Source organism: Erpetoichthys calabaricus, chromosome 3 (genome assembly GCF_900747795.2).
Source record: "Erpetoichthys calabaricus chromosome 3, fErpCal1.3, whole genome shotgun sequence".
Classification (NCBI taxonomy): domain Eukaryota; kingdom Metazoa; phylum Chordata; class Cladistia; order Polypteriformes; family Polypteridae; genus Erpetoichthys; species Erpetoichthys calabaricus.
This window is the reverse complement of record NC_041396.2, coordinates 12,073,629-12,217,807: the sequence shown is the minus strand read 5'-3', so window position 1 is coordinate 12,217,807 and position 144,179 is coordinate 12,073,629. Positions and strand designations below refer to the sequence as shown.

Genomic DNA, 144,179 nt, shown 5'->3' with positions numbered 1-144,179 from the left:
TTTGATCACTCAGGCCACTACAGGCTCTATATAAAAACTGTTACATTAGTCATTCTAGTATGCTATTATTAGACCTCTTTCCTGGCTGTTTTCCAACAGCTGGCGCATCACAAACATTTGTAGCAATTACCTTGTATTTTTCATTCCAACAGATGGTATATCACAAACATTAGCACTACTTTTATGAATCCCATACCAAATGGCATATAACAGAGACATAGCAACCAGATGGACACACAGACAGACAGACAGACACATGTTCTCTTATTAAAGTGGATAAACTGATTTCTTTCTGTCTGGCAGTTACTTTTTGCTGGGCATATTCATCATCAGCGTCTGTTATGCACCATCTGTCAGAATGTATTTTGTAATGCATATAGCAATAAAATTAATTGCATTTGTCTTTCCAACAGATGGTAGGTCACACTCTATTGTAGTAATAAAAGGCATTGGATTCATCTTTCCAACAGAGGGTGCATCACAGACATCAACAGTGCTTCTCCATATCACATACTAAATGGCATATAACAGAGATATATCCATTGCGTTTGTCAGATGGCACATCACAAAAATTTGTAGTAACGAAATACATAGCATTTTACATTACAACAAATGGTGCATCAGAAACATTAGCACTGCTTTTATGAATCCCATACCAAATGGCATACAAAAGAGACATAGCAACTGGATGGACACACAGATAGACAGACACATGTCATTTTATTAAGGTGGATAAGCTGATTTATTTCCATCTTGCACTTACTTTCTGTTGGACATATTTAGCATTGATGTTTGCAACACACCATCTATTGGAATTCATTTTTGTAATGCAGTCAGTAATAAAATTCCCACAGATGGTGCTTCACAAACATCAACACTGCTGCTACAATTCACATACCAAGTGGCATATAACAGAGGCATATGCATTGAATTTGTCATTCCAACAGACTGCACATCCCAAACATTTATAGTAAAGAAATGAATAGCATTTTCATTCCAACAGATGGCACGTCACAAACATTTATGTGATGCATTTTGCTACTGCAAGCATCTGTGATGTGCCATCTGTTGGAATGATAAATGCAATGTATTTTATTACTGTATGCATTACAAAGTACATTCCAATAGAAGGTGCTCTGCAAACATTAATGCTGATGTTAATGTCGAATATTCAGACTTCAGCTCTTCATCTTAGATGAACAAAGTTTAGACTGTCAAAAATGACACCAGATGACATTGTATTAGATTACATGCACCAGATACATTCATGTGGTGACAGGAGTGTCACTTGAGGTTATAAAATTTCTTCAAAGGGAAGTTGAATGCAGGGAAGAAGCACTTCAAGTGACCAGATTTAGGAACTGATGACCAGGGATATTCTGTCAGCCTAGAAACTATTTATGAAGCCACTATTTTCTGCTGAAATGAAACCTAAAAAACTAGACATGTCATCCGCAGCAGCACTGTACACAGCCAGCCATGATGACAGTGCAAATTGTGAGGTACAGCACTGGCCAGATAATATAATAGTGGCCTGAAAAGTGAAACTACCAAAAATAAGGATGAGCTTTTATTTCATCGTGCCCCAGATAAACGGCCAACATCTACAAAATATAGGCTAAGCCATCAGCAAGAAGTGTGTGACCAAAATGAAATGACATAAGAGAGATGGTGTTGTGTTGTCTGTTATGACCCGCACAGTTAAAACAAATCCAAAGATACAGCACAGTGTGCTGAAGCACACAGCTAATTATGGGATGGGTGGACTAGCAGTTGTTTGCTGAAAGTTTTATCCATGAGAGTTTGGCAAAGGCCAGTGAGAGAAAAGGATGCCATACTCCGCGTGTTCCAGCTTCATTAGCAAAAGGTGTAAATCAAAAAGTAAAGGCAATTCGAAAAGAACACATGGATAGAAGCTGTCACAATACAACACACTCACAATGGCTTATGGGTAGTTTGAACACACACAGTACAGCACCCATCTGTTCGTCTAATTGAAAACAAGGCCCAATGAACATGGACGCTCTGCTGTGGGACGGCACCACTGTTGAACAACGTGTCGTAGTGACATTTCCTTGGTCAGAGGGAGTGAAATCTGCTGAAATTCAATGAAAATTATTAGCTTGTGCAGATCAGTAAGCTTTTTGGGTACCCGTCTTACACAAACCTTATGGTACCCCAAGTCATCCTGCACTATGACATGTGCACATCCATAGCTGATGTCCAAATGTGCAGCAAGAGAGTCCAAATCACAGGAGGTTCTGCTCAGTCTTTATAACACACTGGTGAGGCCTCATCTGGAGTACTGGGTGCAGTTTTGGTCTCCAGGGTACAAAAAAGGACATAGCAGCACAAGAAAAAGGTCCAGAGGAGAGCTTGGGAAGATTTGTGGCAGATGAAATTTAATATCAGTAAATGTAAAGTATTAGGAAATAAAACATTTTAGGTTTGAATGCACAACGGAAGGTCTGAAAATTGAGAGTACACCTTATGAGAAGGACTTAGAAGTCGTTGTTGACTCGTTACTATCAAGCACCAGACAGTGCTCAGAAGCCATCAAGAAGACTAACAGAATGTCAGGTTATATAGCGCCTTGATGCGTGAGTACAAGTCCCAGGAGGTTCTGCTCAGTCTTTATAACACACTGGTGAGGCCTCATCTGGAGTACTGGGTGCAGTTTTGGTCTCCAAGCAACAAAAAGAACATAACAGCACTAGAGAAGGTCCAGAGAAGAGCAACTAGTCTGATTAGAGGGCTACAGGGGATGAGTTATGAGGAAAGATTAAAAGAGCTGAGCCTTTACAGTTTAAGGAGAAGAAGATTAAGAGGAGACCTGAGTGACGTGTTTAAAATGTGAAGGGAATTAGTCCTGTGGATCAAGACGGTGACTTTAAAATGAGTTCATCAAGAAGGATTTAGGAGTTGTAGTGGACTCGACATAATTAACTGCCAGACAGGGTTCAGAATCTATTAAGAAGGCTAACAGAATGTCAGGTTATATAGCGCCTTGATGTATGGAGTACAAGTCACAGGAGGTTCTGCTCAGTCTTTACAACACACTGGTGAGGCCTCATCTGGAGTACTGGGTGCAGTTTTGGTCTCCAAGCTACAAAAAGGACATAACCAGCACAAGAGAAGGTCCAGAGAAGAGCAACTAGACTGATTTGTGGCAGATGAAATTTAATGTCAGTAAATGTAAAGTAAATGTAGGAAGTAAGAATGTTAGATTTGAATACACAATGGGAGGTCTGAAACCTGAAAGCACACCTTATGAGAAGGATTTAGGAGTCATAGTGGACTCTTAAGATATCGACTGCCAGACAGTGTTCAGAAGCCATTAAGAAGGCTAACAGAATGTCAGCTTATATAGCACCTTGATGTGTGAAGTACAAGTCACAGGAGATTCTGCTCAGTCTTTATAACACACTGGTGAGGCCTCATCTGGAGTCCTGGGTGCAGTTTTGGTCTCCAGACTACAAAAAGGACATAACAGCACAAGAGAAGGTCCAGAGAAGAGCGACTCAGCTAATTAGAGGACTACAGGGGATGAGTTATGAGGAAAGATTAAATGCCTTTACAGCAGCAGTTCTCAAACTTCTTTAGAATTTCTTGCGTGGCGGTCCCTTTAAAAATTGTTCGATGGCTCGCAGACCCTTTTATTTAAAATTAAAAAATCAATATTATTTCAAGAAAATTGGGGGCGCCAAATACTTTGCACAAGGGTGCCACATACCCACTGCGCGGCACTGCATAGGTACAGGCTGCTGTGAATAAAACATTTTTTGACAAACAATTATTTATTCAGAAAATATTACGTACATCGTAGTTATTATCTGCTTTGCCTTAACCATTTGCATTGAGCGGGCAATTTCACCACTCAAAAACACAAAAAATGTAAAATATGTTGTTTGTTGATTATCTGTATCCACCTTTAGCGCTCTTATTTGCTTCTAAAATATACGAAAACTGTTTGCAAGTGTTTTTGATTCTATGAAAGAATCGCTAATTTTTGATTATGATAAAAATAATAAGGGCTGGTTTGTGCCAAGCGATAACGGTGGGATAACAATGCAGTGGCAGCGAATTACGGAACAGCGGATTAGTGGTCGGGTCTAGGTGGTGGCGGTAACGACAGAGCTCAGTCACTTACTTCCCCTCAGATGGTAAAGGTTAATAATTATAAAAATATAAATAGTATAAATATGCAATCATTTCTCACGATCCCACGGGCTGCGGACCCCAGTTTGAGAACCGCTGCTTTACAGAAAATTAAGAGAAGACCTGACTGAAGTGTTTAAAATCATGAAACGAGTTAGTGCAGTGGATTGTGACTTTAAAATGAGATCATCAAGAACATGGGGACAAGCCTAACAATGGGAGCCGGGTAGACTTGACATGGAGCCCTTCCGGGACCACTGATGGCTGCAGGGACCCAAGCCTAGGAGACGTGAGGTTTAGCAGGTTCACCTTCCAACAGGAGAAACACATGAGTGGCTTAGGGACAACTCGGTGAACGTTCTTGGGTGGTCCAGCCAGAGCCCGGACTCTGGAGAGACCTGACAGTAGCCATTCACCCATGGTCTTCATCCATCCTGACAAAGCTTGAGAGGATCTGCAGAGAAGATTGGCCAAAAATTCCCAAAGGGCCTAAGGGGCTTCCACTAAGTAAGGGTCTGTTGAGTCAAGGAGCTTTTTCATTTTTTTTTTTTTGTTTTCACTTTTAATAATGTTGCAAAATTTCTAAGATTTTGTTTTTGCTTTGTCACTCTGGGGTACTGGAATATTACAATAATGTGGACAAGAACAGGCCATTCAGCTGTCCACTTAATTGCTCCAAAATAACACCTAGAGTACACCTACAGTACATCCAGAAAGAATTCACAGCGCATCACTTTTTCCACATTTTGTTATGTTACAGCCTTATTCCAAAATGGATTAAATTCATTTTTTTCCTCAAAATTCCACACACAACACCCCATAATGACAACGTGAAAAAAGTTTACTTGAGGTTTTTGCAAATTTATTAAAAATAAAAAAACTGAGAAATCCCATGTACATAAGTATTCACAGCCTTTGCCCAATACTTTGTCGATGCACCTTTGGCAGCAATTACAGCCTCAAGTCTTTTTAAATATGATGCCACAAGCTTGGCACACCTATCCTTGGCCAGTTTCGCCCATTCGTCTTTGCAGCACCTCTCAAGCTCCATCAGGTTGGACAGGAAGCGTCGGTGCACAGCCATTTTAAGATCTCTCCAGAGATGTTCAATCAGATTCAAGTCTGGGCTCTGGCTGTGCCACTCAAGGACATTCACAGAGTTGTCCTGAAGCCACTCCTTTGATATCTTGGCTGTGTGCTTAGGGTCGTTGTCCTGCTGAAAGATGAACCGTCGCCCCAGTCTGAGGTCAAGAGCGCTCTCGAGCAGATTTTCATCCAGGATGTCTCTGTACATTGCTGCAGTCATCTTTTCCTTTATCCTGAGTAGTCTCCCAGTCCCTGCCGCTGAAAATCATCCCCACAACATGATGCTGCCACCACCATGCTTCACTGTAGGGATGGTATTGGCCTGGTGATGAGCAGTGCCTGGTTTCCTCCAAATGTGACGCCTGGCATTCACACTAAAGAGTTTTTGTCTCATCAGACCAGAGAATTTTCTTTCTCATGGTCTGAGAGTCCTTCAGGTGCCTTTTGGCAAACTCCAGGCGGGCTGCCATGTGCCTTTCACTAAGGATTGGCTGGAGCTCTGACAGAGTGACCATCGGGTTCTTGGTCACCTCCCTGACTAAGGCCCTTCTCCCCCGATCGCTCAGTTTAGATGGCCAGCCAGCTCTAGGAAGAGTCCTGGTGGTTTCGAACTTCTTCCACTTACGGATGATGGAGGCCACTGTGCTCATTGGGACCTTCAAAGCAGCAGAAATTTTTCTGTAACCTTCCCCAGATTTGTGCCCCGAGACAATCCTGTCTCGGAGATCTACAGACAATTCCTTTGACTTCATGCTTGGTTTGTGCTCTGACATGAACTGTCAACTGTGGGACCTTATATAGACAGGTGTGTGCCTTTCCAAATCATGTCCAATCAACTGAATTTACCACAGGTGGACTCCAATGAAGCTGCAGAAACATCTCAAGGATGATCAGGGGAAACAGGATGCACCTGAGCTCAATTTTGAGTTTCATGGCAAAGGCTGTGAATACTTATGTACATGTGCTTTCTCAATATTTTTATTTTTAATAAATTTGCAAAAACCTCAAGTAAACTTTTTTCACGTTGTCATTATGGGGTGTTGTGTGTAGAATTCTGAGGAAAAAAATGAATTTAATCCATTTTGTAATACGGCTGTAACATAACAAAATGTGGAAAAAGTGATGCGCTGTGAATACTTTCCGGATGCACTGTATATATATATATTTTATATATATATATATATATATATATATATATATATATATATATGATTGAAATAGTTTTACTGTTAAATAATGTAAAGAATATGCGACACGTGTTTCGCCCTAATTCTGGGCTCATCAGGCGTACACACTCACTGCACTCCCTCTCGGGAATCGAACCTCAAACGTCAGCGCCAGAGGCGAAGCCCCTAACGCTGCTGAGCCCAGAATTAGGGCGAAACATGTGTCGTGTACTCTTTGCATTATTTGACAGTAAAACTATTTCAACCATTCTATGATCTGCTTCTCGCAACTGAAAGAGGGCACCGTGGCAGATGTTAGCCGACTTGCTGACCAACCACAAGCGTTACCTGGTAGGTAACCACCCATACAATCAGATTGTGATTCAGACTATGAATGCCATGAATGCTGGGGGACAGACCCAGCCAGGACGCCTGGAAGGACCCGGAGGTGGCGTATTCATCCTCTGGGCCACGAGGGGGCAACCGCCCTGGATTGAGAGAGGACCACAGGAGAGGAGCAAGGATGTTCAAGCCCATTGGGGCTCATGGCCACAGCCAGGGGGATCCCCGACCCTCAGAGAGCCCGGGAGGCATTCACTTCTGCCACACCAGGGAAGATGGACGAAGAGCCTTCCAAGGATGCCCGGAGTGTTTCTGAGTGCAAGGGCAGCACTTCCACCACACCAGGAAGTGCTGCCGGAAGAATGTCATCAGGCACCTGGAGCGCATCCAGGTGAGGATAAAAAGGGCTGCCTCCCTACACTTGGAGAGCTAGAGTCAGGAGTGGTTGCAGGACGAGGCTCCCGTAAAGAGAGGAAAGGCGGCCCATGGACAGTGAGAGAGAAGTCCTGAGTAGGGGTGATTGGTGCTGGGAGCACAGTGTGCTGTGCGGGACTGTGTTGTTTCCTGATTAATAAATGTGTGTACTTTTATAAAGATGTGGTGTCAGTCTGGTGGTGTCCAGGCATGTCTCACAATATATATATATATATATTTATATATATATATATATATATATATATATATATAATATATATATATATATATTGTCACGCTTGGGTCACAGATTTGCACAGAGTCACAGGAGGTTGTACAAAAAAGGGAACTTTATTCAAAGCACTGCAAACAAACATTTGTCTCTTTTCAAAAGTTTAAACGTGCTCCATGACAAGTCAGAGATGACAGTTCCGCCAGAAGCAGAGAATGTCTGAGAGAGAGAGAAGGAGAAGCAAGCAAACAATTTAACAAAACCGAATGAAGCCCGTGCGAGAGAGGCATATTACGTGACAGAGCTGGTCAGAAGGGAAAGGAGGAATGTGAAGGTAGTCTGTCCATGTTTCTTAGGGGTTTTCCTAAGGGCATCTGTATTCTCTGGGGCGATCAGCTTCACAGCTCACAATATATATATTACGAGCTGTATATACCCGGCGTTGCCCAGGGCAGAAGTAACCTAATCGGTCAAACACTTACATATATACCAAAGTAAACCTAATCGGTCAAACAGTTACATATATAAAAAAAGCGAACCTAATCGGATAAACAGCTTGATATATACAGAAGCGAACCTAATCGGACAAACAGCTAATCTATATACATAAGCAAACCTAATTGGTCAAACAGTTACATAAATACTAAAGCAAACCTAATCGATGAAACAGCTTCATATATACAGAAGCGAACCTAATTGGTCAAACAGTTATGCATGTGCAGAATAATTTTACAAAGATTATGCGTGTTAACAATCATTAAAAAGAAAAGATTGAGGAACTCTTCTTCTATATGTGATGAAGCTGGATGAAGCTGACTTGACGAAGACGTAGGTGGCATAGATTGGTTTTTCTAAAACAGAAGAAAAAAATGAGTATCTATTATTATTTTAAATTAGAATGAAAATGAGAACCTTGATTAGAGATAGATTATCCGTATTAAAATATGTGCATGAATAAACTTTTGCTAACTCTCTAGCAAAAGTTTATTCATACAAATTGGCATGGGATGGCTTTGTGAAAAAGTAAAAATTAGATAAAAATAAATTGAGAATGCGTACTTCCATTTGACTGAGATTATGTGTAATGATGAAAAAAAAGTTTAGTATGTTTTTTTTTCCATACGGGAAGGATGTAAAACCTTACATAGGCACCCTTCAGCCCGTACTGAAGGGTAGTGTCAGATTCTTACTGACTAAAAAACACCCTTTTTATTCCACAGCTACCCCAAAAACCACTATTAGGCATTACTTTGGGGTGGCAGTAGTTTAGTTATGAAACAGCTGGGTCCTGAAAAAAATCTGTCTGATTAGTGGCTTCATCACATATAGAAGAACAGTTCCTCAATCTTTTCTTTTTAATGATTGTTAACACGCATAATGTTTGTAAAATCATTCTGCACATGCATAACTGTTTGACCAATTAGGTTCGCTTCTGTATATATGAAGCTGTTTGACCGATTAGGTTTACTTATGTATATAGATTAGCTGTTTGTCCGATTAGGTTCGGTTTTTTTATATATGTAACTGTTTGACCGATTAGGTTTACTTTGGTATATATGTAAGTGTTTGACCGATTAGGTTACTTCTGCCCCGGGCAACGCCGGGTATATACAGCTCGTTATATATATATAGCAAAATACCCGCGCTTCACAGCGGAGAAGTAGTGTGTTAAAGAGGTTATGAAAAAAAAAGGAAACATTTTAAAAATAACGTAACATGATTGTCAATGTAATTGTGTTGTCATTGTTATAACTGTTGCTGTCTTTTATATATATATATATATATAGATATATATATATATATATTATATATATAATATACACACACACATAAACATTTATATACATATACATATATATACATATCTACATATACACATGTACATATATATACACACACATACATAAACACACACATAAGACTTACTGAGTGAAACGGGCTTTCATTGACAATCATGTTACGTTATTTTTAAAATGTTTCCTTTTTTTTTCATAACCTCTTTAACACACTACTTCTCCGCTGCGAAGCGCGGGTATTTTGCTAGTATATATATATATATATATATATATATATATATACATATACACACATACATGCAGTTTTAATAACACAGAAATCAATATAAACATTAACATCATTATCATATGAGAATATGAAGTAATATATAAGAAGCACATTTCATATAAATATAAATTACGAGCTGTATATACCCGGCGTTGCCCGGGGCAGAAGTAACCTAATCGGTCAAACACTTACATATATACCAAAGTAAACCTAATCGGTCAAACAGTTACATATATAAAAAAACCGAACCTAATCGGACAAACAGCTAATCTATATACATAAGCAAACCTAATTGGTCAAACAGTTACATAAATACAAAAGCAAACCTAATCGATCAAACAGCTTCGTATATACAGAAGCGAACCTAATTGGTCAAACAGTTATGCATGTGCAGAATGATTTTACAAACATTATGCGTGTTAACAATCATTAAAAAGAAAAGATTGAGGAACTGTTCTTCTATATGTGATGAAGCCACTAATCAGACAGATTTTTTTCAGGACCCAGCTGTTTCATAACTAAACTACTGCCACCCCAAAGTAATGCCTAATAGTGGTTTTTGGGGTAGCTGTGGAATAAAAAGGGTGTTTTTTAGTCAGTAAGAATCTGACACTACCCTTCAGTATGGGCTGAAGGGTGCCTATGTAAGGTTTTACATCCTTCCCGTATGGAAAAAAAAACATACTAAACTTTTTTTTCATCATTACACATAATCTCAGTCAAATGGAAGTATGCATTCTCAATTTATTTTTATCTAATGTTTACTTTTTCACAAAGCCATCCCATGCCAATTTGTATGAATAAACTTTTGCTAGAGAGTTAGCAAAAGTTTATTCATGCACATATTTTAATACGGATAATCTATCTCTAATCAAGGTTCTCATTTTCATTCTAATTTAAAATAATAATAGATACTCATTTTTTTCTTCTGTTTTAGAAAAACCAATCTATGCCACCTACGTCTTCGTCAAGTCAGCTTCATCCAGCTTCATCACATATAGAAGAAGAGTTCCTCAATCTTTTCTTTTTAATGATTGTTAACACGCATAATCTTTGTAAAATTATTCTGCACATGCATAACTGTTTGACCAATTAGGTTCGCTTCTGTATATATGAAGCTGTTTGTCCGATTAGGTTCGGTTTTTTTATATATGTAACTGTTTGACCGATTAGGTTACTTCTGCCCCGGGCAACGCCGGGTATATACAGCTCGTATATATATATAGCAAAATACCCGCGCTTCGCAGCGGAGAAGTAGTGTGTTAAAGAGGTTATGAAAAAAAAAGGAAACATTTTAAAAATAACATAACATGATTGTCAATGTAATTGTGTTGTCATTGTTATAACTGTTGCTGTCTTTTATATATATATATATATAGATATAGATATATATATATATTATATATATAATATACACACACACATAAACATTTATATACATATACATATATATACATATCTACATATACACATGTACATATATATACACACACATACATAAACACACACATAAGACTTACTGAGTGAAACGGGCTTTCATTGACAATCATGTTACGTTATTTTTAAAATGTTTCCTTTTTTTTTTCATAACCTCTTTAACACAGTACTTCTCCGCTGCGAAGCGCGGGTATTTTGCTAGTATATATATATATATATATATATATATATATATATATATATATATATATATACATATACACACATACATGCAGTTTTAATAACACAGAAATCAATATAAACATTAACATCATTATCATATGAGAATATGAAGTAATATATAAGAAGCACATTTCATATAAATATAAATTATTAAACAGTAAAATCTTCTTCTGTAATTTGCTACCGTGGCAATTTGTGTGTCTGTCCAGGATTTTAAATCACCTGTAGCTCGCAAACCGTTGCACCTATACACTTGAAATGTGGTACACATATAGTACGTCACGTCTACTATCCGCTTTTTGGGTGATGATTGTTTTAGTGTTTTTATCTTTATTTTATTGTACAATCAAGTCCTATCTGCGCACAGCAGGGCAGCCATGTGCGGATGCGTATGGTGTATTCACTCCACGTTATCGTGCATTGCGCTGTCAGTGGTATTTTGATAAAAGAATTTGAACAACATATAAGAAGCGTATAAATTATTAAACAGTAAAACATTAACATTTAAGAAGTAAAGTTACATTAAGTACTACTGCTGTGCCTTCGGGTATACCTCATTTTTTGTTTGCCCATTACATGCTTAAATGTATACATTTTTTGGTGCACCTACCCGAGAACACGCGACATATAACCGAGCGTGGGAGAAGCATGGATTTTAAACACGCGTTGAGTTGATGTGCTGGTCTCCCTTGTCATGTTCTTTGGGTTCTGTAATATGTGACTTTAATGCAGTTGAAAGTAACACAGAAAGATTTATTTAAATAAAGTCTTTACTAATGTATTACTCTAGTGGTTCATTTACAGGTCAGCCATCTTTCTTACAACTGCCATGTCCCTCCCTCGAGTTAGGGATCATCCCTCAATTACAAGAAGTTAACATCAACTTTCATATAAGGAAGTGTTTAACAATTACTTATCTTGACATCCCTCGTGAAATAACTGGTAATGTTTGACTAAAATCTACAGCGAGTAAAACGACATTAGCTCCTATTTTTTTTTTTACGATCTCTGAGATGTTGCTTTTTTCGGTTCAAGGCTTCATAAGCTCTTTTATGTTGTATGGTGTACTTATCCCAAACCATCATCTTTGAATGTTGCAACACTTTCGCCTTGTCTGTAGATCGGGGTAATTACATTCATTGCATTCCTAGTCTGAATCCATCCATCCATCCATTGTCTCCCGCTTATCCGAGGTCGGGTCGCGGGGGCAGCAGCTTGAGCAGAGATGCCCAGACTTCCCTCTCCCCGGCCACTTCTTCTAGCTCTTCCGGGAGAATCCCAAGGCGTTCCCAGGCCAGTCGAGAGACATAGTCCCTCCAGCGTGTCCTGGGTCTTCCCCGGGGCCTCCTCCCGGTTGGACGTGCCCGGAACACCTCACCAGGGAGGCGTCCAGGAGGCATCCTGATCAGATGCCCGAGCCACCTCATCTGACTCCTCTCGATGCGGAGGAGCAGCGGCTCTACTCTGAGCCCCTCCCGGATGACTGAGCTTCTCACCCTATCTTTAAGGGAAAGCCCAGACACCCTGCGGAGGAAACTCATTTCAGCCGCTTGTATTCGCGATCTCGTTCTTTCGGTCACTACCCATAGTTCATGACCATAGGTGAGGGTAGGAACATAGATCGACTGGTAAATTGAGAGCTTCGCCTTGCGGCTCAGCTCCTTTTTCACCACGACAGACCGATGCAGTCTGTGATTATATGGGTGGTTACCTGGCACTGTAGGGTTGCCACCCGTCCTTTAAAATACGGAATCGTGCCGCGTTTGAGAATGAAATTGCGCGTCCCGTTTTGAATCAATACTGGACGGGATTTATCCCGTATTTTTTTTATCATTTTTTTTTTTAAAGCAGCGTCTCATGCAAATCATCCCACACGCATTTTATGAAGATGCCTCCTTTCCTACTTTTGATTGGGTAATACTTGATGTCATCGTTAGTTTGATTGGTGTTTTTAACTGTCCAGTGAGTAGGGCGTGTCTTTCAACGGAATGAAAAAAAGGCCCACCCGACGACCCACCCATTCCATTTTTATATATATAGATAAAAAAAATCCTGGAGAGAAACAGCAGGGCGTTGATACGTGATCTTCACGTTAAGATCACAGAAGACACTTAAAAGACCCGCGAAGACCTTAAACATGAGACATTGTGCCAAGAGATTGATCCCGGACCGTCTTGCGATGACGTAGAACATGAGATTCTTGCAAGACACGCCCTACTTACAATCAATATCAAATAAGACAACGGGGCAGCAAAACACTCAGTCATGTGAAGAATTTCAGCACATACAGATCCAGGGTCTCAGCGCATATAAAGCATATAAGGACAATACGTTAGAAATGAAACGTCAACGACTAAGCAAAGAAGAAAACAGCACAGAGAAAAGAGACTCAAAAGCGTTGAGAGAAAAAAGAGCAAAAAAGAAAATATAATCTACATGCAAATTCAGAAAATAAGGAAAGTAATTATCAGCCCGTAACAAGTGGAATTGAAACAAAGCATGTCCAATCAGGCTCAGAATTAAAAGACAAAGTAAAAGACAAAGTAGAACTTCATTAACACATTCACAAATGTTGGCGCTATACACATGCAGAGCAGATTATGAAAGCATTGGAATTCAAAAGGCTCCAAAAATAAACAAACTTATGTACGATACAAATGTGGAGAAAGTTAAAGAATATGCAAGTAGGAAAATTAGAAAGTATAAAATAAAGAAAGTAAAGATCGCAGTAGCACAAACAAATGGAAATTATTAATCGAAAAAGGGAAAATAATCACCACAGAGCAGGTGTCACTGAAAAAAAGCAGGACAAAGCGAGGTCAGAAATAAAAGACAAAGAGTAGAAAACAAAGTAAAACGTCATAAAGAGGTTACAAAACAAGGGGGCCAAACACATGCAGAGCAGGTTAGAGAAAATGAAAAGTGGAATTAAAAAGACTCAAAATGAAAACGTAGGCGAGAAACACATGCAGAGTGAGATACAGAATATGAAAGCAGAAAAAAACGAGTGTCAAAAAAAAGAAAGTAAACATCGCATTAGCACAAAGAAAGAGAAATTATTACTCAGAGAAATAACGAAAAGGTGAATAGAGATCGAATATATGGACACAGGTGATATGTCAGGAGTATTTAAATATTATAAGGCTTTGAAGTTTAAGTCAGAGAATTTCAAAAACGTGTTTTACCTCACATGCATTTATTGTTTACTTTGCAAAAAAAATTATTAACTGCTGATGAAGTCGATCGCTTTGTCTGTGCTGAAATTCCAAACAAAGAGAGCTATCCTGAATTATGGTACAAAGTCATTAAACACACATCTCACTGACCTCATTTAAAAGATCCAGCACGTTGGGACTCGAAAGATATTGTTTTTAACGAAGTTCTGAAATAAAAATGAAACTAATGAAATAGCAACAATTCAAAGAAAAAAAAAATCTTAAAAGTGTGTATCCGGAAAACCAAACACGGTGGTTGGCGAGCAAAGCAAGCAGGGGGTGAAGCCCACTAGTATATATATATATATATATATATATATATATATATATATATATATATATATATATATATATATATATACTGTATATATATATATATATATATATACATATATATATATATATATATATATATATATATATATATATATATATATATATATATATATATATATATATATATATATATAGATATCTATTATAAAAAATATATTTTTTCCTGTGACAAGACGTGATCTTTCGAAGAGAGACAGAGAGTCAGAGAGACCGTCCCATGAGACGGTCAAATCACTTCATACTTACAACCTTTGGAAGCAAGTCCCGTGATACACATGCAGAGCAGGTTAGAGATAATGGAAGTAGGAAAATTCGAAAGTCTCAAAAAAATTAGAGTAAAGATCGCATTAGCGCAAACAAATGGAAAATATTACTCGGAGAAATAATGGAACAGCATAAAGAGATCGAATAGTGTTTGAGGATGTCTGGGAGACAAGAGAGCCAAGACAGTGAGACAAAAGGACAGCTGCTGTACAGGCTTTTAAATGTTTGAAGCGCCGCACGAGATGCAGATCACGATGCACAGGAGCAGCAGCAGCAGCTGATCGAGCAAAGAGGAGGTAAAAAAAACAAAACTGTATTTGTTTCCCATTGTATCACCATTTAGGAGGAGTTTCGGAGGAGCGACCATGTCTCCTTGGGGTGCATTTTACCCTCCCTTTTCACAACGTTGCGTAATACTGGCAGGGTGGTAAAGGGGTTGGCGAGCAAAGCAAGCAGGGGACAAAGCCCCCTATTATATATTGTGGGATATGGCCGGCCATTCATCCCAGCCAATACCCCCAGGCTGCCAGATGGAGCTCTCCCTGCGGCATGGAGGTGCCCCAAATTACAACAGGGCATCATGGACATTGGAGTTTTCCTGTACAACCCTGCTGGATAATGTCGGGGCCTCCAGGGGACGCTGCAGGGAGGCCCAGAGACTTCTATTTTACCTATAACCCGGAAGAACGTCTTAGTCACAGCGACAGAGGGAATGATGTACTTCCAGGATGAAAAAAGAAGAGTTTTGATCTCACATGGACTGAGGGTTCAGAAGCACTTCCGGGTCAAGGACTATAAAAGACTGTGAGAGAGATCCCAGACGGGCGAGCTGAGTCGGGAGGAAGGGTGGCAACGCGTCTGGGAGTGGAGGATTGTTTATTGAGAATTATAGTGATTTATGAGTATTGTGGAGTGGAGGGTGCTTGGTGCACTTGATTATTATAATAAAGTCAAGAATTTGACTTTTATCTGGTGTCTGGCGTCTGATCCGAGGGTTCAAGGGCGTGAGAACGCCCCCTATCTGTCACAATATATATATACAGTATATATGAAAAGAAGTTAAACAAAATGTCAAACACTTTAAATATCACACGAGTGAACGGCAGAATATTATAGTAAATAATATAATAATAATAATAATAATAATATACAGCGCTAACCCTCCCTTGACCCTACATAAAACAGATATGACACACAAGAAATACATATCACACAAAAAGTCCAGGAAATGGTCCAGAGAATGATTAATGGAAATGACCTTGAACCACTTAGAAACCATTCAGCGGTAACTGCAATATGGAAGCACTTGATTGTTGAAATAAAAAACAAAACGGTCTCACCATATGCTCCTCGGCGTGTCCCGATACTACTGAACCCCGGAGTTTTGTGAGAATGGCGAGATTGTTACAGGTCCAGCATGGAGAACAGCAAGCTGTGGATAGGTGTGTGACGACCAGGATCTCAGCGTTTTTCTGTCTCTTGTGATGCATTTCGGTATTGTCTTTTAGTTTTCCTCCTTTTATTATATCCTCTATTTCCCCCCTCTCGTTTAAATAGGAAATAACCCTAATGGACTTGACGGGCAGACAGGAAAATTACCTTGAGGGGTCACGGCCCTGCAGCGTTCTCATTCCCCATTTGTTTCCAGGGGGACAACAGTCACACAGACGCACCATAGACTACATAAACGGGACAACACTACGAAAGACGCGACTCGGCACAAAACACTTTAAGACCCATTCATGTAGGCCTGCAACAAGTTATATTCTTTGTTTCTTTTTATATAACAGAATAGGTTTGATATCACTATTCTCTGTATTTATTGTACTTTTCATGTTTTGTCCAAAGTCCTTCATTAAAGCAAACCAAAACATATTTGAATGCACACAGTTACAGAAAACGTGTTCAGTACATTCATTGTTTTCACCATGAATGCTGCATACATTTAATACATCTGGAATAAATTTATACAGTAACAGCTTGATTATCAGTCACTCGATTAACTGTCAGTCTCAATTAACTATTAGGACGCCTACCTGTCTGTACACTGCAAGCTCTACACGTTGGATCTACTCTCCCTTGTGCCAGTGTGGAGTGTTCTTCGCCATCACCACGTGTCAGGCCGCATTTCAAAATCACAGCATAATTTACAGTACTGGGTGACCCTACAAAGACCTAAGGCAGTAGATGGCATGGCACTACCTAACTTTCAATTTTATTACTGGTATTATTTAAAATCCTCCCCATATACAGTACTGTGCAAAAGTTTTAGGCAGGTGTGAAAAAATGCTGTAAACAAAGAATGTTATCAAAACTGGAAGTGTTAATCATTTATTTTCATCAATCAACAAAATGCAGTGAATGAACAAAAGACAAATCTAAATCAAATCCATATTTGGTGTGACCACCCTTTGCCTTTAAAACAGCATCAGTTCTTCTAGGTACACCTGCACACAGTTTTTGAAGGAACTCGGCTGGTAGGTTGTTCCAAACATCTTGGAGAACTAACCCCAGATCCTCTGTGGATGTAGGCTTCCTCACATCCTTCTGTCTCTTCATGTAATCCCAGACACACTCGATGATGTTGAGATCAGGGCTCTGTGGGGGCCATACCATCACTTCCAGGACTTCTTGGTTTTCTTTACACTGAAGATAGTTCTTAATGACTTTGGCTGTATGTTTGGGGTCGTTGTCCTGCTGCAGAATAAATTTGGGGCCAATCATACGCCTCCCTGATGGTACTGCATGAAGGATAAGTATCTGCCTGTATTTCTCAGCATTGAGAACACTGTACACACCATTAATCCTGACCAAATCTCCAACTCCATTTGCAGAAATGCAGCCCCAAACGTTCAAGGAACCTCCACCATGCTTCACTGTTGCCTGCAGACACTCATTATTGTACCGCTCTCCAGCCCTTCGACAGACAAACTGCTTCTGCTACAGCCAAATATTTCAAATTTTGACTCATCAGTCCAGAGCACCTGCTGCCATTTTTCTGCACCCCAGTTCCTATGTTATCGTGCATACTTGAGTCGCTTGGCCTTGTTTCCACGTCGGAGATATGGCTTTTTGGCTGCAACTCTTCCATGAAGACCAGTTCTGGCCAGACTTCTCCGGACAGTAGATGGGTGTACCTGGGTCCCACTGGTTTCTGCCATTTCTGAGGTGATGGCACTGCTGGACATCTTCTGATTTCGAAGGGTAATAAGCTTGATGTGTCTTTCGTCTGCTGCACTAAGTTCCCTTGGCCGACCACTGCGTCTACGATCCTCAACGTTGCCCGTTTCTTTGTGCTTCTTCAAAAGAGCTTGAACAGCACATCTTTAAACCCCAGTCTGCTTTGAAATCTTTGTCTGGGAGAGACCTTGCTGATGCAGTAGAACTACCTTGTGTCTTGTTGCTGTGCTCAGTCTTGCCATGACATGAAACTGTCTTCCACAACCTCACCTTGGTAGCAGAGTTTGGCTGTTCCTCACCCAGTTTGAAGCTGTTTCTGTTTCAGTTAATGACTGTGTTTCAACCTCCGTGTGACATTGATGATCATTAGCACCTGTTTGGTAGAATTGGTTGATCAGACACCTGACTAGAATCCTACAAAATCCCTGACTTTGTGCAAGTGGACCTATAAGAATTTATGCTGGTTTAAAGGCAAAAGGTAGGAACACCAAATATTGATTTGATTTAGATTTATCTTTTGTTCGCTCACTTTGCATTTTGTAAATTGATAACAATAAACAATCATTAGTTATATTTCTGAAAGCATTCTTTGTTTACAGCATTTTTTCACACCTGCCTAAAACGTTTGCACAATACTGTATGTACCTTCAGTTTTAATTGCATTTCATTGCTTTTCTCTTCTGTTATAATTACAACAACAATAACAATACATTTATTTCTATAGCACATTTTCATACAAAAAGTAGCTCAAAGTGCTTTACATAATGAAGAAAAGAAAAATAAAAGACAAAATAAGAAATTAAAATAAGACAACATTAGTTAACATAGAAAAGGAGTAAGGTCCGATGGCCAAGGTTAATCTGCTATACATAGTTATGGCCAATAAACGTATGCATGTGGATGCATGGAAAATATGGAATTGTCACAAAAATTTGAGATTATTGAAACGTTTACAAAGCAGCGAAAGTATCACTTCAGTTTACGGAGTAGGAAGAACAACAGTGACCGCTATAAAGTGTGATGCCGACAAAATTGAAAAACGTGTCGAAAATAGAAACCACTGACAGTAATGTTATTCTGTATTAACGTTAATGTTCTTCTGCATTGTAATTTTCTTTTAAAGTTCTATTATGTTATGTTTTGTTAATTTATTGTTGACGTGCAGGCAGCTTGTGATGCACTGTATGAGAACAGAAAGGGTGGAATGAAAGCTGTAAGTGATGGAACTGGCTGAAGAACTTCTGCTCAGTAAGGCGAGGACGCGAGTGACAGGAGAAGTGAGGAGACAAAGGAAGGTGCGGCCGAAGGAAGTTTGGAGTAGGGAGTCAGGAGACAATAAGCAGAAGCGTTTGCGGTATAAAAAAAGGCAGAACGTGAGGATCAGGAGATAAACTGATTGGTAGGGGAAGCTTTCTTTTATTGATTTGTAGGTGAGCTCTGTAACCCAGATATGAGAGTATAAGACAGGGCGCCGTCTGTTACGGAAAATGTTTACTTATTACACTGGTCGTTATAATGTTATATGAATGAATTAATTTTGTTAATACTGTATTATATTTTGTTAATATAATTTTATTTAGTAAAATAAATATGACTATTCGCTAAACTAATCACCTTTATATCAATTTTTAAAGTAGCTATTCCGTTATCCGTCTTTTTTGTTGTCTGTAATGGCCTTGGTCCCGACCCCTGATGGATAATCAAGGTTTTACTGCTGTGTTGGAAATTGGGGCGTCAGCGACCCCAAACCCCGACACGAACACACAAGTACAGTCCTGGGTTCAAATATAGGTGGCTTTATTAGCCAAACTCCTCAAAGAAGTGAGAAAAAGCACAGAAACACAAGTCTCCCTCTCCACAATTCAGTTCTTCCCCACAATTTCTCTCACCATCACGCTGCCCTCCTCCAGTCAAGTGTTGCCCTTCTTCCTCCCAGCTCTGACTCTACTGGCCAAGGGAGTGTGGTCCCTTTTATTAAGGGCCCCTGCCCGACGGAAGTACTTCCTGGTCATACGGAAGTCCATTACAGCAGGGATGTTGTCCCCCTGCAGCGCCCTCTTGCGGCACCCAGCAGGGCTGCTCTGCCAGACTACATCTCCCTACATGCTTGCTGGCTTTTCACTGGGCACCGATATCCGGGACTGTTGCCATCTAGCGTGTTGAGGGGGTCAAAAGCCCCCAGCGATGTCTTCTCTTTCTAGTGGGCTGATCGTTGCTCCCGTCTGATGCCTTTTTCCTCCCCAGCTGCCTGTTAGGCGCCCCCCATCCAGGTAAGGAACCATTCCCTCTTCTGGCCGGGATGCCACGTGGCATCTACACTGCATATTAAACTATTGCATGGATAATAGTTATGAATAATCTTACATTAAATTTCTTTCACTTTATTGTTAAAAATATACAGTATCTATGAGGAAGTGTCCATACCATTTTCCAATCAACCGTGTATTTTGATGCCCACATAAACTGCACAACAGGAAGGCACTCCCGATTCGGCCTTCCTTTTCTTGACTTCCTTTCTCTTCAGCTTCCATCTTGTCTCTCGCTCAGGCTCTTCTTTATACCTCAGTGGGCATGACGTCTTAATTACGGAGAGCCAATGAGGAAACTTGGACCAACCGTTCACTCGCATGCAAGTGAGATCCGTCCTAATCTGTGAATTTCCCATTGGGATTAATAAAGTATCTATCTATCTATCTATCTATCTATCTATCTATCTATCTATCTATCTATCTATCTATCTATCTATCTATCTATCTATCTATCTATCTATCTATCTATCTATCTATCTATCTATCTATCTATCTATCTATCTATCTATCTATCTATCTATCTATCTATCTCATCTCCCCATTAAATGTCCCGGGGCTTCATGAACACACACACACACAAATAGCCTGAGTTGCCCACTTTCAAATTTAAAAAGGACCCTAACTTGTGTCACCTCATCAACCTGATAGAGCTCAAGAAGATCTGTGGAGAAGAACGGCAGAGAATCCCCAGATCCAGGTGAGTGAAGCTCATCACGTCAGACCCAAGAATACTCTAAAGGGCCTTCAACCATCCATCCATCCATCCATCCATCCATCCATCCATCCATCCATCCATCCATTTTCCAACCCACTGAATCCGAACACAGGGTCACGGGGGTCTGCTGGAGCCAATCCCAGCCAACACAGGGCACAAGGTAGGAATCAATCCCGGGCAGGGTGCCAACCCACCGCAGGGGCTTCAACTAGGTACTAGGTACTGAGTAAAGGGTCTGAAAATTTGTGTGAATGTTATAGGTCATTTTTAAAAAAATTTTAAAAATGTGCAAGAATTTTTAAAATCTTGCCTTTGCTTTGTCATTCTGAGGTATTGAATGTTGCTTGATGAGGGAAACGATGAATTGAAATGATTTTAACAGAAGCCTGAAAACCAGCAAAATGTGTAAAAAAGTGAAGGGGGTCTGAAAACTTTCTGGAGGCACCACATTACTGTGTTTAACGGCACTTTTAAGGCAGAGCCACAACAGAAAGCCCAGATCTTAGGATCTCAAAGACGTCGCTTCTTCAGGTGTGGTGTCCACTTGGCCACTGAATTTCTAGCTCGGTGAGAACAGAGATGTTCCCTAACTGACCATCAGCATTTTTGATTTTCTCTGGAGGGGTCCCGTTTCATGTATGGACCTAACCAACATCTAGTTAGCTTCCATCATGTGATGAAATCCCCTTACTTCCAGCAAGAACCACTACTGTGGAGTTCTCATGTCAACAGCAAACCACAAGGCCTCAACTGCCAAGCAAATCACATGGATGAAACTTCAGAACGTAAAACCCCCAACACTGCAGATCTGTAGGAAAACAGCTGATGGTGGTGGTGGTCACAACCACAACTGGTGACGGCATGGTGACAGCCCACTCTACGCACTTATTTATCACACTTTTCTCATCTCATTTCACAGTGCAACGTCGGCCAGAGATGAACTCCACTCCGCCACCTCAACTGCTGCTCTTGGTGTTACCATTTCTGCTTCTGCTGCAGACATGGCCCAGCCTGGCTGAAGAGAAACAAATATTACCATCGTGCACCGGCTACCCAGGGATACCAGGCTCACCGGGCAACAATGGACTGCCAGGAAGAGATGGACGAGATGGAAATGAGGGAAGAGAAGGAGCGAAAGGAGAAAAGGGTAAGACAAAGTGGGACACACAGGACCTGGGAAGGGGGACCATCAGGGAAAGGAAAAGCTGGCAGATGTGACTAACTGTAGCTGGCACGGGTGCCACGATGTGTGGGCAGTACACACTTGCCATTATAGTCAGCTTCAAGTCAAAGTTATTTCATCACAAACCATGGTACATTTGTGTTTGTTCAAAAGTCAAATGTTTTCTATACATTTTTTTTAAATAACTTGTCCTCACTGGACCTTTATAATGAAGACTATGGGGCACAAAGCAAAATTAAAAGCTTAAAACTTACTGAATTCATTTTTCAAGGCAAGAGAGTAATTGAGCTTTGAACCATGCCTTGGAATTACACACACATTGAAAAATGGCTCATTTTCAAACAACAAAACAGCAATATTATGAGATTCAGCCAATTTAGAAAGGAGACCAGCTGTGCACGTGCCCTCACCGCTTACCTTCCGCGATGATAACCTTTCACCGCCCGGGCTGCGGTCTCATCTCGAAACACCAAATCGCAGCAAACTTTTCCTGCCCCATGCTTTGTATTGTGTTGATTTACTCTCCTCTCACAAAGTTATTACAATCATACAATCAAATAGCAAAAATTGTACCAGGAATATGCGTTAAAATGATAATTTCCAGTTCCCTTTCATTGTCAGAAGCAAGTGCTACAGTGCTGTTTGTATGTTTTCCTCTAATGAAACGTTCGCTGCTTGACATTATCTTTGTTGATGCTGATGACATCTTGCATGCGAAGGTGAAGCAGCTGAGAGTTTTATATTCTGTGGTGTGAGACTTAATTAAAAATTTTGCTCCTAAATAGTTTGTATTTTGGCTGCTGCTAAGGAACCGTATGGGAACTTTCAAAGATTTTTGATCTGATGATAGACAGGCTTGACTTTTGGGTTCAACTTGTGCATTGCTTAATGGTTTCTCCCCGGTCACTTCCATCCATCCTGCTTGCCTCTCCTAGTTCAAGGCTTAACGTAACTGACAAGATGAAGACAATGGATACACCATGTCAATTTTATGTAGTATTTTACCTTTGATAGTAGACACTGTACACATGAAGATCTACCGATTGCCTATTCAAAAGTGTTGAAAAAGTCAAACAGTTTCCATGGGGTGTATTTTCTATTTCACATGACTGTATGTAGAATGATGCAATCTAAAGGATCGCACAAAGATGCAAAGAAAACGCAATCCGTCTTGAGCTTCACATCTACAACACCTCTAGCTCTGTACCTCCATGTTCCAGACTTCTTTCCATATCAAACCTCCATATCCCTCACACCTTCTCCTACACACAAAATGCAATTATACAATACAATTTCTAAGAAGAGGAGGAGAATTTTTTATACAATAAATTTTCTAAGAGGAGGAGTGGATAGGAGCATGCACTGATAAAGCGCATTGCCACACCCACCACATGACAAACCAACTCTGGATCCCAGATTGGGACCCAAGTGTAGCCATGCAACGGGTGACACCTCAGCACCACTCAAGTTCAGATGGAACAAAACCAGTGTGAGTTTTTTTATGTTGGCTGGGGTGCCAGTTCTGTCACCAACCCCCAGGTTTTTCTCTGCAGGTTGGAGGGCCTACATGCAGGGCTGGATGCAGATTAACATCATACCCAGGATGGAGCAATTGCAGGTGAAGGGCCTCGCTCAAGAGCCCAACAATGTTGAGTCACTTTTGGTGTTTACAGGATTTGAATCGGCAACCTTCCGATTACCAGTGCAGATCCCTAGCCTCAGAGCCACCACTCCTCCCACAATCTAAGAAGACAAGGAAAAACTCTTGTAGGGAAAAAATGGAAGATACCTTAGGAAAGGCAGATAAAGAGAGAGAGAGGTAGGTGGGCATGCAGTGGGTTTCAAAAAAAGGGGGCAAATACAACACAATACAGAGAACAGTACACAAATAATTCTCATTACAATATAATATTGAATTTGTTCAGAGTGCTGGAGACCTCGGCCATCAAGCTGCCTCCCCCTATTGGTCATTCCACAGATGAAAGGACCCCTCTACCCGACAATTCCTGCGATCCTCCATCAGGGATGACTTTACCTTAGGCAGGCAAAACAACTTGGCAGGTGGGCCATGGCACCAAGTGCCACATGTGAGTACTGAGAAGAGAAACAGAATAGGTGAGGGTTAGTAACAAATTATAACTATCATGTTACTTATGTTTTAGTGCTAATGAGTAACAACAGAGATTTGCAGTCTGTACAGTTAATCAGCAGCTCTAGTCAGGGTGTGCTGAACTGAAGTAGTGAGTCTTCAGCCGGGATTTAAAAGCTGAGACCAAAGGGGCATCTCTTATAGTAGCAGGCAGACCACTCCACAGATTAGGGGCCCTGTAATTAAAATCTCGACCTCCCACTGTTATTTTATTAATCCCTGGAATCATAAGCAGACCGGCATCTTGAGATCTTAATGTGTTCTCTGGTTTGTAAGTCATGATATGTTCAGACAAGTAAGCCGGACCTCGGCCATTTAATGCTTTATATGTTAAAAGGAGGATTTTGAAATCTGCCCTAAACTTAACCGGGAGCCATTGTAACGACTCTAGAACTGGAGTTATGTGTTCGTACTTTCTTGTTCTTGTAATAATTCTCACATCAGCATTTTTGATTAACTGGAGGCTGAGAACAATTTGAACATCCAGTGAGCACCGCATTGCAGTAGTCAATCCTACTACAAATAAATGCATGAATGAATTTCTCAGTATCCCGATTATTCAGAAAATGCATTCATTTCTCAACATTTTTAAGATGGAAGAAACCTGATTTGGACAACTTTGTAATGTGCACTTTAAATGACGTGCTAAAGTCAAAGATAACTCCTAGATTGCAGGCTGATTAGGTAAAATTAATGGCGATTCCAACTGAGTTAAATGATGACAAAATATTGTTGGGATCAGCGTCATTCCCTCCAATAATTAACACCTCTGTTTTATCGGTGTTTAAAGATAGGTAGTTCTTATCCATCCACTACTTTAATTCACTAACACAACTAATTAAAGACAACATCAGAGAAACTTCATTTGATCTAAAAGAAAGGTATAACTGGGTGTCATCTGCATACGAGTGAAAATTAACATTATGTTTCCTAATGAGAGATCCCAGTGGAAGAATGTAAAGTGAAAACAGTAAAGGTCCGAGTACTAAGCCCTGCGTATAATGATGGAGTCCTGTCAGCACATTTCTGTACATACTGGAGTCAAAATAACTAAACCAGGCGAGCACAGTGCCTGTAAGCCCAATATCATTTCCTAGCCTGTGCTGTAAAATAGAATGGTCAATGGTTTCAAACGCTACGCTTAACTATAACAACATCCTTCAACAAGTTTCTTTCATCAGAGGAATTTAGAATGTCGTTTACAACACAAATTAGTTTAGTTTCTGTACTATGACCAGTGTGGAAGCCAGACTGGAATTTCTCAAATAAATTGTAATGTGTAAGGTGTGACTGAAGCTGACTGGTGACTACTTTTTATAGTATTTTAGAGAGAAAGGGTAAATAGCATTGTTTTAACTTGCACCCCAATATAAAAATGCAAAGGAGAAACCATCCCTAAATACATACATGATGATAGTACATTTTATTTAACTAACAAAGCCTTACCCAAAAAGTTCAAAGCTCTTCCATTCCACATTGACATGAAGATTAGACTGGTGCATTGGCAGCCCCCAAGTTCCTCACCAAATAGGCTACAGTCAGGATCATGGAGACCTCTCTCCTGCTATGAGGCATCTTACATAGCACAGCTGAAGCCAATAAAATGGCTGAAGCCACTTAGAAATCCAACATGTTCATCTTTGAAGGGCTCACCACATTCACTCATTATACCATTATGTTAAAAGTGGAATATCTATAATAATAAAAGGCAAAGCCCTCACTGAGTGACTGACTGACTCACTGACTCACTCATCACTAATTCTCCAACTTCCCGTGTAGGTGGAAGGCTGAAATTTGGCAGGCTCATTCCTTACAGCTTACTTACAAAAGTTAGGCAGGTTTCATTTTGAAATTCAAAGCGTAATGGTCATAACTGGAACATATTTTTTGTCCATTCACTGTAATGGAGGAGGCGGAGTCACGTATCGCGTCATCACGCCTCCTACGTAATCACGTGAACTAAAAACAAGGAAGACATTTACAGCACGAGACACACGCGGGAACGAAGGTAAATGACGTTAATTTTTGACTGTCTTTTAATACTGTGTAAGCATACATATTAACACATGTGCAATTAAACGTGTGCATTTACGGGGTGATTTCTGAGGCTTAAAAGCTCACCTTTTATCAAACGCGGGAAGAAAGGTAACTGACGTTGTTCACTGTCTTTTAATACTGTGTAACCATACATATTAACACATGTCCAATTAAACGTGTGCATTTACGGGGTGATTTCTCAGGCTTAAAAGCTCGCCTTTTACTAAAAAGGTAAATGCAAAACTATTTTCAATCAGTTTATTGAAACGCTCCCATTAAGGATTGCAATAACATATTCGCGAGATAAAAGAACGAAGTAGGGGGAAATGGAGGAACAGCTGCAAACAGCGAAGAGCAAAAAATTAATTAAACAATTGAGAACGGAGCGAGTTAAGCATACAAGCATGTTCATAAGGGAAACAAAGCACGGTGTAATACGTAAGTTTAAATTAAGTTAATAGAAACGCTCCCGCTGCGGATTGCAATAACATATTCGCGAGATAAAAGTTTAATGAGAAGACACGAGGTATAAACGAAGCACACGCCGTGGCGCAACGTTAGGGGCAACAGTTTCAACCATTCTATGATCTGCTTCTCGCAACTGAAAGACGGCACATGGCGGATGTTAGCCGACTTGCTGACCGCAACGTTAGGGGCTTCAACTATGGCGCTGACGCAACATCTCAGTGCCAACACTTTGCAGACTGTACTTAAAAGACACGCCCTCCTCACTGGACAGTTAAAAACACCAATCAAACTAACGATGAGATCAAGTATTACCCAATCAAAACTAGGAAAGGAGGCATCTTCATAAAATGCGTGTGGGATGATTTGCATGAGACGCTGCTTTAAAAAAAAAATTATAAAAAAAAATACGGGATAAATCCCATCCAGTATTGATTCAAAACGGGACGCGCAATTTCATTCTCAAACGCGGCACGATTCCGTATTTTAAAGGACGGGTAGCAACCCTACAGTGCCAGGTAACCACCCATACAATCAGATTGTGATTCAGACTAGGAATGCAATGAATGTAATTACCCCGATCTACATACAAGGCGAAAGTCTTGCAACATTCAAAGATGATGGTTTGGGATAATTACTACTTATTAAGTACAACATTGAACATAAAAGAGCTTATGAAGCCTTGAACCGAAAAAAGCAAGATCTCAGAGATCGTAAAAAAAAAAAAGGAGGTAATGTCGTTTTACTCGCTGTAGATTTTAGTCAAACATTACCAGTTATTCCACGAGGGAGACCAGCAGATGAACTCAACGCGTGTTTAAAATCCATGCTTCTCCCACGGTCGGTTATATGTCGCGTGTTCTCGGGTAGGTACACCAAAAAATGTATACATTTAAGCATGTAATGGGCAAACAAAAAATGAGGTATGCCCGAAGGCACTGCAGTAGTACTCAATGTAACTTTACTTCTTAAATGTTAATGTTTTACTGTTTAATAATTTATACGCTTCTTATATATTGTTCAAATTCTTTTATCAAAATACCAGTGACAGCGCAATGCACGATAACATGGAGTGAATACACCATACGCATCTGCCCACGGCCGCCCTGGTGTGCGCAGATAGGAGTTGATTCTAAAATAAAATAAACATAAGAGTAATACATTCATCACCCATAAAGCGGATAGCAGACATGACGTATTATATGTGTACCACATTTCAAGTCAATACGTGAAACGGTTTGCAAGCTACATGTGATTTAAAATCCTGGACAGACCAACGAAAAGCCACGGTAGCAAATTATAGAAGAAGATTTTACTGTTTAATAATTTATATTTATATGAAATGTGCTTCTTATATATTACTTCATATTCTCATATGATAATGATGTTAATGTTGTTTATATTGATTTCTATGTTATTGTAAGTGCATCTATGTGTGTATATGTATGTATGTATGTGTATATATATATATATATATATATATATATATATATATATATATATATATATATATATATATATATATATAAAAAATATATGTGTATATGTATATATAATATATCTGTATATGTGTGTATATGTGTATATGTATATATATATGACAGCAACACTCATAACAATGACAACACAATTACATTGACAATCATGTTACGTTATTTTTAAAATGTTTCCTTTACTTTTTCATAACCTCTTTAACACACTACTTCTCCGCTGCGAAGCGCGGGTATTTTGCTAGTTGGAAATAAATTTAAAAATGTATTTTGTATAACAATTTCATTTATTATGATTCTTTCAGGAGAAATTGGTGCCCAAGGTCCTCCAGGAAATGACGGACCAACTGGATTACCAGGATTCCAAGGTACCCCAGGAGATGCTGGGCTGAGAGGTAAGCCTCCAAATGTGTGTGTTTTTTGAATACATATTTCAGCGTTTCACTCCTAGAGCATCCAGAAGCTTGTCTAGCACTTCCATTTCTGATGTTTCCTGCTCTACTTGAACCAACATCTAATCACTGAATCTCAGTTACACTAACCAACACGTTGTCAGCCAAATGAAAATCGGTACATTTGGTTCTGACGTCAATGGAAAATCAGAGTGTCATTTTAATTTACTAATTAAATGCATTTTGTGGTGGATCTCCTAGCCCTTTGCTGATGATTTGGTCATGTTGGCTTAACTGAGTGGTGACCTCAAGTGTGCACTGGGGTGGTTGTCAGCCAAGTGTGAAGCGGTTGAGATGAGAATCAGGACCACCAAGTCTGAGGTCATGGATTTCAACCACAGAAGGGTGGAGTGCACTCTTCAGGTTGGGGAAAAGATGCTAACTGATGCTGCCTGAAATGGAGGAGTTTGAGTATCTTGGGAATTTGCTCACAAGTGAGGGGAGAGTGGATCAAGAGATCAAACATTATGTGGACATTGTACCAGTCAGTCATTATGAAGAGAGAGTGTGGAACAAATGTCAAAGTTCTCGATTTACCGGTCGATGAACATTCTGACCCTCATCTGTGGCTTTAGGTAGTGAACAAAAAACTAGATTGCCGATACAAGCTGCAGGAATGAGCTCCTCTCGGAGGGTGTCTGGACTCGACCTTAGTGGTAGTTTGAGGAGTGCAGACATTCAGTGGAGCTTAGAGCTTTAAGTAGAGCTGCTGCTCCCCAATATTGAAGTGGTTCAGACACTGGAACAGGACGCCTCCTTGTGGAGGTGTTACGGGAATGTCCAGCCAGGAGAAGACCTCAGGACAGACCCAAAACATGCTTGAGAGATTATATGTCCCAAGTGACTTGAGAACACCACAGTGTTCCTTAGGGAAGATGGAGGAGGTGGAAGGGAAAAGAGATGTCAGGTAATCTTTACTTGTTCTGTTAACCCTGACCCAGATAAGTGATAGAGGATGGATGGAATGATGGATTGTTATTGAGTAAAATTCATAATTAAAATATATGTTCTCTAAAAAAAAAATCTATTTGAGTTACCTTATGATTGGTGCATGGAATAGAAAACTCTTTGTGCACACCAGCTGCGTGATAACTCGGCTAAGTGTAAAAGGTTAGATCTTGCACAATTCATTTCAATCAAATGTCACCTAGTTTCCATTTGATCTCCGTAGTGGTGAGAAGTTAACTGTTGAGAGATGTTAGATGGTTGTGGTTCTGCAGGTTAGGTTGGTTATCCAAAATTTGGCTAATATGAACAAACTAACTAAAAGTGAAGTGTTCTGTTCTGTGACACCACGCTGATTTTTAATTCTTATTTCACACACACCCTATCCTCTATTAACATGTGTTAACCACAAATACACTCACATTTGGTGTCACAGCTCCAAAGGTGGTTTACAAGATAATTTCTAAGTGGTACCCATCTACTGATCACCAAGTTTTTAGATGTCAACATGTTAATTAAGCTCTCTCAGAGACCAACGATAATTGTTGATACATTTGTATCGTTTCAGGAGAAAGAGGCCTGCAAGGTCCCCCAGGGAAATCAGGGCCATCAGGGGAGATGGGACTCAAAGGAGAAAAGGGAGATCCAGGACCAGTTGGCATCCCAGGTATCTAATTCCAGAATGTCATCCCTTAATTGGCTTGTCCAGTCAGCGTGTTAGACATTGTGTATCTTTACACTGGTTGGGCTGGTGAAGCACCTTAACATCATCTTCTAAGTCTCTCAAATGGGTGCAACCAAGAAACTCCACTTAATACATTTGCATTGGCTAATGAGGTGGATGGGAATCAGCACCTCCAAATCCGAGACCATGGTCCTCAGCCGGAAAAGGGTGGAGTGCCCTCTCAGGGTTGGTAGCGAGATCCTGCCCCAAGTGGAGGAGTTCAAGTATCTTGGGGTCTTGTTCACGAGTGAGGGAAGAATGGAGCGTGAGATCGACAGGCGGATCAGTGCGGCATCCACAGTGATGCGGGCTCTGCATCGGTCTGTCGTGGTGAAAAAGTAGCTGATCCGCAAGGCAAAGCTCTCAATTTACCAGTTGATCTACGTTCCTACCCTCACCTATGGTCATGAGCTATGGGTAGTGACCGAAAGAACGAGATCGCGAATACAAGCGGCTGAAATGAGTTTCCTTCGCAGGGTGTCTGGGCTCTCCCTTAAAGATAGGGTGAGAAGTTCAGTCATCCGGGAGGGGCTCAGAGTAGAGCCGCTGCTCCTCCGCATCGAGAGGAGTCAGATGAGGTGGCTCGGGCATCTGATTAGGATGCCTCCTGGACGCCTCCCTGGTGGGGTGTTCCGGGCACGTCTAACCGGGAGGAGGCCCCAGGGAAGACCCAGGACACGCTGGAGGGACTATGTCTCTCGGCTGGCCTGGGAACGCCTTGGGATTCTCCCGGAATAGCTAGAAGAAGTGGCCGGGGAGAGGGAAGTCTGGGCATCTCTGCTCAAGCTGCTGCCCCCGCGACTCGACCTCGGATAAGCGAAAGAGGATGGATGGATGGATGGATAAGGAGGTGCTGGAGAGAAGATTGGTGTGGGCAACATAAAACAACAACATACCTTATAGTTGGTGTGTCAGACAGAAGTGACCCTCAAAGTATCAAAAAGGTGTAACAACAGCAGAAGACAACATCAATGTGTTGGAGCACTTTGTGGCAAACTCCATATAATCGGAATAAAGAAAAATCATGAAGTGAGTCTTCCTCAGAATGGCATTCCCTCAGGTGTAACTGACTAAGATGGTGGCTGCTCCAGTTATGATGTGTACAGGCAGGAAGAGGCGGGTCCAGGTGGGCGGACCCAGGAAGTGACATCGGACGAGAAGAAATGTCGATCTTCCTTTCTACAGGGGGAGGAGAAGAAAGGTTGTCATCACACAGGGCCAACCCCTGGATTGTTGGAGAATTACCAGCACAAAAACCCTTACAGTGCCTCCCATGTGCACGCACGTGACAGTAAATACTGAAAATGTTAGCCAGCTAAAGCCACCTAGTGTGGTACTATTCGGCAGTAGCAAGATAACAGTCCATTTTAGTAATGTTCTTAAGGATATACATTATATTAGGAAGGGAAACATAACAAAAAAGAGCAGCACAATACAATTTTATCAATCAAAGTTGTAGTTTTAAAGTGTTTGCCATCTGCTTTTTAACTTCTTTTTTTTGTTGTTTGTTTTTAGGACAACCAGGGAATGAGATCCAGATTGCACAACTGGAAACCCAGCTTGAATCAATTTCCAGGATGTGGGACAAATTCTCTAAACTTGGAAGACGTAAGTAGCACAGTTGTGAGTGCCATTCAAATGCAGTAACACCAGTTATACTGGCATGTGAAAAAGTAAGTTCACCCCATGGAAATTGAAAACTATTCACTTTTTCAACATATTTGAGCACGCAAGCAGTAGATGTGGTACAACCAGAGGTGTAGTGACGGGACAGGCAAGGGAAGGCAGGAAATTGCCTGTGGACCCTGAACTGTGAAGGTGCCCATAAGGATGTCCGTTTACATATCTAGTCATTGCAAGGACAAAACCAGAATGTAAATGACACATAGCATTAACACGCCACAACACCATTGGACCCCCTCCCCCCTCCAAGGGGGGCTCTAGTCTCTGTTGTGAGAGTGTCTGTGAATTACCCCTTGGGATTAATAAAGTATCTATCTATCTATCTATCTATCTATCTATCTATCTATCTATCTATCTATCTATCTATCTATCTATCTATCTATCTATCTATCTATCTATCTATCTATCTATCTATCTATCTATCTATCTATCTATCTATCTATCTATTAAGGAATGTTGCTTAAATGTAATCAGTGCCCCATTCATAATTCACAAAGAGGATTGTACTTAGACTTTGTTTGCTTTGAATTGTCTTGCTGGTAACTCTCTTATGCCTTTTGTGCTCTTCGGAACTTCATGTACTTAAAGAACATTTCTGTGATAATAAATCTTATATCTTATAAAGCTTCTATGTGGCTCTTTTTGAAATCAGCCAGGGTTTTTGGCAGGATTTCCACCTCTAGTGGGCATTTGCGAAATGCTTTTAAGACTAACATGCTTTGGGACTCCTAGTTCATGAAAGGGGGGTTTGTCCACATACTTTTGGCCATAAAGTGTATGTGGTAAGGCAGGAGCACGAATTGATATCATTTAAGAGTGTAAGAGATGAGACACTAGAAAGAGCAGGGGTCTTATTTATAAAACCTTGCATGGATTTGAGTGTGAAAATATCGGTACACCAAAAACAGGAACCCCCCCCCCCCAAAAAAATGGAAGAAACCTTGGGAAAGGCACTTCAAAGAGTGACCCCTTTCCAGGTAGGCTGGGTGTGCAGTGGGTGTCAAAAAAGGGGGTAAATACAATACAATATACAGAACAGAACACAAGTAATCCTCAATACAATACAATTGTGCAATAGAAATATTACAAGTACAAAGCAGAATTCAACAGTAGATGATATCACATAATATGATTCAGATTTGTTCAGAGTTCCAGAGACCTCGGCCATCAAGCTGCCTCACCAAGTGTCACATTTGAGTGCAGAGAAGAGAAACAGAATAGGTGAGGGTTAGTGACAAATTATAATTATCATATTACAGTCATCCCTCTCTTATCGCAGGGGTTACGTTCCAGACCCCACTGCGATAGGTGAAAATCCACTAAATAAAAAGCATATGTTTATATGATTATTTTTCTATTGTCACGCTTGGGTCACCGATTTGCACAGAAACACAGGAGGTTGTAGAGACAGGAACGTTATTCAAACACTGCAAACAAACATTTGTCTCTTTTTCAAAAGTTTAAACTGTGCTCCATAGCAAGACAGAGATGACAGTTCCGTCTCACAATTAAAAGAATGCAAACATATCTTCCTCTTCAAAGGAGTGCGCATAAGGAGCAGAGAATGTCAGAGAGAGAGAATAAGAGAAAAGCAAACAATCAAAAATCAATAGGTGCTGTTCGAACTTTTAAGTATGCGAAGCACCGTACGGGAAGCATATCACTTGACAAAGCAGCTGCAATTAAGCCCAGCAAGGAAGGGAGCAATGTGAAGGTAGTCTTTCAGCCTTTTTTGAGGAGCATCCGTATCCTCTAGGGGTGCGAACAGCCCCCCTGCTCACAGTATATTTGAGGAGTTTTATTTAATACGTAATACGTGCTCTGACTGGGTAGCTTCTCAGCCATCCGCCAATAGCATCCCTTGTATAAAATCAACTGGGCAAGCCAACTGAGGAAGCATGTACCAGAAATTAAAAGACCCATTGTCCACTGAAACCTACGAACCAGCGAAAAATCCGCGATATATATTTAAATATGCTTACATATAAAATCCGCAATAGAGTGAAGCCGCAAAAGTTGAAGCACGATATAGCAAGGGATTACTGTATTTATGTTTTAGTGCTAATGACTAACAACAGAGATGCAGTCTGTACTGTTAATCTGTTAATCAGCAGCTCTAGTCAGGGTGTGCTAAACTGAAGTAGTGAGTCTTCAGCCAGGATTCGAAAGCTGAGATCGAAGGGGCATCTCTTATAGTAGCAGGCAGACCACTCCACAGTTTAGGGCCCCTTTAACAAAAAGCTCAACCTCTGACTGTTATTTTATTAATCTTTCAGATCATAAGTAGACCGGCATCTTGAGATCTTAATGTACGTTCTGGTTTGTAAGTCATAATAAGTTCAGACAAGTAAGCCAGATTTTGGCCATTTAAGGGTTTATATGTTAAAAGGAGGATTTTGAAATCTGCCCTAAACTTGACCGGAAGCCAGTGTAAGGATTTAAGAACTGGAGTTATGTGTTCTTCTATTAATTCTTGCAACAGCCTTTTGGATTAACTGGAAGGTGTATAAAGAACAATTTGAACATTCAGTGAACACCGCATTGCAGTAATCAATCCTACTGCAAATAAATGCATGAATGAATTTCTCAGTATCCCGCTTATTTAGAAAATGCCTTAATTTCTCAACATTTTTAAAATGGATGAAACATGATTTAGACAGCTTTGAAATGTGCGCTTTAAATTACATGCTAGAGTCAAACATAATTCCTAGATTGTGGGCTGATTCAGTATAATTAATGGTGATTCCAACTGAGTTAAATGATGACAAAATATTGTTGTGATCAGCGTCATTCCCTCCAATAATTAATATTTCTGTTTTATCAGTGTTTAAAGATAGGTAGTTCTCATACATCCACTCCTTTAATTCACTAACACAACTAATTAAAGACAACATTGGAGAAACGTCATTTGATCTAAAAGAAAGGTATAACTGGGTGTCATCTGCATACGAGTGAAAATTAACATTATGTTTCCTAATGATAGATCCCAGTGGAAGAATGTAAAGTGAAAACAGTAAAGGTCCCAGTACTGAGTGTTGCGGGACACCATATTGAACCTCTGTATATAATAATGGAGTACTGTCAGCATATTTCTATACGTACTGGAATCGATTTGATAAATAAGAACTAAACCAGGCAAGGACCGCGCCTGTAAGCCCAATGCCAGTTTCCAGCCTATGTAGTAAAATAGAATGGTAAATGGTGTCAAACTAACAACATAATTAGAGTGGAGTTTCCTTCATCAGAGGATATCAGAATGTTGATTACAACACAAATTAGTTCAGTTTCTGTACTATGACCAGTGTGGAAACCAGACTGGAATTTCTCAAATAAAAATTGTGATGCGTAAGGTGTGACTGAAGCTGATCAGCGACTACTTTTTCAAGTAGTGTGTCCCATAACTGAGCCTGCCCTTTTAATTAGCTTATTGATTCAGTGGGTCTCTCCTGAAGTGATGTTACCAGTCAAGCACACCACAATGTCAATCACAGAGTCATAGAAGATATGAAGGATGTCACTTCCCACAAATTAAAAGTTCACAGTCTCCTAAGGAAAAAGAGCCCGCTCTGCCCTTTCTTATATATATCCTCTGTGTTCCGACACCAGTCCAACCTGTCATTAATGTGGACCCCCAAGTACTTGCAAGAGTGGACCACCTTTACATTCACCCTCTGAAAAATGACCGGGCACAGAGGTTGTTTGGTGTGATGAAAGTGAATAAGCAATTCCTTGTTTTTTCTGATATTAAGTTCCAGACAGTTCTCTTTGCAAACTTCTCCACTTGTCTCCTCTCCTCTGACTCATCCCCCTTTATCAATACACCCCATAGCTGCAGAATCATCTGAGAACTTCTGCAAGTGACATGACTTCCTGTTCTATTTGTAGTCAGAGGTGTACAGAGTGAGGCGAAAAGCAGACAGGCCTGTTCCTTATGGTACTCCAGTGGTCCTCATACACTCCTTGAGTCTCACAAGCAGTGGTCTGCCTGACAGGACACCACAGGCTCATCCCCCTGCATATGTCTGAGTTTACCTCCTTAACAGGGATAGCTGGATGGTATTGAAGGCAGTTGAGAAATCAAAAAACATCAATCTTGCAGTCCTGCCATCTTTGTTCAGGTGAGAACAAGCCTTATGGAGCAGATAGATAATTGCATTCTCCACTCCCATGTTCATCTGATAGGCAAACTGCAGTGGGTCCAGGTGGTCTACCACAACAGGACTCATATAATCCAGGACTAGTTTCTCCAATTTCTTTATGATATGAGTCGTAAATGCCACTGGTCTGTAGTTATGAACGTCACATTACAATGACTTTTTTTGTTTTGTCTCAGGTTTTACCTTTATCTACTGGACAGCTCATAAACACAAACTCTTGGCAGTCACCCACACGAAGGGCAACTTTGAAAATGTCCTGAAGCTCTGCAGAGAGGCAGAAGGATTGATGTTCTACCCAGAAGATGAAGAAGAAAACAGCATCCTCCAATCGTTTCACAGGAAAGTGGGAATACTGTACGTTGGCGCCACTGACGCAAAGACGGAGGGCACCTTCATGGACCTTAACAACAAGCCGTTATCTTTCACTAAGTGGAAGGCTGGAGAGCCCAATAACGCGGGAGGCAACGAGAACTGCATCCATACTTTGGATAATGGAGAGTGGAATGACACCTCCTGCAATGGTGAATTTTACACTGTCTGCCAGTTTTAAGCAGGTTTGGTATAGTTTGAGCTCCGTCCTGGAACGGAAAATAGGACATTTTTGAACTGCAGACTGTTTATTTTAAATTTTAATTATTTTGCTCAAATGAACCAGGATGAATTGAATTTGCAGGATGTCAAGTACCCTTTCTTTTCTTGTACATTCTTTCTGTATTGTACCAGTACTTTATGTATCTGTTCCAGTCAATGGGAATGGGTATAGAAAAGAAATATTCCCATTTTGTTTGCTTTACAGCCTTAAATGAAAACACACATAACAAATATTTCTTCCCAGCTTTACTTACTCAATGCAACTGATAACATCCAAGTGAAAGAGATGACAGCTACAGTTCATCCATCCATCCATCCATCCATCTAGTTTCCAACCCGCTGAATCCGAACACAGGGTCACAGGGGTCTGCTGGAGCAAATCCCAGGGCACGAACCAATCCCAGGCAGGGTGCCAACCCACCGCAGGACACACACAAACACACCCACACACCAAGGCCAATTTAGAATCACCAATCCACCTAACCTGCATGTCTTTGGACTGTGGGAGGAAACCGGAGCGCCCGGAGGAAACCCATGCAGACACGGGGAGAACATGCAAACTCCACGCAGGGAGGACCCGGGAAGCGAACCCAGGTCCCCAGATCTCCCAACTGCGAGGCAGCAGCGCTACCACTGCGCCACCGTGCCGCCCAGCTACAGTTCAGAAGATGAATAAAGGATCACCTCCAAATGTCAATTTCATTTTGTTGACCCCCCTTTTGCTTTAATAACAGCCTTGAGTCTGTTGAGATTCTTCTCTATCAGCTTTGCACACCTAGATTAATAATATTTGCCCCCCACTCTTCTTTACAGTTGAGCTGTTCAAGTTCGGTCAAATTGGATGGTGAGCGTTGGTGGTCTGTTATCTTCAGATCTTTCCACAGATCTTCACTGTGATGTAGGTCTGGGCTCTGACTGGCCACACCAGGACATTCACTTTTTTCTCCTTCAGCCACTGTGTGCTCAATTTTGCTGTGTGCTTCAAGTCATTGTCGTGTTGAAAGGTGAACATTCTGCCCATCTTCAACTTTCTGGCAGAGGGTAGCAGGTTTTCCTCCAGAATTTGATGGTATTTTGCCCCATCCATTTTCCCTTATACCCTAATGAGAGTCCCAGGCCCCCCACAATAGGATGCTGCCCCCTCCATGCTTTACTGTAGGTATGGTGTGTTGTGGGTGGTGAGCTGCATTGGTGTACCATTTGGTATTGAGGCCAGATAGTTTGATTCTAGTCTCATCTGACCATAAGACCGTTTTCCACTTGGCATCAGAATCTTCAAGGTGCATTCTGGCAAAGCTCAAATGTGGCCTTTCTTGAGAAGTGCGACCCTCCCGAACAAGCCACACTTGTGGAGCACTTGTCAAATTGTTGTCACATGCACACAATGACCACTCTGTGCCATCAAATCCTGTAACTCCTTCAAAGAGGCCATTGGCCTCCTGGTAGCCTCTCTTACCAGTCTCCTCCTTGCTGTTCCATCCAGTTTGGAGAGTCCTAGAAGTACCAGACACTTGACACGTCTTTATGATGGACTTTACTGAGCTCCTCGGGATTGATGAAGCCTTTGAGATTTTTTTTGTCTCCATCTCCTGTCTTATGTCTGTCCACAACTCTATCCCTGAGATCTTTTATAAGTGGCTTGCCACGCTTAGTCAGTTGTTTGCTGTCAGTTGCACTACCAAGCAAGGGAATGAATGCTCCAGGAACAGCTTCACTAATCACATGGATAACAACTGATCACCGGTGGAAGGAAACCAGTAACCGCAATGGTAATGGTGGGCACTGACACCTGATGGAGTTTGGGGATGGGGTGATCCTTTATTAATCTCAGGATTTCTTGTTTTTGATTTTTTTAAATTCTTCTGATCTGTAGCTGTGATATCTTTCACTTGGATGTTAGAGATTACATTGAGTCAGTAAAGCTGGAAAAAATATTAGTTTGTGTGTTTTCATTTAAGGCTGTAAAGCAAAAAAAAAATGGGAATATTTCAATGGGGGGGGATTCTTTTCTATACCCACTGTAAGTGCAGATGACACAGAACCAGTTTTAATTAATTTATAACCTGGAAATGGATAAAATTATAAATTGCAGAATTCATATTGTCACGCTTGGGTCACAGATTTGCACAGAAGCACAGGTGGTTGTAGAGACAGTATACAGACTGGGAAAAGAAGAAGTGCAGAGGTGCATAAAGGTCACCTGAGCAGCTGAGATAAAAGACAAGTAGTTCACCTGCCTCTTTAACATTGGAATGACATGTCTAAGATCCTGTTTTCTCTTGCTATACGTTCCAGAAACTGTTAAAAATTGGAAAGTGAAACCTGGATTAAGTTCCCAAAACTTGAGATGAAAACACAGAGATGGTCAGTAGAGAGTTTGATAATTATAGAATATACTGTGTCTGTTACGATTACCACGTCTGCCAAGATGGGATGTAAGCTGCCAGCACAATTGCATGTGAAAACTCTCTTGGCATTGTCACAAACTCCACAAAGAGTCATAGCAAGGTATGGGGCAGCCACCCATATATTATTTTTCTGGCTGCAAATTACAAATAAATGACAGGACTGATGTGCACAAACTGGAGTCCAAAACAGAACTGAGGGAACAGGGAAAAGGTGGAGGCTTTTAAAGGTCAGGGTAGGAAGTGACGTCAAAGGGGCTGGGATCGGAAAGGTCTTCAGCCATAGGCTCGAGCCCGGACGTGACATCAAGGGGGCCGGAGCCGGCAAGGCCTTCCTCTAAAGGTCCAGACCCAGAAGTGACGTCAACAGGGCCAGGTGGAACTTCCCGTGAATGGTCTGCAGGAAAGCGAGAAAAAGAGTCAGTGCACCCAGTCTGATTCAGAATTGCCCTCACTCAAGCCCAGGGGTGGGCAAACTTTTTGGCTCAGGGGCCACATTGACTTTTAAAATTTGACAGACGGGCCGGGCCAGCACTAGATGTGTACATTGTAGAAAAGGCGCTATACAGGCACCTGACCCGGCACAGAAAGACACAGAGGCACGTATAAAGCACAAGAACTCGTTGTCGTGTTGAAAGGTGAACATTCTGCCCATCTTCACCTTTCTGGCAGAGGGTAGCAGATTTTCCTCCAGAATTTGATGGTATTTTGCCCCATCCATTTTTCCTTCTTCCCTAATGAGAGCCCCAGGCCCCCCACAACAGGATGCTGCCCCCTCCATGCTTTACTGTAGGTATGGTGTGTTGTGGATAGTGAGCTGCATTGGTGTACCGTTTGGTATTGAGGTCAAATAGTTCAATTTTGGTCTCATCTGACCATAAGACCTTTTTCCATTTGGCATCAGAATCTTCAAGGTGCATTCTGGCAAAGCTCAAACGAGCCTTAATGTGGCCTTTCTTGAGAAGTGCGACCCTCCCGAACAAGGCACACTTGTGGAGCACTTGTCAAATTGTTGTCACATGCACACAATGACCACTCTGTGCCATAAAATCCTGTAACTCCTTCAAAGTGGCCATTGGCCTCCTGGTAGCCTCTCTTACCAGTTTCCTCCTTGCTGTTCCATCCAGTTTGGAGAGTCCCAGAAGTACCAGACACTTGACACGTCTTTATGATGGACTTTACTGAGCTCCTCAGGATTGATGAAGCCTTTGAGATGTTTTTGTCTCCATCTCCTGCCTTATGTCCATCCACAACTCTATCCCTGAGATCTTTTATAAGTGACTTGCCACCCATAGTCAGTTGTTTGCTGTCAGTTGCACTACCAAGCAAGGGAATGAATGCTTCAGGAACAGCTTCACTAATCACACTCATTACAACTGATCACCGGTGGAAGGAAGCCAGTAACCGCAATGGAAATGGTGGGCACTGACACCTGATGGAGTTTAGGAGGGGAGGGGGTCCTTTATTAATCTCAGGATTTCTTGTTTTTGATTTTTTTAAATTCTTTTGAACTGTAGCTGTGATATCTTTCACTTGGATGTTAGAGATTGCATTAAGTAAAGCTGGAAAAAATATTAGTTTGTGTGTTTTCATTTAAGGCTATAAAGCAAATAAAATGGGAATATTTCAATGGGGGAGATTCTTTTCTATACCCACTGTAAGTGCAGATGACACAGAACCAGTTTTAATTAATTTATAACCTGGAAATGGATAAATTTATAAATTGCAGAATTCGTATTGTCACGCTTGGGTCACAGATTTGCACAGAAGCACAGGTGGTTGTAGAGACAGTATACAGACTGGGAAAAGAAGAAGTGCAGAGGTGCATAAAGGTCACCTGAGCAGCTGAGATAAAAGACAAGTAGTTCACCTGCCTCTTTAACATTGGAATGACATGTCTAAGATCCTGTTTTCTCTTGCTATACGTTCCAGAAACTGTTAAAAATTGGAAAGTGAAACCTGGATTAAGTTCCCAAAACTTGAGATGAAAACACAGAGATGGTCAGTAGAGAGTTTGCTAATTATAGAATATACAGGTGCTGGTCATAAAATTAGAATATCATGACAAAGTTGATTTATTTCAGTAATTCCATTCAAAAAGTGAAACTTGTATATTAGATTCATTCATTACACACAGACTGATGTATTTCAAATGTTTATTTCTTTTAATGTTGATGATTATAACTGACAACTAATGAAAGTCCCAAATTCAGTATCTCGGAAAATTAGAATATTGTGAAAAGGTTCAATATTGAAGACACCTGGTGCCACACTCTAATCAGCTAATTAACTCAAAAGCCTTTAAATGGTCTCTCAGTCTAGTTCTGTAGGCTACACAATAATGGAGAAGACTGCTGACTTGACAGTTGTCCAAAAGATGACCATTGACACCTTGCACAAGGAGGGCAAGACACAAAAGGTCATTGCTAAAGAGGCTGGCTGTTCACAGAGCTCTGTGTCCAAGCACATTAATAGAGAGGTGAAGGGAAGGACAAGATGTGGTAGAAAAAAGTGGACAAGCAATAGGGATAACCGCACCCTGGAGAGGACTGTGAAACAAAACCCATTCAAAAATGTGGGGGAGATTCACAAAGAGTGGACTGCAGCTGGAGTCAGTGCTTCAAGAACCACCACACACAGACGCATGCAAGACATGGGTGTCAGCTGTCGCATTCCTTGTGTCAAGCCACTCGTGAACAAGAGACAGCGTCAGAAGCATCTCGCCTTTGGACTGCTGCTGAGTGGTCCAAAGTTATGTTCTCTGATGAAAGTAAATTTTGCATTCCCTTTGGAAATCAAGGTCCCAGAGTCTGGAGGAAGAGAGGAGAGGCACAGAATCCACGTTGCGTGAGGTCCAGTGTAAAGTTTCCACAGTCAGTGATGGTTTGGGGTACCATGTCATCTGCTGGTGTTGGTCCATTGTGTTTTCTGAGGTCCAACGTCAACGCAGCTGTCTACCAGGAAGTTTTAGAGCACTTCATGCTTCCTGCTGCTGACGAACTTTATGGAGATGCAGATTTCATTTTCCAACAGGACCTGGCACCTGCACACAGTGCCAAAGCTACCAGTACCTGGTTTAAGGACCATGGTATCCCTGTTCTTGATTGGCCAGCAAACTCGCCTGACCTTAACCCCATAGAAAATCTATGGGGTATTGTGAAGAGGAAGATGCAATACGCCAGACCCAACAATTCAGAAGAGGTGAAGGCCACTATCAGAGCAACATGGGCTCTCATAACACCTGAGCTGTGCCACAGACTGATCGACTCCATGCCACGCCGAATTGCTGCAGTAATCCAGGCCAAAGGAGCCTCAACTAAATATTGAGTGCTGTACATGCTCATACTTTTCATGTTCATACCTTTCAGTTGGCCAACATTTCTAAAAACCCATTTTTTGCATTGGTCTTCATTGATATTCTAATTTTCCGAGATACTGAATTTGGGAATTTGGGACTTTCATTAGTTGTCAGTTATAATCATCAACATGAAAAGAAATAAACATTTGAAATACATCAGTCTGTATGTAATGAATGAATCTAATATACAAGTTTCACTTTTTGAATGGAATTACTGAAATAAATCAACTTTGTCATGATATTCTCATTTTATGACCAGCACCTGTACTGTGTCTGTTACGATTACCACGTCTGCCAAGATGGGATGTAAGCTGCCAGCGCAATTGCATGTGAAAACTCTCTTGGCATTGTCACAAACTCCACAAAGAGTCATAGCAAGGTATGGGGCAGCCACCCGTATATTATTTTCCAGTCTGAAAATTGCAAATACATGACAGGACTGATGTGCACAAACTGGAGTCCAAAACAGAACTGAGGGACAGGGAAAAGGTGGAGGCTTTTAAAGGTCAGGGTAGGAAGTGACGTCAAAGGGGCTGGGATCGGAAAGGTCTTCAGCCATAGGCTCGAGCCTGGACGTGACATCAAGGGGGCCGGAGCCTTCCTCTAAAGGTCCAGACCCGGAAGTGACGTCAACAGGGCCAGGTGGAACTTCCCGTGAATGGTCTGCAGGAAAATGAGAAAAAGAGTCGGTGCACCCAGTCTGATTCGGAATTGCCCTCACTCAAGCCCAGGGGTGGGCAAACTTTTTGGCTCAGGGGCCACATTGACTTTTAAAATTTGACAGACGGGCCGGGCCAGCACTAGATGCGTACATTGTAGAAAAGGCGCTATACAGGCGCCTGACCCGGCACAGAAAGACACAGGGGCACGTATAAAGCACAAGAACTCGTTGTCGTGTTGAAAGGTGAACATTCTGCCCATCTTCACCTTTCTGGCAGAGGGTAGCAGATTTTCCTCCAGAATTTGATGGTATTTTGCCCCATTCCATCCGTGACCCACAGGCAATACACAGTCCCAAAACACTCTTTTCCTCACCACAACAATCCTTCCTTTTCACCACCACTCCTCCACAAGCATCGTCTCCTTCCTCCCAACTCTGGCTCCTCAAGTGGTGGTGGTTGGCCCTTTTTATATCCCACCAGGAAGCGTTCCAGGTGCTTAACCACCTGGTCCTAATTGTCCTTCCAGGTGGGGCTGAAAATACGTCCAACTGGGCTGTTGGAAGGATATAGCCCCCCCTAGCAGCCATCCCGGGCCCCAACCAAGCTGTGGAGGACTCCATCTCCCATGGAGCCCTGCGGCAGGTTGGGGAATCAGCGTCGGCCAGGGAGGCTGCCACCAAGTGTCCCGGGGGAGGTATTGAGCCGTCCATGGCTGCTCCTCCGGAACATACACAGCAGGGGCATCCCGGCCAGGCATGAAACCCGGCCGGTTCATCACAACATATCAAACATAAACATAAAAAAGGCATTACAGTGTTAATATTTACATTCACTTTTAGTGGGAACAGTGTTGTTGATCACCCTTAGTGCATCGAAGTCTGGTGTTAAGTTTCGTTGTGGCAATTCTCAGAACAGATCTGAGGTGTTCATCGCTCAACTGGGATCTGTGGGGTGCTTTGTTGGTGTTCATCACACTAAAAGTCTGTTCACACACATACGTAGAGCCAAACAACACCAGCATCCTCTGTGCCATCTTCTAAATGTTTGGAAATTTGGCTGCGCTTAATGAAGTTGTCCTCCTTCACCCTCTCCTGGATTCTTTTGAGCAACCCAACAGTTTTTTCCACTCAGATTTGGCGATCCATCAGTGGTAACGTTGGCGAGCGTACTCCAAGGTAGCTTGTGCCTATTTATGACCCCCGACACGCTGTCATACAAGTCCTCTCCCCGCGTTTTCCCCTTTAGGGATTCCATGGGCAAAAACTCCTCCGTTATCTCAAAATTGTCATTAATCCCTCTGATAAAAATTTTAAACTGAGCGGTGTCCTTTATGTCATTACTTCCGTCCAGTGCCAAGGAATATAATGTAAATGACTCCGCTTTTTTGTTTAACTTGCTAGCTAAGTCTTCGTCAATTAGCTCAACACGGCGAGTCACTGTCCTGAGTGATAAGCTAATTTTTTCAAATTTGTTCTTGCTCTCAGGACACAAGATGCCTGCTGTCTCTACCATGCACTCTTTGAGAAACTCCTCTTCGGAGAAAGGCTTGCTGGTCTTTGCTAATTTGAATGCCGGCACATAACTTGCCTTCGTGCTTGATTCTTGGATGGCAGTTTGTCGGATAAAGGTGTTTTGCTGAGCCTGCAAATTAGCTGGCAACTTCTGAGCAGTAGCCATCCGTTCTTACGTTGACTGGTTGCTAGCGTAATTAGCATGTTTGGTTGAAAAGTGACGGCTGATTTTGTATTCCTTTAAAACTGCAATGGTTTCTTGGCAAATAAGACATACAGCCTTTGACCGGACTTTAGTGAAAAAGTATTTAGTTGTCCATTCCTTATTAAACACTCACTGTCGACTTTTCTTTTCTTTGGCCCACACATTGTTGCAGATGGGTTCAGAGCAGTAGCAGAGTAATAACAGAGAATAACCTGGGCTCCACAAAATCAAGTCAATGTATCACTGCGCCACCTGGTGGAACTCCAGGTATTACAGGACAAGGTCGAATGAATGCAGTCATAATTGTGATATGATTTAATTTGGGCAATTTTGTACCAATCTTCGGCGGGCCGGATTAAAAAGACCAACGGGCCGGATGTGGCCCGCGGGCCGTAGTTTGCCCACCCCTGCTCAAGCCCTTTCACTGCCTCCCATGCACACGTGTGTGACAGCATATAATAAGGTCATAAGCCCACTGCAAACAGCTCAACATTTGGGTCGTATACTTGTGCTTTAATTGTAATGCGTCCAGGATGACTACCATTTTTCATTTACATTTCTTCTTCCTGCTTTTGCTCCTGCTTATGTCCGCCCCCATGATTGTAAATCCATCCAGTGCAACCGTGGACTCCGGAGTTTCAGCTCTAAGCCACATCTTAGTGAAACACAGGAGACTGCTGAGTTTGTGTTCCCTTTGGCTCATGATCAGCACTGAGAGCTCATCCATTTTATTCACTAGCGATCTTAGATTTTCAATTATAAATTAAAAAATAAAAATAATAGACCTGCTCTTGTATTGTGCAATGGAGCTAAAGGGTCCCAATAAGAAAAAAAAAGCCTTAAAACCTACCGACTTTGCTCACTTTGAAGTAACAAAGGTTTTGATTTAAGAAAACATTCCTTCCATGTCTCTGAAACATGATTGTGATGGCAAAAGTAAACTGAAAAGAACAAATTTTATCCCAGACTCTTGAAACTGTTTTTATTATTATTACCACACTTATTTTAACTTCACCCGTTTGTTGTCTGGTACAAATCTTGTAACTGATATTTAACCCACTTCCTATTGTCCAAATGGCTTGAAATTTAGCACACTTACTCACATCTGATGACAATACATGAATCAATAATCAGTTTCACTAATTGATCAATGAATCCATGTTAATTAAGAAATGAAATTTTCATATGAAGAATAGTTCAAGATTTCACCAATAGGTGGCGCAAGTAACAGATAGAAATATTAGAGGAAGTGTTAAAATATTGATTAAAAAATTATACTAAAACAAACCCAAGATGGCGCAGTGGGTAGCGCTGCTGCCTCGCAGTTGGGAGACCTGGAGACCCGGGTTCGATTCCTGGGTCCTCCCTGCGTGGAGTTTGCATGTTCTCCCCGTGTCTGCGTGGGTTTCCTCCGGGTGCTCCGGTTTCCTCCCACAGTCCAAAGACATGCAGGTTAGGTGGATTGGCGATTCTAAATTGGCCCTAGTGTGTGCTTGGTGTGTGGGTGTGTTTGTGTGTGTCCTGCAGTGGGTTGGCACCCTGCCCAGGATTGGTTCCTGCCTTGTGCCCTGTGTTGGCTGGGATTGGCTCCAGCAGACCCCCGTGACCCTGTGTTCGGATTCAGCGGGTTGGAAAATGGATGGATATATATATAAAATATTTTTTAAAAACCACGCTTATATTAAGTTAAAAAGTGTACTAAAAAGTAAAAAATAACATAAATCACTTGTAAAATAAAAGTGTGGGCGCTTTTCATCAATCAATAAAATCTTAGCAAAAGTGGTCGCACTTTTATTTTATGAGTGATGTATGACAGACTTATTTTTTACTTTTTAGTACTCTTTTTAACTTAATATAAGCATGGTTTTTAAAAAAGTATTTTTTTTTATTTATATATATTTTTTGAGATAAGGATCAGTTTGGAAAGGTGCTAAAGAAATAAAATATATTATTATTATGATGATAATGATGATTATGATTATGAGTTTTCTGGTTATACACATGAACTGATTACACTGCATTGTGTTCACCCTTAAAGGATAAGTTCGGCATCTTTCAAGTCAATGTTATTTCTTCACAAAAATGATATATATAATATATGATATTTACTGCAAAAAATGTGCTCCAAAATCCAGCAATTTCTATAAATTTAAAAAAGTACTTTGCCCAAACTGGTGTCTTACTTTGGAGTTAATGGGGTTCAGGTATAACTGGAAAGTAAAAGCCTTTAAACTCATTGAATATGTCCATTTTTCAAGCCAAGACAGTTGTCATGCATTGATGTGCATCTTGTGATTTCATACAAATTGTAAAATAGTTTAAACAAGTTATTTCCTCTGAGGTTTGGCAATTTTAAAAGAAAACCAGCTGTGCGTGCCACCTCAGCACTTGTTGAATTCCTCTAATGCTTCAAGCAAAGTGAGTGGTTTACTTCAAATTAGACCAAACTACAATAAATGTGCTTGGTATTGTTTTTGATTTACTTCTGTATTTATGTGTAAACTCACGCCATCAAACAGAAAACACATTCTTACCTCAAGAAAAACAGTACCAGGGATACACAACAAACTGATTAATTCCAGATCTCTTTTGTTGTCACAAACATGTCAGAAGCATGAAAGGCATCTTTTATCAAAGCTCATAGAGGACTTGTTTGGTAAGTTTTAGACTTTTATTTTCTGGTTGTGATTCATGCCCCATCACTACTATTGTAAACCACAATTTCATGTAGGAAATGTATATACTCCATGGTGACGTTCAGCCAACAAATTAATCAGCAGAAGTGTGTCAAGAAATGAGTTGGGGGCTCCTTCATACCAACAGCATTACATCTGTATAGCTCCTCACTGGGACTGGGACTGCCAAGTCAGAAGCTTTTGTTCATTTCACTTTTCATCTTTTTTAGTCATGCAGGTGTGTAGATTATTGATACAGTGCCTTTCAAATCTTCAAATTTCAAATCTATCTATCTATCTATCTATCTATCTATCTATCTATCTATCTATCTATCTATCTATCTATCTATCTATCTATCTATCTATCTATCTATCTATCTATCTATTGTGAGAATGGGTCCAAACACCATCAGACTGACACCAGCACTTTATCAAACACACGTTTATTACAGCTAACAAAGTCCACACAACACACAGTGCTCCCGCACCAATCACCCATATCCACGGGCTTCTGTCTCCGTCTCTGTGGGCCGCCTTTCCTCTCCTTCCAGGAGCTTTGTCCTGCTCCCGCTCTCGACTCTAGCTCCCTGATTGTAGGGAGGGGGCCCCTTTTATTTCCACCCGGATGTGCTCCATCTATTTTATATAATGCCTTCCACATTCTATCTATCTATCTATCTATCTATCTATCTATCTATCTATCTATCTATCTATCTATCTATCTATCTATCTATCTATCTATCTATCTATCTATCTATCTATCTATCTATCTATCTATCTATCTATCTATCTATCTAAGTGAAGAGGTTAAAGAAAGCCAAGAGAAGACCAGAAGGAAAAGACAGATGAATATCACTAACACATATGCAAAAAAAAAAAATTATTAAAATTTTTATGGAGGAGAAAAAAGTAAAAATGGAAGCAGTTCCATTGGCATAATGTCAGTCTGTTTTATATACAGTGGATTCAGAAAGTATTCAGACCTCTTCACCCCCTTCACTCTGAGTGGTTGCTAAGTCTCTAGTATTCCAACAGATGACCCATTGCAAAAAATTGTAGTAATAAAATGCATTGCATTTGCATCACATACATGAATATTGTTTTTACAAATCACATACCAATGGTATATAACAGAGACATGTGCATTGCATTTGTCATTGCAAACAATGGCACATCACAAACATGTGTAGTAAAGCATTTTTTGCAGCAATTAACTCAGAGGTCTGCATCCGCGTACTTGAGGCATTTTTACACTCCTAGTCCGTTTGCTTTGTTCCAAACCACGTGACGTTTTATTCCTTTGTTTCAGTTTCCAGTTAGTTCTGTTGCGTTTCACACTATAAACTCTCAAGCAAAATAAAACATTTCAGTAGACAGTAGACATTTTTACAAATCACATACCAAATGGTATATAACAGAGACATGCACATTGCATTTGTCATTGCAAACAATGGCACATCACAAACATGTGTAGTAATGCATTTTTTACAGTAATGCGCCATCTGTTGGAATGGAATATTGTGTGCCTTGTGTTCTGTGGGTGGATTCCCAAGACTGTTCTCAGCCCTATAAAGGTGAGGGTGTCTCACAGTTCCTGGCAGGTCATTCAGATATATCATGGAGTCTGTGAATTTGCTTGTGTTTCTTGCTGTATATTTTGATTCACTGGATTTTTTGAACTTTTGGTTTTTTTTTTTTTTTGTCCTGGCCTTGGATCACCTTTTTGGCACTTTTTTCATCTTAGATTGCCTTTGCCAGCAACTCCTTTATGTCCTTTCTATGCTCTTCAGCGCTATAGAGTGAAACAGAGCATTTTTGTTTCCCCTCATTACTAGCCAGGGTTTTAACTACTTGTCGATTTCTGAAAGGGGAGATGCATGAGAATAAACCTCATACAGGTAGGCAGTAGACTTCTTAGGCATACCATCAACCACATCCTGGAACCGAGTTCCTTTGCAGCCTTTGTCGATTTCTGTCAGTTGATCGAGCTGCCCTGTGGGACATCATGAGACTTTGCTGGATATCATGGCCAGCCTGTACACTCGTACAATACAATACAATATAATGTATTTTTGTATAGCCCAAAATCACACAAGAAGTGCCGCAATGGGCTTTAACAGGCCCTGCCTCTTAACAGCACACCAGCCTTGACTCTCTAAGAAGACAAGGAAAAACTCCCAAAAAAAAAACCTTGTAGAGAAAAATGGAAGAAACCTTGGGAAAACCTTGGGAAAATATAGTAATGTGAGTGCTGTGCAGATAGGAGGCAGAACTTTTGTGTTTTTCCCAGGTGTTTCTGGGGTCCATCGGGGTGTGTTCTGCTCCTACTCTGTTCAATGCCAGCATGGACTGAGTGTTGGGCAAGGTAGTGGGGTCCAACGACTGTGGGGCATCTGTTGATGAAGAGAGATTCACTGATCTTGACTTTTCTGATGATGCTATGATCTTGGCAGAGTGAATGGAGGCTCTGATCGGGGTGATCGAGAGGCTGAGTGAGGAGTCTGAGTGTCTGGGCTTGGGAGGGTCTTGATAAAAACCAAAGAGCCAGGCCTTTAATGACCTCTTGGGCACGGCCATCAGCAGTGCGTCTCTCTGTGGAGAGAGTGGCGACCTCGTCATTGAGAGGTTTACTTACCACTGCAGTGACATTCATGTCTCTGGTCACTCTGCCTGTGAAGTCAATAGACGGATTTGGAGAGCATGGGGGGGTCATGAGGTGGCTGGAAAAGGGTGTGTGGTGCTCCAGATATCTCAGAAAGAGGACGAGGGTCCAAGTCTTTAAAGTCCTGGTGCTCCCTGATTTACTATATGGTTGTGAGACATGGACGCTATCCAGTGACCTGAGGTGAAGACTGGACTCTTTCATGTATGTCTCTTCAGAAAATCCTCGTGTACCGCTGGTTTGACTTTGTGTTGCTCACAGATTCCCAAATTAGGCACATGACCTGCATTGTGAGGGAACGCCAGGTACGGCACTATGGTTCCCTGAGGGTAATCCGGCACACAGGATCCTCATTGTTAAGGACCAGGCCTGGGGTGGGGGGGGTTGCCAACTGGGATCCCAAGCTGTTTTGTCGTGTGGTGCAGGCGACAATGTGCTGTATCAAGCACATGCTCCGCAACCTGACCTGACCTGCTAGGCAGTAATCATCCATTGAGATAAGAAGCAGGACCTGCCTTGCTGCCTTGCTGAAACTGACAGAAGGACTGATTGCAAAATCAGTTTCACTTCCTCAAGTAAGGGCTGCCCACATTCAAATGTCTTTTCGCAACTTCCAACTTTTTTGTAAGAGTGTGGCAGCAGGCTTAACTCTTTTAGGGCTAATTTTTTTTTGTTTCTTTTCTCCCAGGGCTGAATATTTTTCCAAAAACTAACATTTTTTAAAAAAGAACACAAAGCAATTGTTTAACATATCAAATCAACAAAAAATATTTACTTTTGACAAATGTTACTGTCTTGCATGTTGTATGAGCCTGAATTCTCTATGATTTCACATACATATCACATACATTTTACACAGCAAAGTCTGATCTCGCTCAAAGCAGCCAATTTCAGTCATTGCCACATTGCACTCCTTACAATATGTGTTGCTTTGGTGCCTATTTTTCAATTGTCTGTTGCTGCACTTTCTCACATATATTGTTAGTGTGTACTGTAGAGAGACAAGTCACCCATTTGCCATCGTGCCATGCCACTGCCACCAAGTTTTCTGCCTTCATGAAAACCGTATTGTCACCTCTTTTCATCTTCTGAAACTTTATGAACTTCATGTATGGCATTATAGCCTGGCTCACCCCATGGGATTTGCTTCTGTTTATTACAGAAGTGAATAAAACTTTGCAGCAGCACGTACCTAAGCCACCAGGAGACAAAACATGTTTGGACCAATGCACCCTGAAGTTATATCACCAGTTCTGTCCCATCTCTATTTGTAATGCCACAGCGCACTTCATCTCGTCTTTCGTTGTGGGTTTCCACTTTGAAAAACGAGAATGCGATGCAAACGCAGCCCGCGATTCAACAAAAATCTCTGCCTACCTGTTTGTCTCGTCTGACAGTAGCTGAAAAGCAGCATCAGGAGAGAGCAGCCTGAAGTACAGCAGCTGGTGATCTGTCGTGTCCAACAGCAAGCCATGCCGTCTTGTAAACTCCGGTAGCCAGATCGGCTCTCAACGGATCAATGTCTGTGTATTTATCCCATGCGAACCTTGCCGTAGATGCATCGGGTGCGCGAAGGCACTCAACTGGCAGCAGATCCGCTGGCGTGGCATCGGCTGGTGTCTGATCAGCTGATGCCTGCTTCTCACTCTCTTGCTCGATCTCCTGATCACTGCCAATAAAATCCGATTCTGAAAAATCAAGAGTCCGACTCTGCGATAATGCGCAAAACATCGTCTGCTGAGTGTTTTCTTTTCTGCACTCGCTTCGCTGCCTTTTCACATGTCGGTGCCATCTTGCCATTGTTTACATTTCGCAACTCACGCACACGCAAGGTTTAGTTGTCGAGTCAACAAGTCTAGCATTCCTCTAAACACAGAGGGAATGCCTGTGACGTGACAGTGAGATTTGTCGCCATTAACAGCTGATTGTCGCCTCCTATCCCTGGATGTCGACTTTTGTCGACATTAGCCTTCAACCCCTCCTGTCGACAAAAGTCGACATCCGCCCTAAAAGAGTTAACAGCTGTGTTTGTGCAAGAGAGACAGGACAACTGAAAATAAGTCTACAGGACAAGGCCACATGGACACCTGAAGGTGACTGGATTTTGGTTTCTGATCTCGATTCCTACTTATAACGGGTTTGAGATTCTTCCCTGTTCGTTATATTTGTAGGGTCAGCACATCCTCCCCATGCCCACAGTGGTTTTTCCCTTGGTACTGTAGCTTTCTTCTCACATTTCATGGACATCATAATGACTGAAACTTGAGAATGTCCTCTGACGGATTGACAGTCCATGTAGGGTTGGTCTCTTGTCTGTATACTGCCGGGAAAGAAGAGGCTCTCATTACCAGTTAATGGGTTGATGGATAATTAACAGAATCTGAAAATCTGATCAGAAAATTTTGTAAAGCGAAGAAATGTTCAGAAACACGGTATTGTAATTCAATCAGAACAGAGGGACAGAGATGGAATGTTAGAAAATGTTAGAAACTTTATTTTCACTCACAGATACACGTAGAAAGTTGTGTATTAGACCAGTGTTTCTCAACCAGTGGGTCACAGGTTGCTCTTATTGAGTGAGTGAGTGGGTTGCAGTGGGCAATCTAAGCAATTAACAGTGCCATGTGATATTTATTCCCATATTTATTTACAATCCTCACACCTATGGAATTGGGACCCCACTGTTATATTTGCATGCATTTCAACAAGGTACCTACCCACCTCTCCTCTGATATTCACAGGCGATTCATTAAAGGGAACTGCTTGGACATCAGGACTTATCTCACCAAGTTCAATGTGAGGAAACATAAAAAGAGGTACAGCTAGGTTGGGACACCATAAAGGAGGAGAAACACTGTATTAGAACATAGGACTTCCCTTTTATCATTGCAGATCAGTTTAAATACCTCGGGGTAAACATCACAAGTAAACATAAAGCTCTTTATCAACAAAATCTTGCCGTCTGTATGGAAAAACGTAAGCAAGACTTGCATAGATGGTCTACCCTCCATCTCACTTTAGCTGGAAGAATTAACACTGTCAAGGTAAATATCCATCCTAAGCTTCTTTTTCTGTTTCAAAGCATTCTGATACATATCAATAAATCATTTTTAAGAAGTTATATTCAATCATAACCTCATTTATTTGGAATTCAAAACATCCACATATCCAAAGGGTGACCCTACAAAGACCTAAGGCAGTAGATGGCATGGCACTACCTAACTTTCAATTTTATTACTGGTATTATTTAAAATCCTCCCCATATACAGTACTGTGCAAAAGTTTTAGGCAGGTGTGAAAAAATGCTGTAAACAAAGAATGCTTTCACAAATGGACGTGTTAATCATTTATTTTCATCAATCAACAAAATGCAGTGAATGAACAAAAGAGAAATCTAAATCAAATCAATATTTGGTGTGACCACCCTTCACCTTCAAAACAGCATCAATTCTTCTAGGTACACTTGCACACAGTTTTTGAAGGAACTCGGCCGGTAGGTTGTTCCAAACATCTTGGAGAACTAACCCCAGATCTTCTGTGGATGTCGGCTTCCTCACATCCTTCTGTCTCTTCATGTAATCCCAGACACACTCGATGATGTTGAGATCAGGGCTCTGTGGGGGCCATACCATCACTTCTAGGACTTTTTGTTCTTCTTTACGCTGACTTTGGCTGTATGTTTGGGGTTGTTGTCCTGCTGCAGAATAAATTTGGGGCCAATCATACGCCTCCCTGATGGTATTGCATGATGGATAAGTATCTGCCTGTATTTCTCAGCATTGAGAACACCATCAATCCTGACCAAATCTCCAACTCTGTTTGCAGAAATGCAGCCCCAAACATTCAAGGAACCTCCACCATGCTTCACTGTTGCCTGCAGACACTCATTATTGTACAGCTCTCCAGCCCTTCGACGAACAAACTGCCTTCTGCTACAGCCAAATATTTCAAATTTTGACTCATCAGTCCAGAGCACCTGCTGCCATTTTTCTGCACCCCAGTTCCTACGTTTTCGTGCATACTTGAGTCGCTTGGCCTTATTTCCACGTCGGAGGTATGGCTTTTTGGCTAGAACTCTTCCATGAAGACCAGTTCTGGCCAGACTTCTCCGGACAGTAGATGGGTGTACCTGGGTCCCACTGGTTTCTGCCAGTTCTGAGCTGATGGCACTGCTGGAAATCTTCTGATTTCGAAGGGTAATAAGCTTGATGTGTCTTTCATCTGCTGCACTAAGTTTCCTTGGCTGACCACTGCATCTACGATCCTCAACGTTGCCCGTTTCTTTGTGCTTCTTCACAAGAGCTTGAACAGCACATCTTGAAACCCCAGTCTGCTTTGAAATCTTTGTCTGGGAGAGACCTTGCTGATGCAGTAGAACTACCTTGTGTCTTGTTGCTGTGCTCAATCTTGCCATGACATGAAACTATCTTCCACAACCTCACCTTGGTAGCAGAGTTTGGCTGTTCCTCACCCAGTTTGAAGCTGTTTCTGTTTCAGTTAATGACTGTGTTTCAACCTACGTGTGACATTGATGATCATTAGCACCTGTTTGGTAGAATTGGTTGATCAGACACCTGACTAGAATCCTATTATACAGCATTGGTCATCATTGGCCTTGTTATGGGGTAAAAAATCTTTAAATTTTGTTCTGTATTTTCATTATATTTTTCTCAAAACAATAACATATGGACTACATTCAGGAGAAATCAAAGCATATCTCTCTTCCCAGTTGTACATCACTTTTAAAACAGCTTTTCCAACAAAGAAAGGAAGACATGCCAATACCTCAGGCAACATTAAAGAAAGTTTTATTGTATAGGAAAACGGACAGTGAATTCATTCATCATATTGATAGCCAGCCAATCAGAATGTCTAGCAATTACATCTTGCAAAATCCCCCGGTAGAATTTTATAATAAAAATGCCTTGTCTGAAGAGCGACAGAGGATTGAGGAAGAAGAAGGTAAAAATACATCAGAAGAGAAACAAAGCAGCGGCAATGAACAGCCATTTCCATCTGATCGTCAGAAAAACATCTCATGAACAACTATGAGTGCTCAATCACAAGCCGCCAGTGACATCCATCCTTGTCATCTGTAACTTTTCGCAAGCTTTTTCTAAAGACTACATGTATCCAGACTTTACTATCAGTCCTATTTTCTATTATTCTTTGTTTTACTGGTATTATTATTATTATTGTAATAAATACCATGGTGCTTTTAACTTTCGACGCTTTGTCTTAATGTCTAGAGTGATTGAAGTAATAAGGTAGATTTCTTTGAGCACCTGGTGGAGCTGGAGATTTGCCATACGCTCTGTGCTGCAAGGTTTATAAGGCTGAGGGTGTGAGCTCCACCCAAAAGTAGGGAACAGTACGTCAATTAAGGCATTCTTGGCTGATAAATGGCCTATAGTCAAGGATGCTGAGTCACTTGTGTGGTTTAAAGTGCTAGAGATTAACCAGCCGTGTGTGTGTGTGTCATTCACAGGGCACTGTTGAGTTTCTGTGTGTATACGTATATCTATGTATGCATGTGATAATCTTAAGGTGCAACAGTAGAGCTGTAGCAGGGCTACATAGTAGTAATACTGTTGTCAATGTTTGTGCTGTGTGCATTTTGCTTCCATCGTCCCGTTTGCCGTTTATCATATGTGCATCAGTGAATGTTGTCCCCGTAAATTCAGAGGGGACGGATGAGGAGGGAGACCACAGCCCCAAGATGGAAAGCACCTGTTTACAATCAATTACATCTGGCTCAGTGCTATACAAACAATCAGGAGAGAACAGGGAGGGGAGAGGAGAAAGACGGAGATTACATTTCACCACAACGAACCAACTTTACCTGCTGCTTTCCACATCACACTTTTATAACCATACTTATACTTCAAATCAATCATCACCAGAGACCCCGGGGTTGGACTACATCATCCACCACAAGCCGAGGATTCACGGTGAGGTTGCTCCATTTTTTTTTTCCGGGAAATACAAACAAATCACTTATCTGTTGACCAGTCATCCGCATTCAGGACAGTTGTATACTCGGACTCAAGTTCACTATCATTGGCATTTTCCGTATTTCTTTCATTGTTATTCGTGTTTTGTGTTTGTTATATGTTACCGGGACAAGGGAGAGTTTGTTATTGTATATATGGTGTTGTAAAGTTGTTAGTTTGGTGGAGGGATATACATTTCTATACTTATTTTCTACGTGTGAAATTTGCCTTTTTTGTTATTTTTTGATTTAAGATATTGATCCAACTATTTTTACATATCTGTTTCTTGTGCTTATGTTTAAACCGTCGATTGTGGGAAAAATATTATTTGTTAAAGGTACGGCTTGGTATTTATAGATTAGCCTCAGTAATTTATGCAGGCTACAGGTCTTGGAAGTGTAGCTGCCGGCTGGGTAAGGGGTCGGCCGTTACAGAGCAACCCGGTAACGAACCTGATGAGTATACTTACCCCTAGGTAAAGGGTAAGAGGAGGGAAATACCATGATAATATGGACCTTTACTATATCATCAACTTTTTTGTCACCATCCTGCTTGAAAATATGAGACTAAAAGCAGCCACCACTGCAAATACATGGGGTAAGTAACATTTAAAAAATATACCATTTCTGGGTGGCATATGCTTAAGCTTATTGTCACATGCACTTGGTACAATTAAATTCTCTCTCGCATGTCTCCTCAGAATGGCTGGCATGTTCCTTTGTTCAAAAATATAAAAATATAAAACCTTTTTATGAGATGCACTTACTTTTTCACACTGCTGTTAGTGATTAAAGAATGACACAGCTGGCGGCAATCCACCAGTCCAGGAGAGTTTAATCACCTCAATGATGACCAATAATTTCAACAGTCAGCCACAAAATGCCATCTGCCCAGTTCTATAAAAGAGTGAAAACAAGTCACGTGGATGTGGCTCCATAAAACAAAACGCCTGACGGTGCGAAAGTGGAGGAAATGAGCTAAAGGCTACAGTGACCACAAACACAGCTGATGTCCATAGGGTGACACCCACGGTGGCTCTTAGGCTTACCTCATTCCAGTGTTCTCTTCATTCACATTGCCACGTCGGTCAGAGATGAGCTCCACTCTGTTGTCTCAGATGCTGCTCCTGGTGCTACCACTCCTGCTTCTACTTCAGACATGGTCCAGCCTGGCTGAAGAGCCACATCAGTTAGCAACCTGCACTGGTTATCCAGGGATACCAGGATCACCGGGCAACAACGGAGTGCCAGGAAGAGACGGACGAGATGGACAGGAGGGGAGAGAAGGCACAAAAGGAGAGAAGGGTGAGGCAATGTGGGGCAAACAGGACCTGGGGAGGAAGAACATAAAGGCAATGAAAAGCCACCAGAGGTCATTAGTGCCAACCCTGGAGTAGGGTTCAGGTTTTAAAATTTGCACTAGTGGGTTCAGTGACAATGTATTAAGGGTATCACATTACATTAGGCCTAGATTTTAAGGAGAGATGGTCTGTAGTTAGACCTGACCACCCAACTCCTCTAAAGGCCTCAGAACAACTCTCAAATAGAGCTAGACTTTGTCTTGCACCCAAAAGTAGCATCAGAAAATGTGCAGCAAGTGTTTTTGATGTTGGAAACTGAAAGGCAACAAGCTGTAGAATGAAAGACAGACCTCGGTCTTGAGTCACAGATTTGGTTGGAGACCTAAAGCTGAGATCCACTGATGTCAGGTTTTATAAACAGGCCTTCATTTTTATTAAAATCATATGACTTCACTTCTGCTGGTTGCTGTGGACTGAGAATCCTCAAGATTCTTTAGCACTTTTTAGTGTCCGATGATAAGCTGATAATAATCGTCGTAATACTTAATTATTTTATTGATACTTATACAATGTATTTACTAATTTTTTTTGGTCGTCGCTAAATAAAACTATCAGTACTGGACCGGGCAAAGCAATTACATTGTATTAATACAATTACAGGTTTGTGCAACAACAACAACAACAACAACATTTATTTCTATAGCACATTTTCATACAAATAATGTAGCTCAAAGGGCTTTACTTGATTTACATGCATTGGAATGACTGACTTGGGAGTGAAGGCTGGTGAGAGTGTGGTGCTAATCTGGGGAGCACCGTCTTCACCTGAGGCACTGCAGCATCTGCAACAACTTTTAGAAGATGCAGTAGGAGCAGATGGGCAAGTTGTTGTGGAAAATGTGAAGTGGCTTTCACTTACATCACATAGTTCCTCTAGATATGACCATATGTTGTGGTGGAAGACAGTGCAGTTATTCACAGCTCAGAGATCCTTTCAGAATATGCACATTGGACTCACGTAAGTCTTTGAGTTTCACATGTTAAGGAATCTCTATCTTGAGGTCTTTGTAGCATTTCCATTTCCTTGAGAGAGATATTTGAATCATCTGAGACTGTTGTGTTATCAAGTAGGCGTTGTCTCTTTCTCCGATCATGGAGTATGAAGTCTGGCCAATCTGCTCTGATAATACAACTGCTGATCACAGACATGTTGAACATGATGGTGATGTACTCTATCATAATGACTTTTTCAAATGGATAACTATACCTGTGATCAGAAACTGGCAGGCTAAACTCTTGAAGCAGTCACCTGTGCATGCAGCTACCTCTCTGATTGTGCTGATGTGTGTGTTCCTTTGGTCGAAAATTGGGCATCCAACAACAATATGACTGCAGTGCTCCTGTTCTTGCTGACACAACCTGTACTTGCTTTGATTGTCCATCATGAAAATATTCTTTTGATCATAGTGTATGTTCAGTACCTGATCATCATCATCCTCATCTTCTTTTAACACAGTAGCAGAACATTGGTGCAGTAGTTAGTGCAAATGCCTAACTCATCCAGCGTTGTCTTCCTTGAGGATATTCTTTTGATGATAGTCCATGTTTAGTGCCTGATCATCACATCATCATCATCATCTTCTTCTTCTTACATAGTAGCAGAATACTGGTGCACTAGTTAGTGTAACCACCTAACACAACCATCACTGTCTATCTTAGGGATTATTCCTTTGATGATAGTCCATATTTAGTGCCTCATCATCATCATCATCATCTTCTTCTTTTTCGTCTAACATAGTAGCAGAACACTGGTGCAGTAGTTAGTGCAACCAACTAATACATCCAGTATTATCTATCTTGAGGATATTCATTTGATGATAGTCCATGTTTAGTGCCTGATCATAATCTTCTTCTTCTTCTTCTTCTTCTTCTTCTTCTTCTTATATAGTAGCAGAATGCTGGTGCACCAGTTAGTATAACCACCTAACACAACCATCACTGTCTATCTTAGAGATTATTCCTTTGATGATAGTCCATATTTAGTGCCTCATCATCATCATCATCATCATCATCTTCTTCTTCTTGTAACATAGTAGCAGAACACTAGTGCAGTAGTTAGTGTAACCCCCTAATACATCTAGTATTGTCTATCTTGAGGATATTCTTTTGATGATAGTCCATGTTTAGTGCCTGATCATCATCATCATCATCATCATCATCATCATCATCATCATCATCATCTTCTTCTTCTTCTTCTTCTTCTTCTAATATAGTAGCAGAATGCTGGTGCACCAGTTAGTATAACCACCTAACATAACCAGCATTGTCTATCCTGAGTATATTCTTTGGATGATTAGGTCCATTTTTAATTTCTGATCATCTTCTTCTTCCTCTTCTTCTTCTTCATCTTCTAACATAGTAGTAGAACACTGGTGCGCTAGTTAGTGTAACCACCTAACAAAAGCAGCACTGTCTATCTTGAAAATATTCCTTTAATGATAATGTGTGTTAAGTGCCTAATCTTCTTCTTCTTGTTGTTTTATGTGTGTGGTACAGTGGTAAGTGAAGCTGCCTCACACATTCAGCATACTAGATTCAAATCCCACACCTGATCGGAGTAATGTGTAAAGTCTACACAGCCTCACTGTGTCTGTGAGTTTTCCTGCGGGTCTTCAGATTTTCCATCTACATTCCCAAATTCCCAAACATGCATATTATAGTAATGTGTGACTCTAAACAGTGTGTGCGTGTGTGTTACGAATGTGGAAGTAAGACATTTGTTTAAGGTGAAGAATGTGGGTAGAATAAGAAAGGGAGGAATCAAAAATTATGCCAAGATTTCTAGCAGAAGTAGAAGGTCTGAAGACATGGTCACCAAGGGTGATTGAGAAGGAACTCATGTTCTTAAGTTGAGCTTCAGCGCCAATTAGCATGACATTGGTTTTTGTTACAGATTCATTTTAAAAGCTTATGTTCCATCCAGGTTTTAATTTCACTGAGGCAAGTTGTAAACATAAACAGCTCTGATGTACTTTCACATTTAACAGTACAATAGATCTGAGTATCATCCACATTGAAATGGTAGCCCAGTCCTAAGATTTGAATAATTTGGCCAAGCGGGATCTTGTAGATACAGAAGAGCTGAGGACTGAGGACAGAGCCTGGTGGAACTCCTTGTGTGACCAGTGCTGAGTCGGACCTTCTGTTGCGAAGACTAACAAACTCCTGCCTATCAGTCTGATAAGTCATAAAGCACAGGAAGGCAGTACCAGAGATACCCAGAAGGTTCTCCATGTTTGGCAGTATCGAGTGCTGAGGCCTAACAGATCATCCATTCAGAAATACAAGTAAGACATTGGATCAGATCGGCTTGGGCGTCAGGGTTGTCAGAATTATCCACCTGCTAAGTGAGAATGAAACCAACTGAAGACACTGCCAGAGAGGCCCACCCATTGTCTAAGGTGATTGACCCTAATGTTGTGGTCTATGGTGTCAAATGTTGCACTCAGGTCTAGGAGAACAAGAACAGATATGTGGCCTGTGTCCGCATTAACCTTTCATTGTCATTGACTGCTTCAACCAATGCTGTTTCTGTGCTATCATTTGTTCTCAAACTTTACTGAAATTTATCAAGATCAGAATGTTTATTCAAGTAATCGTCTAACTGTTGTAAAATAAATGTTGTTTCACTTTTATTATTAATTCAGGAGATATTGGTATCCAAGGTCTTCCAGGAACTGAGGGGGCACTTGGCCCACCTGGACCCAAAGGAGCTCAAGGAGATCCAGGGCCTAGAGGTAAGGAGTTTGGAGTGATGCAGGATCGGGGTGTTATGGGATTTTCTTTTCTAGAAATTCTCCCAGTTTTTTACCCCTCAAACCCCCAGCACCCAGGATGATACTTCTCTTTCTATCCATTCTTCCCCTTCTTGAAACTAAAGCCAATCATCTGCATCATGAAAGGATCTGATGACTAACCTGCCAGTTGCTTTGTAATCTTTCTTCCGTTTTTGTCATTTCAGGTGAACGGGGTGTGTGGGGTCCTCCAGGCAAAGTGGGACCAGCTGGGGAGAAAGGGGAGAAGGGAGAAGTAGGAGCCCTCGGCAGGCCAGGTAGGTCATGATGTCATGTCCCAATAAGCAAGGCCAGTCTGACTGTCAAGTGTTGTACAGTATGTCTGTTTGATGGCTGTGATAATATTTAGATCAACAGTTGGTCCTCTCAATGGTGACAACTAAGAGATTCAACTCAGAAATGTACATGATGATGAGTTTGGGGTATTGAAGATTGGGGTGACTGGACTGCAACAAAAATTCATTTTGTTGGTAAAAAGACTGGTAGTGGGCAAAATAGGTAACAAATAACAAAGAGCTAGGACCCCGGGAGGAAACTCCACTGAATAGCCATTAGGTTATCTAAGGTTAATCTAAGGAGATAACAAACGGGACGGGATTCTCTCTATGGAAGTTACAGAACATATTTAGAACGTATCCAAACCCCATCACTTTTCACAAAAATCAGAAATATCTCATTGACACAAGTATTCAGACCCATTCCTCAATACTTACTTGAGTCTCCTTGAGTTTGAGGCAGCAAGCTTCATAGACCTGGATTTGAGGATTTGGTGCCATTCTTGTCTGCAGATCAGCTCAAGCTCCTTCAGGATGGACGGAGACCATCAATGGACAACCATTTTCAGGTCTCTCCAGAGATGTTCAATTAGGTTCAAGTCTGGGCTTTGGTTGGGCCACTGAAGGACATAAACAGAGTTGTTCCCTAAGCCCCGCCTATGTACTTGTGGCTTTGTCCTATTGGAAGGTGAGCCTTTGGCCCAGTCTGCAGTCCAGAGATTTCATAAATGGGTTTTCATTAAGGATAACTCTGTTCTTTCAGCTATTCCTCAACCCTGAGTAGTCTTTCAGTCCACGACCCCATAGCATGATGCTGCCACCACCATGCTTCACTATTGAGAAGGTATTGCACAAGTCATGAGTGGTGCCTGGTTTCCACCAGACATGATGCTTAACAATGAGATCTAACAGTTCCATCTGGATTTCATCAGACCAGAGAACCATGCTCCTCATAGTCTGAGAGTCCATTAGCTGCTTCTATGCAAACTACACATGGTACTTAATGTGCTTTTTACTGAGGAGAGGCTTCCCTCTGACCACTTAAAGACCAGATCAGTGGAGTGTTGCAGTGATGATTGTCCCTTTGGAAGTTCCTCCCATCTCCAGTTCCTCTGAACCTTAGCCAGAGAAACCATAAGGTGCTTGGTCACCCCCCTTACCAACGTCTTTCTCTTGCGATTGCTCAGTTTGGCCAGGTTTTCCAACCATCTTCCATTTAAGAATTCTGTAGGCCACCATACTCTTGGGAGCCTTCAATGTTGCAGGTGTTTTCTGTAGGCCTTCCTACTTCCTTCAACAGAATCCTGTCTCTCTAAGCTCTGCTTTGATCTCAAGACTTGTTTTTTGCTCAGCTGCGAGACCTTCTATAGACAGGTGTGTGCCTTTCCTAATCAGTTCAATCAATTAAATTGACCACAAGTGGACTCCCAATCTCATTGAGATTGCAGAGGTGGTGAACCAGCTGAGGGTAGGGAAGGCAGCAGGGATCTGTGGTATCCAGAGTGAAGTTCTCCAGGCTGGTGGTAAGGTTGTCCTCCTGGCATTGTAAGCAATCTTTGATTCCATTTGGGAGACTGGCATCATCCTAACTGACTGGAAAATGGGACTTGTTGTCCCATCTTGAAAGGGAAGGGTGATTGCCTAGAATTCGGTAACTACAGGGGGGATAACACTACTCTCTGTGCTGGATAAGGTGCTTGCTAGGGCGGTCCTCAATAGAATTCATGATCACTTGCTCACCTACCAATGACCAAAGCAGACTGGTATTATGCCTAAGAAGTTTACCATTTACTGCAACTTGGCACTGAAAGTACTCATAGAGCGCAAACAGGAATATCGGCAGAGTTTCTTTACAGCCTTTGTCGATTTTCGTAAAGCCTTCGACTCAGTTGATCATGTTGCCCTGTGGGACATCCTGAGATTTCACAGGATCCCCTCAGTGTTGCTGGATGTCATGGCCGGCCTGTACACTTGTACTGTGAGTGCTGTGCAGAGTGGAGACAGGACCTCTGTGTTTTTCCCAGTTGATTCTGGGGTCCGTCAGGGGTGTGTTCTGCTCCTACTCTGTTCAATGCTTGTATGGACTGGGTGTTGGGCATGGTGGTGGGACCCAGCAGCTGTGGGGCATTTTTTGGTAAAGAAAGATTCACAGATCTTGACTTTGCTGACAGTGCTGTGATCTTCGCGGAGTGAATGGAGGCTCTGATCAGGGCTCTCGAGAGACTGAGTGTCTGGGCTTGCGAGTGTCCTGATAAAAACCAACATCCAGGCCTTTAATGACCTCTTGGGCACAGCCATCTGTCTGTGGAGAGAATGTCGACATTGTCGAGAGGTTTACTTACCTCGGCAGTGACATTCATGTCTCTGGTGACTCTTCCTATGAAAGTAGACGGATTGAGAGAGCATGTGGGGTCATGAGATCACTGGAAAGGAGTATGTAGCACTCCCCATATCTCTGCAAAAGGATGAAGGTCCAAGCCTGTAGAGTCCTGGTGCTTCCTGTTTGTGAGACAAGGACACTGTCCAGTGCCCTGATACAAAGACTGGACGCCTTCGATTTCTCTGTGGAGAATCCTTGGGTACCGCTGGTGTGACTTTGCATTGCTCATGGAGTCCCGAATGAGGTACATTACCTGCATTGTCAGGGAGAATCAGTTATGGCACTACGGCTATGTGGCATGATTCCCCGAGGATGATACGGCTTGCAGGACCCGAGTGGCTGGACCAGGGAATTGGAATGCCCACGTAACACCTGGCTGCAACAGACAGAGGGTCATTTCCAGAGTGTGGGACTGGACCGCGTGTCTGCTTTGGGGATTGCCAACCAGGATCTCAAGCTGTTTCAACGTGTTCATAATGGCATTCAGTTTTGTGTCCATTCTCATCTCCACTACAACCTCCAGGGGGTCCAGAGTGCATCCCATTACTGAACTTGCCCATTTAATGAGCTTGGTGATTCGGTGGTCTGCTCTTGATTTGATGTTACCAACCCAGCACGCTACATTGGTTATCACAGAGTTGTAGAAGATGTAAAGGATGTCACCTCCCACATTAAAAGAACACAGTCTACTATGGAAGAAGAGCTTGCCATTAATGTGGACCCCCAAGTATCTGTAGGAGTGGACCACCTCCACATCTACTCCTTGAATAATGGCTGGATACAGATGCTCTTTGGTGTGGTGAAGGTCAATTTCTTGGTGCTGATGTCACGCTGCAGACAGTTCTCAGAGTTGTCCCCCTTCTCCTCTGCCTCATCCCCCTTATCAATACACCCTCATAAGTGCAGACTCGTCTGAGAATTTCTGCAGGTGACCTGACCTGCTGTTAAATTTATAGTCTGTGGTGTACAGAGTGAAGAGAAAAGCAGACAGGCCTGTTCCTTGTGCTTCAACTATGTCAGGTGTATTGATACATGTGGAGTAACTTGTTAAATTTGCTTTGTTAAATTCAGGGCCGCCAGCCAACGAGAGTCTCATAGCAGCGCTGGAATCCCAACTTGAGTCAATGTCCAGGCTCTGGGAGCAGTTTGCTAAACTCGAAAGACGTAAGTAGTGCAGCTCTGTCTACAGCATGGCAACAGCAGGTGTACCTTTGAAGTCCAGTCCAGTTCATCCCCTCTGCTTCACAGTTTAAAATTAGAAATCAAACAATTCAGACATCGTGATTAAAGTGCACATGGCAGACTTTTATTTAAGGGGACTTACAGACTTTTCAGTCATACAACACTTTTTTTCTACATGTTTCCCCCCATTTCTTGTCACCATAATGTTTGGGACACAGCAATGGCAGGTATGTTAAAGCCGTCATTTTTAGGATTTTGTCACATATCCCAGCATGCTATGACTACTTGACATCTGCAATTCATAGAAATCAGCAGGGGCTGAAGGTCTTCTCAGGTGATGCTCTACCAAGCCTCTCATGCATCCATCTTCTGCTCCTGCTTGTTTCTTCATGTTTGCTCCTAAGCATATGGAAGGCCTGCTCAGTTGGATTGAGATCAGGTGTCTGGCTTGGCCATTCAAGAATTTTTGATTTTTTAGCTTTGATAAACTCCTGTGTGTCCTCAGCAGTGTGTTTGGCTCGTTACCTTGTGAGAGGATGAAGTACTGCCCATTGAGTTTGAAGGTTTTTACTGGAACTTGAGCAGATCAGATATTTCTACTCACCTCAGAATTCATTGTGGTGTCAGCAGTTCCATCATCAATGAAGAGAAGTGTGCCAGGACCTGTGGCAGCCATACATGCCCAAGCCATAACACCCCCAGCACCACCATGTTTAACAGATGAGCTGGTCTGCTTTGGATCTCGGGCAGTTCCTTGTCATCTTCACACTTTGCTCTCACCATCACTCTGATGAGGTTCATCTTTATCTCGTCTGTCCACAAGACCTTCTCCCAGAATTCTGCCGGATCTTTGAAATCCTTTTTCCCAAACAGTAATCTAGCCATCCTGTTTGTGTGGTTTGCATCTTGCAGTGTGGCCTCTGTGTTTCTGTTCATGAAGTCTTCTGCTGATATTCGTCTCTGACACACACACATATCGGCCCCCTGAAATCTGTTTCTGATCTGTCAGTCAGGAGTTTTTGGCTTTTCCTTGATCATAGTGAGGATTCTTCTGTCATCAGCAGTGCAGGTCTTCCTTGGCCTACCAGACTTTACCTATCTTACAGACAGACTTCAGTATGTGCGTCTTGGGAACTGCAGGTCTGACATTGTGGTCAGCAGCACAGGAGCACCACAGGGGACTGTACTTTCCCCGGTCCTGTTCAGCCTATATACATCGGACTTCCAATACATCTCAGAGTCCTGCCACGTGCAAAAGTTCGCTAACGACACTGCTATTGTGGGCTGCATCAGGAGTGGGTAGGAGGAGGAGTATAGGAACCTAATCAAGGACTTTGTTAAATGGTGCGACTCAAACCACCTACACCTGAACACCAGCAAAACCAAGGAGCTGGTGGTGGATTTTAGGAGGACCAGGCCCCTCATGGACCCCATGATCATCAGAGGTGACTATGTGCAGATGGTACAGACATATAAATACCTGGGAGTGCAGCTGGATGATAAATTAGACTGGACTGCCAATACTGATGCTCTGTGCAAGAGAGGACAGAGCCGACTATACTTATTTAGAAGGCTGGCGTCCTTCAACATCTGCAATAAGATACTGCAGATGTTCTTATCAGACAGTTGTGGCGAGCGCCCTCTTCTACGCGGTGGTGTGCTGGGGAGGCGGCATAAAGAAGAGGGACGCCTCATGCCTGGACAAACTGGTGAGGAAGGCAGGCTCTATTGTAGTCATGGAGCTGGACAGTTTGACATCTGTGGCACAGTGACGGGCGCTGAGCAGACTCCTGTCAATCATGGAGAATCCACTGCATCCACTAAACAGGATCATCTCCAGACAGAGGAGCAGCTTCAGCGACAGACTGCTGTCACCGTCCTGCTCCACTGAGAGACTGAGGAGATCATTCCCCCCCCCCCCCCCCCCCCCACACACTTTATTGACAATGACATGAAGTTTATGCACAGAGTCAACATTTGCAGTGTTGGCCCTTCTTTCTTTTTCAAGACCTCTGCAATTCACCCTGGCATGCTGGCAATCATCTTCTGGGCCAAATCCCGACTGATGGCAGCTGCCCATTCTTGCAGAATCGATGCTTGGAGTTTGTCAGAATTGGTGGGTGTTTGTTTGTCCACCCGCCTCTTGAGGATTGACCACAAGTTCTCAATGGGGAGTTTCCTGGCCATGGACCCCAAAATTTCGATGTTTTGTTCTCCAAGCCACTTAGTTCTCATTTTTGCTTTATGGCCTGGTGCTCCATCAGGTTGGTTACCAAACTGTTGTTGGATGGTTGGGAGAAGTTACACTCGGAGAATGTTATTGGCTCTTGTAATTCTACTTCAGTATACCATAGAAACATCTGACAAAAAGATCTCAAAACACTGAAGCAGCAGACTTTTTGAAAACCAATGCTTGGGTCATTCTCAAAACTTTTGGCCAGAACTGTATATTTTTGCTACTGTTCTTTCTTTTGGTGGCGTATTTTCAATTATATAGGGTTCACCATGGTGCCCTAAATCTTTATAATATTCCTTATTCTACTTTACAACAAATTTTGCTTGAAGAGAACCACCATTTGTTTTGCAAAGTGAAGTAAAATATCTATCTATCTATCTATCTATCTATCTATCTATCTATCTATCTATCTATCTATCTATCTATCTATCTATCTATCTATCTATCAGTCTGTTATATAGTGCCTTTCACATCTATCTATCTATCTATCTATCTATCTATCTATCTATCTATCTATCTATCTATCTATCTATCTATCTATCTATCTATCTATCTATCAGTCTGTTATATAGTGCCTTTCACATCTATCTATCTATCTATCTATCTATCTATCTATCTATCTATCTATCTATCTATCTATCTATCTATCTATCTATCTATCTGTTATATAGTGCCTTTCACATCTATCTATCTATCTATCTATCTATCTATCTATCTATCTATCTATCTATCTATCTATCTATCTATCTATCTATCTGTTATATAGTGCCTTTTACATCTATCTATCTATCTATCTATCTATCTATCTATCTATCTATCTATCTATCTATCAGTCTGTTATATAGTGCCTTTCACATCTATCTATCTATCTATCTATCTATCTATCTATCTATCTATCTATCTATCTATCTATCTATCTATCTATCTATCTATCTATCTATCTATCTATCTATCTGTTATATAGTGCCTTTCACATCTATCTATCTATCTATCTATCTATCTATCTATCTATCTATCTATCTATCTATCTATCTATCTATCTATCTATCTATCTATCTATCTATCTATCTATCTATCTATCTATCTGAAACACTGAGTTTTGCTGCAAGACCAGCTTCAACACTCTTGGTTAGATTGTTAGACTCCCTGCTCGTTTCCTGACTTACATTTGTGACTCATCTCCTGGATAAATGTCCTTTATTCTGTTTAGCTCAAGCATACCAGACAATACAACAAATCAGGGTGTCCAACTCCGGTCCTGGTTTTCATTCTAACCCTTTTCCTAATCAGTGATCAGTTTTCAGTGCTAATTAACTCCTTTACCCTTCATTTTAAGAGCCCTGTTTTCAAGGATTCAGTCCTCTGAATTGATTCATCTCTTCATTAAATGGCAGCCAAACAGAAATGAGATGTGAAACGAGCCGACAGATGACCAGCTAAACTGGAACATCAAACTCCCAGCAAGTTTCACTTCAATCAGTTTCTTAATGAGAAGCCAATTCTTGCTGTTCATTAAAGCTGTCATTAAATATCAGGACTTGTTGCTGCTCTCATCCTGCCACAGCAGACTGTTGATTTTCTGTTTTTTCTAAGACCACTGTCAAGATGTTTTGGTGACCAGAGCAGACCAACATGACCGAGACCTTCACCTTTCTTTATTTTCAGGTTAGCTGGTCATGTTTTGCGTCTCCTTATTGTTTGGCTGCTCATGAAGGAAAAAAGAAGCAACTAAGGGGGTCTGAGTCACGTCAATTAAAACAAAGGCAAAACAAGTGAATCAGCAGCAATTAAGAAGATGGTTAGAATGAAAACCTGCAGCCACTGCTGCCCACCAGGACCAAAGTTGGACACCCCTGCACTAAATGAAGCCCGGGCACCATTGCTATAGTCCAAGGAGTGTACCTTGACCAATCAGCCTGTTTCCTTCATCACATTAGATGATTTATCATGTTTCACATGCTTTATTTGCCAAGTTAGATTTCTTCCCATCCTATCTTGTGTTCTTCCTCTCAGGCTTTACCTTCACACACTGGAGGCTTCATAAACACAAGCTCTTTGCTGTCACCCTCAATCGAGGCACCTTTGAAAATGGCCTGAAGCTCTGCCAGGAGGCAGGAGGTATTATGCTGTACCCAGAGAATGAAGAGGAAAACAACATCTTCCGCGATTTGTACAAAAAAGTCGGACCGATTTACATCGGTATCACTGATACGAAGACAGAGGGGTCCTTTGTGGACCTTAACGACAGACCTTTGTCATTCACTAAGTGGAAGCCTGGAGAGCCCAATAACTCAGGAGGCAACGAGAACTGCATTCATATTTGGGATAACGGAGAGTGGAATGACACAGGCTGCAATAGTGAAATGCATGCCATCTGCCTGTTTCTGCCAAGTTCTGCATAGTTTTACATTGCCAGGAGAAGTTGGGGCTATTGAGAGGGTTTAATTGGCACAGACAAAGCTTCTCCATTTAGCTTGCCTGGATCAGCTACCAGGCTTTTACAAGCAGATGCGTATCATGAAATAAATGCTTATTGCTATTTCTATTTCTTAGTCCCTAGTGTTATTGTGTGGACTTTCTTACACCGTCCTATGTGTTTTGTTTTTTTTGTTTAGAATTCGAATTTGCTGCTGTGAGCCTGGGTCTGAACACCATCAGGCAGACACCAACACTTTATAAAACACACAGATTTATTAAACCAAAAGTCCCACACAGCACACAGTGCTCCCGCACGAAACACACTTAACACAGGCCTTCCTCTCAGTCTCCATGGGCCGCCCTTCCTCTCCTCAAGGGAGCTTCGTCCTGCTCCCGCTCCCAGCTTTAGCTCCCCGATTGTAGGAAGGCGGCCCCTTTTATTTCCACCTGGATGTGCTCTTGTGGCAGCACCTCCTGGTGTGGCGGAAGTGCTGCCCTTGCACCCGGAAGCACTCCAGGTCGTCCCTGGAAGGTCCTTCCTCCACCTTCCCATGGTGTGGCAGAAGTGTTGATCTCCCGGGCTCCACGACACTCGGAATGCCCCCTGGCGGTGGCCATGGGCCCCAGTGGGGTTGAGCCTCCTTGCTCCTTCCCCGTGGTCCTCTCAACATCCAGGGCGGTTGCCCCCTCATGGCCCGGGAGATGTATAGACCACCTCCCGGTCCTTCCAGGCATCCCGGTTGGGTCTGACCCCCAGCCTCCTGTGACACTACTAATTTTAAGCTTCAGTTCCGTTTTCACCTCACTGGTTTAATTTACCATCTTGTTTTCTTTATTGTCACGCTTCACATTCATTTCTGCTGATTGACGTCACCCCCTCTTTACAGTGTTAACATGGCAGCCGAGACACAGTACAGCATCCTTCGGCAGGTAAATCTGTCAAAGAAGACCAAAATCTTTGAAGTTTAGTGAAATCTAAGGTGATGTTTCATGTTTCTGATCAAGGCTTTGGCAATGAATATTCTATTGATACAAGGGGGCTCCGCCCCCTGCTCGCTTCGCTCGCCTACCCCCGGCGTTTTGAACCCGTGCCCGCTGTGCAGCCACGTGTGAGGATGACGCACGTTTAATACGGAGCGTTCGCCCATGTCACTCTGGGGCCCCCTACTGTTAATTCGGAGCTCCGTCCGTACTATTATGCGGTGCATTGTGGACTACTGCGGACCCCGTAGTGTTTCCTGTTTCAGTTTGTATCTCGGTCAGTCGAGCTTTTGTTTTTGAAGCTTTTGAATTCCAGTCTTCATTATCTGTAACATGCTGTCCATGTGTTTGGCCCCCTCGTTTAACCTGTTTATGACGTTTTACTTTGCTTTCTACTCTGTCTTTCATTTCTGATCTCGCTTTATTCTGCTTTTGTTTCAATGACACCTGGGCCGTGGTGAATATATTTTCCCTTTTTCGAGTAATAATTGTCATTTGTTTGCGATACTGTGATGTTTATCGTACTGTTAATAATGCATCACTGTAATGTGATTCACCTATGCTGTATAGTTTGGACGTGTGAGGATGACGTATGTTTAATACGGAGCGTTCGCCCGTGTCACTCTGGGTCTCCCCATTGTTACTACGAAGCTCTTTCCGAACTATTATGCGGTGCATTGTGGAGCACTGCGGACTCTGTAGTGTTTCCCGTTTCACTTCGTATCTCGTTTAGTCGAGCTCTTTCTTTTTGGAGCAGTGCCTGCCTGGTTTGCGGCATTTCAGACGCACGTTGTAGGCGCCTGCGTTCATTAATTATATCCAGGCAGGCGCGTGTTTGTATCTCAGTCACTCGAGCTGTGTCGTGTTGAATCCGTGTCTGCTTTGCCTACGCAGTTTGAGACGCGCGTTGTAGGTGTCCACGTTCATTAGATCTGTCCACGTGGGCTCGGTGTCAAAGCTGTGTTAGTTGTTGAGCTGTTTGGTTTTGGAGCCGAGACAGTTTTGCTTCCGCGGTTTCAGACGTGTGTCCGTACCATCTCGGCTTTGATGTATGAACCTTTGTGGACTCCATAGTGTGTCCCGTTTCACTCTGGGGCGGGGCGTTGACGCCTCTTTTTTTACTATGTCTCCTCCTGCACCTTCACCACGCATTAGTGCCACTCACAATATGGCGGCGACACCTGCGCCTTCTGTACTATGTCGGTTTTTACCATGCTGTGTAGGCGCATTTGCCTTTTGTACTTTACTGGGCCTTCCGACGCACGTGTGTTTCATGCCTAGGTTTTTTTGAAGCTGTTGCATTCCAGTTTTCATCATCTGTAACCCGCTCTCCATGTGTTCGTCCCCGTTCTTTAATCCCTTTATAAAGTTTTACTTTGTTTCCTACTCTGTGTTTTATTTCTGACCTCGCTTTATCCTGCTTGCGGCATGTCAGACAGTTCGTAGTCTCTGTCGTTTTACTCTGGGGAGGGGGGCTTTGTTCTGTAACCTGCTCTCCATGTGTTTGTCCCTGTTCTTTAACCTGTTTATGACATTTCACTTTGTTTCCTACTCTGACGGTTCGTAGTCTCTCCCATTTTGCTCTTTTGCGGGGGGGGGGGCTTTGTGTGGCGCCTGCGCACTATGTCTTTTGCGTCCACGGGCAGGTCCCTGCGTCCATATCCGGTTTACCATTTTCGTTTAGTAATATGGATGCCCTTTGAATTCAAGGCATTTTGGTGTTTCATGATTTCCTATGTAAGTGCTTCGGTCAGTTGTAATGCTGTGTTTTTAAGCGCTTAACAAATAAAAATGGTATGGTATGGTAAGTGCCCAAGAGGGCAGACTGACATCCCAGCCAGGGTGGAAAGTGTGGTCTACAGGGGAGCACTCCACCTCCTAAAAAGACAAATGCAGGCACAAGTTCTTTCTAATACACAGGTTTTTATTTACAGGTGGGAAACTCTTCCCAAATGTTTCCCACTCACCGAAACAGTACAACAAGCACAGATAATGAAGGACACAACAATGCCTTTCTTTTCTTCTTCTTTCTCTCTTCCTCTGTCTCTCCTTCCACCTCCAATCCTCCCCACAAGCTTCATCCCTCTTTCTCCCAACACTGACTCCTGGAGCAGTGGCAGTGGGCTTTTTTCATCCAGTATTTCCAGTGACCCCTTAGTGTGATCCGGAAGCACTTGAGGTGGAAAGCCCAACCAAGTATGGCTCCTCTGTCCCTACAGCAACCCCCCCCCCCCCCCCCCCCCCCCCCCCCTCCAGCAGCACTCACAGAACCCAACAGGGCTGTGCCAAACTCCAACTCCCATGAATCCCTGTGGGAATTCAAGACACTGCTGCAACCCAGTGGGGCTGCCATCCAGCATTCCGGGGGAGGTAATGTCCTGTGCCTGTTTTCTCCCCCGGTCCTTCAATTATTAAGGCATCCTGGGCAGTTAATGTCTCTGGCTGTCTACCACAAAGCTAATTTCCTGCCAAGATGGAAGGACAGATGAGCTAGCTGGCTGGATGAGGAAACATCTTCATACTGGGTGGGAATGATACAATGGATGGACTGGCAGAAGCCGGAAGAGCAGTTCCATCCCCCATACGACAGGTGACATGTGACATTCTAGTTTAGACACCCAGAGGGATGCTTGGGAGTTGGGAGCCCAGAAGTGCAACCCCGTCGGGATCCCTGGGTGCCGGTAGAAGGTTCTGTCAGGGGAGAACCTCCCTGCTTTTCATATGACCTGGAAGACGACACACTGTGACATCAAAAGCATTCCCGGGTCTGAGCCCACCACCTCATATCAGAGAGTCAGGAGGCAGAAGTAAGAAGAAATGTACTTGTTTGGTGTGTTTTGGCTGCTGTTTGTATCTGGTAGTGTTGGTGAAAGACAGAAATTATTTTATTGGAACCCAGAATTATGTCAGCTGGCATTGTGTTTGAGATTTGGGGGCTCAGTGGCACCCCCTTATGGTCACACCTAGGACTGACCTTTCTGCCTCCTGCCTGTTCTTTACATAAGAACATAAGAAATGTGATAAACGAGAAGACACCATTCACACCATCCTGCTTGTTTGTGGAGTTATAACTGAGCTGCCCCAGTATCTAAGTGAGAAGAGTCTTAATGATGAGCACTTGAAGTCCTTGTCTTGGTAGTTTGTTCCATATTCCCACAATCCTTCCTAGCTTCAGTCCTTAATGCCCTTCTCCTTAATTTCTGGTGTCGTCCTCGAGTATGCGATTCACCATTAAGTTGAAAGAATTCTGCTGGATCTCCTTTATCAATGTCTTTGAGCATTTTGAAGACCTGGATTAGGTCCCCACACAGTCTCCTCTGCTAGAGACTAAACAGACTTGATTCTGGGAGTCTGTCACAGTACAACATGTTCCTGAGTCCCGGGATGCTCCTGGTTGCTCTCTTCTGCAGAGCTTCGAGTAGGAGGATTCCTGAAAAAGTTGTGGTGTGAAATTTTGTATACAAGTTGATAAATATTTTGTGTGTCTTGATTTGTAAATTAGACAAAGCAAATGTAATATTAGTGTTACATTATTGATAAGAATAGCAAGTCCCCCCCACCCCAGTCTTTAGGACTGAGTCTTTGCGATTTTACAACAGGGACGGTGGAAGGGCCTAAAACCAGACTGGCCAGTTATCCTCTGCAGGACTCTCTCAACCAACCCCTGCTTGGAGGCCAGCTACCTAGCTGGTGAGCTTCACATTAACAAAGGGGTATTGGGGGCAGGTGTGAAACCATGGTGTCACACCAGAATTCTATTGGCCTAAAGTTGCCTGTTTGGTTTTAAATCAGAAGCCATTAAGTACCACGACACCCTATTGGCAGTGGGGTTTTGACAGAGAATCTGTAAATGTGCTTGTTTTACTCCTCCCTCTTTCTCTTACACCATCATCATGAAGAAGCATCTCGCACACCATGAGCTGAAAAAAGACCACACTGGGAAGCACAACTCGGCAGCCATATTGAGACAGGCATGCTGCCTGTTCTGAAGAAAGCTGACCAAAAATGGTGACTTAACTAGAGACATTTTAAGTAACAAGTCTGTGTGCCGCCTGAAGTACACATCAGCATTTATCAGGTTGTGTGGTTGCCAACATTCACTTGTACTTTGCTTATTTTTATTATTTATGATTAGAGACATTTTAAGTAACAAGTCTGTGTGCCGCCTGAAGTACACATCAGCATTTACCAGGTTGTATGGTTGCCAACATTCACTTGTACTTTGCTTATTTTTATTATTTATGAATATTATCAATAATACATTATTAAAAGTGTAACATAAGTCCTGCTTGTGTTTAACTCTATATAAATGCCTGAGGTTTTTAATGTAGAAGGGAAGGCGGGGAGAAGTTATATACTACAATGCCTTATAAATAGTGGTAAGTCTGTGAGATTTGAGGCATTCTGACAAAGGCTACACATTTATAATACAAAAGGGAAAAATAGAGTACTGTATATACCTGCGTATAAGTCGGGTCAAGAAACCCAAAAAATTGATCATAAAATCAGACCCCGAATTATACACCCGTTCAAAAATATGACACTTAAATTTTTATTTTTTTTACATCTTCTTGCCTCCTCAAATCTCGCATCAGTTTCTCAGACACATCAAATTTTGTTGCACCAGCGCACTTACCAATTTCTTTCGCCACTTCAACAACTTTTAATTTAAAACCAGCCTCATATTTTCTTCTGATTGCATGCTTCATCGTAGATAAGGGATGCTCTTACGATAAAGGTGTATGAGGGTGTGAGATACAAAAAACACAAATCAGTGCCAAACTGTTTGGAACTATTACTTTCTCTCTATTATGAAAAAAAATCTTGGTGGAAGGGAGACCAGGGAGACCAGACGTGATCTTCTCGGAAGACACTTTAAAGACCCCTGAGATGAAAGAGATTGGCCACGGAGCATCTCGTGGTGGCTTTAAACATAAGACTTGGTGCCAAGAGACTGCAATTTGACATCCCGTGAGAGACACTTTAACGTCACACGAGACAAGGCAGTGAGACAACATTTAAAACAAGTCCACGAACATCTAACCTAGCAGTTGTTGGAATGCTTTTGGCAGACAGACATCATGCGCTCCCAGCTCTTAAAACAACGACAAGCAACAAACAGAACACGCAGCTTGCCAGTACCAGCAGCAGGAAGCCTTCTCCTTAGCGTGCGTTCAAGCCCATTCTGATGAAACATCAGAGAAGCATCAGTACTAGAAATCAACCTTTAATCTCGCGATAGATCACTCACCTTTTGGCTTGTTGACTGCCTCCTAAGCGCATGTGTGTGACAGCAACCACTATTGATGCAGCCATCTTGTTGACAACCGTTGCTGCCACATCTCAGATATTAACTATTGTGCTGCCATCTAGTGGAAAGCCATACAAGGTTTTTTTTTTTTTTTTTTTTGCTTTTCACCCCCCCCCCCCATAACCCATTGTATATGGGGGAAGAGACGAAAAAATTTTGATATCCGGTTTTCAAGGGATCTCATCGTTTTAGGGTCCACTGATACCGGAAACATCAATTTCTCAATGATGGATGTGTCTGTGTCTGTGTGTCATAGTTTCTTGAGGATGGTCTAGAGCTAAAGTCGACACTTAAGCCTGTTATGATTTGATGATATGCCGATTAGTTTTTGATCCAAATTGTTTAAGAGAATGCGGCAATCTGGAGGAACCCTGAAATACCGTAATTCTAAGGATGTACACAATATAAAAATATAATAATTGTTTTGTTGTTTATTCCTCAAATATCCATCCCTATATCTGAATATATGAGGAAATCTAGGGGAGACCACTCCTGATTTTTTGCTTTACATCTGTGCCATAGAACGACTCTTTAGGAATTAAATGGAACAGTCGGGTTGGCACCCCAACATTTATTCTCTCTGGCTTGTGGTTCCTCGCTTGACCACAAAGTTTAAGGCCTAAAAAGCATAACAGTTTTATTACACATTTTGAGCATGGGAAAGGTGCTACATAAATAAAATGTATTATTATTATTATTAATTAACTAATAATTTTAGAGCAAGATACTTTGTCAACAAATCATTATGGTTCAAATGTACTTGCTGTTTTTGTTTTAACTAAACTCCTTATCCTTGTCTTCAGACTGTTACTTCATTTTTAAACTACTTAATCTTAACAGTTATGGTCTCATACATCCATTTTGAATAACTTTAGTCCATTTCGGACCCAAATTGGTTAATAAGCCGCACTTTCACTGGTGGCTCAGGGTGGTCTGTTTCCTTGACACCCAACTATTCCTGTTTATCACACACATGCATTCTACACTGCTTTGTGTCAGGGTGGGCACAGCTGTAAGTAAAGGGTTAACAGATCAAACAAAAAAAAAACAGCTGAAGGCAACGACCTCCAGCTTAGCCATTTCTGAAAAGCTCAAACTATATAAAAACTGAGGAGAAGTGCGGGAAGTCAAACCCACCTGATGAGCCGTCTACCCACCTTTGGGCCCATACTGTAATACCACAAACAAGAGCCACTTCAGAAATTAAATGCTTCTAATGACACTGACAGACAAAGTGGCAACACATCAAAAAGCTCCCCCTAGCATAGAGACCTTCTTCAGCAATTCAGTCAGCCATCCTTTGTAAGTACCAGGCAGGATTATCCGGCAAACCACCTGGGTGAAAAGGTGGACCCTTGCCAAGAAGGGAAGCCAGAATGGAAGGGTAGTGATGGACTGGCTTCCCATCTGAGATGGGTATGGAACCCTAACCTGGGGCCTCATGTATAAACAGTGCGTACGCACAAAAATGTTGCATACTCCCGTTTTCACGTTCACATCGCGATGTATAAAACCTAAACTTGGCGTAAAGCCACGCACATTTTCACGGCAGCTAAATGCTTGGCATACACAAGTTCTCCACTTGATTTTGCAAACTGGTGGCACCCAGCGTTAAAGCAGTGGTTTTGTTCCAGTGTGACTACCCTTTCTTTTTTAGATCTACATCCCAAACACGGCTTTATCAAATACACTGAAATTAACCGCATATTGTTTATTAGTTTAATGCATCTGATTGTAATTAACCTGTAACAATATAGTGGTCCACAGAATGGTAAAACTACCATAGCTGCTTTAGCATTGTTACTCTCACTGCACCTTCTTCTTCTTCTTCTTCTTTCAGCTCCTCCCGTTAGGGGTTGCCACAGTGGATCATGTTTTTCCATATTACTGCACCACTCGGTGTATTTATATCACTGTATCTGAATGTGGAATCTCAGCTCTACAGCAGCTGATCGGAAAGAGAATTATCGGTATAAGGCATCAAGCACACGCTGCCTCAGTCATGCTGTCAATTTGAACTGCTTCCATACAGCAAATGCTTCAGAGCCTTTCCTGTACGGACCTCGCGGTTCACAAACAGTTTCAACCCAAAAACTCTAAACGTACTCCATCAGTCCATCAAGTGCTCCTTGTAGAACTGTTTGTACTTATAAGTACAATCACCTCACTGTAAACTTGCACTACAGTTATAATATTGCACAACTTTATAAAGAGCGTATTTACGTATGATAACGATATCATTTTTTAAGATGAAATGCAGCAAAATATGTTTATTAAATTATACAGATAAAATGTTAAAATCAATTAAATAATCAATATTATTAATAATTAAACATATGAGGACATGGTGGTGCAGCGCTAGCAAGGAGCTGGCACTCCGTTCAGGGATTTATTCTGCCTCACGCTGTATTCTTGCTGGGACTGGTGCAACACTGAAAGGATAGATTGATAGTGTAAACATGTACTACGAAGATCCTTCAATGTACGACAAGGGAGCGTGATTGATGACCCGGGTGGTCTGGCTGGAGTCACTTGAGACATTTAAGAAGGGGGGGGGGGTGGATTCGGGTGATCAGGTGTCTCCGCTGGCTGTAAGAGCAGTGGGTGAGCGGGGGGAGATGATGACAGAGTTGTGCTAGGCTCGTCTGACGGAACATTCTGGACCTGATGACTGTGTGGGTTGTAAACTCATTTTAACTCACGGAAGCTCTAGTGAACTCCATGCCCAAGAGTGTTAAGGCAATGCTGGAAAATAATTGTGGCCACACAAAATATTGACACTTTGGGCACAATTTGGACATTTTTCACTTAGGGGTGTACTCACTTTTGTTGCCAGTGGTTTATACATTAATGGCTGTGTGTTGAGTTGTTTTGAGGGGACCGCAAATTTCCACTGTGATACAAGCTGTACACGGACTACTTTACATTGTATTAAACTGTCATATCTTCAGTGTTGTCCCATGAAATGATATAATACAAAAATGTGAGAGGGTGTACTCACTTTTGTGAGATGCTGTAAATGAAAATCTCCAAAATGCATTTTAATCACGATGTCTGAATTTTTTGGTTTGTAAATTTTAAACTGTAGAGCAGAGGGGGAAGTCAAGGAAAAAATTGGTCTCTGTCTCAAACATTACACAGGGCACTGTATTGCTGTTTGTCGAAACACCAGCTTTCATTGGGGAATCCAAGTTTACTTTCCTACTTGGTTGAGACAAACGCGTGGAGATCGTAAATGCTGACTTCCCCGTTCCACCGTATGACGATTTAACCTTGAAACATCACCTGCTTTGTCACTGTGATTCCTGCAGAGGGCGCTGAAAATCTAAAGATGCTCACCAATGACAAAGTGCCGTTCAAGTCGAAGAAAACAAGCACCTTGTTATCTAAGAGAAAATGAGCCTACATCCATCTACACCTGCAAGTACCATACCTTCTAGGATTTGTTTTCAGATTCTTTCATTTGTTTTTAAATGTCTTCATGGTCTTGCTCATCCCATGTTAGTGAAAAATGATAAAAATGTGTTCCTTTCAGATCTGCCAGGTCACCAAACAGCAACTTATTGGTGTTTACCTAAAAATCTACTTTGGCACCAAATTTTCCCTGATTATTTGCAAGCTCTACAGTGTATGTAAAAGTATTCACCCCCTTATTCTGCATTTCTTTGATCTCTATCTATCTATCTATCTATCTATCTATCTATCTATCTATCTATCTATCTATCTATCTATCTATCTATCTATCTATCTATCTATCTATCTATCTATCTATCTATCTGCAACATTGAACCTTGATGGGTCCTGTGGTGGGTTGGCACCCTGCCCAGGACTGGTTCCTGCCTTGTACCCTGTGTTGGCTGGGATTGGCTCCAGCAGACCCCCGTGACCCTGTGTTCGGATTCAGCGGGTTGGAAAATGGATGGATGGATGGAACCTTGATGGGTTTAGTATGCTGCTTTTCATGCTGATCAGCAGAAAAAGGCTAGTGGATGTCAAAGTCATAACAGATCTTTAATATAAAATACAAAATAATTAATCATGTAAATGTTGACCATGGTGGCGCAGTGGGTAGCGCTGCTGCCTCACAGTTGGGGGACCTGAGTTCGCTTCCCGGACCCTCCCTGCGTGGAGTTTGCATGTTCTCCCCGTGTCTGCATGGGTTTCCTCTGGGTGCTCCGGTTTCCACCCACAGTCCAAAGACAAGCAGGTTAGGTGGACTGGCGATTCTAAATTGGCCCTAGTTTGTGTGTGTCCTGTGGTGGGTTGGCACCCTGCCCGGGATTGGTTCCTGCCTTGTGCCCTGTGTTGGCTGGGATTGGCTCCAGCAGACCCCCGTGACCCTGTGTTCAGATTCAGCAGGTTGGAAAATGGATGGATGGATGTTGACCTCCCTTTAATATTATAAATTGAAATCCTCACTGGGACAGAACATTGGTTTTAGATGTCAAGGAATGAGTTCAATGGAGGTCACCTGTCTGGGGCTTCAATTCTTTGCCATATAAAGGCACCTAAAGGGGCCAACTTGGGGTGAATCAGTATGGTAGACTGACCTACACAATGAAGACAAAGGAACATTCAGAGCACAAGTCAAAAGATGAGGACAAAAAATATCCATGCCAATGAATATATCCATTGTAGGCAACCCACCCTGGCCAGAGGCAAACTCCTTACCCGGGATGTCTTACGGTTCCCGTCCTGACTGCAATTTCCAAAGATGTTAGGAACCAACAGGGGAGCAATTCATCCCCCACCATTCTACGTGGCAGTGTCCTTCATATAGAGTCCCAGTCTGGATTCCTGCAGGACAACATGGGAGTTGGAGTCCATAAATGCCACCCAGGAATGGTTCCCTGGTGGATGGCCTTAAAAGGAGTCCACTTCCATAGCTTGGGGAGTCAGAAATGGGTAACACTCAAATGAGGGAAAGAGGTTTATCATGTTTGTAATTGCATTTGTGGCTTGTAATTGGAAGGAGAGTTGGAGTGGTGCTTGAGAAAGGGATACAACTCTTTCATTTTATCCTATCAACGTGTGGTGCTTTAATGTGTCTGTGGTTTTGGGCTCTCTATTGCCCCCTGGTGGTTACACCAGGAAGAAATGGAATGAGGATGGTAGAGCTGGTGTGTTTGAAATTAAATTGGAAATAGAATTAAAGAAAGAAATCTTGTCTTCACTAAAACCTCTTTGAGATAGAAACAAGGCAGGAGGAAGCTTGTCCATTGTGTTTTTAATTACTCTCCAGCAAATGCAGAACAGGGAGCTTTCATCACAGCACTCTGTTGGCTCCACAATCCGTACTCACCCCTACTTTCTCTGTTGCTCTCTTTCTGGTTTTCTGTGGTGGTCAATCTGCGCCCCCACCACCTGATCAAAGCACCATGCTGTCCCTACATTGATGGATTGAAGGCTAGAGGTCCACTTGACCATCATCGTCTAATTCTTCCATGTAAAGCCTGAAAACCTGAGGACAGATTGATGAGATTGATGTTAGGTAGAATGCCTAGTTGGGGCTGGGTGGTCTCGGGACCCCTGCAGATTTTGTTTTTTTTTTTGTTTGTTTCCTCTGTCTTTACTCTTTGTTGATTCGTATTGCCTTATCTTATTTTTATATTTTTTATTTTTTCTTTCTTCATCTTGTAATGCACTTTGAGCTCCAACATTTGTATGGAAACATACTCTAGAAATAAATGTTGTTGTTGTTACAGAATGTTCAGAATGGTCAAAATAATAATGGCAGAGGTCCACTTTATAAACAACTGCATTTACATAACAATGCTGATTAATGCATACCTTTACTTTGATTGGTTCATTCATTCACACCCAAATATACTATTATACTCATGTTCTTCTCATATCACTTAGGTTCAGCTATTATCCTTGAATCTCTGTGTATGTGACAACTGTCCAGTCTTGCTGTTTATAGGACATCTGTTGATCTCTCACTAATTTCCTAGTAAATTTTGTATATTATATTAGCCTTCCTCCTAGTTCATTCTTGTCTTTTATTCTCTTAACCATTTCATTCGTTCTCTTCATGAAATTTCTAAAACAAATCTATCTATTATGAAAGGAAATCTTGGGACAAGACTTTTTGAAAGAGATAATTTCAAGTCCTGTGAGACAAAACCTTTGCTAGGAGATTTTTTTCAAGTCCCGCCTTCCTCTTAACCATTTACGGTTAACGGCCCACGCCCGCGTTCCTCTCACCTCTCATTCGTGTGAATGCTTTTGTCAGACACACTTCCTGCGCTCTCAGCTCTTATAAATTTTTATGTTTTCCTCATTTTAAGTTGTTTATGAAAAGTCATATAAGTCACTGCCGTGACCCTGTGTTTGGATTCAGCGGGTTGGAAAATGGATGGATGGATATAAGTCACTGACTAAACAAAGAAAAAAAGGCAGAGCATTAAAAAGAGGTCAAAAAGCTTTGGAGGGAAAAGAATGCAAAAAAGGACAATAATAATCTAAGTGCAAATTCGGAAAATAAGGAAAGTAATAATCAGCCTGGACCAAGTGGAATTGAAAACCTAGCAAGTATAAGCGGGGTCAGAAATAAAAGACAAAGAGTAGAAGACAAAGTAGAGTGTCGTAAAGAGTTTCAAAAACTTTGACGTGATACATATGCAGAGCAGGTTAGAGATTATGAAAGTAATAAAATTCAAAAGGCACGAAAAACTAATAGTAAACATCACATTAGCGCAAACAAACAAATTATTACTCGGTGAAATAATGAAACAGCTAAAAGAGATCAAATATATGGACATAGGTGATGTGACAGAAGTATGTAGATATTATTCAGCTTTAAAGTTTAAGTCAGAGACTTGTAGATCGTTTAATTCGTGTTGCCATCAGGGAAAAGTAGTGTTTCTACCCAATGAAGAGGCGTATCTACGAGAATTAAAAGATTTGTTGTTTGACGTATGTTTTTACTGAAGTGTTACAGTAAAAGTGTAAGTTTAAAAAGTATTTGCGTGTTAATTTCAAAGCCAAACAGAACGAATATTTTTAACTCAACGAATACCTCTAACGCAACATGAAATATAATTTACTTTCAAATTATTACATTTTATTATTTTTAATATGGTTCATTACTGGCTGTAATGTAAAATAGTTAGTTCTATTATGCATATGTAACAGTTCCGTGAAAATAACAATCGCTTTAAATTGTACATCCGGTTACCCATACACTGGGGTTGGCGAGCGAAGAGAGCAGTGGGCAGAGCCCTGTCACAAAAGCCGCAAATAGTCATAGCAAGGTTTGGGGCAGCCACCCGTATATTTGGTTTCCTGGCTGCAAATGGTCGTTTTAAATGATAGCACTGCTGTGCACAAAACCGAGTCCAAAACAGAACTGCGGGAATGGGGAAAAGGTGGAAGCTTTTAAAGGGGAAGACAGGAAGTGAGATCAAAGTGGTCGGGCTCATGAAAGTCTTCAGCCATAGGTTCGAGCCTGGATGTGACATCACAGGGGGAGGAGTCGGCAAGGTCTCCTTCCATAGGCTCGGTCCCGGAAGTGACATCAAGAGGGCCAGGTGGAATCTCCCGTGAATGGTCTACAGGAAAGGGAGAAAAAGAGTCAGTGCACTCTGCCACATCCCGGTATGACTTGGAACTGCCCTTACTCAAGCCCTTTAGCTGCATCCCATGTGCACGTGTGTGACAGCCCCTTAGTGTTTATATATTTCAATATGCACCACAAACCAAAATACTTAACTGCTGTTACCTCTAAATTATTCTATTATACTGGAAATCTGCTACAGCAGCACGTCTACAAAGACTGAAGAAGAAAAGTGAGGGAGGCCACCAGGAGACCTCTGAAAACTATGAAAGAGTGACAAGCTATAGTCACTGAGATTGAAGAGACTGAACAGAACATCAGCTACTACCTGGGTGCTTCACCAGTTGCATCCTTATGGGAGTGTGGCAAGGAGAAAAACCACACACAGGACATCTTAGTAGAAGGCACATGGTAGACTCAGGTAGTCAGCTACAAGAACACTCTATGGTCTGACAAGACCAAAACAGAGCTTTGTGACCATTAGACTAAACATAATTTTGAGCTGCACATAATCAAAAACACGCCATCGCCACCATGACGGCTGCATGGACACTTCTTTGCTGCAAGTGCTGAGAGGCATATGATGGGGGAAAAATGAATACAGGAAAACCTGATGAAGTCTGCACCTTGGGAGAAGACCATGTCAAGTCAAGTTGGGGAGCATGCAATGGTACAGTGCGCAAGAAAAATATAGTTTTATAGTGGTTGGCAACCCCCCAGGCAGACACGTGGTCCAGTCCAACCGTCCAGAAATGTCCCTCTATCTGCCACAGCCAGGTGTTATGTGGGCAGCCCCTTGGTCTGGTCCAGCCACTCAGGTCCCCAACAATGAGGATCTTACGAGCTGGATCACCCTCGGGGAAACGTGCCACATGGCCGTAGTGCCGTAACTGATGATCCCTCACAATGCAGGTAATGTGCCTCATTCGGGACTCCATGAGCAACACAAAGTCAAACCAACGGTACCCAATGATTTTTCGGAGAGACACACTACCAAAGGAGTCCAGTCTTCGTTTCAGCTCACTGGATAGCATCCATGTCTCACAACCATATAGCAAGACAGGAAGCACCAGGACTCTAAAGACTTGGACCTTTGTCCTTTGCAGAGATATCAGGAGCTCCACATATCCCTTTCCAGTGACCTCATGACCCACCATGCTCTCCAAATCCATCTACTGACTTCATAGGAAGAGTCACCGGAGACATGAATGTCACTGCCAAGGTAAGTAAACCTCTCGACGAGGTCGACACTCTCTCTACAGACAGACACACCACTGATGGCCGTGCCCAAGAGGTCATTAAAGGCCTGGACAACAAAACAACACATCCAAGCGTAATTCCAAAGCTTCACAGGAAAGACTGAACATTGTGGAGTGGCTGTACCAGAGTACTGATCTGAATCCAATGGAGTGTTTCAAATTGACAAAGGCGGTTCACTCAGTGACAGTGGCGCAGTGGGTAGCGCTGCTGCCGCACAGTAAGGAGACCTGGGTTCGCTTCCCGGGTCCTCCCTGCGTGGAGTTTGTATGTTCTCCCCGTGTCTGCGTGGGTTTCCTCTGGGTGCTCCGGCTTCCCCCCATAGTCCTAAGACATGCAGGTTAGGTGGATTGGCGATTCTGAATTGTCCCTAGCGTGTGCTTTGTGTGTGTGTGTGTGTGTGTGTGTGTGTGTGTGTGTATCCTGCGGTGGGTTGGCACCCTGCCCGTGATTGGTTCCTGCCTTGCACCCTGTGCTGGATGGGATTGGCTACAGCAGACCTCCGTGACCCTGTGTTCGGATTCAGCGGGTTGGAAAATGGATGGATGGATGGGTTCATTCAGGAACACCATGACAGTGACAGAGCTGGAACAGCTTTGGAAAGAAGAAGAAAAATGAGGAAAAATGGCAGAGCCGATAAAGAAAGAGAGAGAGACCTAAGCACACAGACTCAGGACTGTCATGGCTGCCATCTACTACACACTGACCTCAAGGGGGTGATCACTGATTTTGTGTTTTATATTTGTAATTAATTTAGCCCACCTTGCAGAGATCTGCTTTCACTTTGACATAGGAGCACATAAAAGTCAGCCACGTTGGAATTCCACATATAACGACGGCTCAAGATGTTTCCTTATTTAGTATTTCTGCAACAGTTAGGAAGTCGAGGGCCTGTGATGGTCCAGGTTGGCTCCATCACTATGATTCAAAGTTGTGTAACAATTAAATGTGAGGACTTCCAAGGCGGTGAGTACTTTTCATAGGTACTGTGATTATAGTTAAACTTTTAAAAAGTTTCTTAAAACATATTTGTTTCATATTACTTTGAACTTATTTCTTCTCCGTGACAAACTTGATTCCTTTGCCTCTTTCCTGTTTTGCTGTTAGAATTCCAGTGCTTTCTCAGGACTCAAGGATCAAGTCACACAACAACATCAATCTTCCATCCATCCATCCATTTTCCAACCCGCTGAATCCGAACACAGGGTCACGGGGGTCTGCTGAAGCCAATCCCAGCCAACACAGGGCACAAGGCTGGAACCAATCCCGGGCAGGGTGCCAACTCACCGCAGGACACACACAAACACACCCACACATCAAGCACACACTAGGGCCAATTTAGAATCGAAATCCACCTAACCGGCATGTCTTTGGACTGTTGGAGGAAACCAGAGCGCCCGGAGGAAACCCACGCAGACACGGGGAGAACATGCAAACTCCACACAGGGAGGACCCGGGAAGCGAACCCGGGTCTCCTAACTATGAGGCAGCAGCGCTACCACTGCGTCACCCAACATCAATCTTTTCATTGGTTTTCTATACCTTTCCGAATTAGTTTTAAGATTCTTTTATAATTATTGTAACATTATGCCTTTTTGTTGCTATGTCATTTTCTTGGAAACTCAGTTATTATTATTCTGTGTCAGAAAAATGCAAATAGTTATCGTCTACGAACCTGGCAGCGTGTCCAGCGGCAAGTGAGGACTTTCTGTTTGAAGCCTGTGTTTACACTCTGACCAGTAAGAGAGGGTTATGTAAACCCCCCAAAGCCACCCCCACCATACCACTGCCACGTCCCCCCCGTGTGGAGTCTGTCAGTTGTGTCGAGGCCTTGATGAACACAGAGGTGTGAAGAGCACAAGGTAGGCCCATTTTCATGTGTCCGTCTTGTCCTGGTTTGTTCTGTACGGATTCTGCCTTTGGAAATCTGATTTCAGTGTGGCCGTGGACTTTAGCTTGTCCTGGACTCTGAACTTCATTTACAGGCCTATACTCAATCGTCAACACAGACAAATGGGGTTACAGTCTTGGTTTTTGAGAGTCCAAAACCCTGATGTGGTCACAGACTCTACCAGCTGACCCTAAAATCATGATGTTGCCTCTGGCAGGCATTTAGTGGAGACAAAGACCCTGTGTTTGAAGTCACGGATTCCTTTGAGATGTGAGTGTAGACCCAGACTCAGAAGATATGTGATCAGAGACTCGGTGTTCTGGTGGCACAAGCTGTGTAGCTGAGGTCTCAGCTTTCATTGAGATCAGAGGCCCTCAGCCTATTAGGGTGCAGCAAACCCCATGGATGACAACAACTGAAATTCGATGTGGCCAGCTGACTCCATCCTTGGTAAATGATTTACTGTAGGCAGTGATTACACAGCTGGGGTCCTGGACAGTAGGCTCTGATGTGTCCAGGGGTGGGCTTATGAGACTAAAGAACACCTAAATGGTGGCACCGGCTCTAATGTGAATTAATGTGAATTTTTTTAAAGTAATTTTAAAAGTTAATTTCCCCTTGGGATTAATAAAGTATCTATCTATCTATCTATCTATCTATCTATCTATCTATCTATCTATCTATCTATCTATCTATCTATCTATCTATCTATCTATCTATCTATCTATCTATCTATCTATCTATCTATCTATCTATCTATCTATCTATCTATCTATCTGTTATATAGTGCCTTTCAAATCTGTCTATGATATATAGTGCCTTTCTTATCTATCTATCTATCTATCTATCTATTGTGGAGGATTGCCGGCTTTTTACTCCGGCCCTCACCCCCAGGCCGCCAGGAGGAGCTCTCCCAGCAGCGTGGATGTTCCCCGAGTTCCAGCAGGGCCTCATGGACTATGTAGTTTTTATACACAGCCCTGCTGGATACCTTGGGGGCCACCGGGAGTCGCTGTAGGGGGACTCGTGGACTCTTATGTGCCCTATAACCTGGGAGTACGTCACGGTCACGTGACAGGAAGAAACGACGTGCTCCCGGGTTGAAGAAAAGGACTGTTTACCCTGACCCGGAAGGGAAAAGGAACTGTGGACTGATTGGGCAGGAACACCTCCGGGTCAGGGTGTATAAAAGGATTGTGGGAAAGCCCAGACATTGAGCTGAGCTGGGAGGTAGGGTGGCGAAGTGTCTGGGCAAGGAGGATTTGTGATTATTGAGAGTTTATTTGTTATTGTGATTTATATGAGTGTGGAGTGGAGGGTGATTTGTACACGTCAAGACAAAACAAAGAAGTCTTGGACTTTTATCCAGTGTCTGGAGTGTTACCTGAGGGTGTTAGAGGTGGCTCCACGCCTCTACTGCTACACTATCTATCTATCTATCTATCTATCTATCTATCTATCTATCTATCTATCTATCTATCTATCTATCTATCTATCTATCTATCTATCTATCTATCTATCTATCTATCTATCTATCTAGTGCCTTTCTTATCTATCTATCTATCTATCTATCTATCTATCTATCTATCTATCTATCTATCTATCTATCTATCTATCTATCTATCTATCTATCTATCTATCTATCTATCTATCTATCTATCTATCTATCTATCTATCTATCTATCTATCTAATGTGATACGGCCACTGACGCCATCCTTGGTAAGTGATCTGAGGTGGGCGCAGGTTACTGTAAGGCTGTGGTCCCCAACCTTTTTGACACCAAGGACCGCTTTACTAAAAGCACATTTTTTCAGGGATCGGTCGGTTAGAGGTGGATGGTGGATTCAGGGAGAGTTCGTGAGGCAGTTTTATACACAATTTACATTATATTTCTATTATTCTGCGGTGGGCTGGCGTCCTGCCTGGGGTTTGTTTCCTGCCTGGTGCCCTGTGTTGGCTGGGATTGGCTTCAGCAGGCCCCCATGACCCTGTAGTTAGGATATAGCGGGTTGGATAATGGCTGGATTGATGGATTTCTATTATTATTAAGTTATAATATCATAACAGAAATTATACAACTTACCATAATGCAGAATCAGTGGGAGCCCTGAGCTTGTTTTCCTGCCACCAGGTGATCCCATCTGGGGACAATTGAAGACAGTGACACACGAAGTGTGTTGCTTATGTTCAGTCTACTCCATAATCTCGTTTTGGTTGCTGTCACTGCAGAAAACGCTGATGCACAAAGATAGGATGTTGGAAATGGAAGCAGACTTTTCAGTGCTTTTGTGGCAACCTCAGGATATTCCGCCTCGACTTTAATCCAAAACGTATGGAGATTTGAAGTTGTCTCAAACATACTTTTAAGGCCACCATCATTTGTAACCTCAAGCAGTTGATCCTCTTCAAGCACAGATAAAGTTGATTCACCTGGCTTAGTCACAAATGTGTCACGGATCCATTCCTTCCCATTTCAGGGGTCTTTTGTGGTTGGGAATAATGCTCAAACTCTATTGAAAGGTGAGATAGGTGATCATACACCAGCTGGGAGAAAGAAGGCCCTGGCTTGGTATCTTTAACAACCTCTGCTAACGTTTGAAACATATCAAAAATCCCAATGTTCATTCGTCAGCCTCATAAATCAAGTTTGGCTTTGAATGCAATCACTTTATCTGACAACTTGAACAACGGGTATCTTCTGCCTCTGCCCCACGTGCTGCTGCTCCACCACTGCCTCAGATTTTCTTCCTCAGGCTCCACCAGCACTCCTCCAGTCTGGCTGGATACTGAGTCTGCAGAGTGGATAAAGGTGGGGTGCCCATTAGTGCCTGTATGCCTGTTCATATTGTGAGGTTTCTGAACACTTTTGGGATCCCAGCGGGAACATCACACTGAAGTGCGTCCCGAAGCGTGATTGCCGCATCTGTGTAAGATTGTTTGTCCGTTTCCGGGGCAGGGCAACAGCAGGCTCACAGCGCTGCAGTGAAGCGCCACAGAAGCGAATCCTAAAAGATTGGGGTCTCGCTATAAGTCCCGGTCTTACACCCCAAAACACGAGACTGAGTCTTTATTCAGCTTGAAACAGGAACAGCACAGTTATTTATTGTAGTGGGGTCTGCCACTCTCCTTATACACAGGCACAGCAGTCATACAGGGTTGTGACCAGGTTAGTGGCCAAGTAATCCTGTGCTCTGCATTTACAATGTTCCTTGCATCACCCATCGAGATCTTTTCTGTTTGGTTTGGCGGAGAGACACAGCAGAGCTGTGAGCCCGCTGTTGCCCCGGCAACAGATAAACAGTCTTCCATAGACGCGGTGATCACACTTTGGGACACTCTTTGGTGTGTTGTCCCATTGATGGGAGTCCCAAGAGAGTTTAGAAACCTCACATTTTCTTGAACGAGTGCCTCATTAATAGGAATGTTTCTTGAATGAGCATCACTGAACTCTCTTCAAATGCAGCAGTTTGCATACATACAGTCATATGAAAAAGCTTGTGAACCCCTGCCTGCATAATAATTGACACTCCTTTCAACAAAAAAGATACCAGTGGTATGTCTTTCATTTCCTAGGAACATCTGAGTACTGCTGTGTTTTCCGAACAAAGATTCTTAGTGAAGCAGAATTTAGTTGTATGAAATTAAATCAAATGTGAAAAACTTGCTGGGCACAAATGTGGGTCCCCTTGTCATTTTGCTGATTTTAATGCCTGTCACTGCTCAATGCTGATTACTTACAACACCAAATTGGTTGGATGAGCTCGTTAAGCCTTGAACTTCATTGACAGGTGTGTCCAATCATGAGATATAAAGGTATTTAAGGAGGTCAATTACAAGTTGTGCTTCCTTTCCTTTGACTCTCCTCTGAAGAGTGACAGCATGGGATCCTCAAAGCAACTCTCCAAAGATCTGAAAACAAAGATTGTTCAGTCTCCTGATTTAGGGGAAGGCTACACAAAGCCATCTCAGAGGTTTAAATAGTCAGTGTCAACTGTAAGGAATGGAATCAGGAAATGGAAGGCCACAGGCACAGTTGCTGTTAAACCCAGCAGGTCTGGCAGGCCAAGAAAAATACAGGAGCGGCATATGAGCAGGATTGTGAGAATGGTTACAGACAACCCACAGATCACCTCCAAAGACCTGCAAGAACATCTTGCTGCAGATGGTGTATCTGTACATCGTCCTACAATTCAGCACAATTTGCACAAAGAACATCTGTATGGCAGGGTGATGAGAAAGAAGCCCTTTCTGCACTTGCGCCACAAACAGAGTCACTTGTTGTATGCAAATGCTCATTTAGACGAGCCAGAGTCATCAAGTGCTTTGGACTGATGAGACAAAAATGGAGTTACTTGGTCAGAACAAAAAGCGCTTTGCATGGTGGAAGAAGAACACCGCATTCCAAGAAAAACACCTGCTACCTACTGTCAAATTTGGTGGAGGTTCCATCATGATGTGGGGCTGTGTGGCTAGTTCAGGGACTGGGGCCCTTGTTAAAGTCGAGGGTTGCATGAATTCAACCCAATATCAACAAATTCTTCAGGATAATGTTTAAGCATCAGTCACAAAGTTGAAGTTATGCAGGGGTTGGATATTCCAACAAGACAATGACCCAAAACACAGTTGGAAATCTGCAAAGGCATTCATGCGGAGGGGAGAAGTACAATGTTCTGGAATGGCCGTCACAGTCCCCTGACTTGAATGTCATCGAAAATCTATGGAATGATTTGAAGCAGGCTGTCCATCAAATTGAACTGAACTGGAGAGATTTTGTATGAAGAATAGTCAACAATACCTCCATCCAGAATCCAGACACTCATCAAAGGCTATAGGAGGACAGCGTCTAAAGGCTGTTATATTGGGAAAAGGAGGCTCAACTAAGTATTGATGTCATATCTCTGTTGGGGTGCCCAAATTTATGCACCTGTCTAATTTTGTTATGATGCATATTGCATATTTTCTGTTAATCCAATAAACTTAATGTCACTGCTGAAATACTACTGTTACCATAGGGCATGTCAGATATTAAAAGGAAGTTGCTACTTTGAAAGCTCAGCCAATGATAAACAGAAGTCCAAAGAATTAAGAGGGCGTCCCAAACTTTTTCTTATGACTGTATATATATATATATATATATATATATATATATATATGACCCGGAGGCAACTTCAAAGGGGTCGGAAGTGGAATTGACATCATCAGGGCCAAGCGGAATTTGCCGTGAATGTTCTGCAGAAAAGTGAAAAAAAGTCAGTGCACTCTGCCATCTCCCAGTCTGGCTCAGAATTACTCTCATTCAAGCACTTTATCTGCTTCCCATGCGCACGTGTGTGACAAGGTATATATGTATGTATGTATATATATATATATTGTCACACACGCGTGTTTAGGAGACAACTAAAGGGCTTGAGTACATGTAGTTCCATGCCGGACCAGGGGGTGACGAAGTGCACTAATTCTCCCTCTTGATCTCTTACAGACCATTCTAGAGAAATCCTGCCCAGCTCTGGGGCAGCCAACGACGTCACTTCCGGTTCCAGTCCTGATGACATCACTTCCCTTACTGGCCTTTAAAGCTGTTATCTTGTGTGTACTAAGTCAGTTTTGTTTTGGACTCAGTTGTGTGAGCATGTCTGTTCTTTTGAATCAGTTTTGCAGCCAGGAAAAATTATACAGGTGGCTGCCCCAAACCTTCTCAATGTCTTATGGTCATTTTTGTGAACATTGAGGAGGTTGTTGACTGCACTACTGACTACATCAACTTCTGTATGGACATTGTAGTTCCAGTAAGAACAGTCCGCTGCTATGCTAACAACAAGCCATGGATTACAAGTGACATCAAGGGCCTTTTGAACCAGAAGAAAAGGGCTTTTAAAGACGGTGATCAGCATGAGCTCAAGCGCGTGCAGAAGGAACTCCGAGTCCAGCTCAGGGCAGCGAAGGAGCAGTACAGGAGAAAGCTGGAGCAGAATTTGCAGAATAACAGCATGAAGGAAGTATTGGATAGAATGAAGATCATCACGGGCTGCAGCTCGAAGCGGGGTGCCACCATCAAGAGAGACGTGGAGAGAGCAAACCAGATGAACAACTTCTTTAACAGGTTTGACCACCCTAACCGACTCTCACCTCGGAGTACTGCATCCTCCACCCATCCTTCTGCTGATACCAGCATAGGAGAGACATCCCCACCCACAATTACAGCAGCGCAGGTGAGCAAAGAGCTGAGGAGACTTCGTGTCAGCAAAGCAGCGGGTCCAGATGGAGTATTGCCACGACTGCTGAAGGTCTGTGCGCTAGAGCTGGGGAGTCCTGTATAGCGCATCTTCAACCTGAGCCTGGAACAGGGGAGAGTCCCGAGGCTTTGGGAAACATCTTACATCACCCCAGTCCCAAAGGTATCACGTCCTAGTGAGCTGAACGACTTCCGGCCTGTCGCTCTGACGTCACATGTGATGAAGACCATGGAGCTGCTGCTGCTTCACCACCTGAGGCCACAGGTCTGCCACGCCCTCGACCCTCTGCAGTTCACATACCAGGAGAAGGTGTAGGCGGAGGATGCCATCATCTACATGCTACACCGATCCCTCTCCCACTTGGACAGAGGAAGTGTTGCTGTAAGAATTATGTTTCTAAACTTCTCTAGCATCTTCAACACCATCCAACCTCTGCTCCTTAGGGACAAGCCGACAGGGATGGGAGTAGATTCATACCTGGTGGCATGGATCGTGGAGTATCTTAAAGACAGACCTCAGTATGTGCGTCTCAGGAACTGCAGGTCTGACATTGTGGTCAGCAACACAGGAGTGCCGCAGGGGACTGTACTTTCTCCGGTCCTGTTCAGCCTATATACATCGGACTTCCAATACAACTTGGAGTCCTGCCACGTGCAGAAGTTCACTGATGACAGTGCTATCGTGGGCTGCATCAGGAATGGGCAGGAGGAGGAGTATAGGAACCTAATCGAGGACTTTGTTAAATGGTGCAACTCAAACCACCTACACCTGAACACCAGCAAAACCAAGGAGCTGGTGATGGATTTTAGGAGGACCAGGCCCCTCACGGACCCCGTGATCATCAGAGGTGACTGTGTGCAGAGGGTACAGACCTATAAATACCTGGGAGTGCAGCTGGATGATAAATTGGACTGGACTGCCAATACTGATTCTCTGTGCAAGAGAGGACAGAGCCAACTATACTTCCTTAGAAGGCTGGCATCCTTCAACATTTGCAATAAGATACTGCAAATGTTCTATCAGACGGTTGTGGCGAGCGCCCTCTTCTACGCGGTGGTGTGCTGGGGAGGCAGCATAAAGAAAAGGGACATCTTACACCTGGACAAACTGGTGAGGAAGGAAGGCTCTATTGTAGGCACGGAGCAGGACAGTTCGACATCCGTGGCATAGCGATGGGCGCTGAGCAGACTCCTGTCAATCATGGAGAATCCACTGCATCCACTGAACAGGATCATCTCCAGACAGAGGAGTATGCTGCTTCTGGAGTATGTGAATTTCCCCTTGGGATTAATAAAGTATCTATCTATCTATCTATCTATCTATCTATCTATCTATCTATCTATCTATCTATCTATCTATCTATCTATCTATCTATCTATCTATCTATCTATCTATCTATCTATCTATCTATCTATCTATCTATCTATCTATCTATCTATTTTTTTTTCTTTCTTCCCAAAGGAGACAGCTGTTTAACATCATACCCTTGGTTTATTTTATGAGGACTCTCTGTCACACATTATCTGTTTACCCTTGGCTACAGTTTAACATCATTCCCGGGGTTGACTCTTTCAGGACTGTTAAGATTATATTTTATGTTTGTAGTATTTAGAATGGATTGTCAACAGATATCTTTATTTTAATCCTCATATGCTGCTGCTGGGGGGCTTGCCTTGTTCTGGACATGCTCTGTCTCTAGGTATGTCAGAGGACTGGGACTTCATGAAGTGTGTGTCTTGGCCTCATGTGTGGAGGCAAAATGGGGGCCGGGGGTCGGGAGAAAGAGAGCAAGCTATTTCTAATATATCCTTTTAATCCTTACAATTGTAACAATAGGCTTCATGGCAAAAACTCCTGGAAAAATTTGAAATTAAGGTCAAAGCTATCTAATGTAATATCTTAAATTAAGACTACAAAATGTCAACAAAAGTCCAAAATAATGGAATAAAAGTCCAAATAAATGGAAATAAATAAATCCATAAAAATTATGTTAAAATCCCAGGCTCAAAGCAGTTCTCTAAATCCAACGTCTTCTCTGTTCAAATAATATCTTCTGCTAATCTTACCAAGGTCACAAAAAATAATAAATTGGTTATGATAGCATTGTCTTACTGTGCCGATCCTTAAGTGAAGTAGTGCTGTTCTGTCTTATATTGTTGATCACACTGCGCCCCCTGATTTTTTCCTGGTACTGCATCTTCCGCATGTGTCGCGTTAATTTCTGAGGATGTGCTCAGAGGATGCATCAAATCAATGCTAGAAACGCAAGGAAGCCATGATCCGTGCACGTATGCGTTCTGAGTATTAAGTATAAACTGGCCCTAAGACTTAACAGATGTTAAGTTCGCAGTAAACTTCATAACAAAAGGGTAAGATTAAGTGCCTTGAGCATGGGAAAGGCGCTATATAAATAAAATGTATTATTAAGATTTGAATTTAAGACTTGTGGTAGAAAGAGACTCTTATTTTGGGGTGTATATTTGGGTGTGTAAGCCAATAAACCAATCAGAAGTTAATATTAGATGCTGCAAACCAATGAACCAATCAGAGTAAGCAGTAATTCAGCACTGTTATCTATAAGAATGACTCCCTGTCTCTGTTCTGTGATCATTTCTGTGACACCCCTTGCTGTGATGGGGTGCTCCTTCTTTTTTTTTATTAATTTTATTATAATCATTCCGTACAAATAGATCAATTTTTACAAAAAATAGGATTAAAAACAAATCAAACCCCACCCCTGAGAAGGAGAGCATAGCCAAAGGAGTAATACTTAAAGCTAGTAAGCATATCTAAATTTTTGAGTTTGATAGGGCAATAAAGATAAATGGAGAAGGAAAAGAGATGTGGAAATAATTATTTCTTCTTATTCTAAAATATTGCTGATTAGATCCTTCCAGGTTTTGAAAAAGTTCTGTACAGATCTTCTAATTGAGAATTAGATTTTTTCCAATTTCAAATAATATAAAACATCGGTTTCTCACTGACTTATAAGAGGAGAGTTAGGATTCTTCCAATTTAACAAAATAAATCTGCGTGCCAAAAGTGTAGTGAATGCAATCACAGTTTGTTTGTCCTTCTCCACTTCAAGTCCATCTGGAAGAACACCAAACACAAGGGTGCTCCTTCTTCATGAAGAGAAATTAAAGATACATGGACAAGCTTCCTCCTGCCTGGTTCTTCGAGTTGATTATTAAAAGATATGTATATATATTTAAGGTAAAGATTTCTATCACAATATCATCATATTATATAATAAAATTTTACTTTTATAAATCAAAATATGTGGTTTTCAAAATAGTTGGGGAGTTGGAGAAGCGAGGGTTACAGTGTCAAAACACTGGGGGAGGGGAGGGTTCAAACGGTTAATGACCAATGGATGTCTACATATCCACTCACATGGTTTGAAAATCTCATTGAATTTCTTCCAGGATTGGTGACTGATCCCCAGAAATGGAGCCGCACACCTTTCTCCTGCTGACCACCATTCTAAGTATGGCACTGTACTGTTGTGCCAGCGTGGAGCCCACAAGCCCAAACCTCTGTCCCGGGATGCCAGGGTTATCAGGAAGAGATGGGAGAGATGGAAGGGAAGGGAAGGAAGGTCCACCAGGTCTGAATGGACAAAAAGGGGATAAAGGTGTGTGAAAAAAGATAGGAAACATAGAAAATCCTTCGGCACATGTGGCAAAGATGATGGCCAGTTTTGCTCATTTGATTCTGTCTTGTGGAGTGTAGAGACAAATTACAGAAGTAGCTGAAAGAGAAAAGCTTCATAAATGTGGACAACTCAGAGGTTATGTGGAGCCCAAAGTATCTGGTAAGAAGTGGTCTGCATATACAAGGGGAGTAGTTACCCACAAATCAAGCCATAGTAGGGTGACTTTGAACCTAGTGACGCATGTGCTGGTTTTGGGTCTCATCGAGTGCGTTTACATGCACACGCAAAACCAGGATAAGGTGAGTAACTCGCTTAAGAAAGAAACGCATGTGCAGGTACGCTTCTGGAGTTCTCCATTGGCAAAACACTCCAATGGCATTAAACTGTGCAAAAAAAGAGTTCAATGTCATCATTGGTCACCATGAACCTGAAAACAAGTGTGGAGTCTGTAATGACTTTAGTGTACTTCACAAGCCAGAGCTCAAACAGTGCCATTGAGGTGCTTTATATGGGTCGCTAACTACCTTAAATACTTTGGAAAATTCATTAAAGTCAAAGGTGGATCAAAACTGGCAAAAATATTTTAGGAACTGTGTAGATTATGAGATGATGTTCCTTAACTGGGAGAAAATGAAGGAAAGGTCAAAAAGTTTCATATAAACTTATGAAAATGTGGTTGTTTTTATTGATTTACAGAAAGCCAGGTCAAATTTGACCCTGAGACATTGTAAGGATTAAAACACGTCCCCTCAAACTCTCTGGATTTATTTATTTTAATTTCCATTTCCTAGTTCTCTAGCAACATAAAGTTTATTAAATGTAACATATTCTGACTAACGTCCCTGTGTTTGTGAACAGGTGATAAAGTCATTGGTCCTCCTGGGAAAGCTGGACCACCAGGCCAAACAGGGCAGAAAGGTGACAGGGGCAGCCCAGGTGCCAATGGCCAAGGAGGGCAGAAAGGAGAGCGTGGAGCAGTAGGGTACCCAGGTAAGAAAACTCTTTGGCTTCTAGTTGTGATGGAAATAATTAGGATACGGTATGGTTTCTATTATTAACTAGACAAAGAGCCCGTTTCAACAACGTAAGATGAAACGGGCATGAGTGGAATAGTATAATATATAATAAATATAAGCACCACAAACCTGATATAGGTGTATTGAATGAATGCGTAATTAGGCCTTGAGCTGTAGTCGAAATTGCCTTTCAGGCCTCTAGAGCTTTAATCGAAGTCGCCTTTCTCTTTGAATTTTTGCGCCCGTAAATCCGCCGCCTCCCGCGATGTTGTGGTTGGATGTCGGTCAAAGTCGCCTTTCTCTTTGAATTTTCGCAGCCGTAAATCCTTCGCCTGCCGTGATGTCGGTCTCGTAAGGTTTTTCGGGCAGCTGCGCAGAAGGCGACTGCGCATTCGGCTTCGGACGGACGTGAGTGAGTGAGTGAGTGAGGATAATGGCGAATTATGTATTAAGATTTGTACTAGGGGGCTCTGCCCCCTGCTCGCTTCATTCGCCCACCCCCAGGTTTGGTTATCTGGATATACAATTTAAAGAGATTGTTATTTTCATGGGAATTGTTACATACTCTTTTGATTCTATGTTGCATCGCTTCTCTGTGATCATAAATATAAACATGACCGAATTTTGGTTTCTTCAAAATTAAACTTAAACTAGCTCTAATTGTTGCGGGACCACAGATTCTTATAGCGTATGGTCCATTATTATGTACATCTACGTTTTGAGCATTAAATGATGCAAATGTGAAAAGATTATTGTAGACTCTGATTTTATGCCTGTAGTGTTTGTGGATTTCACTTTCACTAAACAACAAATCTTTTAATTCTCGCCTCTTCATTAGGAGGCAACACTACTTTTCCTTGATGGCAACACGAATTAGACAACAACATTTATTTCAATAGCACATTTTCATACAAACAATGTAGCTCAAAGTGCTTTACAGGATGAAGAAAGAGCAAAAAGACAATAAATAAGGGAATAATTGAAATAAGGGAACACTAATTAACATAGAATAAAAGTAAGGTCTGATGGTCAGGGAGGACAGAAAAAACAAAAAAACTCCAGACGGCTGGAGAAAAAAATAAAATCTGCAGGGGGTCTGAGGCCACGAGACCACCCAGCTCCTTCTAGGCATTCTACCTAACATAAATGACCTCAATCAGTCCTCATGGTATTCAGGGTTCACATGGAAGAACTTGATGATGACGGTCATGTGGACTTCTGGCCTTTAATCCATCAATGTAGGAACATCACGGTGCTTTGATTAGGTGGTGGTGGCACAGGTCGCCACCACAGGAAACCAGAAAAAGAACAGAAGAGAAAGTAGAGGTTAGTACGGATTTTGGAGCCACCGTGAATAATAATGATAATTAATTGAATATACAGAGCATCAGGATTAAACTAAGATGACGCTATGAGAAAGCCATGTTAAAGTAATGAGTTTTCAGCAGTGTTTTAAAGTGCTCCACCGTATCAGCCTGGCAAATTTCGGTCAGCTATTCCAGATTTTAGATGCATAACAGCAGAAGGCCAACTCGCCACTTCTTTTAAGTTTAGCTCTTGCAATTCTAAGTAGACCCTTATTTGAAGATCTAAGGTTACGATTTGGAGTGTAAGGTGACAGATTTTCTGAAATATAAGATGGAGCAGATTATTTAAGGCTTTGTAAACCATCAGCAGTATTTTAAAATCAATTCTAAATGACACTGGTAACCAGTGTAGTGACATCAAAACTGGGGTGATGTGCTCGGATTTTCTCTTCCGAGTTAAGATTCTAGCAGCTCCATTCTGCACTCGTTGTAACTGATTGATGTCTTTTTTTGGTAGTCCTGAGAGAAGTGTGTTACGGTAATCTAGTCGACTGAAAACAAAAGTGTGAACTAATTTTTTAGCATCTTGCAATGTTATAAGAGGTCTAACTTTTGTTAGGTTTAGGTTTAAGTTTATTTGTCATATATAGGTTAACAACAGGGTCAACGTACAATTTCTTAAGTGAAAAAATGCTGTCCTAGTAATCTGATTAAAAATTTAAAGTGATTAAAAAATGAAGTGATTAAGTGATTAAAGTGATTTAAAATTCAGGACAGAGTCAATAGTTACCCGTAAATTCTTTACCTCTGTCTTGACTTTTAATCCTAATGCATCAAGTTTATTTCTAATAACCTCATTATGTGCATTATATAGGCCAGCACTAACAAAAAAGGGGGTGCGAATATTGCCATATGTGGGCGTAATTTCACTATTCGTAGGGAAATTTTAAACTTGTAGCGGTGTATCGGCAGCAAAAAATATAGGAATGAATTTTATTAGGGTTTCAAAAAAACGTTAGTGGGGCACAATTAAAACTGTTATGAAAACTTGGGTCATAAATACTTAAAGGTTGAGAAACGCTGATATAGATGATCAATAAGTCTCCGACTTAAACTTTAAAGCCTTACAATATCTACATACTTCTTACATATCACTTATGTCCATATATATTCAATCTCTTTTTGCTGTTCCATTATTTCACTGAGTAATAATTTCCGTTTGTTTGCACTAATGCGATATTTACTTTCTTTTTTTTTTATATTTTTGAATTGTACTACTTTTATAATCTGTAACTTGCTCTGTGTGTGTATCGCGCCAACGTTTTTTGAGCCTTTCGAATTCCACTGCTTTCATAATCTCTAACCTGCTCTGCATGTGTATCACGCCAACATTTTTGAACGTCTTTATGAAGTCTTTTATTTCTGACCCCGATTGGATCTACGAGATTTTCCAGTCCACTTGGTCCGGGCTGGTTATTACTTTCCTTATTGTCAGAATTTGCACATAGATTATTATTGTTCTTTTGTGCATTCTTCTTTTCCTTCTGTTATCTCCAACGCTTTTGTGTCTCTTTTCGAAATGCTGTTCTCTCTTCTTTGCTTAGTCAGTGACATGCCATCTAGAACGTATACATTTTTTAAGAGCTGGGAGCACATGAAGTGTGTCTACCAAAAGCATTCCATCAACTCTAAGGTTAGATATCCATCATCTTGTTTTAAATTTTTTGTAAGTAGGGCGTGACGTGCATAAGTGACCATCTCATGGGTCTTGCTTCCAAAGGTTGTAAAGTCTAGTCTTTCCGAGAAGATCACATCTTGACCCAAGATTTTTTTTATTATAATAGAGAGATATGTTTAATTCCACCATTTTTAGACATCTGAATGTAAACTTCACATTTTTTTATTTTTGGAGTTTTTGTTTCTGTTTGTGTCAATAGTTGTAAAATATTTTGAATTGTGTTGCCCACCATTTTGTATTTTCACAATCACCGCCATTTTACGCTCCTGTCGTTAGGACAAATTAACCTGTTATTAGGGGAGTGTTCTCCAAGGTTATGACCTTTGGGTAATGATGCAATTAGTTGAAAGGATGCCCAGGATTTCACTTTTTTGCAGATTCAAAACCAATTTTCAAGTCGACCCTTTCAAAGAGCTTTTTACTCTGAACATACCTTTTGACTTGAATTTGTTCTTGAATTTTTAACTGTGATTTTTGTCTCTTGTTTTGGCTTCGTTGCTTGTTTTGACTCTTTTCCGTTTAAACATCTATCCTCTGGTTCTCTCTTAAAAAATCTGAAAGCACACTGACGTATCAGGAATGGTGACAAAGATCCTGCAAAGTATTAGGGAACTAGCTGTGGATTTATTACTATTGGGAACTGAAGTCACAAACATAGCAGAAAAGATGTAAAATCATCTATAAGACCCATAAAAGTAGGCCAGGACTTTCACTGACCAACCCAGAAGTGGCTCACCCAGACCAGCTTATCCCAACTACTAACAGTAGGCCTTTCAACCTGGCTAGGCTCAAAATTGGACAAAGTGGAATTTTAAAGTTCAAAAAGTCCGACTTAGCATAAGCCACCATAATTTGGGGTATTTATAAGAAATGTAATGAGTTACTTCATGGGACAGAAGTACGTAATAAACAAGAATGGTTGAATCAGACATTTGAAATAGTAAAATGTGTGCTTCAATTCAATTATTTAAAGTCTAAACATTCTTCATTATAAAAGAAATTTGTCTTTATTTCACCCTCTCACTGGGGGGACTATATTCCTAGGAAAGGATCAAAAATCAAAATTAACAACATATTCATAATCCCTGACCTTGAAATAGTCTAAAACGATACCACACATGCTTATCCTTGAAATCTGTCATTTGCAATCTTCTAGGAGTGTCTCTTAGAGTGCTAGGACCACCATTAAGGAACCAAATATCAAATATATTATCATATCCGGGATCAGCAACCTCGAAATCGCATAAACGACATTCCACTTGCCTATGTTACCAATCCCCATTTTTTCGATGTTTTATGAAAAGGAGTAACTTTGACACCTCGTATCTCAATAGGGGGTGAACCCCTGGGGTCGGTTGATGTGTTATGCAATTCACGCCCATTTTACTGAAGACACCCACTGGTTTATCACAAGGGTTAATTTCCAACACAAAATATGGACCAAAAATGGCCTAAAACTTGGGTTTTTTTGGTGTCTGGAGAGCTACAAATAGAGGGAACCCCAGAAAACATCTTGCATAAACCAGACATCCAGACGAGTTTAATGGTATATCATATGTGGGGGTTTTCTTGTACCGTTGTACAAAAAAAAAATCACTGAAGAGATTTTGTTATATTGATTAGTTATATCCGTCTGTAATAAGTTTATATGTGTCACTGTGCTCTGTACAAATATTTTAAATCTGTTTTTCTTTTCTTTCTACATGCACAGCTGAGCCAGATTTAGTACAAAGGGGCTCAGCATTTAGAACTGCTAGGCCAAGCATAGGACTAGATAGACAGAGACAAATGGGCGACGTGCACTATTTCTGTGTGTTAGAGTCAGCATGTCTCTCTTTGCCTTGTTTGGAATGGCATGATTTACCTAAGTGTGGGCCTGCACGTGGAGAAAGAGTAAAAAGCCTTGGAACATTTCCTGGCACACCTTTGAAGCCGAAAGAGAGAGATGGGAGATAACGTCATCTGATCCTGAAAATCCTTCCAGCGCAGCAACGAAAATGGCAGACTGTATACATCGAGATCCCACTTCGATAATAGTCTTGCTATGTCTTCCTCATCCGTTATGCCGCGTAAATCGTCATTAAAGAAAGCTAAGTTATTTTCTCTTATGTGATTTCTTATTTCCGTATCACTATGGGAGGGGTATCTCCTTTTAATATTAGATAAATAAATAGATAGATACTTTATTAATCCCAAGGGGAAATTCACATACTCCAGCAGCAGCATACTGATAAAAACAATATCAAAATAAAGAGTGATAAAAAATGCAGGTATAAAAGACAAAAACTTTGTATAATGTTAACGTTTACCCCCCCAAGTGGAATTGAAGAGTCGCGTAGTGTGATGGATGAACGATCTCCTCAGTGTGTCAGTGGAGCAGGACGGTGACAGCAGTCTGTCGCTGAAGCTGCTCCTCTGTCTGGAGATGATCCTGTTCAGTGGATGCAGTGGATTCTCCATGATTGACAGGAGTCTGCTCAGCGCCCATCGCTCTGCCACAGATGTCAAACTGTCCAGCTCCGTGCCTACAATAGAGCCTGCCTTCCTCACCAGTTTGTCCAGGCGTGAGGCGTCCCTCTTCTTTATGCTGCCTCCCCAGCACACCACCGCGTAGAAGAGGGCATTCGTCACAACCGTCTGATAGAACATCTGCAGCATCTTATTGCAGATGTTGAAGGACGCCAGCCTTCTAAGGAAGTATAGCTGGCTCTGTCCTCTCTTGCACAGAGCATCAGTATTGGCAGTGAAGTTCAGTTTATCACCCAGCTGCACTCCCAGGTATTTATAGGTCTGCACCCTCTGCACCCTCTGCACCTCTGATGATCATGGGGTCCATGAGGGGCCTGGTCCTCCTAAAATCCACCACCGGCTCCTTGGTTTTGCTGGTGTTCAGTTGTAGGTGGTTTGTGTCACACCATTTAACAAAGTCCTTGATTAGGTTACTATACTCCTCCTCCTGCCCATTCCTGATGCAGTCCATGATAGCAGTGTCGTCAGTGAACTTCTGCACGTGGCAGGACTCCAAGCTGTATTGGAAGTCCGATGTATATAGGCTGAACAGGACCGGAGAAAGTACCACAATGTCAGACCTGCAGTTCCCGAGACGCACATACTGAGGTCTGTCTGTAAGATAGTCCACGATCCATGCCACCAGGTATGAATCTACTCCCATCTCTGTCAGCTTGTCCCTAAGGAGCAGAGGTTGGATGGTGTTGAAGGTGCTAGAGAAGTCCAGAAACATAATTCTTACAGCACCACTGCCTCTGTCCAAGTGGGAGAGGGATCGGTGTAGCATGTAGATGATGGCATCCTCCGCTCCCACCTTCTTATTATATCTATATAGTGTCGGGTTACTAAAGACGCCACAATTACAAAAGAACTTATCCCAACCATGGAGTTAACGCCCCCTAGAGGAAAACACCATCCCATAAAGATTCCAGATTCCATCCCATCCATCCATTTTCCAACCTGTTGAATCTGAACACAGGGTCACGGGGGTCTGCTGGAGCCAATCCCAGCCAACACAGGGCACAAGGCAGGAACCAATCCCAGGCAGGGTGCCAACCCACCACAGGACACACACAAACACACCCACACCAATTTAGAATCGCCAATGCACCTAACCTGCGTGTCTTTAGACTGTGGGAGGAAACCGGAGTGCCCGGAGGAAACCCACACAGACACGGGGAGAACATGCAAACTCCACGCAGGGAGGACCCAGGAAGTGAACCCAGGTCCCCCAACTGCAAGGCAGCAGTGCTACCCACTGCGCCACCGTGCCACACAATCTCCAGGTTGCAATTTCCAAATATGTTCTTTATTACAACAACATCTCCGTCTCATCACTCTCGCTCTAAGAACTCTCCTCTTATCCCTTACCCATATCTTTATATATCATTTCCTACACTGCCACCTACTGTCCAAAAGTAATAACATTAATGACACAACATAATAGATTTCAAAGTGTTTAGAAGTAATTTTTATGAACGCAAAATATCAACATGTGCCTCACAAGAGGGAGAAATTGTGAAAACTCTGCCTTGTGAGCAAAAGATGTCTGTTATATATTTTAGATTTTGATTCATCTCAGGCCGCCATGTTTTATCCCATTGTCTAGGTAGCTTTCCCATCACTGGGGGGGGGGGGGGGTGTCCTCCGGGGTCATGACCCACAATTAATTTCAATGATGGGGTTACAAGATCTCCCGATTCACTGTATTGTCATCCTAGCTGCGGATAACAAATCTTGCTTTGTGCCTTTATAAAGAATTTTTCATTGTTGATCTCTGATGTAGAAACGAGTACATTAGAGGGTCAGTTCAAGTTGGACGGTTGGGAGACAAAGTCAGAGAGGCGAGATTGTGTTGGTTTGGACATGTGCAGAGGAGAGATGCTGGGAAGGGTGCGAAGGATAGAGCTGCCAGGCAAGAGAAGAGGAAGGCCTAAGAGAAGGTTTATGGATGTGGTGAGAGAGGACATGCAGTTGATGGGGGTAACAGAGCAAGATGATGAGGACAGCAAGAGATGGAACAAAATGATCCGCTGTGGCCACCCCTAACGGGAGCAGCCAAAAGAAGAAGAAGCTTTAGTTTTGACGCTCTGGTTTTCTTGATCTCCAAGTCCTGACCTTTTCTTATGTGTTTTGTCTACTATCCCAGTTGATCTTTTAAATCGAATCAGCTTACTGTCACAACTGCGTCATGGTGGCTATTTAAAACGTTATGACGTGCGACTTCTGGTAACTGCTTCCCAGCAACATGGACTCACAGTGCAATGGGAGAATGTGAATGTTTTCTAAAAATGTCAAAAACACAATGAAGCAAAGGATTAATATAACCCCTAGATGAGTAGATGGAAAACTTCAACTTACATGACAGATCATCACCATGTTTAATATGAGTTACGCTTTCTTGTCAAGTCACGTAGAGCATGTGTGGAGAGACCTGATGGTGGTCGTTTACAGATGCTGCCCGTCCAATCTGATGGAACTTGAGAGAGTTCAGTTTTTGATTTTTGATAAATCTGAAACCTTTCTGAAAACACATTTTCACTTTGTCATTCTGGGTTATTGAGAGTAGATTGATGGGCAAAAATTGCCAATTTATCAATTTAATATTAAATCTACCAACAGTAAATTGTGCAGAAAGAGAAGAGGTCAGAATACTTTATGAATCCACTGTATAAAAACATTATTGACATGCAGTGAATTTTATTTATTTATTTATTTTGCTTGGATTTAGGGTATTGAGTGAAAGTTGCCTCCATGCTTGCTGTGCCCCAGGGTCATCATTTCACTTTGTTCATTTTAGGGCAACCGGCTGATGTGAGGCGCATCGCAGAGCTGGAAGGAGAACTGAGGGCAATGAAAGTCAGCCTCTCCAAACTTGAAAAACGTAAGTGTGCCAGTCGACATTTCATCACAAGTTCTGCTGCAAAAAATAGTTAAAATAAAGCTGTTCTTACTTGTTATTGGCTTCTCACGGGTTTAATAATCTGGACAGCGGGGAACACCAGGGCAGGCTTATAGGGTGTCTTCATTTTTGTGTGGGATTCATCCTTCAATTTCAGATTTCTGTCTCAGAATGTGAATCTTTCCTAAAAATGTCAAAACCACAATGAAGCAAAGGATTAAGATGACCACCAGAGGAACAGATGGAAAACTTCAACTTGTAAGGCAGATCATCGCCATGTTTAATATGAGGTCAAATATGTGGTTGGGATAACTGGTGAGACTGAACTGAGGGTCCTGAGATGGGCTGACCTCTTCTTCAGTTGAGGCCAATGTTGGTGAAACCATCTTCAGCTTCTTAATACCTCTGAATGGAAAAAAAGCAAAGTGAGACAGAAAGACCCGTGAAGTGGAGCAAATGAAGAAACAGATAAGAAAGGCACTATATAAAGTAAAATAGATACATAGATACAGAAAGGCACTATATGTACAGTGCTATATAAAATGAAATAGTGAAATATGGCAGGCACTATATGAAATGAAAACATACACATAGATATAGGACAGATATATAGGTAGGTAGATGGATATAAAGTGAACTATATAAAGTAAAAATAGATACATAGATAATGAAAGGCACTATATAGAACAGATAGATATAAAATGTACTATATCATAAATTACTGTCATAGCTAAGAAGACAATAGATAGACAGATAGATGTGTAAGACACTATATAATAGATAGATAGACAGACAGATAGATATGAAAGGCATTATATAATAGATAGATAAATACAAAGATGTGGAAGGCACTATATAACAGATAGACAGAAAGATAGATAGATGTGGAAGGCACTATATAACAGATAGATAGATAGATAGATAGATAGATAGATAGATAGATAGATAGATAGATAGATAGATAGATAGATAGATAGATAGATAGATAGATAGATAGATAGATAGATAGATGTGGAAGGCACTATATACAGTGCATCCGGAAAGTATTCCCAGCGCATCACTTTTTCCACATTTTGTTATGTTACAGCCTTATTCCAAAATGGATTAAATTCATTTTTTTTCCTCAGAATTCTGCACACAACAACCCATAATGATAACATTAAAAAAGTTTATTTGAGGTTTTTGCAAATTATTAAAATAAAAAAACTGAGAAATCCCATGTACATAAGTATTCACAGCCTTTGCTCAATACTTTGTCGATGCACCTTTGGCAGCAATTCCAGTCTCAAGTCTTTTTGAATATGATGCCACAAGCTTGGCACACCTATCCTTGGCCAGTTACACTCATTCCTCTTTGCAGCACCTCTCAAGCTCCATCAGGTTGGATGGGAAGCGTCGGTGCACAGCCATTTTAAGATCTCTCCAGAGATGTTCAATCGGATTCAAGTCTGGGCTCTGGCTGGCCACTCAAGGACATTCACAGAGTTGTCCTGAAGCCACTCCTTTGATATCTTGGCTGTGTGTTTAGGGTCATTGTCCTGCTGAAAGATGAACCGTCGCCCCAGTCTGAGGTCAAGAGCGCTCTGGAGCAGGTTTTCATCCAGGATGTCTCTGTACATTGCTGCAGTCATCTTTCCCTTTATCCTGACTAGTCTCCCAGTCCCTGCCGCTGAAAAACATCCCCACAGCATGATGCTGCCACCACCATGCTTCACTGTAGGGATGGTATTGGCCTGGTGATGAGCGGTGCCTGGTTTCCTCCAAACGTGACGCCTGGCATTCACACCAAAGAGTTCAATCTTTGTCTCATCAGACCAGAGAATTTTCTTTCTCATAGTCTGAGGGTCCTTCAGGTGCCTTTTGGCAAACTCCAGGCGGGATGCCATGTGCCTTTTACTAAGGAGTGGCTTCCGTCTGGCCACTCTACCATACAGGCCTGATTGGTGGATTACTGCAGAGATGGTTGTCCTTTTGGAAGGTTCTCCTCTCTCCACAGAGGACCTCTGGAGCTCTGACAGAATGACCATTGGGTTCTTGGTCACCTCCCTGACTAAGGCCCTTCTCCCCCGATCGCTCAGTTTAGATGGCCGGCCAGCTCTAGGAAGAGACCTGGTGGTTTCGAACTTCTTCCACTTACGGATGATGGAGGCCACTGTGCTCATTGGAACCTTCAAAGCAGCAGAACTTTTTATGTAACCTTCCCCAGATTTGTGCCTCGAGACAATCTTGTCTCGGAGGTCTACAGACAATTCCTTTGACTTCATGCTTGGTTTGTGCTCTGACATGAACTGTCAACTGTGGGACCTTATATAGACAGGTGTGTGCCTTTCCAAATCATGTCCAGTCAACTGAATTTACCACAGGTGGACTCCAATTAAGCTGCAGAAACATCTCAAGGATGATCAGGAGACACAGGATGCACCTGAGCTCAATTTTGAGCTTCATGGCAAAGGCTGTGAATACTTATGGACATGTGCTTTCTCAATTTTTTTATTTTTAATAAATTTGCAAAAATCTCAAGTAAACTTTTTTCATGTTGTCATTATGGGGTGTTGTGTATAGAATTCTGAGGAAAAAAATGAATTTAATCCATTTTGGAATAAGGCTGTAACATAACAAAATGTGGAAAAAGTGATGCGCTGGGAATACTTTCCAGATGCACTGTAACAGATAGATACATAGAAAGATGTGGAAGGCACTATATAACAGATAGATAGATAGATAGATAGATAGATAGATAGATAGATAGATAGATAGATAGATAGATAGATAGATAGATAGATAGATAGAGGTCATTATTGTAACATGTACAGAACACAGTGAGATTCTTATTTGCCTGTACTAATCAATTTGCCCCAGATCACCCCTCTTCAGAGCCATAATTAGCTAGCAGAACTTATCTTACCTCAAAACGTCTGCATTCCTTATATGCTAAACCTTTAAGAGACATATTGGATAAGTGTATCCTAAAAACTGAAAGTAATATGTTCTTATTTTCAAAGCAATTTTTGCAAACAATGAACAATACCAATTCCAATAAAGTTGCGACAGTATTGAAAATGTCATTGTCTCACTAAAAAACGAACCGTCTCTCAGGGCACAGGTTTCTTGCAAACTGAATCAGAATTTCTTCCGGGATTCTCCCATATTTTACTGCATTTATTTTTTCCCCTTAGAGCCTTTAGGACCTGCTGCAGAGAAGCATCCCCACACTCTGATGCTGCCAGCACTGCGCTTCTTGGTGAAGAATCAGCCTAGTCGCTCTCCTCTAGACTTTCCCTAGTGCTGCTATGTCTTTTTTGTAATACAGAAACCAATACTGAACATAATGCTACATGTGACGCCTCACTAATGTGTTACAAAACTTAAACATAACCTCCCTTGACTTTTACCTTGCAGGCGCTAAATAACTTAACATCCTATTAGACTTCTTGATCACTTTTGTATGCAAACTGGATGTAGACAGTGACGATTCTTCTCATAAGGAGTACTTTCAATTGTCAGACCTCCCATTGTGTATTCAAACCTCACATTTTTACATGCACATGTAACAATTTACATTTAGTGACATTAAATTTTATCTGCCACAAATCTACCCAAGCCTGTCTGCTGTCCAAGTCCCTCTTTGATGATTTAACAGATTCCAGATTATCTGCCAATCAAACTATCTCGGTTTCATCTGTAAACTTAACCATCTTATTGACTGACGTTCTTATCAGATCATTTATGTATATTAAAGTGAGTAGTAGCCCCAGCACTAACTCCTGAGGGACACCATGTTTACCATGTTGAGTATCTGCTTGATCTTCTCGTCCCTAATTTCTTTCCATTAATTTACCTGTGATACCTCATCACCCTTTTCCTACAACTGGATAATATTTTGTAGCCTCCAGACTTTAGGAATTTCCCCAGTGTGCAGAAACTTGAAAAAAATTATGTGCCATTGTTTTATATCGGCGCTCACAAAGTTCCTTAAGCACTCTTTGATAAATGTTATCTGGCCCTGGTAACATTTTAGATTTCAGCCTACTTAATCTCAGCAGCACTTCTCTCTCTACCATTTCCAACTTTTTAAGTACATCCTTAGCAGTTCCTGTTAGATTTGGAAGTTACCCGACTTTTTCACATTGAAAGAGCAAGACAAGATAAAATCAGGGTTTGGGGGCACCTTGCAGCAAACCCTGTTTAACTAATTGAATAAAAAATAAAATAACAAACAAACAAACAAACAAATAAATAAATAAAACGCATGTTAAATGCAGAGAAAGCTCTCCCAAGAACAGAGTCCTCTTAGGTGACTGACAAGAAGGCAGTTCCTGCGATTGTGACTTAAGCTGGCAGGAAGAGGTGGGTCCAGATGGGCGGACCCAGGAAGTGATGTTGGAGGATGGGAGCTGTCAATCTTCCTTTCTGCAGCAGGAGGGAAAGAGAGGCAGTTATCACACAGCGCCAACCCCTGGATCATCTGAGAATTGCCATCACCAAAGCCCTCAGATTACAACACATATACAGTAAACTCCAATAAAGTTCCAGTTCAGAGTGCAGGGTAGTGTGATTTCATTCTTGTGATTTAAGGTACAAGAAGGATTATTGCCGATTTTATATGTTATTATAACTGTATGTTGAAACTGAAAGTTCTTCTGTTTTGTTCTGGATTTGTAAATATGAAAAGTAGGAAACTTGAATGGTAAACTGGCCATTTTCTCAACTTTCCGCATGCATAGAAGTAAAAGCTCTTGAACATGTGGTTATCTTAGTGCTTACACACCCCATGAACATGTGGTCTGTCAAAGTGATATCAGACAGAGAGTGGTTATTGTGGTTGACCTTGGCCATGAAAAGCTTTAACAAGTCATCAGTTCAAAGTAAAAGTAATGAATTTAGAGAACTAGAGGGGCGGCACGGTGGCGCAGTGGGTAGCACTGCTGCCTCGCACTTGGGAGATCTGGGGACCTGGGTTCGCTTCCCGGGTCCTCCCTGCGTGGAGTTTGCATGTTCTCCCCGTGTCTGCATGGGTTTCCTCTGGGCGCTCCGGTTTCCTCACACAGTCCAAAGACATGCTGGTTAGGTGGATTGGCGATTCTGGATTGGCCCTAGTGTGTGCTTGGTGTGTGGGTGTGTTTGTGTGTGTCCTGCGGTGGGTTGGCACCCTGCCCGGGATTGGTTCCCTGCCTTGTGCCCTGTGTTGGCTGGGATTGGCTCCAGCAGACCCCCGTGACCCTGTGTTCAGATTCAGCGGTTTGGAAAATGGATGGATGGATGGAGAACTAGAACCAGGAAGAACATAATCACCATGCCATGAAATGCTGAAATGTAACCTTCAGTGACTGGGTGTGTCGTCCAGACACGAAACAAGACTTTATTCCCCAGCCAGGTGGGGAACCCTGGTGGAAACATGACATCAGTGCAGTGTGGAGCACACCATAGGATCCCCTCAAATGAAAGTGGCGATGTCTGGATGCATCAGGTGGGAGCTGCTCTACCAGCCAATGGATGACTGCAGCGCCTTGATTACATATGTATGAGGTTCATTTGCATAGTTCACATATGGTTGTTTTGAAGCGGTAATTGGGAGGGTACTCAAGGTGTCCCAACCATTTCTATGAGTTATCTCTCATAGTCTGCCCACCAGTCACAACAGACAATGATCTGGTGCAGGATTTGAACATCCCAGACTAGATCTGGGATATAGTAGGGCTTCATAATGTGAACTGATGTACACATTGCTAAACATTTTTAAACTCATTTTATCCAATTTATGCTCACAGATGCTAAGTGTAAAGTCGGAAGCAGCCCTGGACAAGACACCAATCCATCGCTGGGGCCTCTGATGCACACACAGATACACACACAGTCTCGCACACACAGAGACTTGAATGACATTTATCTTCTTCTTCTTTTTTCGGCTGCTCCCGTTAGGGGTTGCCACAGCAGATCATCTTTTTCCAGATCTTCCTGTCCTCGTCATCTTGCTCTGTCACACCCATCACCTGTATGTCCTCTCTCACCACATCCATAAACCTTCTCTTAGGCCTTCCTCTTCTCCTCTTCCGTGGCAGCTCTATCCTTAGCACCCTTCTCCCAATATACTCAACATCTCTCTGCACACAAACCAATGCAATCTCACCTCTCTGACTTTGTCTCCTAACCGTCCAACCTGAGCTGACCCTCTAAAGTCCTCATTTCTAATCCTGACCATCCTCGTCACACCCAATGCAAATCTTAGTATCTTAACTCTGCCACCATCCAGCTCTGTCTCCTGCTTTTCTGGTCAGTGCCACCAGTCTCCAGCCCATATAACGTTTATACATCTGCTTAATTAAAATCAGGGACACAGTCAGCCAGAGCCTTACAAGAACTTTCTTATTGTTTTTCCTCTTCATCTTTTCCCACTTCTTGGTCCTGCGTCTCCTTGCCAGTTCAGACCCTTTTCCTTCAGATCTCCTTTGACTTTATCCATCCACGTCTACTTTGGTCTCCCTCTCTGTCTCTTCCCTGGACTTCAATTCCCAATCCTCTTTGGCCACAAATTCCTTGTGTCTCCTCATCACGTGTCCATACCACCATTCCTACTTTCCTGTACTTTCTTAGATATCTCTCCCACTTTTGTCTAATTTCTTATTCTGTCCTTTTTGTAACTCCACACATCCATCTCCATATTTTCATTTCTGCCCACATCCAACTTCTTCTCCTGCGCTCCCTTGACTGCCCACGTCTCAGCTCCATACATCATTTCCGGTCTCACTACTGTCTTAAAAACCTGATCTTAACCTTCACCTGAATTCTTTTCTGCACAATATCCTCCTGATACCTTCTTCCAATTGTTCCACCCTCACTGCACTCTGTGGGTTATCTCTTCATCAAATTCTCCATCTTGGCTACTTCTGATCCTAAATATTTAAACTTCTCAACTGCTTTTCAATGGCTTTTCAATGGCTCTCCATGCAGGCTAACTTCTGAATCCTGATCATCATTAAACCTCAAATCTTCCTATTTATCTTCAACCCTCTGTCTATTCCTCCTCTTCAAATCCCTCCTCCATTCCTCAGGCTTCCTTTCACTTCCTCCTTTCAGGTGCTAACACAACACAATGTCAACCACACAAAGGCCTGCACTTGGGGGGGAACTGCTCTTTTATGCCACAACTCAACACATCCATAAACAGATCAAAAAGGTCAGGGACTTCAAGAAGACCCCTGGTGCAACTTGAACTGGGATACTTGTCTGTTACCCCAACACTGCTCTTAACTCATGTTCTTCACTCCTACAATCCTCACACACTTCTCTTGTCGTCCTTTCTCTCTTGAGCACCTCCAGACCTCGTTGATGCAGCGCCTTCACCAAATCGAATGACAATCATATTCAGACCTTTCTGCTTTTCTTGATGCTTGTCTATGAGTTGGCTCACTGCAAAGACTGCATCAGTTGTTCCTCTCCCTGGCATATAAACAAAACTGCTCCCCCTCTTATGGTGGTCTCTTCTCTAAGCCTTCGTTCTAAAACCCTTTCCGAAACTTTCATCGTGTTTGACTTCAGCTTTATCCCTCTATACGAGTAGTTTCTACCAGTCCTAAATAATTATCCAACTCCTTATAAATAGCTGCTGATAAGTAACGTAGGATCAAGCATGAGCCAAACGCATACGCAAAAAGTAATCTCTCAGTCCAAAAAGGTTAAATTTTAATATGGGTTCCGTGAAAATTCAAAGCAAAACCGTCCACACAAGAATAGAGAAAAGTTTGTTACAGTGCATCCAGAAAGTATTCCCAGCGAATCACTTTTTCCACATTTTGTTATGTTACAAGCCTTATTCCAAAATGGATTAAATTCATTTTTTTCCTCTGAATTCTACACACAACACCCCGTAATGACAACGTGAAAAAACGTTTACTTGAGATTTTTGCAATTTATTAAAAATAAAAAATTGAGAAAGCACATGTACATAAGTAATCACAGCCTTTGCCATGAAGCTCAAAATTGAGCTCAGATTGCAATCCTGTTTCCCCTGATCATCCTTGAGATGTTTTCTGCAGCTTCATTGGAGTCTCACCTGTGGTAAATTCAGTTGACTGGACATGATTTGGAAAGGCACACACCTGTCCTATAGAAGGTCCCCACAGTTGACAGTTCATGTCAGACCACAAACAAGCATGAAGTCAAAGGAATTGTCTGTAGACCCACCGAGACAGGATTGTCTCGAGGCACAAATCTGGCGAAGGTGACAGAAAAATTTCTGCTGCTTTGAAGGTCCCAATGAGCACAGTGGCCTCCATCATCCATAAGTGGAAGACATTCAAAACCACCAGGACTCTTCCTAGAGCTGGCCGGCCATCTAAACTGAGCGATCGGGGGAGAAGGGCCTTAGTCAGGGAGGTGACCAAGAACCCGATGGTTCACTCTAGTCAGAGCTCCAGAGGTCCCTCTGTGGGGAGAGGAGAATCTTCCAGAAGGACAATCATCTCTTCAGTAATCCACCAATCAGATGGCCTGAATGGTAGAGTGGCCAGACGGAAGCCAACTCCTTAGTTAAAAGGCAACATGGCAGCTTGCCTGGAGTTTGCCAAAAGGCACCTGAAGGACTCTCAGACCATGAGAAAGAAAATTCTCTAGTCTGATGAGACAAAGATTGAACTCTTTGGTGTGAATGCCAGGCGTCATGTTTGGAGGAAACCAGGCACTGCTCATCACCAGGCCAATACCATCCCTACAGTGAAGCATGGTGGTGGCATCATCATGCTGTGGGGATGTTTTTCAGCGGCAGGGACTGGGAGACTAGTCAGGATAAAGGGAAAGATGGACTGCAGCAATGTACAGAGACATCCTGGATGAAAACCTGCTCCAGAGCGCTCTTGACCTCACACTGGGGCGATGGTTCATCTTTCAGCAGGACAACAACCCTAAGCACACAGCCAAGATATCAAAGGAGTGGCATCAGGACAACTCTGTGAATGTCCTTGAGTGGCCCAGCCAGAGCCCAGACTTGAATCCGATTGAACATCTCTGGAGAGATCTTAAAATGGCTTGTGCACCGACGCTTCCCATCCAACCTGATGGAGCTTGAGAGGTGTTTTGCAAAGAGGAATGGGGCCAAACTGGCCAAGGAATAGGTGTGCCAAGCTTGTGGCATCATATTCAACAAGACCTTGAGGCTGGAATTGCTGCCCAAAGGTGCATCGACAAAGTATTGAGCAAAGGCTGTGATACTTATGGACATGGGGATATCTCAGTTTTTCAGTTTAATAAATTTGCAAAAACCTCAAGTAAACTTTTTTCACGTTGTCATTATGGGGTGTGTGTGTGTAGAATTCTGAGGAAAAAAATGAATTGAATCCATTTTGGAATAAGGCTGTAACATAACAAAATGTGGAAAAAGTGATGCGCTGTGAATACTTTCCGGATGCACTGTACATAAGGTAGAATGAAAGGAAAAATGTTTCTTCTTGTTAAACTTCAAATGTTTCCATGCTTACTGTAAGATGAGTATTTCTCCGGTCTCGGCTTCACATTCTGTACGGTTCTAAAGCTATGGCCTCTGCACATACAACTGAGTACGCTAAGGCCCGGTTTGAAACTGTGTGCCCTCCATGCCTGGCACACAATGCAAGGCAGGTCACTAACTGAGACTACTCTATGGTCAGAGGGACAACAAATAGTTTGAATATGCCAATGCAATTCAGCTTGTGGGGGTTATAAGAACCTCCCATAGACTATGCACTAATTTATAGGCAAACATTTAATATAACTTAAATAACTAGCAAATACACTTACACCGTTGGTATTCTCTACTGTTCATAAATTTGCTGTTTTAGATTCCACAGCACTTCTCCGCCCTCTTCTCCTAAACTCTTCTCCACTTCTACTGGTATTTCATCCCGTCCCGTAGCCTTACCATTTTTCATTCTTTTCTGTGCCTCCTTTACTTCCTCCCTCCTAATTCTTGCTACCAATGCTGAATGTCGTACTCCATCCCCAAATACCACCCCTGGATTTTCTTCAATCGACATCTTTTCAATGTACCTTGTCAATGAATGGACGCGTGAGGGCGCTGTTGCCCCGTGAAACCCAACAGACAGATGCAGACACTGGTTTAAAAGCACCCAGAAGTATTTTTATTTTCTTCTTCAAAGTGCCATAAAGCACCTTCACCACCATAAACAAGCAATAACTATAATAAATGCATACTATTAACCACAATAATTCTCCTCCTCTCCTCCCAGCAGCTCTGTCACACTCCCTCCCAACTCCAGCTTTCTTTGATGGGTCTCTCATAGTCCTTTAAATAGTCCTTGACCCGGAAGTGCTCCTGTCCTTCTGTCCATGTGATTTAATAGAAATTCCGGGTCAGATGAAGACTTGCATTTTTCTTCAGCCCGGAAGTACTTCTGTCCTTCCATCCCCGTGACTTGGGAGTACTTCCGGGATATAGGGAAAATAAAAATCTCTGCGTCTCCCTGCATTGTCAGACAATGGCACCAACAGCACCAAGCAGGGCTGTGAAGCTGAACTCCATCTCCCATGGTGCCCTGTGGGAAACCGGGGAACTTCAATGCTGCAGGGAAGACACCATCTAGTGCCTTGGATGTGTCGGCCGTCCATCTCAACCTCTTCCATCTATTCTTGATACTTCATTCTCACGTTAGGCTCATCTTTCATTTGCTTTATCTGTTCCTTCCCAGTCGTGTTCCTCGTCTTCACTCTTCTGCACCTCCTTCTCTCTCCCTCTTTTGTCTTCAGTTTTTCATTCACCTCCTCCAAAGCCTGTCCCTGAGCTCTTGCCACTGCCCTCTTTGCCTCCTTGTTTGTCTGCCAATACATTTCTTGATCTTCCTCCCTGCCTGACTGGTACCACATCTTCCTTGCCTCCTCCTTTGCCTTTATCTCTGTTCCACCACCATGTCCCTTTGTCCCCATGTGGACTCCTTCCTGTTGTCTTTCCCAACAACCTGCTCTTAATACGAAGGGGGATGAAGCGGAAGTGGAAAATGGGATGAACCTTAACAAAACTGATCACATCATTTCGCAATGGAGTCTCCACCCTTCTCAATTCACTTGCGCCACCTGCCTGGAAGTAGCAGAATAAAAGGATTTGTCCTCGCAGCTACTCGGGCACCTGAGTAATTGTCGAACAGTCCATGCTGAGGGGTACTACAGTCATTAGTTCATGTTACTGTGACTTGCTGGACACCCCTGTGCTATTCGATCCAAGGGGAGTGCTGTCTCAAAGTGTCCCTTTGCTGCAAGACAATGACACACACTGCTAAGAACACCAAGGCTTGCCTGGAGAAACTGAAGTTTCAGGTGGTGCCACATCCTCTTTATTCTCCAGATTTGGCACCATGTGATTTCCACCTAAAAAAACATCTGGGTGGTCGTCGATTCAAGACAGATGACGATGTGAAGAAAGTGGTACACAAATGGTGGTGAGGACGAGATAAAACCTTTTATTCTGTTGGAATCCCAGCACTTCCAGGTTATTGAGAAGGGAGGAGATGACATTAAGAAATGACAGCATCAGTTTTCTGAAGGTTCGTTCCATTTTCTAATAAATTCCATTTTCTAACTTTAGCTCGACGTCCCCTCATACAATTTATAACCTCACAAAAACCATCGTATTTAATTTCATTTTTCAGCACACCGACCTGATGGAAAAAACAGCTTTTTTATAAATCAATGCATCTGCAATTTGGCTGCTTAATTCAGTCTTCTGGTATGTTCTCAGGTTTCCTCCTCACCACCTGGAAGAGCTACGGACAAAAGAGTTTTGCAACGAGGAACAGTAAGGGGACATTTGAAGGCGGGTTAAGACTGTGTGCCGAAGCAGGTGGGCAAATCGCGATGGCAGCCAACGAGGAGGAGAACAATGCCATTGCTTCCATTCTCAAAACGGGTGAACATGCGTTCATCGGGATTAATGACAGGAAGACGGAGGGCAAATTTGAGGACGTCAATGGGAAGCCGGTGACATTCACTAAGTGGAAATCAGAAGAGCCCAACAATTTTAATGGGAACGAGGACTGCACCATCATAAACTCTGAGGGAATTTGGAACGATATTAACTGTGAAGCAAACTTCATTATTATATGTCAGTTTCAGTGACGTCCATGTTTTTCCAGTGCCCTCCTTGTTTTTCTGTGCACTTGTCACATCTATTGTGATTTGCATGAAGTGATTTATTTCAAATACAATACCACAAACAATGTACGCATGCTTTGTTTTTACTGTATGAAGCAATTTCATGTTTGTCTCTGTTTAGCACACGTGCTGTGAGTCGCACTTTGTAAAATAAACTTTGATTTGCACACGTTTGTGTTCCAAGTTAATTATCCAATCCAATGACATTCATTCATTTCCTTTTGTTAGCTTAAATTTCACAGTTTAAGGGGGTCATCTTAAACACAGGAGGCTTTGGCGCCCCCCTCTGGTAAGGCTGGTCATGTGTTCAGAGTTAATGCACAGTAAAGACATTTTCACACTCCTAGTCCATTTGCTTTGTTCCAAATCAGGGAAAGTGGCGTTCCTGTGTTTCAGTTTCCAGTGTGATGGACGGTCGGCAGCTCAACCCTTGTGGGACACCCAAAGAGTGAAAGAATGGGGTGGAAGTAGCTACTTTGGGACACTGCCTCCCCCAGGACACTAGAAAGCAATTTCCCTGGAGCATAGGGCACCCTGGGATCTGGAGTTTGGCTTCACAGCCCTGCTGGATACCGTGGGTGCCACCAGAAGACGCTGCAGGAAGACCTTTGGACTCTTATTTTCTACATAGCCCAGTAGTGCTAGATGGTCACGGGAACTGAAGCCCAGAAGTACTTCTGGGCTGAAGAAAAACTTAAGTTCTCTATTTGACCCGGAAGTGCCGACAAGTCACGTAATCGGAAGGATGGAAGTACTTCCAGGCTGGACACTATTTAAAGGACTGTTGAGAACCCAGCAGGCAAGCCAGAGTCTGGTGGAGGTGGACAGGTGGGAGGTGTGGAGGAGAAGACAGATAGATAGAGAGAGAGAGAAAGAGAAAGAGAATTGTGTAGATAGATAGATAGATAGATAGATAGATAGATAGATAGATAGATAGATAGATAGATAGATAGATAGATAGATAGATAGATAGATAGATAGATAGATAGATAGATAGATAGATAGATAGATAGATAGATAGATAGATAGATAGATAGATAGATAGATAGATAGATAGATAGATAGATAGATACCTTATTAATCCCAAGGGGAAATTCACATTCTCAAGCAGCAGCATACTGATAAAAAACAATATTAAATTAAAGAGCGATAACAATGCAGGTATAACAGACAATAACTTTGTATAATGTTAACGTTTACCCCCCCCGGTGGAATTGAAGAGTCACATAGTGTGGAGGAGGAACGATCTCCTCAGTGTGTCAGTGGAGCAGGACGGTGACAGCAGTCTGTCACTGAAGCTGCTCCTCTGTATGGAGATGATCCTGTTCAGTGGATGCAGTGGATTCTCCATTATTGACAGGAGTCTGCTCAGCGCCCGTTGCTCTGCCACAGATGTCAAACTGTCCAGCTCCGTGCCTACAATAGAGCCTGCCTTCCTCACCAGTTTGTCCAGGCGTGAGATGACCCTCTTCTTTATGTTGCCTCCCCAGCACACCACCTCGTAGAAGAGGGCGCTCGCCACAACCGTCTGATAGAACATCTGCAGCATCTTATTTCAGATGTTGAAGGACGCCAGCCTTCTAAGGAAGTATAGTCGGCACAGAGCATCAGTATTGGCAGTCCAGTCTAATTTATCATCCAGCTGCACTCCCAGGTATTTATATGTCTGTACCATCTGCACATAGTCACCTCTGATGATCACGGGGTCCATGAGGGGCCTGGTCCTCCTAAAATCCACCACCAGCTCCTTGGTTTTGCTGGTGTTCACATGTAGGTGGTTTGAGTCACACCATTTAACAAAGTCCTTTATGAGGTTCCTATACTCCTCCTCCTGCCCACTCCTGATGCAGCCCACAATAGCAGTGTCATCAGTGAACTTTTGCACGTGGCAGGACGTTGAGTTCTATTGGAAGTCCTATGTATATAGGATGAACAGGACCGGAGAAAGTACAGTCCCCTGTGCTTGGTGATTTACTTGCCTGTAATATTGTGGCTGTGGTGCTTTGGGCACTATTTATAGAAGAAAAAGGATTACCATATATACTCGAGTTTAAGTTCTCCCGCGGATAAGTCGGGACTTGATTTTACCGTATAATACCGTATAAATCTGGTATTTTATAATGTTGGTCATATAAGTCGAATGTGGAAAACTCACGCTGTTGCTCCAAGAGATTGCGATATGCTAACACACACCTGAGAGAGTAACCATGGAGCACATGGCCTTTTTTTCCTATGTATTTTGCCTACGTGACCGGAATTAATACCTGAACTATTCCAAAGCGTCATTTGCACTGTTTTGTGTTTTGTGTATCTCACACCCTCATACACCTTTATCGTAAGAGCATCCCTTATCTACGATGGAGCTTTCAATCAGAAGAAAATATGAAGCTGATTTTAAATTAAAAGTCATTGAAGTGGAGAAAGAAATTGGTAACTGCACTGCTGCAACAAAATTTGATGTGTATGAGAAACTGGTGCAAGATTGGAGGAGGCAAGAAGATGTAAAAAAAATTAAGTGTCACATTTTTGAACAGGCATGTAAATCGTGGTTTGATTTTATGATCGATTTTTCAGGTTTCAAGATCCGACTTATATGTGAGAATATACGGTAAAAATAATTCTTTGTGTCCTGAGTATCTGTCTTTTTGGTTTGAATGGGCAACAGCGACCCCTAGTGTCCAATCATTTACAGTTAGTTTGGTTGTGTTTCACGCAGTCGAGTTCAAGCAAAATGAACACGTCAATAGACATCCTGTGGCCATGTCGTGGGCTTCATTCAGTGGGCAGAAACAGAAAAAAATATCATGGCGGGCCTTTAGAATGCCTACAAATACCTACATCAGTGATATTCCAGATAGTTGATTTTGGTCATCCTACAGATGTCTCCAATGGTTTCATTCTCGTTCTTCAGCTATAATGGCTTCTTTGACCTCCATTGGCACAGCTCTTGCCATCCTGTTTTTGTGGTTTCCATCTTGCAGTGTGTCCTCCGTGTTTCTGTTCATGAAGTCTTCCGATGATAGTCATCTCTGACACACACACATCAGCCCCCTGAAGTCTGTTTCTGATCTGTCAGACAGGAATTTGTTGCTTTTTCTTGACCATAGTGAGGATTCTTCTGTCATCAGAAGTGCAGATCTTCCTTGGCCTACCAGTCCCTTTGTGATGACTGATCTCACCGGTGTGTTCTTTCTTCTTCATGATATTCCAGACAGTTGATTTTGGTTATCCTACCGATGTCTCCAGTGGTTTTACATAATGGCTTCTTTGACCTCCATTGGCACAGCTCTTGCCCTCATCTTGAACAACGGCAAAAACAGACTCCAAAAGGTAGAAGCAAGCTGAGGTATCTTATGAAGCCATGAAACCCACCTGAGGAACCACAAACACCTGGGATGCCAAACATTATGGTGCCCTGAAATAGGGGGACTATGTAGTGTTGTGTGTTGTGTGACCGAAATGTCTGCAAATCCCCACAAATGAAAGTCTGCAATGTGCACTTTGAATCACGACGTCTGAATTGTTGGATTTGTAGTTTTAAACTTTGGAGTAGATTGAGGAAAATGTGTCTTTGTCCCAAACATTATGGAGGGCACTGCTAAGTACTTTGAAAATTTCCCCAGGCCCGTTTCTGTTTGTTTCATGTACAGCTACCCAGATTACATGTAAACCATGGGTCACTTCGGGTCAAGGTGGGCAGACGGAGGAGATTCAATCAGTTAATGTTTGCCAGCACGGTAAACAAAGGGAAAATGACAGACAAAAGAGTGTATCTTTAAATTCTCTGTAGCAACACAAACGTGTATGTGGACTTTAGTATGAGGGGTGTGAGAAGTCGTCCGAACACCACCAGACAGACGCCAACACTTTATAAAAGCACACGTTTATTGGGTCACAGTCCCACACAGCACACAGTGGTCCTGCACCAAACACCCCTAACACGGGCCTTCTTCGCACTGTCCTTAGACCGCCTTTCCTCTGCTCACGGGAGTTTCATCCTGCTCCCGCTCCCAACTCTAGCTCCCAGACTGTAGGAAGGCAGTCCCTTTTATTTTCACCCGGACGTGCTCCAGGTGCTTGTTGATGACCTTCTGCCGGCACTTCCTGCTGTGGCGGAAATGCTGCATGTGCACCCGGAAGCACTCCAGGTGTCCCCGGAAGGTTGTTCCTCCACCTGTCCAGGTGTGGAGGAAGTGCAGGTTTCCCGGGCTCCATGACACTCGGGGCGCCCCCTGGCGGTGGCCACGGGCCCCAATGGGTTTGAGCCTCCTGGCTCCGTCCCCGTGGTCCCTTCTTTATCCAGGGTGGTTTGCCCTCTCGTGGCCCGGGGAACAAATAAACCGCTTCCCGGTCCTTCCAGGCATCCCTGCTGGGTCTGCCCACCAGCCTCCTACCACAGGGGGCTTTACATTCTGAGAGATTTCATACCAGTCAGATAATTACATAACAAGCACACATCCCCCCACAGATATAGGGGTCTGCACGGAGTCTGTCCTGTTGACACTTTGACGAATGCGGGACGTGCAGCACATGAGGTAGGCCTAATTTGTGTCTTCCCTTTCCTGTCAGCTACTTAGCTTAATAATTGACATTCAGATGTGAGTTCAGCCCTCGGCAGCGGGTCACAGACCATAATACAGGGGGCACAGACTCTAACCCCAAAGGAAGAGGTGAGCATTGAGGGCCTAAACCTAGAGCCCAGACATCCAATGCTGGTGCTGAGGGGCACTGGCTCTCTCTTAGAAGGTGTCTATTCTGACAAAGATGGGCACTTGTTTTGTCTCTGAGTGCCCAGATTCTGCTAATGAAGGGCATTGGCTTTGTATTTGAGGGTCCAGAATCTGGAACTGAATTTGAGGGTATTGTGGCTTTTAGTATAAAGTCTTTTTGGGTGGGCCATACTCTACCATTGAAGGACGCTGAAAGCACAATCTCTGTTTTTGGTAGCTCAGACTTTGGTATTGAGGGTCACTGTTGTTTTCTTTTGATGATTTACTCCAGTATTGAAGGGGGCACTGGCTCTGTCCTTGGGGCCCAGAATGTGACATTGAGGGTTTAGCCCCTTTTGGTACTTCATTACTCGATCTTTGGTGACACTGTCTGTGACTTTAAATGGAGATCTTCCACTTTTGGTGGCTCAGACTCAGGTATTAAGGAACACGGGATCTGTATTTAAGGAGCCAGATACTGGTACTAAGGGGTACTGGCTATGCCAATTTAGGATTTGGTTCTGGTATTCGAAGGGCACTAGCTTTGTCTCTGACACCCAAACACTGGAATTGGGGTTCACTGGCATTATCTTTTGGGGATATGACACTGGCATTAAAGGACACTGACTCCTCCCTTCAAGGCCCAGACAGTTTTACAGAGGGGCACTCTTTCTTTTGAGATTTTCTCCAGTATTAAAGGGACACTTATTCTGTCTTTGTGGCCCAGAATGTGACATTGAGGGTTTAGCCTTTATGGCCAGGTCATTACTCAGTCTCTACTGACACTGCCTGTGACATTAAATGCAGATCTTCCACTTTTGGTGGCTTGGACTCTGGTATTGGTATTGGTAGTCCTCACAGGTGGCGCAATGGTAGTGCTCCTGCTTTGCAGTAAGGAGACTGTGGAAGATTGTGGGTTCGCTTCCTGGTCCTCCCTGTGTGGATAGCGCTTTGAGTACTGAGAAAAGCGCTATATAAATGTAATGAATTATTATTATTATTATTATTATTATTATTGATGGGCACTGGCTATGACTTTTGGGGTTTTGACTCCCTATTGAGGGGCATTGGCTCTCTCTCTGAAGACCCAAACCCTGGTACTATGGGGTACTGGGATTTTCTTTTGGGGATTTGATTCTAGTATTAAAGGGCAGTGGGCCCTGTCTTTCAAGAATGTATCTCTGTAGTCAGGAGCCGAATGTCGAGTTGGAGGGGCAATGTCATGTGGGAGGGGACATACTTGATGGGTGGGATGAAGTTTTCAAAATAAAAGTCTGTCACGCATGAAGTTGTCAAAATAAATATTCCCATTGGGATTAATAAAGTATCTATCTATCTATCTATCTATCTATCTATCTATCTATCTATCTATCTATCTATCTATCTATCTATCTATCTATCTATCTATCTATCTATCTATCTATCTATCTATCTATCTATCTATCTATCTATCTAAAATAAATGTTTGTCATGAATATTCTGAAGTTTTCACAGCTTATTCTACTTATAATAGGAAAATATACAATTTAAATATACAATTTAAACAGAACTGACAGGTTACACTCCAGAAGGATTTAGGAGTCATAGTTGACTCTAAGCAATCGACTCTCCAACTGTGTTCAGAAGTCATTAAGAAGGCAAACAGTGTGTGGAGTACAAGTCACAGAAGGTTCTGCTCAGTCCTTATAACACACTGGTGAGGCCTCATCTGGAGTACTGGGTGCAGTTTTGATCTCCAGGCTACAAAAAGGACATAACAGCACTAGAAAAAGTCCAGAGAAACAGACTCGGCTACAGGGGACGAGTTATGAGGAAAGAAAGAAGATTAAGAGGAGACCTGACTGACATGTTTAAATTTATGAGGGGATCAAGACTGTGACTTTAAAATGAGTTCATCAAGAACATGGGGTTACCATTTGAAGCTTGTTAAGGGTAAATTTCACACAAACATTAGGAAGTTTTTCTTCACACAGAGAACCACAGACACTTAGAATAAGTGACCAAGTAGTGTGGTGGACAGGAAGACTTTAGGGACCTCCGAAACTCAACTTGATGTTATTTCAGATTAGGTACGTGGACATGTCTGGAAAGTTTTGTTGGGCTGAATGGCCTGTTCTCGTCTCAATTGTTCTAATGTTCATGTTGCTCATGATGGGAGCAAACTGATCACTTTTCTAGCATCTGAGGACATTGTATGTAAAAACCTCGAAGAGAAAACTGGAATACATGGAATAAGATACCCAGTAGTGTGGTAGACAGTAGAAACTTAGGGATCATCTAAACTCAACTTGATGTTATTTTCAAAGAATTAAGGACTGGATGGCCTGTTCTCATCCAGATTGTTTTAATGTTCTATTGTTTCTGAAGAACTAATGTTGACTTGAAAAATACTGAATGTAACTTTTAATGTTTCCAAGTCTAATGATATTACTAGAAAATCTCACTTGCTAAGGTTCCTGAGAGTATTAAAGTCAGTTTTTGTTTAGACACTACCAGATACGTTGAAGATTAGGAATAGAAATTTCTGAACCAGCAAACACTTTTCAGGAAACTGCTGAAGAGGAAGTATTGGTTTTTTAGGGGGTTGGGAGGATGAAATGCTTTCTAAAGTCCTGCCTACTTCACGTCAGTCTAGTTAGCAACAAAATATTTTAGTCATTATTAACCAATCCTGTTGCCCAAACACCTAGTAACTCCTTATTTAGCTATCTTGGTTTGTTGTACCATAGGCATATAACATGTCCTGTCTCATTGCCCAGCTTTCTGAAGAAGTGACGAGTTGTAGGAGCCTCCCTTCTGCAGAAGTAAAGAATTCTGACTTTGGATAACTGGGTTGGTCTCTCTTATACTTCACCATTGCTGTAACTCAGATAAAAAAAGCCTTGAACCCCACTTCAGGAGAAGTCTAACACACTTTTCTTTTTGTTCCAGTACTGATCTCCAAAAATGAAACTGCATAGCCTCATCCTGACATCAGCTATTCTCATCACAGCCATCTGGTCTTGTCTAGCCGAGGAGCCCACAAAGACGACCTTCTGTATAGATACGCCAGGAATGAATTTAAGAGAAGGAAGACCTGGGCCGCCTGGCCTGAAAGGAGACAAGGGAGACACAGGTTTGTGAGCAGTGTGTGTGTGTGTGTATGTGTGTTGTTGTGGGCAAAGAGCTACCTAACCTCTAACCTGTAGCTAATTACTGTATGAACTGTACAGCCTTGGGCATTTTGTTCTTCTAGTGACGAACAGTGGGAATGGTGATGGACAGGTTGACAGATGAGATTAGACAGGAGTCCCCATGGACTATGATGTTTGCTGATGACATTGTGATCTGTAGCGATAGTAGGGAGCAGGTTGAGGAGACCCTGGAGAGGTGGAGATATGCTGTAGAGAGGAGAGGAATGAAGGTCAGTAGGAACAAGACAGAATACATGTGTGTGAATGAGAGGGAGGTCAGTGGAATGGTGAGGACGGAAGGAGTAGAGTTGGCGAAGGTTTAAATACTTGGGGTCAACAGTACAGAGTAATGGGGATTGTGGAAGAGAAGTGAAAAAGAGAGTGCAGGCAGAGTGGATTGGGTGAAGAAGAGTGTCAGGAGTGATTTGTGACAGACGGGTACAGGACAGTAGAGAGACCACCTATGGGCTGGAGACGGTGGCACTGACCAGAAAGCAGGAGACAGAGCTGGAGGTGGCAGAGTTAAAGATGCTAAGATTTACATAGGGTGTGATGTGGATGGACAGGATTAGAAATGAGGACATTAGAGGGTTATCTCAAGTTGGACGGTTGGGAGACAAATTCAGAGAGGCGAGATTGCATTGGTTTGGAAAAGTGGAGAGGAGAGATAAGGGATATATTGGGAGAAGAGCGCTAAGTATAGACCTGCCAGGGAAGAGGAAAAGAGGAAGGCCTATATGGTTGTGGTGGGAGAGCACATGCAGGTGATGGGTGTAACAGAACAAGATGCAGAGGACAGACAGACAGACAGACAGACAGACAGACAGACAGACAGACAGACAGACAGACAGACAGACAGACAGACAGACAGACAGACAGACAGAGAGAGAGACAGACAGACAGACCCGATAGATAGATAGATAGATAGATAGATAGATAGATAGATAGATAGATAGATAGATAGATAGATAGATAGATAGATAGATAGATAGATAGATAGATAGATAGATAGATAGATAGATAGATAGATAGATAGATAGATAGATAGATAGGACCTGTGTCCTCAGGTGGTGAAGCAGCATCCGCTCCGTGGTCTTCATCACATGTGACGTCAGAGCAACAGGCCTAATGTCATTCAGCTCACTAGGACGTGATACCTTTGGGACTGGGGTGATGCAAGATGTTTTCCAAAGCCTGTTCCAGGCTCAGGTTGAAGATGCGCTGTAGAGGACTCCCCAGGTCCAACGCACAGGCCTTCAAACAGTTGTTGCGATACTCCATCTGGACCCACTGCTTTGGTGGCACAAAGTCTCCTCAGATCTCTGCTTACCTGCGCTGCTGTAATGGTGGGTGGGGGAAAACTCTCTCCTATTCTGGTATCAGCAGAAAGATGAGTAGAGGATGCAGTACTCCGAGGTGAGAGTGGGTTAGGGTGGTCAAACCTGTTAAAGAAGTTGTTCATCAGGTTTGCTCTCTTCACGTCTCTCTCGATGGTGGAGCCCCACTTTGAGCTGCAGCCCGTGATGATCTTCATCCCATCCCACACTTCCTTCATGCTGTTATTCTGCAACTTCTGCTCCAGTTTTCTCCTTTACTGCTCCTTCGCCACCCTGAGCTGGACTCGGAGTTCCTTCTGCACGCGCTTGAGCTCATGCTGATCACCGCCTTTAAAAGCCCTTTTCTTCTGGTTCAAATGGCCCTTGATGTCACTTGTAATCCATGGCTTGTTGTTAGCATAGCAGCGTACTGTTCTTACTGGAACTACAATGTCCATACAGAAGTTGATGTAGTCAGTAGTGCAGTCAACAACCTCCTCAATGTTCTCACTATATGATCCCTGCAGGATATCCCAGTCCGTAGTTCCAGTCTCTCAGAGCCTGCTCTGCCTCAGGAGACCATTTCCTGAATGAGCGTGTGGTTGTAGGTAGCTCACTCTTGGTTTGTAGTGAGGCTGAAGTAGAACCACGTTATGATCTGCTTTCCCAAGCGCAGGCAGTGGGGTGGCTCGGTATCTGTCTTTAATGTTTGTATACAGTAGGTCAATAGTCCTATTTCCTCGGGTGTTACAGTCCACATACTGGGAGAAGACAGGTAATGTTTTATCCAGCGTCACATGGTTAAAATCTCCAGCTATCAGCACAAGCGCCTCGGGGTGCTGCGTTTGTAATTTAGCAACAGCAGAATGGATGATGTCACCCGCTATCTCCACATGCGCGAGGAGGGATGTAAACAATAACAACAATGACGTGTCCAATCTCTCTGGGCAAGTAATAGGGGCGCAGACGTATGGACAACAGTTCGATGTCCCCGCAGCAAGTGGAGATTTTGACATTTACATGTCCAGAGTTGCACCACCTTGTGTTCACATACAGAGCGAGTCCTCCTCCTTTCCGCTTCCCGCAGGTATTTGCGTCTCTGTCCGCTCTAACTGTGTTAAACCCGGGTAGCTCAACGTTAGCATCTGGGATGCTAGTTGTTAGCCACGTTTCACAAAAACACAACTAACTGCATTCTCTGTAGGTCCTGACATTTTTCACCAGCACAACCAGTTCATCGATCTTATTTGGTAGTGAGTTCACATTTCCTAGGATCACAGAAGGCACCGAAGGTTTGTATCGCCATTTCCTCTCTAGCTGCTTAGACTTTAGCTTAGCACCGGCTCTGCTGCCACGATATGACATTCTTACCTTGTCAGGTAAATACGGAACCACACCGGCACGGGCCTTTGTTCTCAGCTCTTGAAGTTGACTACCTGAATAGACGAGTCTCGCCGTGTAAAAATCCATGTCCATGTAGTAAAAAGTGTTCAGGAAACGAGTCCACATAAAAGAAAATGGTAGGAGTGATCAGAGAGATAGAGAAAAAGGTAGAAAGATAAAGAAGATAGAGTCCTACACGGAGCTGCTGGAAAGGATGCCACTCACGGCGGCGCCTAACAGAAAGGTATGGAAGATGATCCGCTGTGGCAACCCCTAATGGGAGCAGCCAAATGAAGAAGAAGAAATGACAAACAGTGGGCACTGCCGAGCTGACCCTCAATGATAATAGTGTCCAAGAGACTCAAATTCTTGAAATAAAGGGCTAAGAAGGGTACAGGGTAGGGAAGCCTTCATCATCTGGACTACCTGGATAATTACAGGTCGGACAGACTTTTTGTGGACATTAAACTGTTGGTCCGCCAAGTGAACAAGACAGAGAAAGACAGAGACGTAGCATGAGTGCACCTTTAGTGTTCCTCTGCAATCTCACGATCCAAACCTAACTACTTAACTAAATCGAGGAAGAGGGAAACTTGAAGCAAATATCAGAGGAGAGATGTGAAAAATATCATAAAATAAGTAATATTGAACAACACATAACAAATTTATACTTGTGAGAAAGTAAGTACACCCCATGGAAACTGTTGACTTTTTTAATATATCTGAGCAGGGAAAGAGTAGATCTTCTATGCAAGCAGTGCCTACAGATAAAAATGATATACTTGAATAAAAACACAAGGAAAAGTGGCCTTTTCAAACATTTTCATGCCAAAATGTCAATAGATGTAATGGTCTGCAGAAAAAAAGTAAGTCCTCCTCAGAAACTGGTATTGCCCCTTTACTTCTAATAGGTGTTTTCCGTAACTACCCATCTGTCTCTGACATTAACTCGGTGATATTTTCGAGCACTCCACCATTCCAAATTCCTTCATTTGCAAGATGCTTGTGGGTTTTCTTGCATCTCTTGCTCCTTTCAAATCTCCCCCCCCCCCCCCCCCCCCCCAACGTTTCAATGGGATTGCTTTGACTGGGCTAGTCCATAACCTTCCATTTGTTCTTCTTGAGCAATTCTTTCTTGGATTTGCTATTGTGTTTTGGATCCTGATCATGGTGAAAGGTTCAACTTCAACTGTTTTAGACAGATGGCCTTACATTCTCCTCAAGCACACTTTAATATGATGAAGAATTCATTGTTGACTTGTTCACTGCAGGCTTCCAAAGCCCTGAGGTAGAAAAGTAATCCCAACCAGGGGCCTCATGTATAAATGGTGCGTATGCCCGTTTCTTCACACACTTTGAGATGTATAAAAACTACACTTGGTGTAAAGCCACGCACATTTACATGGTAGCCCCCTACCTTGCGTACGCACATTTCTACTCAGTTTTGCAAACTGGCGGCACCCATCATCAAAGCAGTGCTACTGTTTCTGTGTCCTTTACCTTTCTTCTTCATATTTGCATCAATGAAGCGGGATTTATCAAATACACCAAAACTAATTGCATATCGTTCACGAATTTGATTCACTTGATCATAATCATTCTGTAACAATACGATATTGCATGGAATGGCTAAACTATTCCAACTACCATGGCTGCTTTAGCGTTGTTAGAAGACATTGCAAATGGAAGAATCAGAAGAAAGTGCGTATTTATAGATGATGATGATAATGACTGGCTTCTCAGTCGATTTCAGTTTCTGCACAGCTCTCCTCCTGGGGCTGTGTGTAGGTTTGGTCTCCAGGCTACAAAAAGGACATAACAGCACTAGAAAGGGTCCAGAGAAGAGCAACTAGGCTGATTAGAGGACTACAGGGGATGAGTTATGATGAAAGATTAAAAGAGCCGAGCCTTTACAGTTTAAGAAAATGAAGATTAAGAGGCGACATGATTAAAGTGTTTCAAATTATGAAGGGAATTAGTACAGTGGATCGAGACGGTGACTTTAAAATGAGTTCATCAAGAACACGGGGACACAGTTGGACACTTGTTAAGAGTGAATGTCGCACAAACATTTTTTTTTTGGAAGAAATAAGTGGATTGGACTTGAGGGCTTTGTTGGGCTGAATGGCCTGTTCTCGTCCAGATTGCTCTAATGTTCTAAAGAAGAGTTAAGCCATGTTCCCAAAACACAGGCCTACACCAAGATCATCCCGCCTAAGGGCATGTTGATTTCAAGCTGTCATTTTTTAAACTTCATTTTACACTGAGAGTTTTTTAATCTCCATTGCATGCTACAGTCAACTGTTAATGACGATTTCAAGTTCACGCTCTAGTGTCAATCTCACATGCTAAGATTTTATTCTTAAATTCAGGCCTTCAAAATCCCCAACAGTGGCGGGACTGGTGCCTGCCATTCAAGAGCACTTGAGGTCGCCTCCTGGTCCATCACTTTCAGTTTTTATTTCACATTCTGGATTTTTAATGTGAATTCTTCAGTACACATTTTGCATTTTTAATGTCAGGCCGTCACACTTTTCTCATTCCATGCTCTCAACTTTTAGTGTTAATTTCATGCCTTCACTTTCTCTTCATTTTAACTTCTAACTTTATTTTCTTCATTTCACTTTCGACATTTTTAATCTTCATTCCAGGCCGTCACCGTTCTCTCATGAAAAGAATGCAGTGACGTTCACCTCCTGTTGTTATTGCTTGCTATTTGGTTTGCCTCAATTACATATTAATAGTATTATAGTCTCCAATACATCAAATTATTGGAATATTGAGTAGTCCTGATAAGTAGTATTAAGTCAGGGTGCTTCTGTCAAAATGTCAATCAAAGATAATTGATGACTTGATGGCCCTGCTCCCTTTACTCTGATTGGTGGATTTAAATGATGTGCCCCACCCCCTGTCCTCCGATTGGTGAGTTCCAACCTGTCCCTCCCTAACACCACCCAGGCCCTTCCTTAATCCCAGCCCCTCTACCTGATTGGTCAGGGTTTGTGTCAAGAGCAGTTTGATGCGTGTTGGTTCTGCCCAGACCCCACCTTAATCCCAACCCCAACCACCTCATTGGTTCAGGGTTTATGTCAGGAGCAGATTGATGGATGCTGCCTCTGCATTGCCCCCCCACCCCCACCCCCCGGTCTGCCAACATCTGTTTGTTGGATGGCACACCCCTCCCCGCCCCTTCTCCTGAGGCCCTTAATATCAAAAGAACAACCTTGAAGTTCCTGCTCATACCCAGCCGGCCATGTCTCCCTTATATCTGCTCCTGCATTTTCTGTGCTGGAGTATGCCCCTGCATCTATCTATTATTTTAATATTATCATGAGATTAAAATATCTATCTATCTATCATACCTTTGCTTTATAATTTGTACAAAAAGGAAAACCTTTTTTTATCTAAACCGCTTTTAATTGCCCTCTGGAAGCCACAGTTCGAACGAAACAGCTGTTCCCCATTTCACAGAAAGCCATCTAGCACAAAGGCAAGCTGACAGGCCTTGCACGTCCACGCCTCACACATCTGTGTGCACGCGCCCACCACCTATGCTGTGGGCTCCTTCGCTGAGAAAAACAGACGCACGTTTTGTGGTTTGTAACTTTTGAAGGTAAAGGATTTTAGGTAGTCCTGCGGTGGGTTGGCAACCTGCCCGGGATTGGTTCCTGCCTTGTGCCCTGTGTTGGCTGGGATTGGCTCCAGCAGACCCCCGGTGACCCTGTGTTTGGATTCAGCGGGTTGGACAATGGATAGATGGATGGATTTTAGGTATTGCGTGTAAAGCATGAGATAACTAGTTCGATATAAGCCCTTTAAAAATCACACAGAGGTAAATAGTATACAGCAATTCCCTTTTAAATCATGTATAAAAAATCTATCCTTTGCTTTATAATTTGTAATTATAATTTATAATAATTAATATAATTATAATTTAGAATTTGTATAAAAAAACCTGTCTAAAACAAAACGTTTTCTATCAAATACACCACATTTTAAATAATCGAGTACATTTATGTATGTACAGTACTTTCATTGAGCTAAGGATCCATATTGCGGAAGCATTTTGCTTAACTTTCTAAAGGTGAGAGCTGTACCCAGACACAGAGTGAACGGGAACACTTGAATAACAATTACAATAACACACTTAAGTTCAACGCCTTAACCATTCGGCCAGTCTGGTGGTAGAAAAAAACGTTTTAAGCACTCTTTGCCACTCCATGAAAACTGTGATCATTCTTTCAGTTCCTTCCAAAACAGGTGGAGACGCAGAAGGCCAGAAGGGTCGACCCCCACTTCAGTGGGACCAGCTGTGTGCCCTGCTCAAACATTTTGCTGACGCAAGAACAGGTTCACACATACAGGCCTTTAACATAAGTTCATATCTTCCTGTTGTAAATGTAAAGCGGTCTTAAAACGGGTTAAAGAACACACATTTGCTAAAAGAAATCACTCACCTTATTATAAAGTCAGCTTAAAAAAAAAAAAATACCGCTCTTTTCGATATATAAATAAACGTTCAGACCGGTCCTTTACACAGCTTGCTGTTAATACTGAAAGGTGACTCCGAATATCACCGAAAGACAAAACGGTGCACCTTCAATATCTTATTAGAAAAATGTTTTCTATCTATCTATCTATCTATCTATCTATCTATCTATCTATCTATCTATCTATCTATCTATCTATCTATCTATCTATCTATCTATCTATCTATCTATCTATCTATCTATCTATCATATAGTGCCTTTCACATCTATCTATCTATCTATCTATCCTATAGTGCCTTTCACATCTATCTATCTATCTATCTATCTATCCTATAGTGCCTTTCATATTTATCTATCTATCTATCTATCTATCTATCTATCTATCTATCTATCTATCTATCTATCTATCTATCTATCTATCTATCTATCTATCTATCCTATAGTGCCTTTCACATCTATCTATCTATCTATCTATCTATCTATCTATCTATCTATCTATCTATCTATCTATCTATCTATCTATCTATCTATCTATCTATCTATCTATCCTATAGTGCCTTTCACATCTATCTATCTATCTATCTATCTATCTATCTATCTATCTATCTATCTATCTATCTATCTATCTATCTATCTATCTATCCTATAGTGCCTTTCACATCTATCTATCTATCTATCTATCTATCTATCTATCTATCTATCTATCTATCTATCTATCTATCTATCTATCTATCTATCTATCTATCTATCTATCTATCATATAGTGCCTTTCACATCTATCTATCTATCTATCTATCTATCTATCTATCTATCCTATAGTGCCTTTCACATCTATCTATCTATCTATCTATCTATCCTATAGTGCCTTTCACATCTATCTATCTATCTATCTATCTATCTATCTATCTATCTATCTATCTATCTATCTATCTATCTATCTATCTATCCTATAGTGCCTTTCACATCTATTTATCTATCTATCTATCAATCATATAGTGCCTTTCACATCTATCCTATAGTGCCTTTAACATCTATCTATCTATCAATCATATAGTGCCTTTCACATCTATCCTATAGTGCCTTTCACATCTATCTATCTATCTATCTATCTATCTATCTATCTATCTATCTATCTATCTATCTATCTATCTATCTATCTATCTATCTATCTATCTATCTATCTATCTATCTATCTATCTATCTATCTATCTAAAGAGGTGATATCCCTCCCATAGTGATACGGCGGTAAGAAATCACATAAGAGAAAATAACTTAGATTTCTTTAACTCTTTTATGGCGGATGTCGACTTTTTTCGACACAAGGGGTTGAGGATGGATATCAGGGGCAGAGGGCAAAAGAAAGATGTAAATGCTGATAAAACTCACCGCTACGCTACAGGTAGACCCTCTTTGCTTGGAGGACTGTTAGACTCGTTGAGCTGACGTTGAAACCCTGTGTGTGCATGAGGAGCGTAGAGTAAGCAACATCTAGAATGCCATTGACATTGGGTGAGAGAGCAAAGCAAATGCACAAAGCAAAATACTCTTTCTTTAGTTTTTGCGTATTATTGCTGAATCGGGCTCTTGACTTATTGAACTATGATTTTGATACAAGTGATCTGGAGATCGAAAAACAAAAGTCAGGTACCTGCATCAGCTAATTGGTCCCCAACTGGTCCTGCAGCTGACGCGCCGATGGCAACATTCGCCTGAGAGGACTACACAGACGCTTATCAAACTCTTATTTTGATGCAAACGATCTGGAAATCGAAAACGAAAGTCAGGTGCCTGCATCAGCTGATCGTAGTGTTGGACACGCTTGTGCAGCTGACGCACCAATGAAAACGTTCGCCCAGGAAGGATTACACAGACATCGGCCTGTGGGAGAGAAGCTAGCAGCTGGACTTCACCAAATGATGCGGCCTGCTGGTGGACATTACGAATTAGCAGCCCCTCGACTTTTTTATCAGAAGGTGCCTTTCAGCTTATGAGTGATGGGACAAACATGTATGTAATAAGTATGTGAATATGCTTACGGTAGGGGCTCCTGAAACATAAAACACAGTGGGACCAACTGTGTGCCCTGCTCAAACATTTTGCTGACGCAAGAACAGGTTCACACATACAGGCCTTTAACATAAGTTCATATCTTCCTGTTGTAAATGTAAAGCGGTCTTAAAACAGGTTAAAGAACATGCATTTGCTAAAAGAAATCACTCACCTTATTATAAAGTCAGCTTAAAAAAAAAAAAAATACCGCTCTTTTCGGTATATAAATAAACGTTCAGACCGGTCCTTTACACAGCTTGCTGTTAATACTGAAAGGTGACTCCGAATATCGCCGAAAGACAAAACGGTGCGCCTTCAATATCTTATTAGAAAAATGTTTTCTATCTATCTATCTATCTATCTATCTATCTATCTATCTATCTATCTATCTATCTATCTATCTATCTATCTATCTATCTATCTATCTATCTATCTATCTATCTATCTATCTATCTATCTGGGGAAGGCCAGAACGGCCTCCTCAGGAGGGGTCCATTTTCGAAACAATGATTTCGAAAAACTTACCCGACAGCATGGAGTGAAGCTAATGCCAGAAGCGACCTGTTCTCTGGAAGAATGTGTTTGTGTGTGTCCTGCGGTGGGTTGGCACCCTGCCCGGGATTGGTTCCCTGCCTTGTGCCCTGTGTTGGCTGGGATTGGCTCCAGCAGACCCCCGTGACCCTGTGTTCGGATTCAGCGGGTTGGAAAATGGATGGATGGATGGATGGAATGTAATAGGCTGTGACAATGTTCGTTCAGCCTCAAGAATGAGCAGTGCGGTGGTTGTGTTTGTTGCTACAACAGATTTTATCCATAGATTGGTAGAAAATGGAGTTGTGATAAAGGACACTTTAACTCCCGTAATGCCTCTTACAACTCCAGCAAAAAAGATTACTTTATCTAATGTACCTCCTTTTCTATCGAACGAGACCCTTGAAAGAGAGCTATCTTGCTATGGACAGTTAATCTCGCAGATTAAACAAATACCTTTAGGATGTAAAGCACCCCAGCTGAAGCATGTGATGTCTTTTTGGAGGCAAGTTTTAATGATTTTAAAAAATACAGCGGATGAGTTAAACGTAGCATTGAGGTTACGAATATGTTATTTTTGTCTATCTTCGGTTTCAGATTGCAGGGAGGACGGTTATTTAACTGAGTCCTCTGTTGTGTCGGAAAGTAGTCAGGACACCACAGAAGGAATGTGGATTCTATAGAATTAGATTCTTTCTGATTGAAACAAAGGGGAAAAGAGTCGATGTACAGAACTTTTTTCCGGATGTTAAATTACTTATTTCCTCCGTTAAACGGTTAATGAAGCAAAGATCGGGCACTGAGGTTTTTTCAGACAAGGAGGGGTGGAGGCTTAGAAGTATTTTAAGAAAGTTACGTACCTCTGCTAATTTAGCAACTTGTTAATAATGGCTCAAATTTTATATTACTTAATGGTATTATAGCATTTTTTTTTTGGTTCCATTATCAATTTTACCAATGTGCGATTTTAAAATTGGGCGGCACGGTGGCGCAGTGGTAGCGCTGCTGCCTCGCAGTTAGGAGACCTGGGTTCGCTTCCCGGGTCCTCCCTGCGTGGAGTTTGCATGTTCTCCCCGTGTCTGCATGGGTTTCCTCCCACAGTCCAAAGACATGCAGGTTAGGTGGATTGGCAATTCTAAATTGGCCCTAGTGTGTGCTTGGTGTGTTTGTGTGTGCCCTGCGGTCGGTTGGCACCCTGCCCGGGATTGGTTTCTGCCTTGTGCCCTGTGTTGGCTGGGATTGGCTCCAGCAGACCCCCTGTGGCCCTGTGTTCGGATTCAGCGGGTTGGAAAATGGATGGATGGATGGACTTTAAAATTGGGAGTCTTAATGTTGCCGGTTGTAAGAGCCCTCTTAAGATAGCAAAAGTGTGCGACTTTCTGAGAGGGAAGAATCTGACAGTGGCTTACCTGCAAGAGACGCACAGCGAAAATGCTCTTGAAATTGAGTGGCAGAAATGCTGGGGAGGAGATTTTTTTTTTAGTCACGGGTCAACACGCAGCTCTGGTGTTGCCATTGGTATATCTAAACAACTGTGTCCGATATCGGTGTCTGCCTACGAAGTAATAAGAGGGCGGATGCTTAAAGTAAAGGTTGACTTGGACAACAGCCGGTTGGTTTTTATTAATGTTTACGCTCCAACAATTGGCAGTGAAAGAGTGCACTTTTTTAAATGTCTTGAGCATACTTGATCAGAGTGTGACCCGGATGAATGTGTGTTTTTAGGTGGGGATTTTAACTGCACCCTTAATAATGCACTAGACAGGAATCATGCAGAGCCCCACCCGCGCTCATTGAGCGATATGAATTGAAGGATGTGTGGAGGGCCCTGAATGGGGGAGACTGGCAGTACACGTGGGCACAGGTGCGAGGTGGCACTCTTTCACTTGCCAGGCTTGATCGGTTTTATACTTTTAACCATCATCTTAACCGTTTTAATTCATGTGTCATTGTGCCAACAAGTCTTTCTGATCATGCAATAGTTACCTGCAATGTTCTTAAAGTCAAAAAGCTCTCATTGGCATTTTAATGAGCTTTTGTGTCAGGACTCCCATTTTAAAAATTGTTTTAGGTACTTTTGGACACAGTGGCACGAAAGGATATGTCAGTTCTCTTCTCTGGGTCAGTGGTGGGATGTTGGTAAAGTGCAGATTCGCCAGTTCTGTCAGCAGTATACTCTGAATGTCACACGGAGTTTGAATGATTCTATGAAAGCATTGGAGGAAGAGATAACAGCACTCCAGCAGGACTTTGACTCCTCTAAGGGCAGTGAGAACCTGGACATGTTGAAAGTGAGAAAGGCTGCCCTCACACAACTGACTGATTATAAAGTCCAAGGTGCTTTGGTTAGAGCCCGTTTTCAAGCAGAAACTGAGTGTGATGCTCCAACCAAGTACTTTTTTGGGTTGGAAAGAAAACAGGGCCAAAGCAGAATGATTCATTGTTTGCGTGACCCCTCTGGTAGTGAGATGACAAGCTCTTCTCAAATTAGGGCATTTGCTGTTGATTTTTATTCTAAACTTTTCTCATCTGAGCTGGTGGAACAGGACACTGCTTGTTTCGGGTTTTACTAAGGGGCTGCCGCAGGTGCCAGAGGAGGAGTTACCAGCTTTACAGAGAGTTTAAACACCGGGAAAGCTCCAGGTATTGATGGACTTACTATCGAATTCTACAGGTTGTTTTGGGAGTTCATCGGACCAGACCTACTTGCAGTTCTTCAAGAGTAATTAGATAAAGGTCTCCTCCCCTTGAGCTGTAGAAGAGCTGTTGTTGCCCTCATTCCAAAAAAAGGTGATCTCTGTAATATTAAGAACTGGAGGCCAGTAGCCTTGCTTTGTACTGACTATAAAATATTTTCTAAAGTGTTGGCTACGAGAATGAAGGAGGTGTTGGGGTATGTCATTCACCTGGATCAGAGTTACTGTGTACCAAACAGGTCCATATATGACATCATCTTTTTTATTAGGGATACATTTGAAATCTGCAAACTGTTTGGATTACACGGTGGTCTAATTTCCTTGGACCAGGAGAAGGCTTTTGATCGGGTGGAGCACCAGTACCTTTGGCGAATACTAATGGGATTTGGTTTCCCACCCTGCTTTGTTTCCATGGTTCGGGTGCTCTATAGTGACATTCAGGGTGTACTGAAAATCAATGGTGGACTGAGCGCTCCTTTCAAAGTAGATAGAGGGATTAGACAGGGTTGCTCCTTGTCTGGCATGTTGTATATCCTGGCTATAGAACCCCTGCTGATCAAATTAAGGAAAGTGGTGGGTGGACTGACTGTCCCTGAGTGTTCAGTGCCTTTGAAGGTCTCAGCATATGCAGATGATCTTGTAGTATTAATTGCAAAACAACAAGATGTGGATGGGCTGGTATCCGTGCTGGATGAGTTCCAAAAGGTATCATCAGCTAAAGTAAACTGGACTAAGAGCTCTGCAGTACTATTGGGTAACTGGATGGGTCCTTTTCCTTCATTGCCATCTGGACTGAAATGGACAAGAGATGGAATTAAATACCTGGGATTACATCTGGGAGGCATAAACAGTGACATTAAGAATTGGGAAGGTAATGCAGAAAAGTTCAGAAACCGTTTACAACACTGGAGATGGCTACTTCCCCAACTGTCATATAGAGGAAGGACGCTAATCATAAACAACCTTGTTGCATCTGCTCTATGGCACAGGTTGGCATGCCTGGAACCCCCACCTGACCTGATTATTGAAGTGCAAAGGGAGTTGATTAATTTTTTTTGGAATGGGAAGCATTGGCTGTATCAAGGTATTTTGTACTTGCCCAGGAGTGCAGGAGGAGAAGGACTGGTGGACATCTGTAGCAGAAAAAATGCTTTCAGACTACAAACTCTGCCCTAAACTCCTCTATGGTCATATGGCTGGGTCATGGAAGCCACTAGCGTGTGCTCTCCTGCACCAAGTTGGCAACCTGAAATTGGACCGAGCACTTTTCTTAATGGACAGTGATTCCTTCCCCATAGGTAATGTTTCAGACTTTTATCGAAGTGTATTGAGAATCTGGCAACAGTTGGATTGTCGCATAGAGGAAAGATCCTTAAATTTATATTGGACTTTAGACTTGCCAGTTGTCTCTACCATGGCAGTGGAGTCGACATCTCTGAAACAACGGCTGATCAGGGCTGGTATTTTACAAATTAAACATTTGAGCTACTCAGTTGGCTGAGCGCAGAGACGGTGGCTACAGCTTTAGGTCTGATATCTGTGCGCACAGCAGAAAGATTTTTGCGGCAGATTTTTTTTAATATACCTTCAACAGCTAAGGAGTTATTGCAAGACTTTTTCAAAGCTACAGATTACCCAGAGCCTTTATCTGCGTTTCCAAATATGTTAATTAATGCCAATGAGAACATGATGGAGGAAAACAACAGGAGAAGAACTAAATATCTTCTCTTTGGACATTGCAGAAGGAAAGGAGCTACTGTATATAAAGTGTGTGTCCAAGCTCGATACCTGTCCCAACTATGCAGATACCCAGATACACCCTGGAGGGATAAACTGGGAGGGGTGGAGGGTGTCGGCCCCATTTGGAACAGTCTGTACAGTCCACCATTGAATAAGAGAACTGGCGATCTGCAATGGAGAATTGTTCATGGGATTGTGGCAGTTAACTCTTTTTTGTCTTTAACTCCAACATCTCTGAGATGTGTACTTTTTGCCAACAGAGAGAGACTGTTTTTCACTGTTTTCTTTACTGTTTTAGGATTCAGCCTCTTTTATCTGTATTTGGCAGTGTTTTTAGTATTTTGGGTGTTTATTTTACCAGTCAGGTTTTTATATATGATTTTGCTAATGTGAAAGCAAAACAGAATGTTGGCAGATTAGCAAATGTTTTATTGTGCCAGGCTAAGCCTGCCATTTATGTCACCAGGAAGGAAAAAAATTAAGAGTGACAGGGAGTCTGACTTGGTTGGTTTTTTTAAGGCACAATTAAAAATAAGAATTTTATTAGATTTCAAGTTTTATAGGATGACCCGCAATTTGCAAACATTTATAGAACAGTGGTGTGCAATGAATACAATATGTAAAATTGTTAATGAGGATTGTGTTTTTGTTTTGTGAATTAATTATTATGAAACTACAGCAAAATACTCATTCATAGGTTACATAGGATGTTCTTTTTATTGATGGTTTGTTGATTTTTGTATTGATTGTTGAATGTTTAATAAAAGGTATATTTAAAACTCAAACTCTTTCTTTCTTTCTTTCTTTCTTTCTTTCTTTCTTTCTTTCTTTCTTTCTTTCTTTCTTTCTTGTGTGTGGACAGTAGAGGGCGCTCCAGCTCCCCAATCCCAACACAACAGAAACAGGACAAAAGTTAAAAGCACAAAAAGTCTTTTTTATTCTCTGGAAAACTCTTCACAAGTGTTTTCCACCACCACAGCACCAATATATAAAGGTTACAGCGCACCGTGATTCTTCTTTCTTTCTTTCTTTCTTTCTTTCTTTCTTTCTTTCTTTCTTTCTTTCTTTCTTTCTTTCTTTCTTTCTTTCTTTCTTTCTTTCTTTCTTTCTTTCCCTCCTCCTCTCCTCTCAGCGAGCTTCATCCATCTTCCACCCAACTCTAGCTTACCTCTGTGAGGCCAGCAAGTCCTCATATATTCGCCATCCCGGAAGTGCTTCTGCTCTTCCGTCCACATGATCTGTAAGCACTTCTGGGTTCCCATTCCCATATGCATTCCCATTCCATAAGTCTCCACGATCTTTGCAGCGTCCCCCTGGCAGCACCCACGGTTCCCAACAGGGCTGAGATATAGCACTCCAAGCTCCATGATGCCCTGTGGGAATCCGGGGTACTGCTACAGCCCAGGGGAACTGCCATCTAGTGTTCTGGGTGGGGCAGTGCCTTAAAAAAGCTGCCTTTCCCCATCCTTCCATCTCTCTGGTGTCCCGGCCAGGTTGAGCTGCCGGCCATCCCTTACATTTGATTATGTATGTGTTGCGCTTTGGACCTGAGGACGATTATCTAATGTCACAGTATGCCACAATATGATGTATGGATGGTATGACAATAAAGCCATTTGACTTGACTAAAAGTTATAAGCCTGCGCTCAGCTATCTAATACCATATGATGACAGAAGCTTTCCATCCTTTGATTCCAACACTTCCAGTATCTTAGATGTCTTTCCCATGGGCAAGCCAACAGCTTAGAAGTGCCACAGCAGGACAAAGGGATAAAGTAGTTGAAAAGGAAAAAGCTTTATTTTTCTTTTACTCCCTGACATTTGTATTGACAAGTCCTCAACTAACCCTCTGGCATCTTTGTTTTCCAGGGAGAATTGGAGTACAGGGCCCTCCTGGGATCATTGGACTTCCAGGTCCACCGGGAACGAATGGAGACACAGGACCTCCTGGATTCCCAGGTAGGCAGTCATGTAACCCAGGAAGTGTCTTGGATAAGCCACAGGGTGCCATACATGGAAGAACAAAGAGGAGACAATTAAAGCTTCCATGCAATTAATGCCATCTTCCTTAAATTGCAGAACTTGATACAGACTCGTTGGTCTGATCCTGGGGACACAATGTGTTTCATCAGAGACTTGCAACTGCAAACATAAATGGACAGATTGTAGAAAAGTACAAAGCGCAACACGTGGGTGACAGGAACGTCAAATATAAATACAAACTGGGAGACAACGAACTACAGGCAGCAAACTCTGAGAAGTATTTAGGGATTTATGTTGACTCAACCTTTTTCATCATCTGCAAGCAATTGAAAAGCCAAATAAAACATATTAGGTTATATCATAAAACTGTTGAAAATAAACCAAGAGACATTACGCTTAGAATATAAAACACACTAGGAAGACCACATCAGGAATATTGTGAGCAGTTCTGGCCACCACATTATAAGAAAGACACAGCAGCATTTGAAGCTGTACAGAGGAAAGTGACCAAGTACCTCCCAGGACTTAAGGACATGTCCTACTGTGACAGACTCCGAGAAATAAACTAGTTTAGTCTTGAGCAGAGAAGACTGCATGAAGATCTCATCCAGGTTCTTCAGAATCCTCAAAGGCATTGATTAAGCAGATCCAGCAACATTCTTCCAGATTAGGGGTGAATCAGGTACTCGAGGACATCAGTGGAAATGAAGGGCAAGTGCGTTTAAAACAAGTCAGTAAGAACTTCTTTATGCAAAGAGTTGTGGGAATCTGGAAAAAAAACTACCAAGACATGGAGTCGAAGCAGAAACCTTGACAACCTTTAAGAAGAATATGGAGGAGATGTTGCGCCAGCTGAGCTGTTTGCTAAGCAAACAAGCTTGATGGCCTGCATGCTCTCCGCTCATTTATCAGATTTTTTTATATTCTTATGTTCTAGGTTGATAATATCCCAAGGGAAAATTAAAATTATACACAAGATCATAAAAATTACATAGTACATATTATAATAAATATCTTCCTCATCATACAGCATAATAGAGAGCTGCTGCTGTCCATAAGAGGCTCATAGACAGCTGTAAAATGAGGCTAACCTGGTCAGATTGTACCATAGGTTCATATTTAAAGTCATTGATTGTTAGATAGAGAAGGTCCTCCTTGTTCTGTCCAAGAATGGAATGTGTTGATTGATGAAGTTTTCCTTGTTTGAAATCTTCAGCATTCAGAAAGATTGATCATTAATATTAAGTGCAAAAGAAGTCTTGAAGAGTTCTAAAAATGTCCATTAGAAGGGGAAGTATCCTCAAGAAAGAACGTCAACAACAGAACATAGAGTCAAAAATGCAATAAGAACAAGCAAAAGAGATGATAAACACTCACTAACTCCATAGAGCATTCAGAACGAACTGCCAGGAACTGTGGGAAATCCTCATCATACAGAGGTGAGGGCAGTCCGTGGCAGTGATGGGCAGGTGGTTCCGCCTTTT

The 144,179-nt window shown here is 42.2% G+C and overlaps 3 protein-coding genes across 6 annotated transcripts in view; all 3 read left to right on the top strand.

The window, feature by feature from the left end:
• The first annotated feature begins 22,039 nt into the window (after positions 1-22,039).
• On the top strand, positions 22,040-37,173 carry LOC114647754 (pulmonary surfactant-associated protein D-like). Its single transcript, XM_028796377.2, has 5 exons — positions 22,040-22,287; positions 28,770-28,859; positions 30,430-30,528; positions 32,101-32,193; positions 36,602-37,173. The coding sequence occupies exons 1-5, from the start codon at positions 22,077-22,079 to the stop codon at positions 36,973-36,975; spliced, it is 867 nt and encodes a 288-aa protein (XP_028652210.1). The 5' UTR covers positions 22,040-22,076; the 3' UTR covers positions 36,976-37,173.
• A 20,379-nt stretch (positions 37,174-57,552) lies between these two features.
• On the top strand, positions 57,553-118,794 carry LOC114647656 (collectin-46-like). The gene is made up of 10 exons (XM_028796262.2): positions 57,553-57,791; positions 61,495-61,584; positions 61,809-61,898; positions 65,368-65,460; positions 69,728-70,115; positions 71,020-71,062; positions 96,806-97,001; positions 97,881-98,012; positions 106,392-106,475; positions 118,213-118,794. The coding sequence occupies exons 1-10, from the start codon at positions 57,581-57,583 to the stop codon at positions 118,587-118,589; spliced, it is 1,704 nt and encodes a 567-aa protein (XP_028652095.2). The 5' UTR covers positions 57,553-57,580; the 3' UTR covers positions 118,590-118,794.
• A 7,129-nt stretch (positions 118,795-125,923) lies between these two features.
• Positions 125,924-144,179, top strand: part of LOC114647755 (mannose-binding protein A-like) — a 473,727-nt gene continuing 455,471 nt past the window's right edge. For 2 of the 4 annotated variants that reach the window (XR_007934381.1, XM_051924507.1), the window contains exons 1-2: positions 125,924-126,166; positions 126,266-126,449. Coding sequence is in view for 2 of the 4 variants with exons in the window: in XM_051924507.1 (XP_051780467.1) it covers positions 126,281-126,449 (169 nt within the window). In the remaining 2 variants the exon portion in view is untranslated. Of the gene's footprint in view, positions 126,167-126,265; positions 126,450-142,581; positions 142,672-144,179 lie in introns of all 4 variants that reach the window. The other 2 variants (XR_007934380.1, XM_051924508.1) reach the window with 2 other exon arrangements.

Bases quoted from the DNA above. Each gene is read 5' to 3' on its own strand.
- LOC114647754 (XM_028796377.2), top strand. From the start codon at position 22,077: ATGAACTCCACTCCGCCACCTCAACTGCTGCTCTTGGTGTTACCATTT. The intron at 28,860-30,429 runs GTAAGCCTCCAA...GTATCGTTTCAG, and splicing joins AGGAGATGCTGGGCTGAGAG to GAGAAAGAGGCCTGCAAGGT. The intron at 32,194-36,601 runs GTAAGTAGCACA...GTTTTGTCTCAG, and splicing joins ATTCTCTAAACTTGGAAGAC to GTTTTACCTTTATCTACTGG.
- LOC114647656 (XM_028796262.2), top strand. From the start codon at position 57,581: ATGAGCTCCACTCTGTTGTCTCAGATGCTGCTCCTGGTGCTACCACTC. The intron at 61,899-65,367 runs GTAGGTCATGAT...TGTTAAATTCAG, and splicing joins AGGAGCCCTCGGCAGGCCAG to GGCCGCCAGCCAACGAGAGT. The intron at 70,116-71,019 runs GTTTTACATTGC...CCCTCTTTACAG, and splicing joins TTTCTGCCAAGTTCTGCATA to TGTTAACATGGCAGCCGAGA.